At 42.6% G+C, this 144,179-nt stretch overlaps 7 protein-coding genes, 2 long non-coding RNA genes and 3 pseudogenes across 12 annotated transcripts; 7 read left to right on the top strand and 5 right to left on the bottom strand.

The window, feature by feature from the left end:
* Positions 1 to 1,301: 1,301 nt before the first annotated feature.
* On the top strand, positions 1,302 to 6,584 carry LOC147326805 (mixed lineage kinase domain-like protein). Its single transcript, XM_086302690.1, has 2 exons — positions 1,302 to 1,385; positions 5,551 to 6,584. Exon 2 carries the CDS (start codon positions 5,557 to 5,559, stop codon positions 6,214 to 6,216), a length of 660 nt encoding a protein of 219 aa, XP_086158816.1. The 5' UTR covers positions 1,302 to 1,385; positions 5,551 to 5,556; the 3' UTR covers positions 6,217 to 6,584.
* Positions 6,585 to 16,412: 9,828 nt separating this feature from the next.
* Positions 16,413 to 20,044, top strand: LOC147326804 (transmembrane emp24 domain-containing protein 6-like). The gene is made up of 4 exons (XM_086302159.1): positions 16,413 to 17,116; positions 17,341 to 17,467; positions 19,258 to 19,430; positions 19,667 to 20,044. Exons 1-4 carry the CDS (start codon positions 16,691 to 16,693, stop codon positions 19,898 to 19,900), a joined length of 960 nt encoding a protein of 319 aa, XP_086158285.1. The 5' UTR covers positions 16,413 to 16,690; the 3' UTR covers positions 19,901 to 20,044.
* An 18,173-nt stretch (positions 20,045 to 38,217) lies between these two features.
* On the top strand, positions 38,218 to 42,431 carry LOC147326803 (zinc finger protein 277-like; annotated as a pseudogene).
* LOC147326802 (uncharacterized) lies at positions 42,206 to 44,823 on the bottom strand. Its single transcript, XR_015130509.1, has 2 exons — positions 44,327 to 44,823; positions 42,206 to 42,650 (listed from the first exon to the last, which is right to left on the bottom strand). It is a non-coding gene; the product is annotated as an uncharacterized LOC147326802 (long non-coding RNA).
* Positions 44,824 to 58,347: 13,524 nt separating this feature from the next.
* LOC147326801 (mixed lineage kinase domain-like protein) lies at positions 58,348 to 59,375 on the top strand. The gene has a single exon (XM_086302689.1). It carries the CDS (start codon positions 58,348 to 58,350, stop codon positions 59,005 to 59,007), a length of 660 nt encoding a protein of 219 aa, XP_086158815.1. The 3' UTR covers positions 59,008 to 59,375.
* A 5,220-nt stretch (positions 59,376 to 64,595) lies between these two features.
* On the top strand, positions 64,596 to 67,710 carry LOC147326800 (uncharacterized). The gene is made up of 2 exons (XM_086302687.1): positions 64,596 to 64,751; positions 65,435 to 67,710. The coding sequence occupies exons 1-2, from the start codon at positions 64,596 to 64,598 to the stop codon at positions 67,310 to 67,312; spliced, it is 2,034 nt and encodes a 677-aa protein (XP_086158813.1). The 3' UTR covers positions 67,313 to 67,710.
* A 610-nt stretch (positions 67,711 to 68,320) lies between these two features.
* On the bottom strand, positions 68,321 to 69,711 carry LOC147326799 (uncharacterized). Its single transcript, XM_086297803.1, has 2 exons — positions 69,229 to 69,711; positions 68,321 to 68,695 (listed from the first exon to the last, which is right to left on the bottom strand). The coding sequence occupies exons 1-2, from the start codon at positions 69,709 to 69,711 to the stop codon at positions 68,369 to 68,371; spliced, it is 810 nt and encodes a 269-aa protein (XP_086153929.1). The 3' UTR covers positions 68,321 to 68,368.
* Positions 69,712 to 77,330: 7,619 nt separating this feature from the next.
* LOC147326798 (transmembrane emp24 domain-containing protein 6-like) lies at positions 77,331 to 81,032 on the top strand. The gene is made up of 4 exons (XM_086302688.1): positions 77,331 to 78,104; positions 78,329 to 78,455; positions 80,246 to 80,418; positions 80,655 to 81,032. Exons 1-4 carry the CDS (start codon positions 77,679 to 77,681, stop codon positions 80,886 to 80,888), a joined length of 960 nt encoding a protein of 319 aa, XP_086158814.1. The 5' UTR covers positions 77,331 to 77,678; the 3' UTR covers positions 80,889 to 81,032.
* A 7,392-nt stretch (positions 81,033 to 88,424) lies between these two features.
* On the bottom strand, positions 88,425 to 106,326 carry LOC147326797 (uncharacterized). 4 transcript variants are annotated; one of them, XM_086302157.1, is made up of 7 exons: positions 103,892 to 106,326; positions 101,962 to 101,994; positions 94,454 to 94,671; positions 94,030 to 94,117; positions 93,474 to 93,951; positions 90,197 to 90,356; positions 88,425 to 90,004 (listed from the first exon to the last, which is right to left on the bottom strand). In XM_086302157.1, coding segments are annotated over exons 2-7 (1,086 nt in total). In that variant the 5' UTR covers positions 101,964 to 101,994; positions 103,892 to 106,326; the 3' UTR covers positions 88,425 to 89,864. The 4 variants fall into 4 exon arrangements, with proteins under 4 accessions (XP_086158283.1, XP_086158282.1, XP_086158280.1 ...); XM_086302156.1 differs by lacking the exon at positions 103,892 to 106,326 and having other exon boundaries at positions 101,962 to 103,799; XM_086302154.1 differs by lacking the exons at positions 88,425 to 90,004; positions 90,197 to 90,356; positions 93,474 to 93,951; positions 94,030 to 94,117 and having other exon boundaries at positions 94,561 to 96,783.
* A 5,056-nt stretch (positions 106,327 to 111,382) lies between these two features.
* On the top strand, positions 111,383 to 115,635 carry LOC147326796 (zinc finger protein 277-like; annotated as a pseudogene).
* On the bottom strand, positions 115,410 to 117,868 carry LOC147326795 (uncharacterized). The gene is made up of 2 exons (XR_015130508.1): positions 117,531 to 117,868; positions 115,410 to 115,854 (listed from the first exon to the last, which is right to left on the bottom strand). It is a non-coding gene; the product is annotated as an uncharacterized LOC147326795 (long non-coding RNA).
* A 17,040-nt stretch (positions 117,869 to 134,908) lies between these two features.
* LOC147326794 (zinc finger protein 277-like) lies at positions 134,909 to 139,165 on the bottom strand (annotated as a pseudogene).
* Positions 139,166 to 144,179: the final 5,014 nt, after the last annotated feature.

The raw sequence follows: 144,179 nt of genomic DNA, 5'->3' as shown, positions 1-144,179 counted from the left end.
CCTCTTACCTGAAGTTCAGTTCACACTCGGACCGGCGGCCGCCTCGGGTCTCTCCTCCTGCCTCCCCTTTCCCTCCTCCACCTGCTGCCTCCACCACTTGCTAATGTTATTGAATCTGTGGAAGCTCCGCGATGCCTCCACACGAAGTAACGAATAACCAGCATATTTAAATCCCAGTAACGAGTAACGCGTTCCTGGTTTTGGCATAATAACTAGTTACCGTGCTACTTACCACAATAATAACGTAGTTACTGTAACGCGTTACTTAATAACGCGTTAGTCCCAACACTGGTACCTTCATGATGTAAACAATGACGTGCATGCAGCGCAGGTATCGCCTCCAACTGTGCAGCCTTACTGGGTTTGCTGTGAAATATTTAAAGAGATCAAATATTTGCCGCTCACATCAAACTGGACTCTATGAACTAGAATTAGTTCAAAAACAATTGGTTAACATTTCTGTTTTTACATTTACGATTACCAACACACACCACAGAAACGTCTTTTCACAGAGGGCCACTTCCTGTGTGGATGAAGCAAACCGACAGCAGGCAGTTGTGATTCGCTGGCTGTGACTCACCTGAAGCGTTACAGGCCTCTCTGCTTGGACTGTTGGGCTGAGGCTCACCTGGGTCAGGATTGGACCGTCTGTGCTCAGAACATCGGCTCACTCTGATTCAATTCATGTCAGAACAAAACCAAGAACAGCTGGGTGGTAACTAAGTACAAAATACTTAAGCATTCCAGGTATCCGTGCTTTACTTTGAAGTATTCTGCTGATAATAAACGGGGCTAACGCAGATCGTTGTGTCTGTTGCTGTACGTCAGCACAGAGATGTTTCAGATAAATCACCTAAAAAACTCACAAGAATGAAATTGACATTCATTTTCCTCAACACCTGAGCAGCAACACTTGTGACCTCCACTGACTGGTAAATACCCAAACTCTTTACTCCTCTGCTCCTGTACGATGGGAGATTTTACCCTGGAGTCATCTTTGTTAAAACCAGCAGCAGTTTAATATTTTTAACTATGCTTTGAAAGTGTTTTCTTCAAATGGGAATTTAGAGTTGAAACGTGTTGTATTCAGCAGCCAGAGGCTAAATCCTGCCCTTCACTAACTTTAATACATTTTGACCTGCCAGGTTGTAGCTGTGGTCCGGTGCACAGAAGAGTGCACCTCTGCTGCATTTGCAATAAAAAGCTGACCAACGCAGAATGAAACTTAAAGGGAAGTTGGTGCTGGAGACAAAGAGAAACCTGTGCATGGATCTTCTCTCTTGATTTGTTGCAGGGAGGCTGCAGGGAGTCAAGGAGTGTGTAGCTACGGCACAACAAGCAGTTTCTTTGAGCCGAATATAAAAGTGACGGAGCTTTATGTGCAGGTAAGTTGTAAGACTACGCCCGTTGTCCAGCGTGCTGTTGCCTAAATAACAAAGAAAACAATGACCCTGTCATGTCTGCGTCAGTCTTGAAAGGACAAACAGCATAATTATGCAGTTGCCACTTTAAAATAATCCTTCTTGTCAGTGGAAATTCTTTGTCATTTCCCAACGCGGACACTTGCAGCATGCTCTCATTTATGAGAAACTGGTGGAGTTTCTACGCCCAAAGATAACGATCTTTCCTCAAATGCATTCTTTTGTAAAAACAAACTCACAGTGAAGAATGTGAAGGTGGACACGTATCAGTGCCACTCTGTTAACCTGCTTAACCTGCAGTAACCGAACATTCAAGAGATTCCCCACCCCACCCCGAATGCACAGACCGAGTGGATAGCTCACAAAATGTGTCTTTTTTCACAACAAATTCTCTCTTAATGTCCATGAAAGAACTAGAAAAGCTGATCGCGTCCTTGATTGTTAACGTGAGCTTGTCCATTGCTCAAATGAGCTGAGCTTTAAATCAGCAGAAATAAAAAGCTAAGTGTTTCTTTAATACAGCAGTTAAATGTGGAATCAGCTGCTGCCACTGGGTCCAGTTTTACACGTTTGTATGAAAGTATATTTAAAGCTCCAGAAAAGTTTCATTTACCCCTAAAGATGCAAAATGCTCTTCATGCTTCGTTAGAAACTGCATTACTTATAAATGTGGAAATTATATATTTATTATTATTTATTTTTAAAAAAGGAGAACACTGAGGTCGATTAGCTCAGAACTTTGTTTTATATCTTCTCTTTGAACAAGATAGAAATTTAGGGGTAACATGGCCTTACAAACCTATTACACACAGCCTATTCAGTTCATAGGCTGTGTCTATGAACTAAAATTAGTTGAAACAATTGGTTAACATTTCTGTTTTTACGTTTGACTACGCACGTTTAGCTTCATTTCTGCAGTTCCACAATAGTATGTGTGTTTTATCCCTGGTATGAAAAATGTTCAGCTGCTGACGGGACAGAGTTCTTTGGAGTCGTGATGCAAAAACAACCTTTATCTTCACGGCGATGTCACACAGACACACTGAACACTGATTCTGAGGAATGCTTGACTTAACAAACACTGGTTGTTGCACAATCACAAAGCAGAACATGAACATATTTCAGTCTTCTTCTTCCTCCTGCTCCCTTCAGGGGGCGCCACAGCAGATCATCAGCCGCCATCTCCTCCTATCCCAGCATCCTCCTCTGTCACACCAACCCTCTGCATGTCCTCCGTCACTGCGTCCTTTGAGGTCTTCCTCTTTTCCTCCTGCCTGGCAGCTCCATCTTCATCACTCTGTCCAGTATATCCACTGTCCTTCATTCCCTGCTCGGTCATCTCTTTTCACTTCCTGTGTCATTGTCTTTTATTTTCTTATCTCTAGTCTATGTCAGAGCGCCTGTTTCCAGGCCCCGTCTGCGGTCTCCAGTTCCTTGTGCCTTTGGATTTTCTCCCTTTTGGACTTTTCACTTTTGCCCATTGGGACTTTGTTTTGTTTTCTCATTGTTTGTTAAATCTCACCTGTTTTCCATGTCTGCATTTTCACATCTCAAAGTGATATTTGAGTCAATTTCAGGGCCTGTAAAGAAGTTTAATCAGTAATTCAGCTTCTACCAGGTTCTGACTGTGAGCCTCAATTACACATACAGTCGGGGAAGATGGCCCCGCCCCTCCCTGAGCCTGGTTCTGCTGGAGGTTTCTTCCTGTTAAAAGGGAGTTTTTCCTTCCCACTGTCGCCAAAGTGCTGCTCATAGGGGGTCACATGATTGTTGGATTTTTCTCTGTATGTAGTATTGGATTGTCTACCTTAGAAGAGGAAAGCAGGTATTTGTTAGACCTTTCTCAACTTCAACACATTCTGTATACATGTTCTTCTACATGAGGTGTATATGTACAGTGGCAAGTGTTCATATTTTCTGCTTGTGAAGTTGTGTCTCATTGTTGTTTTTTAAATTCTTCAAATGCAGTCATCACTTCAAACTATTCACAGTAAATGATTTTTTGTTTCTATGGGCGGAGTCTCCAACTTTGTGATTGCAGCCTTTTCTTAGAACATAAATCTGTGTGTAATCCACCAGTTTAACGTATCCTTCCAGTTACTTTGGAAGCTCTCACACTCAGACCTCTGAGCCGAATCTGAAACTTCCTTTTTGAGAGATTTCAGGTTCAGCTCATCAGAGCTTCCAGATGAAGTTCATCCCAGTTTAATTCTGATACCACTTACAGGGACGCTTCCCCTGCTCTTTGTGATAAATCCTTAAAGTATTTTTCTGGAAAGATCTCAGCTTTAAGGGCTTCTCATCCATCTCATTCATCATCAGTTTTAGACCCAGTTCCAGCCTCTGAATGCTTGACTGTCTTCCAACAGTTTGAGCCAGTGTCTTATTCTGTTTTAAAAGATATAATTGATCATCTCAAAATCTCTGGTTCCCCGCATGATATTCTTCCTTCTCGTTTCTTTAAGGAAGCTTTACATGTTATTGGTCCTTGTATCTTATCTCTGCTGAATGCATCATTGTCATCAGGTTGTGTACCGTCTCTCTAAGCATGCTGTTGTGCAACCTATTATGAAAAAGAAAAATCTTGACCCTAATGCTCTCACTAACTACAGGCCGATCTCTAAACTCCCTTTTATTTCCAAAATATTGGAAAAGGTAGTTCTAAAACAACTTCAGGCCTTTTTAGGCCTGAAGTTGTTTTAGTGACAAGTTTCAGTCTGGTTTGAAACCTCGCCCCAGCACAGAGACAGCCTTACTTAGAGTTTTTAATGATCTTCTTTTAACTGCTGACTCTGGATATTCTGTGGTCGTAGTTTTACTTGACTTGACTGCTGCTTTGGTTAACCACAACATTCTTCTATCAAGAGTGGAACATGTTGTTGGTCTCAAAGGTTTTATCTTGGTTTAAATCCTACCTCTCAGAGAGGTCGTTCTCTGTTGCTATGGGGCAACACTCCTCGGCTTCTGCCCCTATTTACTGTGGTGTGCCTCAAGGGTCCGTGCTCGGTCCTGCTCTCTTCTCTTTGTACATGTTGCCCTTGGGATTAATTTTTAGTAAATACAACATCTCCTTTCACTGTTATGCTGATGATATCCAGATTTATTCACCTTTGAAATCCGATGTGACTGCTTCTTTGCAACCTCTGTTCAACTGCTTGCATGAAGTTAAAATTTGGTTATCACATAATTTTCTTACATTGAACGAGACCGAAATCATAGTCTTTGGTAGTCACACTCCGCTAAACCAGTTAGCTGATGCCCTAGGCCCTCTCGCTAGCCATCTCTCGCCCACTGTAAGAAACCTGTGAGTGTTCCTGGAGGGCTCTTTTAAACTCGAGAAACAGGTCTCCACTGTGGTAAAAAACAGCTTTTACCAGTTGCGTCAGATATCCAAAGCAAAGCCGTTCCTTCCTTTAAAGGACCTTGAAAAGCTTGTCCACGCATTTATTACATCCAGATCGGACTACTGTAACTCCCTCTACTCGGGCCTCCAACACTCCTCTCTTTGCCGGCTTCAGTTAATTCAAAATGCAGCTGCGCGTCTTTTAACAGGTACGAGAATTCATGAACACATAACTCCAATGTTAGCCAAATTACATTGGCTCCCTGTTAAATATCGCAAAGATTTTAAAATTCTTTTGTTCACTTTTAATATTCTGAATAATTTAGCGCCCAGCTATCTGAACTACTCCACTCATACAATCCCAACAGAGCAGATCGTCCAATCACAGGCTCCTAGCACAACCTAGGTCTCGAATGAAGTCGAGAGGTGACCGGGCCTTTGCATCCGTGGCACCCAGACTCTGGAATAACCTCCCTGTTCATGTTCGTACTGCCGAGTCGATCCAGTCTTTTAAATCACGTCTTAAAACTTATCTTTTTACTTTGGCTTTTGATTCTAACTAGTTGGTCTAGCTTGTTGTGTTGTTACCTATTGTTTGTTGTCCTGTTTTATTGTTTGTTTTAATTGTCTCATGCTTATACTGACTGTGAAGCACTATGGTCAACACTGTTGTTTTAATATGTGCTATATAAATAAATTTCGATTTGATTTTGATTTGAATTCAGTCTAGTTAAGTTTACTTCTCCATGGCACCGTTACAGTTCTGTTACCTTTCTTTCCTTACAGTTCACCATGGATAAGCTGGTCTCCGAACTTTTCGGCCTCTGCCCAACCATCATCGAGATGTATGACAATATGAAGGACAATGACGAACGCTGCAGGCGGATTGCTGACAGGGTCAGAGCTTTGGAGGGACTGGTTTTAACCGTCAAAGAAAGGGGATCAGGCAGAAACTCTGGCGCTGTGGAGAAAGCGCTGAAGGAACTCCACACCATCTTGAAACATGCTGAGAAACTGGTGTCAAAATTCTCAAAAAATAATCGGCTTAAGCAGTTCATGATGTCAGGCAGCATTGGAGCAAAGTTCAGCGAGGTGAACCAAAGACTCACTGAGAACTTCCAGATGCTTTCTGGAGCTCTGCAGGTTGAGCAGAGCGACATACTGCACAAGGTGTATGAAACTGTTTTAGGGCGCCCCTACACACCGCTGCCTAACCCCCCATGTCCTACGTTTTCCCCAGCAGCACCGCCTATCCCCTCTCCTCCCGTGCCTGCCGCCTACATCATGGCACCCATGCGGGCTTCGACGCCTGTTCTGGCCCAGCCTTTCTGCAAAACTACAACAGTTCGCGTTCTTGTCTCCAATAACATGCCCCCGATGCCCGTCATTAGGACCATCAGCCCTGTTTCTGTCGTCAGAACTGTTTCACCGATGGGTTTTCGGCTCTACTAGTTTGGCCAGTCGCTTTGCATGATTTGTGATCAATAATAATCCCTATTTAATCCTCATGGGCCTTCATTCCTCCTGGAAGGTCTTCTTGACTGGGAAGCTGTGAAGGTAACTTTCATTCTCGAGAAATTCTTTTGTAAAAGAAATACTACTTTTTTTCACGATTAAATAGATTTGAGAGGGATTCAAAAACAAACAATTTTAATAAAGTTTTGTGAAACAATGAAATTATTCCTTGCTGAAATGAGTGCACACATATTTATTCTCTTTCACATTGTTATGTAATTTGTGTCCTCTTGTCCTAGTGCTAAATGAATCTCTAATAAATCAAGGAGCCTATGTGTGTCTGTGTGGTTTTCATCTAATTTAACAATCGTTCATCTGATCTGCTTCAAACTGTGCAGTCTGAGGATGCAGCGTGGTGAGCTAGTTAATTATAATAATCTCAAATATTTTAAACTTTGTGATTTCAGAGGTTTAACAAAGTTTCCTATAATGTGTGGTCTGATCTTCATTGCAGGACACAGTAGAACGTGTTATTTTCTTGGGCTGAATTTGATGCCACTCCTTTCTGTGTCTCCTCCAGTGTCTCCTCCTGCTCTGCTAATTTTGCCTCCAGCTTGGACATTTTTTTCTCGTTTATCCAGCTTCATCTCCCGATCGATGTGTAGAGCCCCAGACAGCGATATGTAGTCATCAGTGAGGCTCTTGTTCAGATTTTCAAACTCTTCCACATCTGATTCATCTTGTGAGCCTCTGTGAATTTGATGTTCAGTAGTTCAGCTTTCTGCAAAGTCTCTAGGAAATTCTCCAGAGCTTTTTTCACATCAGACAGCTGAACTTCCTTCCTCTGGTCGAGGAAAAACACCAGTTTCCACAGAGCTTCAAGTCTTTTCACGACGAGGGGAGCCTGGATCTCCAACTTCCTAACTGGCAGACCACAGGCAGTAAGGATGGGCGGACATGTCTCAGCCTCCACCACTCTCAGCACTGGAGCCCCCCAGGGGTGTGTTCTGAGCCCCCTGCTGTACTCTTTGTACACATATGACTGTGTGGCCACTACCAGCTCCACCACCATCATCAAGTTTGCTGACGACACCGTCGTGGTGGGCCTGATCTCTGATAACAACGAGACGGCCTACCTGAAGGAGATTAGGAATCTGGAGAACTGGTGCCAGAGGAACAACCTCCTTCTAAACGTCAGTAAGACAAAGGAGCTGATAGTGGACTTCAGCACTAAGCAGGAGAGGAACTACCAGACCCCCGTCATCAACGAGTGCCCAGTGGAGAGAGTGGACAGCTTCAAATACCTCGGAGTTCACATCACGCAGGACCTGTCATGGTCCTGTCACATCAACACCGTGGTGAAAAAGGCCCGACAGCGTCTCTACCACCTCAGACGCTTGAGAGACTTCCAACTGCCCTCCAAGGTGCTCAGGAACTTTTACTCCTGCACCATAGAGAGCATCCTGACGGGAAACATCTTAACCTGGTTCGGGAACAGCACCATGCAGGACAGACGAGCTCTACAGAGGGTTGTGCGGTCAGCTGAGCGCACCATCCGCTCCGAGCTCCCTGACCTGCACTCAATCTACAGCAGGCGGTGCTGGACCAAGGCCAGGAAGATGGTGAAGGACCTCAGCCATCCCAACAACAGACTGTTCTCTCTGTTGAGGTCAGGAAAGCGATTCCGCTCCCTGAAGACCAACACAGAGAGACTGAGGAGGAGCTTCTTCCCGCAGGCGATACGGTCTCTCAATCACACCACCACACAGTACTGACCCACACATACAGTTCTTACACACACACTGGACTTTCTGGACTTTGTTTTCACTTCATTACTTAAATCACGCTGCTGTTATTGTGTATATGCTGCTGTTATTGTGCATATATTTATTTATATTTCTTCATACATTCTTATATAGTTCTATATTGTGTATTTTGTTGTACAGTTATTTTATTTTCAACTTTAATTTATATATTTTATCTTATTCTTCCCAGTTAAATTTACCCTTCATTCTAATTTGTGTTGTACAGTTATTTCATTTTTAACCTTAATTTATATTTTATTCCTTCCTAGTTAAATTTACCCTTTTTAATTTTTCATATTTATTTCCTATCTTATTCATAGCCTTTTCCTTTTTTGTTTTCTTTAGGTCACGAGCAGTTGTCCAAGCATTTCACTACATATCGTACTGTGTATGACTGTGTACGTGACAAATAAAATTTGAATTTGCTGGACATTATCCTTCATCTTCTCAATCGTTCTGTGAACATCCTTGAATGTCGTCATTATTTCCTTGTTCAGCTGAAGAGACATGTGCCAGGGAACAAAATGTTTTTATTCAGCCCTCAATGAGTCACATTCAAATTATAATGACTAGGATTGCTGAATCTCTGAACCTCACGTTGAGCGCACATGGACTCCTCAGCGACCACTTTCACAAAGAAAACAGTTTCCTGCTCTGCTTTTGAACGTCTGGTGTCCTGGTGCAGCCACAACAACCTGGTGCTGAATGCCCAGAAGACAGTGGAGATTATTGTGGACTTCAGGAAGCACACAGCTCCACTCCCCCCCATCATCCTGACTGACACCCCCATCACCTCTGTGGACTCATTCCGCTTCCTGGGTACCACCATCACTCAGGACCTGAAGTGGGAGCCCACCATCACCTCCGTCATCAAGAAAGCCCAGCAGAGGATGTACTTCCTGAGGCAGCTGAAGAAATTCAACCTGCCAACACGGACGATGATGCAGTTCTACACCGCAATCATCGAGTCCATCCTCACCTCCTCCATCACCGTGTGGTACGCTGGAGCCACTATCAGGGACAAACAGAGACTGCAGCGTGTTGTGCGCTCTGCTGAGAAGGTGATTGGCTGTCACTCTAAAAAGTAATTAATGGGATCTTTAGTCATTACTTACATATATATGTTGTTGTGAAATGAAAAATCAAGTTCATAAATACTGTTAGACTTCCTAATTAAAATTTTTATTTTATTGAGTTCGGGTGACACATAAATTATGCCTCTTTACTCAATATATAATCGTGATTTGTCTGAATTTAAAATCTTCTTTTAATCAAAAAACAATATAATTTTAAGTTCTGTCGATGTAAAATACAACTTGATGACGTGTAAACAGCTCACAGTTCCCTTCTTCTACACAAGCGGACATATTCAACAGCACGTGTTCAAGGTTTATCAAGAGCTGTGTTCATCGCGAACGGTGAGTAATTTTATGCGAAATTACACATATCTGCAGTCGCTCTGGATTTTGTTAGTTTACTTTAAAACAACGACGTAACATACATAACATACATCTTAGCTTGCCCCCGCGTTTGTGTGTTTTAATATACACACAGCAGCTAATTCCGCGATAGCATAAATTGTTGGGCTCTTTTTGGAAAATTTAACACTGACGTTACTCTAATGCAGACCACTGTAATTGTCTTATAATTTTTAAAAGATAGCGGACGTTGTTAGCCCCGGCGCAAACTACTATGCTAACGTAGCTAGCCAAGCTAAGTTGTGTTCACTGTGATTTTATTTTTGAAATGTGAAATTTATTTTTTGAAGGGAAGCATTTTATGTTAGTAATTGTTAAGAAACGCTTCTAAATTTTCGTAACGTTATGGGGTGAAGTTCAACCCCATTGGCGTCTGCGCAGGAAGTGCGGTCGCCATTAGTCCGGTGTGTCTGTTGACTGCTAAGAGCGGTTCTTCACTGGCTGCTCGGCCTATTTTCACAGGTAAAAGACCAGACTTAAGTGCACTGTGCCGCATATGGTAGGCTAGTTAGCTGTCCCTAATTTTTGGGTACTTTCCGTGTTTTGTAGAGACGTAGAGGCGACGTGCATTGGCACTGGCTGTAACATTGATATGCCTCAATAAAGGTTGAAAGTAAGAAAAAAATCAATAGCGGGCCGCCATCTTGGTTGGGTCCCCATACTGTATGAAATAAAAAATACACAATGTTGACCGCATGTGATGGAGGAGTCGTTCTGCTGAATATAAAATAGTGGAACAGTTTAGAAAAAACACCTTTATTGCTGGTGGAAAACTGTCTAGCGAGTTTCCAAAACTATCAAAAAAATAACCGCGTCTGTCTCTCAAAATAAAGAGCCAGCCAGTGTTCCCCGGGCACTGTAGAAGGGTGAGTGTTTACAATAGCCATAGCTGGGAGTCTTTGAAGCTGCGCATTGGGTACCTGATCGCAGGCTAACACGCCAAGAAAATGTGTTTTTATTGATAATCATGCCCATCACAGATGTTGGTTCTATAGTGTTCATGACCGTCTTTGTCGTCTCAATAGTAATCCAAGAGCACCTGTCTCATGTTAGATATTTCAATGACTGAATCAAACACAGAATAACACAACACAAGCTCTTGGCCAACGCCCTCAGCGACTTTAACTGCCGTTTTGATGAGCCATCAAGAAGCCTTCACACAATAGAGACACTTTGGACACTCACCCCCCCAGAGCCATCACCTTCACCCTGCACCCCCCTTCTTCACCCTAGACCACCTTCTCCCACTACAACCCTTCATATTCATGAAGCAGATGTGAGGAAGCAGTGTAGCAACTCTTTACCCTATTCAGGATACATCTCACTGTCAATCTGATGTCGGGGATTGTGACGACAGACAAAAGTACATGCTTGTGGAAGAGCGCGTGTCATAGATGCCTAAAAGGAGCAGATAGAAATTTGTCAGGTGAGATGCCAAAACCTTTTTAAAAATCTACAGCAGCATAACAAAGATGTGAAACTTAAAGGTTTGTTATGCATCAGTTTGCTTATATGCAACTTCATTTGTTCAAGATTTGTAAATTCCAGAGGATACATTTCAGGCCAGTCTTAACCTTGTAACAAATCAAAGCCAACCAACCACACGGATTTAATATTTACGTTGTTGCACCTCCTGAGTTGGTACTGATCAGCCTGGCCATGCCCACACTGTAAACTATTCCCCTGCTAAGATAATTTTTCAAACCAGACTGGCTGCATAGATTTCCTTGTTGTTCTTGCAGGTTTCAAAACTACATTCTCTGGGCTGCCAGCCTATTCTCTTTCTTGGCCAGAATAACCATAAGGGTCATATTGTATGAGACCTGATCACCCACATCGAGCCAGTGGAAGATGCTGCGCATGAGATCCTCATGAAGATGAGGAAACTTTATGAACACCTGCTGAGGAGATGTCCTCTGTCCATCATTTCCTTATCAGGTAGCCTATCCTAGCGGACTCAGGGTACACCCTAGATAAGTTGGCAGTTCATCATGGGTTACCAACCACCATTTTCAACACTGCAGTGACTGCTCACACCCTCACCAGAGTCCTGACACCCCTCCCCACCCATCACTTTCACTCAAGACCAGGTACAGTTGCAGATTAGGAGACTCCAATCAGGCGAGTCTGCTGGATCAGACGAGTGGGTCCCTGTGTCCTCAAGTCCTGTGCCCCCAGCTTTTTTTGAGTCTTCCATAAACTGTTCATGCCGAGTCTGCAGAGGGTCCCAGTGCTGTGGAAGACATCACATCCCAGTGGCCCCCAGGATTACAGGCCTGTGGCACTGACCTCCCACATCATGAAGACCCTGGAGAGACTCATCCTGGACCAGCTCCGACTCATAGTCAGACCACATCAGGATCCCCTTCAATTTGCTTACCAGCCATGTCTTGGAGCTGAGGACGCCATCATCCATCTGCTCAATCATGACTACGCCCATCTGGACCAGCCGGCGAGCACTGTGAGGGTCATGCTCTTTGACTTTTCCAGTGCTTTCAACAACATCAGGCCGACTCTCCTGGGTGATAAGCTAACAGCGATGCAGGTGGATGCTTCTTTAGTGTCCTGGATTATTGATTACCTGACAGGAAGACCACAATGTACGTCTTCACCTTGTCAGACAATGTTGATCAGCAACACAGGAGCACCACAGGGGACTGTCCCCTCGCCCCCCTACACCAGACTTCAGCCACTGAACAGAGACCTCCATCTGCAGAAGTTTTCTGATGACTCTGCGGTGGTTGGATGCATCAGCAGGGGCGATGAGTCGACTCCTTTGCCACGTTGAGTTGCAAAGGAGACTTGACCCCTGTTTCAATCCACGGGGTCAACGTGGACCTTTGAGTACACAGACAAACTGGACTGGGTTAAAAAACACCACTGCACTTTACAGGAAGGGCCAGAGTCGTCCCTGAGGTCCTTCAACATCTGTCAGACAATCTCAAAGTGAGACAGGTATGTGCCAACTCCACGTGAGCTGATTGTTCAGAGTGAGTATCACAATAGTTTGAGCAAAATGACAAAAAAAAAAAGTTTAAAAATCGAGGTAGCGCTACTCTTTACTGGACAAAAAGTGTCCTCAATGGTAGAGGCAAGAGCACAAATAATGAAATAGCTGACTTTAGATACATTTTTAAGTCTGTGTATATAGTCCTTCCCCGGCCTTGTTAGCCTTTGTCAGTTATGCAGATGGTAGTTTTTAAAACAGTTAATGAACAAGAACTGCTTTAGACAAGTTCCTTTGATCCTTTACCCCGAGTCCTAAAGTGTACATTTATTTTCTTACTCATTTTATATTTATTGTTTGTTTACTTGCACTGCTGTAGCTGGAGCCTCGTCGTCTCGTCTCTATATGCTGGACTGTCTGTAGCGGAGATGACAATAAAGTTTACTTTGACTTCAGCAGCGAGCACGCGCACCGAGGGCTCTCGCTCACTTTTCGTGTACAGAATTTCAAAAAAAACATCGATGCAAATTATAAGTCTGTATCATGATGTCTGGTGTTTTCGTGTTTGTTTTTATTTTGTTTTATTTTGCGAGTTGGTTATTAGATGCTGCTCCAGCCACCAGAGAATCCCCCGCCGCCCCGCCCTCTCCTCCCTGCCGCAAGCAGCAGGCGCAGGGCGCCCTTACTCCCAGCAAATGGGCGATAGAAAACCGATCGGTGCCTGTGACATTCCCACTATGCGCTGGCATGACGTCGGGGCAGCATGAGTAGGAGGATTTTTTTTTTTGCAGATGCCCATGATGCCGCCCCGGGCAACTGCCCGTATGAAAATCCGCTACTGCATGTCGCACATGGGGCGATTAGGAACCAGTGACACCAACGAGATGAGGCCTTCTGGCACGCCTTAGATTTGCCACCTCAACATGCAGTTAAGGTCTAGAGTCTGGCTTATGAGCTACTAAAGTTTAAATTCAGGTGTGTTGCAGCAGGGACACGTAAGGGTTTCAGGAAACTGGCCCTCGAAGTAGAGGGAAGGGTCTACCATTGCACTGGCTTTGAAATGCTTGTATTTGAGGGGAAAGCACCAGAGTTTGTGGCCCTGCATGGAGCGCAGACGCAAAGTTAACAATGTTTGATGGGAAGATCTGGAGTAGATGCTATCAGCTTTAAATTTTATCAAAAATGGGAGTCCCTAATAAAACATGCAACTTGTTTTAATGTTGTGAAGTGGCTGAGTTAGCGTTGGATTATTTTTATCTTTACGGCTAATATCTCAGCACCTCACATTTGTGTTTTGTCTTTTACTGCATGGTGTATTGTAAAACAGTCTTGATTCACTCTGATGCTGGAAGACAAACTTTAGGACGCAGTATGAGTCTTTATGTCCCTGCTAATGATGGACGGGCAGATTTATTTTGTTTGGGAGAAACACAGCTGTCAGCTTGCAGATTGGCCGTGGGTAAGCCTTTAGAAATTAAAACCTCTATATAAACACTGCAGAACACAAACTTATATACTGCCTAAAAGGCCCAAAGCAACAGCAAGACCCAACAGACACAACAACCTGCTGAAGACTGACAGAGAGAGAAGCCACACTAAATACACCGGCTCCAGGAGGCGGGATAACAACGCACAGGTGAACCCAACCAAGACAATAACGAGGGTCTTCCTGCAAAAGAGGGAAGGAAAAATCACAGAAAGCCACACGAGAAACTCACTTTGGAAAAAAACCAACAAAACTAAACAGAAAGGAAATCTGAAAGAAACGAACAAAGAAGAGGAAGCTGCTGCGAGGGGAAACACTGGTTACCTGGTGTAGATACATCACAGCAAGTTACAACACAGATGCAAAAACATCCACAAGTCTTTATCCTTGCTATCATAAGCTTATGTTTTTGACTCACACTGAGGATAACAAGGCTCAGGTGCTCCGACGAGACAGTAACGAGGAGGGAAAAGGAACAAAGGAGGGAAAGTCCAAAAAGCCACTTCAGGATAAAAAAGAGGGAAAACATGCAAGGTTCAGAATCAATTCATAAAAATGTATTAATAAATGATTTCTGCTGCTTTTTCATTGTGTGTACATGAAAACTGGGTGTTGGAGTTTGTTTGTCTTCACATCTTTTTTTAGTGGGTTCAAATCTGAGAGCCTGAAGTGATCGGTGGGCAGATTTTCAGGGAGCTTCAATACTTTAGTTTCTGTTGAATATTCTTAATGCTCTGCTGGACAATAAAATGTCCTTTTAATATTTATGTATTTATTAATTTTTCCTTTTGTTTCTACTTATTTTTTTCTATTGTGGCTTTGTTTACATTTTCACATGGTCTTACTGAGGTGATGCAAAGTGAAACATGCTTTCTGTTCGCTTGTTTTTTCGGTCATGTACTCGAAAAGCTTGAACATGGACCTTGAAAGATCTTAAAAAGTGCTTGAATTGGAGCCAGATAAAGGAACCCTGTTTAAAGTTGATTGGGAGGTGATGGAGTCTGAAACCATGTGATCACTGTAAGCTCTGTGATTTATTACCCGATGGACCAGCAACGCCTTCACTGTGTTTAAATGAGAATGAATCCAGCTTTACTTTAATATAGTCGGTACTGTGCAAAAGTCTTGAGCCCTCGTTTCACTCGTTTCTTTACATTTTGCAGGAGAATTGGAAACGGATGCAGCGATTCACTGAAATGTGCAAATATTCATTAAAAATACAGAATATGAGGCAAAAATCTAGTCTTTACAGTTCTAACGAGCTTGAACGTGAATGTTTGGTCTGGCCTTCATCCTTCAGCTCTCTCTGAACTCTCTGAGCAGCTCTCTGGCGTCTCTGTGAGGACCTGCAGGAACACTTCTCCAGACTTCTTGAAGGACATTCAAAGCTCTTCTGCCTTCTGTTGATGATGTTGATGACTCCACGCTGTTTATGTCCTGCTGAGCTTTGTGCTCTGGGACTGCCAGACCATGACTGATAGTGTTATTGTCTTATAGCTCACGTCACTGCTTATATCTGAAGTCCTGCTGGCAGAAATGCCCTTCAGTCAGAAAGGTTGATGGTCAGGATGAACCTGGACACTTCTTTGTGTGTGTCGTATCTTTTGCATGATAAGTGCTGATAGAGACAGACGTGAGTCTGTATTTATATTTCTTGCAGCCTGTTAGCACTGTACCTCCTGCCTTTCCAAACGGCTCTTCTGTGTTTCTGTCTCATCGTTCTGCTGATGAACATTTGTCGCCCACCGTGATCTCAGCACGTCGTCCTGGTTCTGGAGAGCAGACGTGTGTTGATCTGAGTCCTGTGATTTCCAGTAGTGATTTATTCCCAAGACCAAATCAAACCGTCCTCTGCTGCCGTGTTGTTGCACAATAAAAATGATGCAGCTGTCAGAAACGGTCCGGCCCTGGTTATTGTCTCAGATATGACGCTCGTCTTATCCTGTCGGCTTCTGTCGCTTTCCTTCATTTACTTCTTGTTATTTTCCTGAAATGTGCTCCAGAGTGACAAAAATATGTGCTGGAGTTTATGCTGCACTAAAACCTCTGTGACATCGATGCACTCACTGCTAACAGGAAAGCCAGAGGAGCAGATGCATCCCAGCAAAACACTGATGCAGCTTTTTCACATTAAACTGAAGTGATATCAGATACAGTCCTGATTAAAGCTTTAAGACCACTTGAAAAATGGCAAAAATCATATTTTGCATGGTTGGATCTAAATAAATGTTGTTACTAAGAGAATGTTTTATTCACAAATGCAGACATTTCAAAGCTAAACGACATGATTTTGAAAATGAGAAGTGATATGAAGTGTATGTTAATCACAGAATCATAATTCATACATGATTTCATTGATAGTTAATTATGTTTAACTGCTCAGCACTGATCACTTCCTGCTGCAGAGGGTGGAACAACCAGTGATCAGGTTTAGGGGGCAGTTACTTTTGCACACAGGGCAGGTTTGGGGAGAGTTTTTCGCTTTATAAATGAAACCATCATTTAAACAATACTGTTTGTATTCTCTTTATGATCTTTGTCTAGAATGGAAACAAGTTTTATCATGTAAAACATCAATCAGACCATCTTCTCAGCACTACACCCACTCTCCTGTTGGCATATGTCTGCTGTTTCCTGTTCACCAGTGGATCAATGGATTCATGTAAATGTTGAAATGACGGCCATGAGAATAATCTAAATGTACATCCACCACATGGTCAAATATTACTGAACCGGTGGTCCAAACCTCCACAGGATGTCGGGATCTGTCTGTGGAAGTTTCAAGGTTCATTTGTTTGGATCACCTGGAGAGTTTCCCTCCTGCAGGGTTTTCCTCTCTATCAGCAGTGCTTCCATCTGTGCAGCCCGTCCAGTTTTCCCAGCAGAGGAGGAAACATTTCAGGGCTGGTTAATCATTTTTGATCTAACTGCAGCACAGACTCTACTCTCACCCTTCCATGTTTTAGACATGCTGTGCTGGATTCCCTGCTTCTTTCTGGGCTTTTTATTTTGGGGCTCAGCTCATGGGGTTCCCCAGACAAACGCCCGCCCCGACGTCACAGACCAGGAGCTGTTCTGGGGTTCTGACCAGTACGACTTTGCTATAGTGCTTCCTGCTGCTGGGTTGGAGTGTTTCTGGCACTTTGCTCACCGTGGAGAGAGATTTTACTTGAACTTCATGGTAAGAAGAAAACTCTGTGTCAAGCTAAGTGACGCCACCTGACATGTAGTCTGTTTTCCCACAAATGTCAGATTAGCATGGACACCAGCATCGGTACCATCTGTTGAAAAGAGCTCACAGTGGTAACATCAAACAGGATATTTTACACTGACAGAGCTGCTGCTGCTCGTTCCTGCAGTGTGTGGACGCTCTGTATGGTTTTTAACTCTGTATTGGTTTTGTAGGTCCAGTGGGTGATGGGAGTCGGCCATGACAGACACCTGTCTGTCACCGTCAACACTCCGAGTGATCTGTTGCTGTCTACTGTTGATGATGCGAAGGGCCAGATCAACTTTGAGGCTGCAGAATCAGGTAGCTGTCTGTCTGATGGATAGCTCTTCCATGCTGTTATTTCACTTCAGCTGAATGCGATGAACAGATTGTAGGAAATTATGTCTAGATATTCACTTTAACATTAAATGTTGATACAACACAAACTCTCGTAGAGGATATAAAGTCAGAGAGATACATGTTTTAAAGGTGAGCAGCCAAATAATTATTAAAACACAAAAACACCTTGTTAGCGTTAGCTGGTAGATTAGCATTTGAGATTTCCATTGAGATTTCATCTTTTATTCTCATGATACAGGTCGTCCCACTGCATCTCACCCTGCAGGAGTTTTACAGAAATGTTCAATAAAATCTTCTAATTTTCATCATGTTTTTCTGTAATGGTGCCTGGGTGGTGCCAGTGTTTTAAGTTTGGACATTTTGTTAGTGTTTAGTTTTCCTGTGTCTGTTTCCTGTTTTATTATGATAGTCTTTTGTCCTGTGCTCGTTATGTGGAGTGTACTTCCTGTTTCTTTAGTTTCTTCCAGCCATGTTTTCACCTGTTTCTCATCCTGTCATTATTTATTTGTCACTGCTCATTGTCACGTCATCGTCAATGCCTCGTGCGTGCACCCTGTAGATCAGCGGTCCCCAACCTTTTTTGCGCCACGGACCGGTTTATGCTCGACAATATTTTCACGGACCGGCCTTTAAGGTGTCGCGGATAAATACAACAAAATAAAACTAGTACCGGTACCGAAAAAAAGAAAATTTATTCATAACACACGTGGAAAGACCCAGGAAAACCGAGTAAACGATAAAAACGATAACAAAATAACACTGAAAACCGATAAAAACCCTGAAAACCAGACATTTCACACCTGAGCCTCAACTCTCGCGGCCCGGTACCACACGACTCACGGACCGGTACCGGTCCGAGGCCCGGGGGTTGGGGACCGCTTCTGTAGATGTTATTAGTCTCATCATTGAGACTCAACTCTTCAGTCGGTTTCGGCACCGTTCTCTGAAGGTCCCACCACAGCTTCTCCGTCAGGCTGAGGTCTGGACTGGCTGGAGCATTGCACCACTTTGATTCTTTTTCTTTTGGAGGTTTGGCACTCTTCTTGGTATCATCGTCCTGTGGCTGATGGCCTCACATCTGACTCTAGAATACATTTGTATACAGAGGAGTTCATGGTTTACTGAGTCACTGCACGGAGCCCAGATCATCATCCCTCCACCACAGTGCTGACAGCTGGTCTGACGTGTTTCGTTTTCTCCTTTATGGACAAACATGTCCACTTTGGTTTTGTCTGTCCAAAGGAACCTGAGCGTTGCTGCAATGTTCAGTTAAAGAGAAGAGGCTTCCTCCTGGTAACCCTTCCAAACAAGTCACACTTGTTCCGTCTGTTTCTATTTGTACTCTCATGAACTTTAACATTTAACATGAGGCCTGTAGAGTCTGAGAATGAGAATTCTTGGGGTTTTGCAGTTTTTCTGAGCGTTTGGATGGTCTTAGGTTGAATTTGCTGGAACATCCACTCCTGAGATGATTGTAGTATTGTGTTAACACACAACTAAATGCTGCAGACCAGCAAACTGCAAAAACGTCTGCATTTGCAAAGGTTCTCACATCTGCCGTTGGATACACCAATCAAATACAACTGATTTTAATTCCTATGGAAACATTAAGGATAAACTCAATTTTCACAGGATTCTGTGATACGTAATAGGTTTGCTTTAACTGGAAAACATTTTGTGTTTGCTGTGTTACTTTTAACTGTGCTATATGGAAAAAAAAAAGAAAAACATCTTGACTTGTCTACTTCCAGGTTTCTATCAGATGTGCTTCAGCAACTTCCACAACCGTTTCGGCTCGATGCAGGTTTCCCTCAGCTTTGGTGTTTACTATGACACCTACCAAGATCCCTCAAAGAGCGAGGAGGAGGAGAAGAAGAAGGAGGAGATCAGCAAAGAGCTGAACAACACACTGAGCGTCATCGAGGTACACATAGCTACCTGCTGTTACAGTTGTTATAGTGTTGTGGTGTCTGTGGCAGTACTGACAGCAGTTGGTGAGCCAAAACAAGTCAAATGTATTTAAACTTCACACTTAAGTTCAAAGTGTTTCACAAAATGAATTAAAAACAGTAACTGGTAGCAGAGGCGGGATTGTTGGAGTTTGACACATCAAAAGTGAATAAACAGATTTTTATACCTGCATCTGTTCTGCTGTGTCAGACTACGACCCACAAAGTGGAGACCTACGTCTTTCACATGTTCCGGCACTACGGCTTCAGTCGGATGAGAAAGAGCGTAGACTACTTCCTGCTGCAGTCCAACTCAAAGTACATCACCTGGTGGTCGATGGCCCTCAGCCTCCTCATCGTCACCTCTGGGTACCTGCAGCTACTCTTCCTCAAAAGCCTCTTTGTCAACAATACCGGCACAGAGGGCGAGAAGCCTCGATGCTGATAGACTAAAAATAAAAATGTCTGGATGTTTTGTGGAGGAAAGGCAGACACGAACAAATTGAAAAGCAGTGATGGTTCTTTCTCTTTGAATGAATAAATATTAGAAATAATCATGTTGAGACTTTGTGATGCTTTTCCAAACAGACTCGATCAGTTATCTTAACACGTTTTTTTTCACAACATACTGCATTGATACAGTTTGATAACAAATAAAAACAATAACATATATGTGATGGTGATTTTAAAAATATGTAAACATATTATACTGATAGCTACCAGTACTCTCCAGAAACCATTCATCAGCTGTTTGCAGAATCTACACGTTGGCATAGCAATGGGCGGTTGGCGAGGGGTTAAGGACCGGTCTCTAGGCCAGCATGACAGGGCAATAGCAGCTAATCACCAAGCACTTACAACGGGTTGGGAATGATTGGTGGTTCAATGGTTTCCTACAGGTCTCTGGGCCTTTGTGACACAATATGAGTAGACTGTGTTGCCAGTAGGTTATGGGGCTTCTGTGTTCACATCTGCTCTGTATGACATTAAACTCCAAGGACCAAATAAACTGCAAATTTGAGTGTTTCGAGCAGCCTGAGCTTTTAGCTTACATGCACTGGCATTATTATTAAAAATGTAAAATAAAAGATGTTAAACCATGTTTCACATGAACATCCACCACCAGAACACAAAATATATGATGGGAAAGACAGAGGAGCAGAACAAGTTCATCTAGAGGCAGATGTTGCTTAAGGAAGTAGACTAGAAGCCAAGTATAATAAAACTGACCGCATGTTTTAAAAATGCAGGGGTGGTTAGTCTTTAAATGTTAACAAAACAAAATTTCAAGGTTGAGGTTTGAAAAACTGTAAAGTCCAGAAATCAGTGGTTAATGTCACTTTGTTGATAAAGTGTGCTGGTAGAACCTGGAATTGTGGTTTCCTGTTAAAATGTTACCAGATCCAGCATTTATGTGTGACTTCAGACTTTATACATAATAATGACCCAGACTGAACACTGCAGTTATAATTGATCTGAATTTCAGGAGTGGGACCACACCTCCATACACGTCACTTCCTCTCCTATGTCTATATATGTCGCCTGCCCTATAACCTATAACAGGCACTATAACCTGTTCATTATTGTTTCCATGCCCCACCCATCTCTCCTTTTCAAGCCTTTCACTTCTCATTAGTATCTGCACAGCCTGGGACCTGCCTCCAGTCCCCTCTGAGGCCTTCCCCAAACCACAGCCTCAATTCAATCTCAAGCCATTATCTACTAGAAATGCTGTCAAACCTAAAATGAGGACGATAGTATTTTGCAGGCATCTGTATTCAATTCAATTTAATCTTATTTATATAGCACCAAATCACAACAACAGTCACCTCAAGGTGCTTTATATTGTAAATGGTAAATGGCCTGTATTTATATAGCGCTTTACTAGTCCCTAAGGACCCCAAAGCACTTTACACATCCAGTCATCCACCCATTCACACACTGGTGATGGCAGCTACGTTGTAGCCTGGGGCGCACTGATAGAGGCGAGGCTGCCGAACACTGGCGCCAGCGGTAGGCAGAGGGCCCGGTGGGTGAAGTGTCCCAAGGACACAACGACCGAGACTGTCCGAGCCGGGGCTCAAACCGGTTACAAGGCGAATTCCCAACTCTTGAGCCACGATCGCCCCCAGGATATTGTAAGGTAAAATCATATGACCCTGTGAGCAAGCACTTTGGCGACAGTGGGAAGAAAAACTCCCTTTTAACAGGAAGAAACCTCCGGCAGAACCAGGCTCAGGGAGGGGCGGGGCCATCTGCTGCGACCTGTTGGGGAGAGAGAAGGAAGACAGGATAAAGACATGCTGTGGAAGAGAGACAGAGATTAATAACAAGTATGATTCCTACGGTGGCTGGGAAGTGCAAATCACATTTACAACATCAACAACAAAATAATATTTCCGAAAACACTTTTACATTAAAAAAAGGTTTTGACCTTGACTTCCAGGTGTTCTGAGTGTGGTGTTCAGAGCTGCCCACCAGCAGGTTGAGGATTGAAGCCAGAAACTTGGAGATGTTATAGGTGACTGAGTTGATCATGCAGACAATTGGTCTTAAAGGTGCACCCTGTTTATGTATTTTTGGTAAACCATAGTGGTTGGTGTAGATTCCCCTGGGTACAGCCTGTGGTATGAGGTCCGGTCAATAGCCTTGTCTTGTTCTAACTGCTTCAGACAGTCTATCACCCTCTTCCTGTAGCCACTAAAATTTATTTATACAGTAAAACTGTTAATTTTCATTTGTTGCCTCAAGACAACACTGTGCAGTTAGCCCAATTTTTTTCAGGCAATATACAGTAATGCATTTGCATTTGCGTGTAGAGATGTGTTTGTGTGCATTTATATGATCATAGTCAATGTTTATTACTTTACAATCTACTCATAATTACAGGACATGGATGTAAAAAACCTTTTATGGAGGGAAACCAAGGGAATGTGCACTTTCTGTCCTCAGAAAGTGAGGACAGTGAAGTAGAGGAGTGGATCCCTGAATCAGGTTTGAGGGACAATTAGGAGCTCAGGAGTAACTGTGTCTGTGTGTCAGATGAAGAAAATGGCGAGGGGGCCAATCTCGAATCTTTGCAAGAGGGCATTAAAAATATCAGCCAACAAATCTTTGACCTCCGGACGGAGATGAAAGCTGACTTCGACGCATTCAAAGAAGACCTCAGGCGTGAGTTGAAAGACGACCTAAAGAAATTCAAAGAAGACACAAACCAACAGCTATCGGCTAACAAGCTAGCGCTCCAAGAACACGGCGAGAAACTCGAGGAAGCCGAAACACGAGTGGCGGGGCTTGAAAGCTGGTCAGCGGTGGCCTATGACGCGCTGAGACAATCGCTAATGGAGCAAAGGAAACTAACCGAAAGGCTAGAAGACCTTGAGTCTAGATCGAGAAGGAGAAGGAGAAGAGGGCAGTTCGGTAATGAGCTTTGTTGAAAATGTGATCAGAAGAGAGAGACTAATACCTGATGGCACTGACCCACAAATACAACGGGCTCACCGATCCCTCGGTCCTAAGCCAGGTGCTGATGCCGCTCTCCGTTCCATTGTCGTCTGTTTTCTTCCGTTCAAAACAAAGGAAACCGTCCTCAGAAACGCATGGCAGAAGAAGATCCTCGTCAAAGACAAACCCATCAGTTTTGACCATGATTATACTGCCACGGTAGTACAACAGCGCCGTGCACATAGAGAAGTGAAAAGCGCACTTAAACAAAAGGGCATACGATTCCAATTCTCTCCAGGGTTTAATTAGAGCCCCCGGGCTCGGTGTGAATAATGCAGCACCTGAGCGCACCTGAGCGGCCTGCTCGAGCAGAACGAGGAGCCGCAGGGAGGCCGAGAGAGCACCACCTCCAGAGGGAGAGAGAGGGTGGTGAAAGGGTTTGAAAGAGTAACATCATAACATCTGAAGGTTTTCATGTCACTCTAATGATGTCCTGACAGAACCACGAGGGGCATCAGAAACATCTGTGTCACACCTGTCCATCACTACATCTGTGTTAGTGACACTGCTGGAAGAATCCAGATTGCTTTGATTATTGTTTCCTTCCATTTTGTTTGCACCAACACTGCAAGCATCAGACTAAATCATACTTAGTATGTATGACCCCACAGTACCATATCACCCTATTAGAGCACTTCGCTCTCGCTTTGCAGGCCTACTTGTTGTTCCTAGAGTATTTAAAAGTAGAATGGGAGGCAGAGCCTTCAGTTTTCAGGCCCCTCTTCTGTGGAACCAGCTTCCAGTTTGGATTCAGGAGACAGACGCTATCTCTACTTTCAAGATTAGGCTTCAAACTTTCCTTTTTGCTAAAGCATATAGTTAGGGCTGGACCAGGTGACCCTGAATCCTCCCTTAGTTATGTTGCAATAGATGTAGGCTGCCGGGGATTCCCATGATGCACTGGGTGTTTCTTCTTCACTCACTATGTATTAACAGACCTCTCTGCATTGAATCATATCTGTTATTAACCTCTGTCTCTCTTCCACAGCATGTCTTTATCCTGTCTTCCTTCTCTCACCCCAACCAATCACAGCAGATTGCCCCGCCCCTCCCTGAGCCTGGTTCTGCTGGAGGTTTCTTCCTGTTAAAAGGGAGTTTTTCCTTCCCACTGTTGCCAAAGTGCTGCTCACATGTCATTGTTGGAGTTTCTCTTTTGTCTCTTTATTATCATAAGGTTCTTACTCTACAATATAAAGTACCTGGAGGCAACTGTTGTTGTTTTTGCTGTATAAATAAAAGTGAACTGAGTTGAATGTAATTTGGTTGAACAGGAAATTCACATCATGGATCTGGAGCAGCTGTGTGATGATGTCATGTCAACATGGACCAAAACCTCTGAGGGATGTTTCCAGAAACTTTTTAAATTTGTGCCACAAATGACTAAAGCAGAAGAGAGCTCAGACTCAGCTTCACTGTCATTCAGCCATTTGACATGATATGAATGAAAAACAGATTCTCTGTCCAGGACCTGGGTCTGAGCGACCCAGGGTCCATGAGCATTTATGACTCTTGTTATATGATATGTGTTTGTTTCTGCATTGTGCTGCTGTTCCTGTGTCTATGATGTTGGAGACCTCACCTGCTCAACCGCCTGCCATAACCACGCCACCATCACTTTACCTACCTGTTGCTGCTGCATCACCGTCCAATCTACCCCCAGTGGCTGCTACACCACCATCATTTCCACTGCCTGCAGCTGCCACACCAGCACGGCCTGCGTGTCACAAACCACCTGCAGTGCTTCGCCATGGGCCATCGGAGCTCTTACGTGGCTGGACCTACTACAAGGCTGTCATCAGATCACTGGCCGGCCACCAGAACTGCTATGCCACAGCTGCCAGACCTGTGGCAGGCCGCTCGAGCTGTTTTCCTGCCGTCACCGTCCATCGGGCCAGCTGCCAAAACTGTGGCAGAACTGTGGTTGATTTTTTCAGTTTTTTGGGGACTGTTTTGACAGCGCTGCTGGACGTGCGGTCGGACTTTGAAACCGTTGGGATTAGGGGCTCTGTTTGCTAGAGGATTTTGTTTTTGCACGGAGAGTGCGGAGACTCGGGAGCAGAGCACAGACACTTGGGAGAAGGCGCGACACGGGAGTCGTGGGAGCGCACTGGAGATTTGTTGTGTGTTACATTTACTTCACTGTAAATCAACGCACTGTTTACTGCACAGAGTCCAGCATTTAGGTCCTTTCTCCCCCACAGTCTGCCACACAGACCGTGACATTCTCAGGTCTCAGTATTGCAGCATGCTACCAAACAACGAGTAAAACATTACAAATAACTACAATTAATAGAACAAGAAATTCTCAAAAATAAGTACTGAAATATGCAAAAACATAAATAACAATCACAAATATATAATATTTATATTTGGTTCTTCTTTATTTTAATGACTATTTACAGATTTTCACTGGAGGCATCAAAACTATGGATGAACACATGGAATTAAACCCTCGGCCTTCTCTCAGCGAGCTTCATGCTGTAGTCACCTGACATGGTTTCACTTCACAGGTGTGTTAACTCCAAAGCTGGAATCCTGGAATTTCTTGCCTTCTGAATCTGGTTGGGACTAGAAGTCAGGGTGGCACGCAGTAGTGCTGCACGATATTAGGAAACCCTGCGATGTGCGATAACTGCGATCAATATTGCGATAACGATATGACTTGCGATAAAATAAATAGCAAAACAAACAAAAAACCCCGAATACATAATTTACGTTTTACTGCAACAGTTTTATTTAAAGAAAGCTGCTGTATTAGCAGTGTAACAACAAAGTGCACTTTAACATTGAAACATTGCCCCCATAAAAATTTTTGGGTCTTCTTTAAGGTCCCAGCTGGCCAGCACCTCACGTAATACACGGGCTATATTTTCACTAGTGTGAGAGTTTGGAAAACACACAGTCTCTAGACACCGTGTTTTCAGTTCAAAGTCTTCGGTGAGGAAGAGCACTGTGAAACTCATATATGGCTCCGTTGTACGACTTGATCATAGGTCTGTAGCATCGTTTTCAGCTTGGCTCAGTTCAAATGTGACGGTCTTGTGTAGGGCTGGGTATCGTCCATGATTTCTAGAATGGATTTGAATCCGATTCACAAGGTCCTGAATCGATTCGATACACGATTCGATTCAATTTGATTCGATTCGATTTAAATCTGGGAAATTTTGCCTCAGTCAGATTATAATTCAGATCAGCACATTTACATATTTTTGTATCTATAAAAAGGAAGCTGACACTTTCCAGACTTTATCACAGGTGTGAGCGTCACAGCAGAGGCCTTTGTGTCAAAGTAGCTGAAGATAAAACACAGAAACACATGAAGGTGGTTTTCCTGGCCTGGATTTTATAAAAATATTCTGCAGTACATCAAAAACGAAAGAAAACCATTAACCAGCTTATGAACATTGCCTCTGAAGTTACAGCGGTTTTATTAGAGACAGCGTTTTGCATAATTTTAAAAAGTTTACATTTGTTCAGAAGCCTGTTGAACGGCAGAAATTAGGTTTTCTCTTTGGAAGTAAGTAAAAAAAAAACATCGGCCGACAGGCTGTAAACAACGGTAGACTTGTGCGTAACAACCAAGCAAATAATGCAGAAAACAGATTTCGGGGACAGACGGGAAACTGTTCTTGAAGTACAGAGAGAGAGAGAGAGAGCTGTGCATGAAGTGTGATTTTATCCTGGTGGAAGCAAAACAGCAAAAGTCAGAGTGAATCCATGACGATGTTTATGTGAAGCGTTTGGATCTTCTTTTGCTGCTGGTTCGGTCAATATTGTTTGGAGAGAGATCAAACTAACAGCTTTAGAATCTGTGCAAAAACGGCGTGAACACAAAGCGCGGACCCGCCGAAACATCAGAATCAGCGAGCTGTCGGCTTTCAGCCCCGAGCGTGTCCGTGCCGTCGGGTGAGAAAGTCACATCTCACTGATCCTGATCCGTCGGCGCTTTGTGTTTACGTCTCTGTGCAGAATCTGTGTTCCTGCTCTCATTCACTGTTTTAAATGTTTGGTGGTTGTCAAAATTTTGTGAAGTTTCACCTGAGATTCTGGAATTTCAGGCAAAATACATTTATATTAAAAAAATCAATTCAGGATTTTAATGAATCGATATCACGTTATCCAAGCCAGAATCGATATTAATCGATGAATCGATTATTAAAACCCACCCTAGTCTTGCGGCATGTTTCGTACATTTGTGGAATGGCGACATGGGAAAAGTAGTTTCCTGAGGGGATGCGGTATCTCCGGTCCACTTTATGTATCAGACTGGTGAAGCCCTCCCTGCTAACTGTATTTATAGGCATCATGTCTTTGTCAAAAAATGTGTAATGGCCTCTGTTATTTCTTTGTAGCGCTTCCACGTTTTCTCATAAGGAGTTCCACTTTAAAAACTCGGATACAGAGACGGCCGTTGGACTGCGGGGCTCTTTGTCTTAACATTAGCAACATTAGCTAGCCCTGTCTTTCTGGAACTCTTCAAACAGTTCTCTGTGGTCATGTTGAAGATGATGGTGGAGTCGTGTTTCCTCTGGTGGTTGCCACGAGTGTTCGGCAAGTTTTGCAGAGCACCTGTGTTTGGAGAACGTCGTCTTTACCAAATCCAAAGTACCTCCAAATAAGCGAGGTACTATTTTTTAGCCACGAGTTCATAGTCAGTAGCGTTCTCGTCATGCGTCTCGCTCTCAGCCATTACAACTCCGACTCGTCGCTGCAGCGTTGTTCGCTCCCCACCTACATAGGAGGCGGGCCTCTAATCCATTTGATTGGTTAATGCCGTGAAGGGCTCTGTTCGACTGGTCAAATGTGTAAAGGGGTTTCTTTGATTGGCAAATTCTTTAAAGCACGTGCGTAAACATTTTAAGGTACCCAATTATCGCAGTTTGCGCCGTCTTTTGCAATGGGCCCATCGCACAGGCTGATATTGCGATGACAATAAATTTTTTATTTATTGTGCAGGCCTAGTACACAGCTGACAGCTCTATTTGACAACTGTTAGAATTCATATTATGGCAAGAACCAATCAGCGAAGGAAATGTCACGGGGTGAAACGGGACAAGTTATTTAGAGTTTTATTGTGCATGTTTTGCAATGTTTTATCTGTTTTAATATTTTAATATTGTATATTGGGTTTGTTTGTATGAGCTTTATTGCATGTTTTTATCTTATTTAAATTGAACACCTGTCCTGTAAAGCAGTGGCGTGTCCAGCGGGGTGGCCTGGGGGGCACAGGCCACCCCCCCAACCAGACTGGCCACCCCAGGTGCCACCCCAAAGGCAAAACAATAAAATTCAATCAAATATCAAATGTCCGATTATGTTTTCACGGTGAAGCTGAGATATCCGAGTGTAAGTGAATGCAGCATCGGCTTCTGCGCTACGTGCATCACGTTAGCAAAGGTAGGAGAGCCAAGCACGAAAGACGTCACTGCAGGAAACAATTTTTCGGTGAAAGAAAATGAGGACAGAATAAATGTCCCGGTAAGTAATATCAAGTTTGTTGAGTTTAGTAAACTTCGGTGAAATTAGAATCCCAAGGAAAAAATAACACTTAAAGAATTATTGCAGCTGTGGAATATTTCAGACAGTATGCTACTGAGGGCAGCTAACATAAGAGTTATGAGTTATAAGATATAATCTAAGTCGTAACATTGCTGTATGGTAGTGATGGTGAGATGAAGCCTCATGATGAACTGAAGCTTCCCATCCAACTGGTCGACTCATGGTTCGAAGCATTGTGATGATTCATTTGCTCTATTGCGCCATCAAGTGGACAATTCAAGTGAAACGGGCTCAATGATTATAATGATGTGATGCGTAAACCGCTAAACTGAATAAATAAATTGTTTTTCATGGTTATTTATCCCGAATATTGTCTCAGTATGTCTGATACAAAAGAGAAAGTGGAAACTATCAGTACACAGGTTTTGGGATGATTGTGTAACTGCGTAATCATGCTTATGTACATCTCAATAATGACACAAACTAGTGTGTGGCACTTCAAGTTGAATGAATAAAGGAATTACTATTGTTCATGACACCAATAACTGAACTCTAAATATTAGTTATATTTAATATTATACTAATTTTATATTATATTAATTTAATTAATGTTTGTGTATAATAAATTGGCAGCTTAACACAGGAATGTACATGGAAACAAAAAGGGAGGGAGTTGTGATGTGAATGTGCTTGTGACTTTATAACAGTGCTCATGACACTAGGGAAAAGTTTTCATTTGTTTTTATTCAAAAATAGCAGCTTTTCCACAGTGCTGGGCTTAAGACGGTTCCTCTTTTTTGAGAGGATTTCTCCTGCTTTTGAAAATATCCTCTCACAGGGCACAGATGAAGCAGGGGTTGCAAGAAAAACCACAGCAAGTTTATACAAGTTTGGATAAAGAAATTTGTGTCCAGTACTCCAGTAGCTATGTAACACATACGTAATCCAATTCCACAACACGATGTGATGGGGGAATCAGCTGTGTTTTGCTGCCCATTTTATTTCGAATCTGGCGCGAACCGGTGAACCAGTTCCCGAATCAGTCACGTGGTACGGACTGCCCGCGAGGCCTCGAACGTCACTGCATACGTAATCAAAGCAAGCCTCGATACACGCTTCAGAAAAACGCCCCCGCGATTACCCGACGCGCGATTCGAAGCTTCGACACACAGGACACATCACTACTGTATGGAGCTGCAGATTTGGTTGCAGGTTAACATCGCTGGACTGGCCATCGGGCATACCGGGCATATGCCCGGTGACTTATTTTTTTTTGTAATGGCATGAACAATGAGAGGTGGTGGATTGGCCAGATGCAGGTTGATGTGTAAAAATAACTCAGTTGTTTGGTGGTGGCTATGGCGGTGGCTTCCCTCATCCACCAGCAGGTGGATGAGGGAAGGGGAGGCAGGAGGAGAGACCCGAGGCAGCCGCCAGTCCGAGTGTCAGGTGAACTGAACTTCAGGTAAGAAGTTATGACCTGCAGTCTATCTGGGTCAGATATAAACCAAGTTTAGGTGGAGTTTATTTTCGTTGTGCTGACTTTTTACCGTCAGTTACAATAACTCGTACTGCGTTCTAGCCAGCTTGACGGAGTTTTTATACAGCTGGGTGGGTGCTATGATGTTACTGATAGTGAACTTTATTTTATTCATAAGGTTAGTTAGTAGAGTTGCCAACGGCTCCTTAAAAAAATGGGATGGTCCCTCATTCAGAGAAAATATTACACGTTTCATATTGAGCTGAGAAGAGACGCAGTTTGTCCCGGACTTTCGCTATAATGAAAAAAAGACACAAAGGAGTTATTCTGTCGTTATGCTGCACAGCTGCCTCTTCTTCTCTCATTCTCTCCCCCTGCCTCTCCTGTTGCTACTTCAATCATTAAATTGATCAATGATCAGCTGATCGGCTTTTCTCTCTTGTTTATTTATCGCCCACTTTGTGCCAGAAAGAGGAAACCAGCAGATGTCGCTCTAAACAACAGCAGCACGTTTAAGCTTGATCAGCTGTTGTTAGAATTTAATATTAATTTCTAGTATCAGCTGATGTTTGCTGGAGCCACAGCTGTAAAGCTGCTGGTCATGATATCGGTTTGGTTATGTGATGAGAGAGAAACATGAAGATGAAACCAGGAGATGTCCTTACTGAATCATCAGAGCTGAACAGGTGATGGAGAAACAGGTTTACCTTTTAGGTGACATGGATGAGTTGAAGGGAAGTTATGAACTGTTTCTGAGAGACAAATAACACCAGGATCCTTTTCTAAGCAGCTGACAGCTGGTAACTCTAAATCTTACAACCAAAGTTTTTATCTGACGTAAAATGTATTGAAATCATACATATGCCAACAAGACTGTACATCACTGTCACAACAGCATTTGTTTTCATTCAAAGGCTTTATGGCTTTAATAGGGCTTTGGAGTTGACGTCACGCCGCAATGCATTGTGGGAGCGCGGCACCATTTTCGGGGTCTACGAATCAAATCAAACACACTGTGTTGGAACGACGATTACAAGATGCTTAAAAGCAGCTCAATAGAGAATAGACTGTATAGAGACCGATTGTGTCCAGAGGCGAAGCGGCGGTACTTGCAGAAAATAGCGTGCACTGGAAATGTGGACCCGTATGAAATACGGCCGTGGAGTAGAAACCCTGAAGACCAACCGCTATTGACGTAGCCTGATATATTTCATACCTTATCTGTGGAATCAGCGCGTACAAGTCGTCATTCAAACAAAGGTAAGTCAGCTCGAGTACTGCGTGTGAAATGCGTTTGATTTCCCTGCAAACATTCACATTAGTGCAGCATAAATTCATTCATGAGGGGAAATTACAGTGAGAACATGTGGAGGCTGTTAGAGGGATAACATAGTGAGTTCAGTGCATTGATGAGACATTGTCCTGAAGGATTTAGTTATTCTTTATGGTTAAAGAAATTGCAATGTGGGACTAATAAAGGTTATCTTATCTTATCTTATCTTATCTTATGATTTATTAATGTTTATTATAATTCTAATTATACATCTTGCTTCCATATTTGTATCTTGTGTCACTAAAAATACATTTTATTTTAGTTTTATACATTGATTAATGACCTGCAGAATCTCCTTATCATATTAAGTGATTCATAATTGTCACTTTATGCTTTCTCCATCTCTAAAGTGATGACATCCTTGCATTACATACTTTAGGTTCATTTTCTGCAGGCAGGTTTCTGACAGAACAGACAGATTTACACTATAACATGCAGCGTTCTATAGATGGACACATAAAGAAATGCATAATTACATGTGTGTGCTAACTTTCTAGACACTTTGTTACATTTATGATAAAGTAGATAAAACACATTTGTGTCGGCCTTGGCTCATAGTTCTTGTCTTTAAATGAACTTTGTCTGTGTGTGTTTCAGGTGCTGCTCTCTCAAAGACTGAATGAACCAGCATTGCAGCCATGGGTCACTGTGAGCATCACAGGGAAGGTTGAAGCCGCCCGCTGCACCTGTATGGCCGGAGTCGCAGAGACCTGCACCCACGTCGCTGCTCTTCTGTCTAAAGTAGACGCAACAGTGTTGATCCGTGGCACAAGGACTGTTACAGATGAACCTGCATACTGGGTTTTGCTGGGTAATATGACCAAGATACAGCCAGAGGTTGGCCATAAGATAGACTTCTCCTCTTCAGCTGCCCAAAAAAGGCTCTTGATCAAAACATAGACAGACCATCTGTATTGAAAGGTAAAAGGAGCCTCAAAACAGAAAAATCCCACCTGCTACTGTGGAGGAGTTGTCACTGCTATAATGCCATGATGTTTTATCTAGGGGTCTAGATTTATGCCTGTAGTGCACTGCTGTGTAAATAATTTGCATTTACTGAATATGTACTGACTGAGTCCCACTGTTCAAATGTTGAATAAAGAAACAAACTAATTTTTGCCTCTTTTTTTTTTTTTATTGAAACCACTTTATAGAACATCACATCAGGTACAATGTAGAATCCATGTCATTGATAGTTTACAAATGACAAAATGTTCACACAAAATCATGAGTGTTTACATGATATCACCCACTACTAACATTACTTTATTTACTGTATCTTTTGAAAAAATACTGCTATTTATACAGCAAAAGACTTAAGAATATTTAACAGGAGCAGGTTTCATTTTCCCTGGTTTTATTATGACACTGTTCACCAAACGCAGCAAACCTTCACCATCTTATCCAGAAGGGTCACCTCTTCACCCTCACATGGAAGAAGTAATCTGATTGGCATGGTGGTATATTTGAAGCAGGTCCCTCGTGTCCACAAGGCTGCAGGCCCTGATGGCATCCCCGGGCGTGTTCTCAGAGCGTGTTCTGGGGAGCTTGCAGGAGTGCTCACAGACATATTCAATCTGTCCTTGGCCCACGCTGTGGTACCGGCCTGCTTCAAATCCACCTCCATCGTCCCGATACCCAAAAACTCCAACCCATCTTGCCTCAATGATTACCGCCCAGTAGCACTCACCCCCATCATCACTAAGTGCTTAGAGCGACTGGTCCTAGCACACTTCAAATCCTGTCTCCCCCCCACCCTGGACCCCCACCAATTCGCATACCGCCGGAACAGGAGCACAGAGGATGCAGTCTCCATCGCAATGCACTCTGTCCTCTCACACCTGGACAACAACAACACCTACGCCAGAATGCTGTTTATAGACTTCAGTTCAGCATTCAATACAATCCACCCCTCACAACTCATCAGGAAACTGACAGACCTGGGTATCAGTTCCCTCATCTGCAAATGGTTACTGGACTTCCTGACCAACCGCCCCCAACATGTCCGGCTGGATAACCGCTGCTCATCTACCATCACAATGAACACCGGTGTACCACAAGGCTGTGTGATGAGCCCTTTCCTCTACTCCCTCTTCACCCACGACTGCAGACCTGCTGATGGTTCCAACACCATCATTAAGTTTGCAGATGACACCACGGTGATTGGCCTCATCAGTGACAACGATGAGGCCGCCTACAGGGAGGAGGTGGATCGTCTGGCTGAGTGGTGCGACAGAAACAACCTGCTGCTTAACACCGAGAAGACCAAGGAGCTCATCGTGGACTACAGGAGGAATGCTGACCCACATCCACCCATCCACATTAAGGGGACGGCTGTGGAGCGTGTGAGCAGCTTCAAGTTCCTGGGAGTCCACATCTCCGAGGATCTCACCTGGACGACCAACTGCTCCAAGCTGGTCAAGAAGGCTCACCAGCGCCTCTTCTTCTTGAGGACTCTGAGGAAGAACCACCTGTCCTCAGACATCCTGGTGAACTTCTATCGCTGCACCATCGAGAGCATCCTGACCAACTGTATAACAGTCTGGTACGGGAACTGCTCTGCCTCGGACCGGAAGGCGTTGCAGAGGGTCGTGAAAACTGCCCAGCGCATCGCCGGAGCACCACTTCCTGCCATAAAAGACATCTACAGGAAGCGGTGTCTGAAAAGGGCTGGGAAAATCATCAAAGACCCCAGTCACCCATCACATGGACTCTTCACCCTCCTGCCCTCTGGGAGGCGCCACAGGAGCCTCCGGACTAAGACCACCAGGTACCGGAACAGCTTCTTCCCCACAGCTGTCAGACTCCTGAACTCTGCCTCCTGACATCTGACCCACGTTAAACTCATGGACTGAACATACACACACCCACAATGGACAACTGTACCCTCAAACACAATAATAACATGGACTGAACCACCACTCACAACCACTAGCACTTTATATAGCCTCTGTAGAAACTATCTACACCCTCACTTATCTTAACTGCACTACTGTATAGCTCTGTGTAAATAATCATTCTGTACATTCGATAATCTTTAATCCTACAACTGTTTACAACTTGCATAGTTCCCATTTCTGTATAGCTGTATATCCCAGATTCTGTAAAGTTATTTATTTCATATTCTGTATAGTTTTTCATATTTATATCCTGTTCATATCCTGTACATAGCTTGTACTCACTACAGCCTGTACATACTTATAGTTATAGAATATTCACAACATACTTCATACCGTGTACATTATAACATACCATAATAGACCCATTTCTGTAATATACTCACATATCTATATTATTGCTAATATATATTGTAATATATCTATATCACTAAAGCACTTCTGGATGGATGCAAACTGCATTTCGTTGCCCTGTACCTGTGCATGTGCAATGACAATAAAGTTGAATTCTAATTCTAATTCTAATTCGTGTAGCGCTGGAAACCAGTCACGATGTTTCATCCATTTCATCGGCTGGTTTGCTGCAATAATGCCAAATAATTAGCAACTCTATAAATAGAAGGTAGTTCTGCACTCAGTAGGCTGTTTGTTCTAATTTGCTATGACCTCAGAGCGCATCAAAAATAAAACTAATAGGCTATAAAGAGAGATATGAACATATTGAGAACTTACCGGAATGAAAATATCTGGAGCACCAACAGATATTTGGAGATGGAAGAGAGCTGCACGTCAGCTCGTCTCACAGCTGCTATCCAGGCTGGACGCCTTCGTTTGGTAACATCGATACACGAGCTGCTCATGTTGCTTCCAGGTTGGGAAAGAATTAAAAGATAAACCCTTTTCAAGCTTATTCCCGTGCCGGTCGTGCGATCGAACATTGCAGCCGACCACACTTAGACCCCCAAAATGGCGGATCGGGCCAAAATCCTTTCCACGCCCACCCCCGTGACATCACGCTCCAAAGCCCTATACCTGGTGGGCCAGTCTCTAGTCAAAATGCCCGATTTTCTGTCCCAGTCCAGCCCTGCAGGTTAATACTGGCAGTGTCACCATGCCAGCTGACTGTATTTCATCATCAGCCAGTGTTGTTCTTTATCAATATTACCAAAGTTGACCATAAGCCAGCATAGAAAGTATTTACTTGCTTTCAGGTTTCATTCAAATGTTAGTCTTTTCAGTTGTTTCTCCACTTTTTTCCTGTTTCAAAATCAAACACCAGTTTGTGAGAAGATTATCTTCTTTTTTTAACAGGCAGATAAAGTTTTACATTGGAATTGGCTAATTTGTCAATTGTTTGTTACAAATGTTCATATTTTAATATTAAAAAATGTTTTTGCCCAAAACATATGTGCACTATATGTCAGTAAAAATACTATGCAAATATTGCTGTCCTTGAATGCTGAGTAAACACTGACAAAGCACTGATTAAATCTCTTGTACTTTATCAACGCAGTATCTAAAAACTTTGCACTGTAGTGGTTAAAATCTCATTCTAATAAGAGTTAAAAGTGCATTCAGTTATTAGGTTTACAGGATTATTGAATTATGGTTAACGGTTGGTAGAATTTTTTTTAAACATTATCTGCCAATTACATCTGCCACCCCTCTCCAAATCTGTGCCCCTACCTGGCCCCCCCAACAAAACTTTTCTAGACACGCCACTGCTGTAAAGACTCCGCCCCTACCTGATAGTAAACTGATCACACCTGCGAGAGATCCCAGAGAGGCCAATAAGAGGGCCTGGCAGACCATAGAGCAACGGGGGGAGAAAAAGCTTGAGAGAAGGCTTGAGAGGAGGAGAGACATGGCATGGTAACCGGTGTGGGCGACGGCCGCGCAGAGCGGCACAGAGGCCCGGCTATAGGCAGCTGGCCAAGGCGTGCGGCAAAGGAGAACGAGACCAGAGATCGCGGACGACCGCGCACTGGAGGGAGTGATCGGAGCTGAGCGGAGAGGTCTGTGCTGGTGTTGACGGGAGGTAGCTCCTCGCCGAGAGAGGCCCACGGCAGGGGATAGAGAGGCAGCGGGATGGCGCCTTATGTCCCCGGGACGGCGAGTCTATGGCTACGCGTGTGAAGCACAACACAGTGGTGGGCGGAGTTAGGAGCTCTGCCCATCTGGGGTAAGTCCCGATTCATCCCGTCTAAGACGAACCTCCAGTGGAATTTAAGAATGGTGACTGCCGCTGGCCCTCTCTCCCTTTTCTAGTTGGCATCAGAATGAAGAGGCCGACAGGACGGCGACAATCCTGTTGGTTTCTGCACCGTTTGGACTTTTATATCGTGGCGGATGCCACTGGACTGTTAATGTTGTGTTTTATTGCTTTTTATTGTGTTACCCCTTGGCCAAGGTTGTTTTAATTCATTTTGCATTTTTAACTATTTAAATATAATAAATTATATTTTAATTATACAGTTTTTTTAATCGTGTGCTTTCCCTTGGCGGCTCCACTGCTCTGTCTGTTTGGAGGAAGGTTTCCTTCCTTTAAAAAACGACACTGTGGAAGTAAAATCAGCCTTTCCGCTCCGTTACAGAAACAACAGTCTGTCATTTCTTTAAGAACTGAAGGTCAGTCAATCCAGGAAATTGCAAAAACTTCACAAAAACCATAAAGCGCTACAAAGAAACTGGCTCACACGAGGACCGTCCCAGGAAAGCAAGAGCCAGAGTCCCCTCTGCTGCTGAGGATACATTCATCCACCAGCCTCAGAAATCACAAGTTAACAGCTACTCAGATCAGAGCGCAGATAAATGCCACATAGAGCTCCAGTAACAGACACACTCTACATCAGCTGTTCAGAGGAGACTGTGTGAATCAGGCCTTTATGGTCAAATAGCAAGCAGAGGAGATTAGTTTGGGCCAAGAAACACAGGGAATGGACATTAGACCATCTGTGCTTTGGTGTGATGAGTCCAAATCTGAGATCTTTGGTTCCACAAAGGTGAACGATGGTCTCTACATGCATGGTTCCCACCATGAAGCATGGAGAAGGAGTGTCTGGTAGTGTGTGCGCCAGTGAACATGAACTTTTAAAACTCAAAATATTTTTTTATATACTGGTTAAAAGTGTTTGTGAAATACTTTGTTCTTTATGCTGGACTAACAAACTGCAGTCACAAAGACTGACTGTGAGCACTTTTCGGTGATTACAGAGTCATAATAACGTGTCATATATGAGATTATCACCATGGCATGACATCACATCATGTATGTATTTGCAATATTTAAAAAAAACAGCTGACAGTGTGTTTTCATATTTTCATTCTGTGCTTAAAGGGAGAAAGGTTTATTATTTCTGCAGTATTGCTGTCATTGCTTTTATCTATAGTTTTTTTTTGTTGTTGAGAATAACAGAGTGAGTCAGACTGCAGGATGAACACTGAGCTGTTTGTGCCCCCCAGTGGTCTTTGACCACAACGTGCTTCCAGTGAATTCCCGAATCCAAGCTGTGTGTCATCAGCAGCCACTCCACCTTAAAACTGACTTCACGTATAAAACTTGGGTCATTTATTTAAGAATTTGCACCATATCCAGCCTTCTTGTGCCCCCCTGTACAGAAACTCAAATGTTATTTTCAGACTTTTATTTTAGGGAGCCTTACACCTGTACACATGGTACACATTCACAAATAACGTTTCATTTAAAAATTTGTAATAGAGGGGAGGACACATATGCTAATGTAATGTTAATAAATGGGTATTTATGAACACTAAACTTTCATGTTCAGAGAACACGCTCAGCTATATCTTGAGGATCTGAGTGTTCATGTGATTTATATTCTTTGCTATATATATGCAACAACGTCCAACGTTACATGTTAGTCAACTTCATTCACATTAATTAACCTTCAGCTATCGAAACTTGAGTTTTTATATTTCCTTGAACCACTTGAATGCACCTTTTCTAATTCGTGTTTTACCGGGGGTCCGCGAAGGCGCTTCGTTGGCATTTTACGGCCTCCGATTGGTTCGATTTGTGTTATTTGCACCACGTGACACCAGACATGGCCGCCAGCGAGCCGAGTAAAGACGGTAAGTGTGACTTTTTAAACGTGTCCGCGGCTTTAATGCTGATATCTGGTGGTCTGCGTGCAAAGGTTTGGGTGTCGGTGACTCTCCGAGTCTGTGGGAATCCACAATCAGCAGAAAAAAGGCTAAAAAAAATCAGAAAAGCAGGCGGGAACCCGCCCGGCTAAGCTAGCAGGCTAGGAAATAGCTGGGCTGCTAACTGTGATTATACAGCAATCTCTATATTCAGTCAGTACTCAGTCTGACAGCTGTGAAGTTTATTCAGGATTTAACAGCGTGTAAAGTCTGAGTTCGATTAATGAGTTATTTAATTCATTAATTTATTTATTTTTTTACTTTTAGATCATAGTTTTGTCCCCACGGGTGATGAAAATAATTGTATACAGACAGATTTTTGTAGATCAGAGGGAAATGCTTCTTCATGCCAGGCTGTACATTCTCGCTTCCGCTTGGTTTTGACTCACCTGGTCTGGAGTAGAGTGTGTGTGGTATATAAGGTGTAGTCTCTCTTCTGCTTTCTCAGGTAAGGACAGCATTCTGGAGCCGCTGTGTTTCCCCGATCAGCCGGCTGACACCTCCAGCCCTCCGGTGTTCAATGTCCCGGCTCCGAGCCGCTGGTCTGCCTGTTCTGCTCTGAGTCCGTCCCACCGCCGCGGAAAGACGTCCTCCTCAGACACCTGCTGATGGAGCACAAGCTTGTCATCGCCGACGTCCCAAAGTACGAGCCACACATGCTCCGGCTCACTCGTTTAACTCTCGGGAACACGTTTGGATGTTTTTAGCATTTGGAACTCGATCATTTCACCAAAGACTTCCTGTAATTATTTGGGGTGATGGGGGGAAACCCTTACCTTACAAGTATAAATATATACAACAAGTCCAGCATGTCCACGCCTGTTAGTGTGCTGCTTTTATGAACCGTGACGAAGTGTTTCTGTGCGCCGGTAAACCTGGCTGTGAGTCGGTTTTTACTGACGAGTTTCCTCCATCAGGTACTTGCTGTACTGGAAGGGCAGATTCCTCGAGCAGCCGCTCACAGATTTCTGCAGCGTCATCAAAACCAACTCCACGGGCCCAGTCGGTGAGTTCACTCAAACCCACAGAGGACCTGACCTTTCAAAGTGAACCACGCACACTTCCTCCAGCTCTGATTAATGACTCATTAAAAACTCTTCTTCCTCGCTGACCTGACAGAGAAGCAGGAGGACTACTTCCTGCTGTGTGACGTCCTTCCAGAAGACAGAGTCCTCCGAGAGAAGCTGCAGCAGAAACGACTGGTGAGGAGACGTGACACTCGGAGCATCCTGAGTGAATCTTGTGCTGCTGGAAGTTTCGTTTCTTTTAAACTTTATTTTGAGGCAAAGTCTGAAAATCAGGAAAAATCAGAAAAATTGCAGATTTGAGTGATTTGACACGCTTTGTGTCGTTGTAACCTCTGCACTTTAAATATCTGAGCACTCTGAGGTAGTTTTCTGAAGAATTCCTCTGAGCTCTTCTTCTGTGCTCCCACAGGAGGAGGTCCTGGAGCAGCAGCAGAAGGAGCGAGACGACAGCAGCTTCCATCGTCTCTGCATGTTCTGCAGCGAAGAGTTCACGGGAAACAGGTAACGCGCCGCGGGATTCCCATCAGTCCTGGAAACCTCACGTGTGTTAGATGAAAGCAGACAGAAGGTAGAGCTTCCTGAAATCATGTGACTAAAAGCTTCTTTGCTTCCTGTAGTCATCTCTTATGTCAGCCTGGATGCAAAAGTTTCAATCAAGTCCACTTCCTAGTCCTCCTCTGATCCTGTGTAAATGTCTGCTCGTGTCATCTCTGTATCGTCCGCAGTGATTGGTCGGACTGGCAGGCTCATCCGGTCTCTGCAGTGTGTCTGTTCTGTGATCACCAATCGGAGACGTTGGAGCAGATCTACGCGCATATGAAGGTACGGGAACGTAGAAGTTTCAGAGAAGGAAAATATCGTTTTCTGCTTTTCATCCCTGAAACGATTCTGCAAAGGCTTCTGGGAGAACGGAGACAGTGCACACTAACAGGAAACGATCTGCTTCCTGAGGTCTCTGCAAACATATGAATCCATCGTTCGCACAAAACATGGATTTTACTCAGAAAGTGCCCTCACACACAGACGGACCGAAGCTGAAGAGCTTTTAAAATGAAGCGCCTTTTATTTTGAAAAGTTTCCAAATAAATACATGATTGTCAAACCTTTAACGAGCAAATAAAAATGTTTCCTCGTTGTTGGGTCTGTTTCCACAGGCCCCGCTAGTTTAGAGACTTATTCATCATGAAGGAAACAAGACATGACAGAACATCTTCAACCGGTTTTTCACTCGCTAACGAGGGAAGTCTTTGGTCAAGAACCAGCTCTTGGAGCCCACGCCCCTGTCCTGTCTCAGGCCCGAAGTCCTTCAAAGAGCAGCTTCCCCCGTAGCTATTTATTGACATGGCAGTTACAATACACAATACAACACAAGCACCTCCCACTGTAAAACCCCCCAATGGTTCTAAGACGTGTGTGTGTGTGTGTGTGTGTGTGTGTGTGTGTGTGTGTGTGTCATAAAAGCAGGAAGCTCACAACAGATCTGTCAGGATGCATCTGCAATAAAAGCTCCCCCAGCACAGAGTGGCTGGAGAGGTCAGAGACAAAGGAACGTCTTGATCCTATAGGTTGAACTCAGACCGTACAAATTTAAGAAACACGATGACAACATTCAACAATTAGACTTAACACTCGTGAACAATAAATAAATCTAGGATTGGACGTCGACTGCAGTCCGATTTTGTCGTTGATTAAACGTTCTGGTTTAAAGTCAGAACCAGTTTCCCAAACGTGACTCTAAGTTTGTGCTCACGAGTGACGAGTTTACCTGAGAGGCAGAAAAGTTTCTCTCTGCTTTCTGGTTTTGTTATTTATGAAGTCTGTAACGGGCGTCGCGTGCGTGACCCTGACATCTTTCTGTTTTGTGTTTGCAGGAGGCTCACGGCTTCGACCTCCACCTCCTTAAGACCGAGCTCAGTGGGTGAAATCGCCGTGGTAATTCGAGCGCAGTTTGCTTCTATTTCTTCCTTCTGAGTGTTTCTAATGTTCTGTCCTCCCTCAGACCTCAAGTTCTACCAGCAGGTCAAACTGGTGAACTTCATCCGGCGGCAGATCCATCAGAGCCGCTGCTACGGCTGCACGCGGATGTTCGACTGCCGGGCGGACGCCCTGCGTCACATCGCGGCTGAAGGTCACGTGATGAAACTGCCAGAGATGTCCGCCTGGGACCAGCCGCAGTAGGTTTAAGGAAGCGCCTGCAGAATTAACCAATGAGAGCGCGGGCTTTAAAGCTGGCGTACAGCTGCTGATGAACGTGGTCAACGCCACAGATGTTTACACTTCATTTGGAGTATTTTTATCAGCTGAGGAAAATGGCGTCCTTTTTGGGACTAATTTGAGCCTGAGCACTAAACGTCGTCTCGCTCCGCAGGTATTACTTCCCCACGTACGAGAACGACGCTCTCCTGTGCACGCTCTCTGACAGCGAGGAAGGCGACGGTGACGAGGAGCATCGCGGCGAGGAGATCCCGGTCATCGCGGAGGACATCTCTAACCTGAGAGCGCTGAAACAGTCCAGTGTCCTCAAGCAGCTGCTGAAGGAGCGAGGAGGCAGCAGCTAGGACCACAGACGGACACGTGTCATACGTTTGACTCAAAGGCGTCTCTGACGTCGGCTGAGCTCAGCTCATGGTGACCACATGCCACATGGCTGGAACGCAGCGGCACGGGTTTGAGTCCGGCCCTTTCCCTCTCAACTATTTCCTGTACGTCTCTACTTAGTAAAGATAAGAAAGGCAAAAGAAGAGTCCTCTCCACAGCTGGACACGCGGACGCCATGATGTCCGCTGAAACGTAATTGCTCTGCCTCGTGCAATGAAGCTGAAACATGCGTTTTCTTGAATGTGAATTTTAGTACTCGAGTAAAAATGATTTTCTTTTGTAACTTGTAACTGAGCTGGATTCAGTGCTGTGGTGGACGAGCTCATCGTCAAGATGAGACGAGAGACTCTTTATTGTCATTGCACAGTCACACTTAGAACAACAGCACTACACAATTGCAAACTGTCCCGCGTCGGCACTACGCACAACACAAACAACACAACACAGGAACTTAATAAATGAAAAGAATGAGTGTATGTTTTACTGCACATTGTTATTATTATTGTTGTTGTTGTCCCCTCAGAAAGCCCAGGGACGTCTCGTGCCTGAAACATCTGTCCTATTTGGTGTTTCTGTTGTTTTTCTGCATCGCTTTGCTGAGCGACACCTGCCGTATGGTGGAGCCGAACTGCAGCGCTCAGAGTTTTCACCGCGTCCTTCGCGTCCAGGCTCACGTTCACGAACATGCAGCACTGAGGAGAGAAACGAGAGGTCGCTGCAGGAACTCACTGCTGTCAAACTTCCTGTTTTATCCTCATTTCGTACTCTGGCAGGCTGTAGGACATTTTGGACAATCTATAATCTTCTAACACAAAAACATACAAGTGTTCACTGAAGTAAACACACAGAGCAGTAGCAGATTTTTTTAAGTGTTTTATTTATTTTCATTTGCTGCTAACTGCCTTGTTTTCATTTGTAGTTTTTGTAGTAGGAAGAACTACAAAATCTACAAATAAACAAAGAGCAGTTAGCAAATGTAGTGCTCTCCACTATGTGAAGCCCTCACATGAATTTTTAGATTTTTCAGTTTAAGCCAATTAAATGAAATCCAAAAATTCAGCCCCAACAATCAAATGATCCCCTATGAGCAAGCACTCTGGCAACGGTGGAGAGGAAAAACTCCCTTTTAACAGGAAGAAACCTCTGGCAGAACCAGGCTCAGGGAGGGGCGGTCTTCTGCCATGACTGGTTGGGGGGTGAGGGGCAAAATTAAATCAAACATAAAGGAGAGCACAGCATATTTATGACAGGTCGGTGGACTGTGGCTCGAGTTCAAAAGATGCTCGAATCCCGCCTGAGGTGGTATGGACACGTGATTCGAAGCAATGAGAACTCAGCAAAAACGACTATTAAGGATCGACCCAGACGGACGCCGGCCTCGAGGCAGACCCCACAGAGCGGGACATTCGCTTCAGCTGAAAATCTTAGAGGCGACCCAGAAAGCTGCAGGAAACGCAACAGTTAAACCTTTACACCACACGAACCAGGCGATTCTCTTTCTGTTGTCTCTTGTTCCCGTACCGCTGGGCGCTGAAGATTTTCCACAGTTTGTCTGAGTTCTGCCATCTCTTGCCTGAGTTGTGTGTTTTCTCGACAGAGTCGTGTGTTTTTTTGAATGTGTCGTGTGACATCGTTACTGAGTTCTATGTGTTCTTTACTGAGTTCTATGTAGTTTTCACTGAGTTGTGCGTTTTCTAGATTGAGTTGTGCGTTTTCTAGCTCGAGTTGTGCGTTTTCTTGACCGAGTTGTGTGTTTTCTCGACCGAGTCGTGTGTTTTCTTGAATGTGTCGTGTGACATCGTGACTGAAGTCTATGCACATTTCATTGACTCGTGCGAGTTCTTCGGTGAGTCGTGCGTTTTCTTCCCAGAGCTGTGCGTTTTGATGCCGGAGTTCCTCTCTCGTACGCTCCAGTTGGTCTAACGAATCTCCACTTGCCTGTGACATTTTTGTAAAGGTTTAAGGCTCAAGGGTGTCAAAGGGTAGCTGCGTCTCAAACAACTGTCTCTTTCTGCTGTAAACTGTTGAACGAGCTCCTATTTATAGACTCGGTGGGCGTGGCAGAGAATGCGATGTCGCTGTGACAAAACAATGATCCTTTGATCTTCTCAAAGGATCATTGTGATGTCGCCGTGACGTCACGATGATCGTTCGAGAAGATCAAAGGAGCGCTGTGGATCATTCTGCGCATGCTCAGATCAATGAACGGGAGAACTATTTGTAAATACTTTGCTAGCTAACAAAGGTGCTTTTAGCAACAGCTGGTGGTGGTTCGTCGCTATCAACCCTTAAACTCGTGAACTGGCTCTCTAGCTTTTCGATTGCTACTGCTGTCTATCACATATGTATTATTTGGAACCCAGCTTACCTGTAAAAACAGACACACAGCAGGTAACAGGAACTACTCGGTGCGCCAGCTCGGCACCACTAGGCTGTGTCCCAATTCAGGGTCTGCACGCTTGAAGTACGCGCACTACGCACGGTGCGTACTATAAGTATGAGAAGTGCGGAAGTGAGAGGCTTGTGAAATAGGACGGTCTTGCCTTCGTCGCGCTGCTCAGGTTGCCTAGCAACCATGATACTAACCGCGAGAAACGTGTCATACAGCTTTGTGTGACAGAAACGAAGGAGAACATGTTTTGTTCATTTGAGACCAAAGGACCGTAAAACATGATTGTTGGGCTTCATTCCTGTGCTGAACAGTCATTTAAGATTAGCTAGTAAATAACAATTAGCTGATGTTGGTCATGAGACTAAAGTCATCTCACTGTGGTAATGTAAATATAATATGGCCAATATTAAAGTTATAGTCAGATTATTATGATATATTACAGCAGTGAGCTTGAACAGTTGTTTATATGTCCTATCACCTTAAATCTTCACTCAAAGACGAGTATCTGTGAGTGTGTATATAGATGTGTTATATATAAGAGACAAATATTGTTCGTTTAATACGTTGGCATTATTACATTTGGCTCAATGCTTACATACATGTGTATAAAGCAAATGTACGAGCTGTGATAACTGTGTCTGATAGAATGAAGAGTAGACTGATATATGAAATATTCCTTTATTGGGTGAGAAAATCAGACCATGTCATAACTGCTGTAAGTCACACAGAATAGACATCAGAGCCTTAAACAGGCTGACGTCTGCTAAATGGGTCAAACTGGGCAGAAAGTCTACAAACACATAACATCCTTATAGAATATGATGTAACACTATAGATCAACTTAGCTCAGAATATATAAAGCATATAAACAGTTACAGCAATATGATGCAACAAACACAGCAGCTACTGATCCAAAATACTCAAAGCTTCATAGAACTGAAACCAACATTTATTTTAGCTCCATTCTGCTGCTGATACAGACTTTAGGTTTCTGAACATTAAACTTGTTGCTGCCTTTCATGGTGTGTAACTTGAAGGCCCTGAGTACTCTGAGTACTTTCTCCCACACTGGAAACACTGGGATGATCACATTATTTGAACATTACCTAATAAGACTGATTCAGCACAGACAGTTCTGTTAAACTTTCCTAGCAGTCCTTCACAAACAGGGAACAGTCTGTCTATTCTCTCCATCTGTCAGCTGCTGCTGGCTCTTCCTCCTCCTCTTCCTCACACACTGCCGAGTTTGTCCTGGTGGATCATCAGGGCTGCAAAGCCTCACAGATGATGTGCAGCAGTGGGTCCCTCAGTCTGTCCTCACTCTGGACACTTGCAGTCGTCACACATGGACATCAAATGTGTGATAAGCTGCAGGATTCAAACACAAGTGTAACTTATAAACACATGTTCATACTTTTATTCCACAATCAGAGAGAAAGAAACAGAGAGAGAGTGCAGGACAGACAGACAGGTGACAGTCTCAGGTGTACACACTGCTACACAACAGCACAGAGAAGCAGGATTTAGTGTTTGTGTTATTACGAGTGTAAACAAGAAGAGTTCCAGATGGTGCAGTGGACACATGTGTGACTGCTGTGATTAAAGCATCTTTCTTTCAGCTTAACGAGTGAACCGTCAGCTCGTTCAAACACACGTTAAAGTCCGTTTGGCTCGACACCACCGAACAGAGGCAGCAATATAACACAGCTCACATTAACAGTGCAGTGGATCCTGCTTGTGCCGTGATATTCAGGACTGCAAACCGAGCAGCATCACTGACTTTCAGCTTGTTGTGTTTGTGGATATATGACTGACTTTAATTATCCACAAAATCATCAGATTCTCTGCAAGATTAAGGTCGACTATATATATATTTATATATGGGGCGATCGTGGCTCGACCCTATATTATCACGCCCAAACCTCGCAATAATAGCGGTGTAACAACTTGTTCTTTGTGACAAGATAAACATGTCTCCTATACAAGATAAACACACCTTTACAATATTGACCACAGAAATGTACAATCAAGAACATTTTAACTGCTGGAACCATCTATTAAACTTCTTTATACACAAGCCATTTCTGTGACACTTACAGTATGTCTCTACCAGCTTTGCACATCTACAGACTGAAATCCTTGCGCATTCTTCTTTGCAAAACAGCTCCACAACTGCTCTGTGATGGCCTCAGAGGAGAATATTGGGAGCAACAACACCATGAAGTCCAAAGAACACCCCAGACAGGTCAAGGATAAAATTATTGAGAAATTTAAAGCAGGCTTAGGCTACAAAAAGATTTCCCAAGCCTTGAACATCCCACGGAGCACTGTTCAAGCCATCATTCAGAAATGGAAGGAGTATGGCACAACTGTAAACCTACCAAGACAAGGCCGTCCACCTAAACTCACAGGCCGAACAAGCAGAGCGCTGATCAGAAATGCAGCCAAGAGGCCCATGGTGACTCTGGACGAGCTGCAGAGATCTACAGCTCAGGTGGGGGAATCTGTTCATAGGACAACTATTAGTCGTGCACTGCACAAAGTTGGCCTTTATGGAAGAGTGGCAAGAAGAAAGCCATTGTTAACAGAAAACCATAAGAAGTCCCGTTTGCAGTTTGCCCCAAGCCATGTGGGGACACAGCAAACATGTGGAAGAAGGTGCTCTGGTCAGATGAGACCAAAATGCAAAACGCTGTGTGTGGAAAACTAACACTGCACATCACTCTGAACACACCATCCCCACTGTCAGATATGGTGGTGGCAGCATCATGCTCTGGGGGGGCTTCTCTTCAGCAGGGACAGGGAAGCTGGTCAGAGTTGATGGGAAGATGGATGGAGCCAAATACAGGGCAGTCTTGGAAGAAAACTTCTTGGAGTCTGCAAAAGACTTGAGACTGGGGCGGAGGTTCAGCTTCCAGCAGGACAACGACCCTGAACATAAAGCCAGGAAACAATGGGATGGTTTAAAACAAAACACATCCATGTGTTAGACTGGCCCAGTCAAAGTCCAGATCTAAATCCAATCCAGAATCTGTGGCAAGATCTGAAAACTGCTGTTCACAAACGCTGTCCATCTAATCTGACTGAGCTGGAGCTGTTTTACAAAGAAGAATGGGCAAAGATTTCAGTCTGTAGATGTGCAAAGCTGGTAGAGACAGACCCTAAAAGACTGGCAGCTGTAACTGCAGCAAAAGCTGGTTCTACAAAGTATCGACTCAGGGGCTGAATAATTACACACACCCCACTTTGCAGTTATTTATTTGTAAAAAATGTTTGGAATCATGTATGATTTTCGTTCCACTTCTCACGTGTGCACCACTTTGTGTTGGTCTTTCACCTGGAATTCCAATAACATTGATTCATGTTTGTGGCTGTAATGTGACAAAATGTGGGAAAGTTCAAGGGGGCCAAATACTTTTGCAAGCCACTGTACATGCCAGCCGAGCAGCCTCAGGTAGTTCTCTAAAACATTTTAAATTATAAAGCTGGGTTTCACTACACCCTGAGAGGTCAGTGAAGGCAGCAGCGAGCTCATTTACCATCTTACAGTCTTCCAGTTTGATCTTCAGACACTCTGTCACCTGTCCCGACTGCTCCTGAGCTGCTGCCTCTTCTGGACACAGCACGCTGATCTACACACACACACACACACACACACACACACACACACACACACACACACACACACACACACAGGTGAAATCTCTGGTATCTGAGGCACACAGTTGATGTAAAGGTAGGTTGGCTGTAAAAGGGGAGGAGCTAAAACATATATTTGAACTGTGATTCATGCAAAGCTACTCTAGTGGAGCAGAAGTAGAAACCCTTGATGTAATTCCTGTCTTCATGCGAACGTGCTATAATTCAGTCCGCACACAAATGTCCCCATGTCTGCTGACCTTGCAGACTTTTGTAAAAACTTGTGCTGTCAGCGTTAATCTCGTTAAAATGATGCTAACGCCATAACCGCATTAACACGGCAAATCTGCCTTAGCGAGTTATCGCGGATCGCCCCGTGCGTGGGGCTACATGGCACTAACGCGTTAATGAGCTAACCGTGCTAACGCATTGCAGCCCACGCTAACATACATATATATACGTGTATGTATATATATATACAAGGAGTGCAGAATTATTAGGCAAATGAGTATTTTGTCCACATCATCCTCTTCATGCATGTTATCTTACTCCAAGCTGTATAGGCTCGAAAGCCTACTACCAATTAAGCATATTAGGTGATGTGCATCTCTGTAATGAGAAGGGGTGTGGTCTAATGACATCAACACCCTATATCAGGTGTGCATAATTATTAGGCAATGTCCTTTCCTTTGGCAAAATGGGTCAAAAGAAGGACTTGACAGGCTCAGAAAAGTCAAAAATAGTGAGATATCTTGCAGAGGGATGCAGCAGTCTCAAAATTGCAAAGCTTCTGAAGCGTGATCATCGAACAATCAAGCGTTTCATTCAAAATAGTCAACAGGGTCGCAAGAAGCGTGTGGAAAAACCAAGGCGCAAAATAACTGCCCATGAACTGAGAAAAGTCAAGCGTGCAGCTGCCAAGATGCCACTTGCCACCAGTTTGGCCATATTTCAGAGCTGCAACATCACTGGAGTGCCCAAAAGCACAAGGTGTGCAATACTCAGAGACATGGCCAAGGTAAGAAAGGCTGAAAGACGACCACCACTGAACAAGACACACAAGTTGAAACGTCAAGACTGGGCCAAGAAATATCTCAAGACTGGTTTTTCTAAGGTTTTATGGACTGATGAAATGAGAGTGAGTCTTGATGGGCCAGATGGATGGGCCCGTGGCTGGATTGGTAAAGGGCAGAGAGCTCCAGTCCGACTCAGACGCCAGCAAGGTGGAGGTGGAGTACTGGTTTGGGCTGGTATTCAATTCAATTCAATTCAATTCAATTCAATTTTATTTATATAGCGCCAAATCACAACAAAAGTCGCCTCAAGGCGCTTCATAGATACAGAGAAAAACCCAACAATCATATGACCCCCTATGAGCAGCACTTTGGCGACAGTGGGAAGGAAAAACTCCCTTTTAACAGGAAGAAACCTCCTGCAGAACCAGGCTCAGGGAGGGGCGGGGCCATCTGCTGCGACCGGTTGGGGTGAGAGAAGGAAGACAGGATAAAGACATGCTGTGGAAGAGAGACAGAGATTAATAACAGATATGATTCAATGCAGAGAGGTCTGTTAATACATAGTGAGTGAGAAAGGTGACTGGAAAGGAAAAACTCAATGCATCATGGGAATCCCCGGCAGCCTACGTCTATTGCAGCATAACTAAGGGAGGATTCAGGGTCACCTGGTCCAGCCCTAACTATATGCTTTAGCAAAAAGGAAAGTTTGAAGCCTAATCTTGAAAGTAGAGATAGTGTCTGTCTCCTGAATCCAAACTGGAAGCTGGTTCCACAGAAGAGGGGCCTGAAAACTGAAGGCTCTGCCTCCCATTCTACTTTTAAATACTCTAGGAACAACAAGTAGGCCTGCAGAGCGAGAGCGGAGCGCTCTAATAGGGTGATATGGTACTACAAGGTCATTAAGATAAGATGGGGCCTGATTATTTAAGACCTTGTATGTGAGGAGCAGGATTTTGAATTCAATTCTGGATTTAACAGGAAGCCAATGAAGGGAAGCCAAAACAGGAGAAATATGCTCTCTCTTTCTAGTCCCTGTCAGGACTCTTGCTGCAGCATTTTGGATTAGTTGAAGGCTTTTCAGCGAGTTTTTTGGACTTCCTGATAATAATGAATTACAGTCGTCCAGCCTGGAAGTAATAAATGCATGAACTAGTTTTTCAGCGTCACTCTGAGACAGGATATTTCTAACTTTAGAGATGTTGCACAAATGGAAGAAAGCAGTCTTACATATTTGTTTAATATGTGCGTTGAAGGACATGTCCTGGTAAAAAATAATGGATTGGATTTATATAGCGCTTTTCAAGGCACCCAAAGCGCTTTACAATACCACTATTCATTCACTCTCACATTCATACACTGGTGGAAGCAAGCTACAGTTGTAGCCACAGCTGCCCTGGGGCAGACTGACAGAAGCGAGGGTGCCATATCGCGCCATCGGCCCCTCTGGCCAACACCAGTAGGCAAGTAGGGTAAAGTGTCTTGCCCAGGGACACAACGACCAGGACAGAGAGCCCAGGGATCGAACCGGCGACCTTCCGGTTACAGATGCGATTCCCAACCCCCTGAGCCACGGTCGCCCAATAAAAAAATGACTCCAAGGTTCCTCACAGTGTTACTGGAGGCCAAGGTAATGCCATCCAGGGTAAGAATCTGGTTAGATACCATATTTCTAAGATTTTCAGGGCCGAGTATCAGCAAAGATGAGCTTGTGGGGCCTTTTCGGGTTGAGGATGGAGTCAAGCTCAACTCCCAGTCCTACTGCCAGTTTCTGGAAGACACCTTCTTCAAGCAGTGGTACAGGAAGAAGTCTGCATCCTTCAAGAAAAACATGATTGTCATGCAGGACAATGCTCCATCACACGCGTCCAAGTACTCCACAGCGTGGCTGGCAAGAAAGGGTATAAAAGAAGACAAACTAATGACATGGCCTCCTTGTTCACCTGATCTGAACCCCATTGAGAACCTGTGGTCCATCATCAAATGTGAGATTTAAAGGAGGGAAAACAGTACACCTCTCTGAACAGTGTCTGGGAGGCTGTGGTTGCTGCTGCACGCAATGTTGATGGTGAACAGATCAAAACACTGACAGAATCCATGGATGGCAGGCTTTTGAGTGTCCTTGCAAAGAAAGGTGGCTATATTGGTCGCTGATTTGTTTTGTTTTGTTTTTGAATGTCAGAAATGTATATTTGTGAATGTGGAGATGTTATATTGGTTTCACTGGTAAAAAGAAATCATTGAAATGGGTATATATTTGTTTTATATATATATATATATATATATATATATATATATATATATATATATATATATATATATATATATATATATATATATATATATATTTATTTATTTGTTTTTGATAAGTTGCCTAATAATTATGCACAGTAATAGTCACCTGCACACACAGATATCCCCCTAAGATAGCTAAAACTACAAACAAACTAAAAACTACTTCCAAAAACATTCAGCTTTGATATTAATGAGTTTTTTGGGTTCATTGAGAACATGGTTGTTGTTCAATAATAAAATTATTCCTCAAAAATACAACTTGCCTAATAATTCTGCACTCCCTGTATATACACACACACACACACACACACACACACACATATATATATATGCCCGTGATCAGGTACCCTGCTGGGGTAATAGGCTGGCCAAAGGAGGAGATAGAAGCCACTGACATAAAGACAAGAAAGCTCCTTACCATGCATGGAGGGTTTCACCCCAAGTCCAGCACCCTGAGGCTGTACGCTAAGCGGAAGGAAGGGGGCCGGGGACTGGTGAGTGTCAGCACCACAGTCCAGGATGAGACAACGAACATCCAAGAATACATTGGGAAGATGGCCCCAACTGACCGAGTGCTCAGTGAATACCTCAGGCAGCAGAAACCCAGGAAAGAGGAGGGAGACGAGGAACCATCATGGAAGGACAGGCCCCTGCACGGTATGTACCACCGGCAGATAGAGGAGGTGGCTGATATCCAGAAATCCTACCAGTGGCTGGACAAAGCTGGACTGAAAGACAGCACAGAGGCACTAATCATGGCAGCACAAGAACAAGCTCTGAGCACAAGATCCATTGAGGCTGGGGTCTATCACACCAGGCAAGACCCCAGGTGCAGGCTGTGTAAAGATGCCCCAGAGACAATCCAGCACATAACAGCAGGGTGCAAGATGCTAGCAGGCAAGGCATACATGGAACGCCATAACCAAGTGGCCGGCATAGTGTACAGGAACATCTGTGCTGAGTATAACCTGGAAGTCCCGAGGTCAAAATGGGAGATGCCCCCAAGGGTGGTAGAGAATGACCGAGCTAAGATCCTGTGGGACTTCCAGATACAGACGGACAAAATGGTGGTGGCTAACCAACCGGACATAGTGGTGGTAGACAAACAGAAGCAGACGGCCGTAGTGATCGATGTAGCGGTTCCGAATGACAGCAATATCAGGAAGAAGGAACACGAGAAGCTGGAGAAATACCAAGGGCTCAGAGAAGAGCTCGAGAGGATGTGGAGGGTGAAGGTAACAGTGGTCCCCGTGGTAATCGGAGCACTAGGTGCGGTGACTCCCAAGCTAGGCGAGTGGCTCCAGCAGATCCCGGGAACAACATCGGAGATCTCTGTCCAGAAGAGCGCAGTCCTGGGAACAGCTAAGATACTGCGCAGGACCCTCAAGCTCCCAGGCCTCTGGTAGAGGACCCGAGCTTGAAGGATAAACCGCCCGCAGGGGCGTGCTGGGTGTTTTATATATATATATATATATATATATATATATATATATATATATATATATATATATATATATATATATATAAATATATATATATATATATATATATATATTTATATATATATATATATATATATATATATATATATATATATATATATATATATATATATAAATATATATATATATATATATATATATATATATATATATATATATATATATATATATATATAAATAAAAGAATTGGGAGAATTGAACAATACATACATACATGCACACACAGACATACATATATATATATATGTATGTCTGTGTGTGCATGTATTCTTTTGATCTTTGGGCTGAAGGAAGGACAATACTCGGTGTATAAATGCTCAATCAACAATCCTTTATTCCATACAATTCAACACTTTAAGAGCACAAACCCTCCGGATGGGGAGACATGCATGCAGAGTGACACAGCAAATCTCAAACTGGTGGAGGGTTACTCAAGCTCTTATAGCCTCTAATGGGCAACACCTAGTCGTAAAGGCCTAAACATTCACATTCTTTCTCTCACACGGCGCCCAAGTTATGACCTCGGCTCATTGTTTTTCCTGCTCCCAACAAGGTGGTGGGGTGAACCTCCTGTGGAATGTGCTCTGTCTCCTCTGCTATCAGAACAGCAAGGCCCTGACTCTCTGCACACAATATTCTCTTCTTAACTCAGCAGTATAGTGCATCATAAAACAATATCATCCATTCACAATAAATCAGCAGTCTAATGTTCTAATATATGGTATACATATACATATGTGTATGTATGTGTATATATATGTATGTTTGTCATTGTTAACGTCACACCTAAAAACATAGCTTTTACTTTACGGTACAACAGGTATCATTTACCGTAATACCTGTTATATGCACGCGTGATACACAATAATAACACATAATAACCAATCAGACAGATTCATCAGGTAACATGAGAACATTCACTGCCTGGAACAGCGTATGGATGCTAGGGCTCCGGTGCACCGTCAGCCTCAGAATCTCCAGCTACTGGCTGCTGTGCTGCTGTAGATGGAGGGCAACCAGCTATGTGATGGTGATTAACTTATTCACCACAAGGTGTCACTGCTGTGCTTCCCAACAACACTCACGCTACAAGGTAAGAGTCCCCTTTGTTGTGTCAGTTAGTGATGGAGACATATACAGGTATTTGCAGCAAACTATAATTGATTGTTCTTCTCTCCTAACTTCAGTGCAGCTTGTAGAATAAAAATATAAATGAAACTGTTAACATTAAAGCTAACAGCTGGCTGCTTTCACCTTTACTTTGTGCTACATTCCTGTTCATCAAAACATCATTGCAGACAAATAAGGTCTCCATGTACCTGACCTGAGTGCATCTCTTAGAAACAAAATATCACCTCTCATTCTATTGGCTGTACCTTCCAGTGTTGGGTAAGTTACTTTAAATTAGTAACTTAGTTACATTACTAGTTACTTCTATCAAAAGTAACTCAGTTACTTCAAGTTACTCGTTACTTTCAGAGTAACTAGTTACTAGGGAAAGTAACTTTGGTTTTACTCAGAATTCTCTTGTTAATGTGTTGCTTCCGTAACTGGATACCCAGCCAGACTGTCAGTCTTCTAGCTTGCTTACTTCCCACAGTGCACTGTGCCACCTACCAATAGAAAGGAAAAAAATAATGTGCACATTTCCACGAGAGAAATCCCACGCCTGATTCTATCCTATCCTGCTTTTTACATCCAACACAAAAACTGCAGTCGTGGTGCTTTCGATTGTACTCAGAACTCGGAAATTCTGCCTTCTGAATAGGAAGATGTAGGTAACACCAGACTGCAGATGAGCTGCTTACAGGGCTGGACTGGGACAAAAAATCGGCCCGGGCATTTTGACTAGAGACCGGCCCACCATTATAGGAAAAATCATAAAGCCTTTGAATGAAAATAAACCCTGTTGTGACAGTGATGTGCACTGTTCTGATGGTATATATGCATCAATCTATCAATCGTTTGTTGTAAGACTCAGATAATTATTTTTTTAAAAGCGAGACATTTTAAATGATAATAAGAAAGAAAAGTATTTCTTTGTGCCCCCCTCTCCCTGTTAATGCCCTACATGGCCCCCTGGCAGCACTTTGCTAGACCCGCCCCTGCACAGTTACCAGCTGTCAGCTACTTAGAAAAGGATCCTGGTGTTATTTGTCTCTCAGAAACAGTTCATAACTTCAACTCATTCCTGTCACCTAAAAGGTAAACCTGTTTCTCCATCACCTGTTCAGCTCTGATGGTTCAGTAAGGACATCTCCTGGTTTCATCTTCATGTTTCCCTCTCACCACATATCCAAACCCACACCATGACCAGCAGCTTTACAGCTGTGGCTCCAGCAAACATCATGTCACGGTTCTGGGTCCGTTGGACCCAGTATTTTGAGTTTATTATGTTTTGGTTTATTTCTGCTTCATGGATTGTTTTCTTCTCGTAGATGATAATTATTATTAGTTTCTTGTTTCTGTTTATCCGTGCTTAAGGATTTGTTCTCAGTTATATCTCACGTTTAGTTTAGTTCAGGTTCCATGTGTCATTCTGTCTGTCTCTCAGTGTAAAGTCTGCATGCTTGTTCAGTAATTCATGTTTCCTGTTTTATTGTGAAAGTCTTTGTCTTATGTTAGTGTGTGCAGCTTAGCTCCCCCGTCTCGTTAGCCCTGATCTCTCCCAGCTGTGTCTCCCTCCTGTTGCCGATTCCCCCGTTACTACCCTGTGTATATAAGCCCTGTGTTTTCCCATGCTCAGTGTCGTGTTGTACCCTCAGAATTATGCCTGTGTGTCCTTGGTCTCAGTGTTCCATCCTCACTCCATGTTTGTTTTTCTGCCAGCAATAAAGCTGAGGTTTTTTGAGTTTCACGTTTGTGTCTGAGTACTGCCTTTGGATCCTCCTCTCCGCCCTCCCGCACACAGAGCCCTGACACATCAGCTGATACTAGAAATTAATATTAAATAAATTCTAACAACAGCTGATCAAGCTCAAACGTGCTGCTGTTGTTTATCAGCTGGTTTCCTCTTTCTGGCGCAAAGTGGAGATAAACAAACAAGAGAGAAAAGCCGATAAGCTGATCATTGATCAGTTTCATGATTGAAGTAGAAACAGGAGAGGGAGGGGGAGCGAAGAAGAGTCAGCTGACAGTGTAAAGACGCAGAAAAACTCCAGCTTTGTGTCTTTTTCATTGTAGCTGAAGTCCGGGACAAACTGTTCCTTTTCAGCTCAACACGAAACCCGTAATAATTTCTCTGAATACGAGACGATTCCGTTTTTTACAGGACGGTTGGAAACTCTAATAATTAACCATATGAACAAAATAAAGTTCAACATCATTAACTTCATAGCACCACCCAGCTGTATAGAAACCCTGTCATGCTAGCTAGCACGCAGTACGGAAAAAGTCAGCACAGCTAAAATAAACTCCACCTAAACTTGGTTCATATCTGACCCAGAGAGACTGCAGGTCATAACCTCTTACCTGAAGTTCAGTTCACCTGACACTCTCGGACCGGCGGCCGCTTCGGGTCTCTCCTCCTGTCTCCCCTTTCCCTCCTCCACCTGCTGCCTCCACCACTTGCTAATGTTATTGAATCTGTGGAAGCTCCGCGACAGCCACCACACGAACGAATAACGTGCCTATCTAAATCCCAGTAACGAGTAACGCGTTCCTGGTTTTGGCATAATAACTAGTTACCGTGCTACTTACCACAATAATAACGTAGTTACTGTAACGCGTTACTTAATAACGCCTTAGTCCCAACACTGGTACCTTCATGATGTAAACAATGACGTGCATGCAGCGCAGGTATCGCCTCCAACTGTGCAGCCTTACTGGGTTTGCTGTGAAATATTTAAAGAGATCAAATATTTGCCGCTCACATCAAACTGGACTCTATGAACTAGAATTAGTTCAAAAACAATTGGTTAACATTTCTGTTTTTACATTTACGATTACCAACACACACCACAGAAACGTCTTTTCACAGAGGGCCACTTCCTGTGTGGATGAAGCAAACCGACAGCAGGCAGTTGTGATTCGCTGGCTGTGACTCACCTGAAGCGTTACAGGCCTCTCTGCTTGGACTGTTGGGCTGAGGCTCACCTGGGTCAGGATTGGACCGTCTGTGCTCAGAACATCGGCTCACTCTGATTCAATTCATGTCAGAACAAAACCAAGAACAGCTGGGTGGTAACTAAGTACAAAATACTTAAGCATTCCAGGTATCCGTGCTTTACTTTGAAGTATTCTGCTGATAATAAACGGGGCTAACGCAGATCGTTGTGTCTGTTGCTGTACGTCAGCACAGAGATGTTTCAGATAAATCACCTAAAAAACTCACAAGAATGAAATTGACATTCATTTTCCTCAACACCTGAGCAGCAACACTTGTGACCTCCACTGACTGGTAAATACCCAAACTCTTTACTCCTCTGCTCCTGTACGATGGGAGATTTTACCCTGGAGTCATCTTTGTTAAAACCAGCAGCAGTTTAATATTTTTAACTATGCTTTGAAAGTGTTTTCTTCAAATGGGAATTTAGAGTTGAAACGTGTTGTATTCAGCAGCCAGAGGCTAAATCCTGCCCTTCACTAACTTTAATACATTTTGACCTACATTGAACGAGACCGAAATCATAGTCTTTGGTAGTCACACTCCGCTAAACCAGTTAGCTGATGCCCTAGGCCCTCTCGCTAGCCATCTCTCGCCCACTGTAAGAAACCTCGGAGTGTTCCTGGAGGGCTCTTTTAAACTTGAGAAACAGGTCTCCACTGTGGTAAAAAACAGCTTTTACCAGTTGCGTCAGATATCCAAAGCAAAGCCGTTCCTTCCTTTAAAGGACCTTGAAAAGCTTATCCACGCATTTATTACATCCAGATCGGACTACTGTAACTCCCTCTACTCGGGCCTCCAACACTCCTCTCTTTGCCGGCTTCAGTTAATTCAAAATGCAGCTGCGCGTCTTTTAACAGGTACAAGAATTCATGAACACATAACTCCAATGTTAGCCAAATTACATTGGCTCCCTGTTAAATATCGCAAAGATTTTAAAATTCTTTTGTTCACTTTTAATATTCTGAATAATTTAGCGCCCAGCTATCTGAACTACTCCACTCATACAATCCCAACAGAGCAGATCGTCCAATCACAGGCTCCTAGCACAACCTAGGTCTCGAATGAAGTCGAGAGGTGACCGGGCCTTTGCATCCGTGGCACCCAGACTCTGGAATAACCTCCCTGTTCATGTTCGTACTGCCGAGTCGATCCAGTCTTTTAAATCACGTCTTAAAACTTATCTTTTTACTTTGGCTTTTGATTCTAACTAGTTGGTCTAGCTTGTTGTGTTGTTACCTATTGTTTGTTGTCCTGTTTTATTGTTTGTTTTAATTGTCTCATGCTTATACTGACTGTGAAGCACTATGGTCAACACTGTTGTTTTAATATGTGCTATATAAATAAATTTCGATTTGATTTTGATTTGAATTCAGTCTAGTTAAGTTTACTTCTCCATGGCACCGTTACAGTTCTGTTACCTTTCTTTCCTTACAGTTCACCATGGATAAGCTGGTCTCCGAACTTTTTGGCCTCTGCCCAACCATCATCGAGATGTATGACAATATGAAGAACAATGACGAACGCTGCAGGCGGATTGCTGACAGGGTCAGAGCTTTGGAGGGACTGGTTTTAACCGTCAAAGAAAGGGGATCAGGCAGAAACTCTGGCGCTGTGGAGAAAGCGCTGAAGGAACTCCACACCATCTTGAAACATGCTGAGAAACTGGTGTCAAAATTCTCAAAAAATAATCGGCTTAAGCAGTTCATGATGTCAGGCAGCATTGGAGCAAAGTTCAGCGAGGTGAACCAAAGACTCACTGAGAACTTCCAGATGCTTTCTGGAGCTCTGCAGGTTGAGCAGAGCGACATACTGCACAAGGTGTATGAAACTGTTTTAGGGCGCCCCTACACACCGCTGCCTAACCCCCCATGTCCTACGTTTTCCCCAGCAGCACCGCCTATCCCCTCTCCTCCCGTGCCTGCCGCCTACATCATGGCACCCATGCGGGCTTCGACGCCTGTTCTGGCCCAGCCTTTCTGCAAAACTACAACAGTTCGCGTTCTTGTCTCCAATAACATGCCCCCGATGCCCGTCATTAGGACCATCAGCCCTGTTTCTGTCGTCAGAACTGTTTCACCGATGGGTTTTCGGCTCTACTAGTTTGGCCAGTCGCTTTGCATGATTTGTGATCAATAATAATCCCTATTTAATCCTCATGGGCCTTCATTCCTCCTGGAAGGTCTTCTTGACTGGGAAGCTGTGAAGGTAACTTTCATTCTCGAGAAATTCTTTTGTAAAAGAAATACTACTTTTTTTCACGATTAAATAGATTTGAGAGGGATTCAAAAACAAACAATTTTAATAAAGTTTTGTGAAACAATGAAATTATTCCTTGCTGAAATGAGTGCACACATATTTATTCTCTTTCACATTGTTATGTAATTTGTGTCCTCTTGTCCTAGTGCTAAATGAATCTCTAATAAATCAAGGAGCCTATGTGTGTCTGTGTGGTTTTCATCTAATTTAACAATCGTTCATCTGATCTGCTTCAAACTGTGCAGTCTGAGGATGCAGCGTGGTGATCAACAGTCATGTCATGGTCCTGCGGCCATGACTCAGTGACTTTGTGTTTATGTTCTTTATTGTTATTATTCTCTTTATTATTCTTGGGCTGTTTTGGGATGGTTTGTGTTTTGGGATTTTAGATACTGGGTTTTGGGTTTGTGCTCCCTCTGTTGGTCCCTGGTGTTAGTGTTCCCCTGTCTCGTCAGGTTAATCAGGTCCAGCTGTGTCTCCCACCTGTGTGTGATTTCCCAGTGTCTCTTTGTGTACTTATAGTGTGTGTTTTCCTCTGCTCCTCGTCGCGTCGTCTGTGTTCATACCCTGTGAAATCCCCTGCGTGCTCTCCCTGCTGTTCTCCCTTCATGTTCAGGTTTGCCACTCCTTTGTGTAGTTTCACCCAGTTTAGTTCATCCTTAGTTCTGTTTTGCCATCTCCACTTTATGTTTGATATTGTCAATAAATCGCCTTCACATCTGAGTAAGTGCTGAATTTGAGTCCTCCTTTCCACTCTTCACACGGCCGCTGCCCCGGACCGTGACAAGTCATTGGCTAATAACGTAGCACTACACCCTCTCGTCCAATCGCATAAGCCCATGAAATGTCCCCTGGCTTCACGGACAGGGTTTACGTTGGAATAAGTTGGACAAATCTTTTAAAAGTTGCCAAGAAATATCTCCCACTAATGTTTCTGTCGCATCGGTGAGCTGAAACGCCAAACTAGTCGGATCGAGTGTTCAGCTGTTGCAGAGAAACACTGAGCCGGATGAAAAACCTTTCCTGCGTTTCTGTTTTCTTCTTCTTTTCTGGAATTAAAATTCACAGTGAAAACACCACAAAGATCAAGAATAATACATTCGTAGGACTTTTATACTTTTACACATCACATATAAATCAAGTTGAAGAATGAAGCACATCATGAGCTAGTTAATTATAATAATCTCAAATATTTTAAACTTTGTGATTTCAGAGGTTTAACAAAGTTTCCTATAATGTGTGGTCTGATCTTCATTGCAGGACACAGTAGAACGTGTTATTTTCTTGGGCTGAATTTGATGCCACTCCTTTCTGTGTCTCCTCCAGTGTCTCCTCCTGCTCTGCTAATTTTGCCTCCAGCTTGGACATTTTTTTCTCGTTTATCCAGCTTCATCTCCCGATCGATGTGTAGAGCCCCAGACAGCGATATGTAGTCATCAGTGAGGCTCTTGTTCAGATTTTCAAACTCTTCCACATCTGATTCATCTTGTGAGCCTCTGTGAATTTGATGTTCAGTAGTTCAGCTTTCTGCAAAGTCTCTAGGAAATTCTCCAGAGCTTTTTTCACATCAGACAGCTGAACTTCCTTCCTCTGGTCGAGGAAAAACACCAGTTTCCACAGAGCTTCAAGTCTTTTCACGACGAGGGGAGCCTGGATCTCCAACTTCCTAACTGGCAGACCACAGGCAGTAAGGATGGGCGGACATGTCTCAGCCTCCACCACTCTCAGCACTGGAGCCCCCCAGGGGTGTGTTCTGAGCCCCCTGCTGTACTCTTTGTACACATATGACTGTGTGGCCACTACCAGCTCCACCACCATCATCAAGTTTGCTGACGACACCGTCGTGGTGGGCCTGATCTCTGATAACAACGAGACGGCCTACCTGAAGGAGATTAGGAATCTGGAGAACTGGTGCCAGAGGAACAACCTCCTTCTAAACGTCAGTAAGACAAAGGAGCTGATAGTGGACTTCAGCACTAAGCAGGAGAGGAACTACCAGACCCCCATCATCAACGAGTGCCCAGTGGAGAGAGTGGACAGCTTCAAATACCTCGGAGTTCACATCACGCAGGACCTGTCATGGTCCTGTCACATCAACACCGTGGTGAAAAAGGCCTGTCAGCGTCTCCACCACCTCAGACGCTTGAGAGACTTCCAACTGCCCTCCAAGGTGCTCAGGAACTTTTACTCCTGCACCATAGAGAGCATCCTGGCGGGAAACATCTTAACCTGGTTCGGGAACAGCACCATGCAGGACAGACGAGCTCTACAGAGGGTTGTGCGGTCAGCTGAGCGCACCATCCGCTCCGAGCTCCCTGACCTGCACTCAATCTACAGCAGGCGGTGCTGGACCAAGGCCAGGAAGATCGTGAAGGACCTCAGCCATCCCAACAACAGACTGTTCTCTCTGCTGAGGTCAGGAAAGCGATTCCGCTCCCTGAAGACCAACACAGAGAGACTGAGGAGGAGCTTCTTCCCGCAGGCGATACGGTCTCTCAATCACACCACCACACAGTACTGACCCACACATATGGTTCTTACACACACACTGGACTTTCTGGACTTTGTTTTCACTTCATTACTTAAATCACGCTGCTGTTATTGTGTATATGCTGCTGTTATTGTGCATATATTTATTTATATTTCTTCATACATTCTTATATAGTTCTATATTGTGTATTTTGTTGTACAGTTATTTTATTTTCAACTTTAATTTATATATTTTATCTTATTCTTCCCAGTTAAATTTACCCTTCATTCTAATTTGTGTTGTACAGTTATTTCATTTTTAACCTTAATTTATATTTTATTCCTTCCTAGTTAAATTTACCCTTTTTAATTTTTCATATTTATTTCCTATCTTATTCATAGCCTTTTCCTTTTTTGTTTTCTTTAGGTCACGAGCAGTTGTCCAAGCATTTCACTACATATCGTACTGTGTATGACTGTGTACGTGACAAATAAAATTTGAATTTGCTGGACATTATCCTTCATCTTCTCAATTGTTCTGTGAACATCCTTGAATGTCGTCATTATTTCCTTGTTCAGCTGAAGAGACATGTGCCAGGGAACAAAATGTTTTTATTCAGCCCTCAATGAGTCACATTCAAATTATAATGACTAGGATTGCTAAATCTCTGAACCTCACGTTGAGCGCACATGGACTCCTCAGCGACCACTTTCACAAAGAAAACAGTTTCCTGCTCTGCTTTTGAATGTCTGGTGTCCTGGTGCAGCCACAACAACCTGGTGCTGAATGCCCAGAAGACAGTGGAGATTATTGTGGACTTCAGGAAGCACACAGCTCCACTCCCCCCCATCATCCTGACTGACACCCCCATCACCTCTGTGGACTCATTCCGCTTCCTGGGTACCACCATCACTCAGGACCTGAAGTGGGAGCCCACCATCACCTCCGTCATCAAGAAAGCCCAGCAGAGGATGTACTTCCTGAGGCAGCTGAAGAAATTCAACCTGCCAACACGGACGATGATGCAGTTCTACACCGCAATCATCGAGTCCATCCTCACCTCCTCCATCACCGTGTGGTACGCTGGAGCCACTATCAGGGACAAACAGAGACTGCAGCGTGTTGTGCGCTCTGCTGAGAAGGTGATTGGCTGTCACTCTAAAAAGTAATTAATGGGATCTTTAGTCATTACTTACATATATATGTTGTTGTGAAATGAAAAATCAAGTTCATAAATACTGTTAGACTTCCTAATTAAAATTTTTATTTTATTGAGTTCGGGTGACACATAAATTATGCCTCTTTACTCAATATATAATCGTGATTTGTCTGAATTTAAAATCTTCTTTTAATCAAAAAACAATATAATTTTAAGTTCTGTCGATGTAAAATACAACTTGATGACGTGTAAACAGCTCACAGTTCCCTTCTTCTACACAAGCGGACATATTCAACAGCACATGTTCAAGGTTTATCAAGAGCTGTGTTCATCGCGAACGGTGAGTAATTTTATGCGAAATTACACATATCTGCAGTCGCTCTGGATTTTGTTAGTTTACTTTAAAACAACGACGTAACATACATAACATACATCTTAGCTTGCCCCCGCGTTTGTGTGTTTTAATATACACACAGCAGCTAATTCCGCGATAGCATAAATTGTTGGGCTCTTTTTGGAAAATTTAACACTGACGTTACTCTAATGCAGACCACTGTAATTGTCTTATAATTTTTAAAAGATAGCGGACGTTGTTAGCCCCGGCGCAAACTACTATGCTAACGTAGCTAGCCAAGCTAAGTTGTGTTCACTGTGATTTTATTTTTGAAATGTGAAATTTATTTTTTGAAGGGAAGCATTTTATGTTAGTAATTGTTAAGAAACGCTTCTAAATTTTCGTAACGTTATGGGGTGAAGTTCAACCCCATTGGCTTCTGCGCAGGAAGTGCGGTCGCCATTAGTCCGGTGTGTCTGTTGACTGCTAAGAGCGGTTCTTCACCGGCTGCTCGGCCTATTTTCACAGGTAAAAGACCAGACTTAAGTGCACTGTGCCGCATATGGTAGGCTAGTTAGCTGTCCCTAATTTTTGGGTACTTTCCGTGTTTTGTAGAGACGTAGAGGCGACGTGCATTGGCACTGGCTGTAACATTGATATGCCTCAATAAAGGTTGAAAGTAAGAAAAAAATCAATAGCGGGCCGCCATCTTGGTTGGGTCCCCATTCGCCACCAGTGCATTTTTTCTACTGAGGAATGTATTCACCCATGGTAAATAAGGAAAATGTTTAAATATTTTTCCAAACAGATAAGGCAAGAAAGGTCAATAATCCCACATATGGTTTCAGTAGTATGCCAGTTTTTGCAACACTAGAGTGCACAAAAATGACCATAGCTGCTGACTCAGCATTGATTCCAATTTGGTTTTGGAGAATGAAATGAAAACAGATCAAGTGGGATTATTGACATTGTAGCTTGTGTATAAAAAAGTTTGGGTTTTTTTTCGTATTTACTTTCAGAAATGATTCTGTCCTGTCATGCCACACCTTATGTTTGCTTTTGTTGATAAAAAAAAAACAAAAAAACTAATATATATATATATATATATATATATATATATATATATATATATATATATATATATATATATATTACGGAAGCGTAGAGCTGCCACCCAGGCAAAAGAAAAATACAAGTGTATCACGTTATAACGTGAAAGGTTTATTGTTCTAACAAGATACTTTTCCTGTTTGTACAATATACTATCATGTTTGTACAATATACTTTTCACGTTTGAACAACATAATATCACGTTATTACAATATACATAATTATCACGTTCGTACAATATAAATATTATATTGTACGAACGTGATCATATATTGTACAAACGTAAAAAAAAAATACCATTACAATAACATTTTTTATTGTAAGAACGTAAAACGTGTTGCGTTCGGAAACCCAAATCCATGGTAGTTGTGGAGAGTGCACGCTCGTCAGAACTGGCACTTAACTTTGAATGCCCTGCTTTCAACATGGACACAAACACTGATAGCCCACTTCTGAGATTTCTTCGGAATCGTGGTGTACCTGAGGACTGTCTCTTACGAATGCTACAAGAACACGTAAGTGCACTCTTGAGGGGGAAACTTGTAAAACTCGCTTTTTACGAAGTTACAGCGTCTAAAAATGTGACATATTGCTAAGTTAGCAACCACAGCGGTTTTCGCTTCTCTCGCTTTGACTGCGTAAGGACGTAACGGTAGGCTGCATTGGTGTGGATCTTTAATATGGAATGGAGAATGTAAAACAAATTAACCCGCTGTATAAAACTGGGTCGTTGTATGACCACATGTTACTACTTAACCCGTATGCAGATTCCAGGTTTCTTAAATATATCGCTATATTATGTGATGCACAATGTTTCCTTGTTTATCTAAAAACAAATGAATTAAACTGTGTTTATATTGATATTTGTCTTCAATTAAAAAAAAACAGTGAGTTCAACCCTTTGTGCTCTGTGCAACTGAAAGATACGTGAATACTAATTTACTTTTTCAAAGGTGGGCGTTGTATATACTGTAATATTTCTATTAATAACATGTTAGAGAATCTCATTAATGTTGCTGCCATAGAGAGAGGAAAAGAATAAATGCTAAATATTGATGGCTGCCACTAAAATAATAACAGACAATTATCAAAACACATGTGAAATGTACATACATTTTTTTAGTGAGGTACCTCATGTGGTGTGGCAGCAGGTATACCTTGTACTTCTGTATAGTAATAAATATCCCTGTTATTACAGATTGATGCCACAGTGATTGATTTCATGGATGACAAGACCCTGTCTGATTACATCCCAACATATGGTGACCGGATAGCTGCCAGACGGTTCTGCTTGGAAAAATTGAAGGAAAAGATGGGAATCAATGAAAATGAGAAGAAACCTGATCATGAGGAGGCATTTGTTTCTAAGAGAAAAAGAACATATGCAAAAAACAACAAATGGGCTGAGAAAAAGACACGAAAAATTGAGTTAGGGTGGATCCATGAAGGTAAGCAAGTGAGAAAGCGCAGAGGAGGAGGAACAAGGACCTTTGATGTGCCCAAAGACTCCAAAAAAGCTGACATATTACAGTATGCTAAAGATCTTTTCTTTCCAAGTGGAAAAAGCAAATTTGGAAGATGGGAAGTGTTCAGTCATGACATATTAGACTATCAGGAAGAGGCCGTATTTGATGAAGATGTCACAGTTGGAGAACTCTATTCAGCACTTAAAATGGGAATGTTGAGATTTTACTTGTGCACAAGAAGATTTTCCAATGATGAAGATGATGAAGAAGTTTATGATAGAGGGAAAACACATGTAAACAATGTTACACAACTGACTGACTCACATCAAGGAGATGAAGAAGCTTCTCACACTGTTGTGATCTCATCATCAGAATCTAGGAATGCTGATGAAGATGTATTATTAGACACATCTGAGGTAATGATTGGACCCTACCTTGGAGAGCCTCTGCCTTGTCAACTTGATGACACTGTAATAGATGAACCATTCCTGCAGTTTGAGGAAGATGATCTGGTCATCACATCCATTACACTTCCTCCAACAAACACAGCAGTCAGTAGTCCAGAAACATCTATAAGCAATGAAGCAATAAGCTCTGCAGGATCATATGATGTTGTCTGTGTTACCATCAAACTTCACAGGGTTACTATTCTGGAGGAGATGATCAGCCAGTTCAAAGATCCAACACTCCTCATACACCCTCTAAAATACACCTACATTGATGAAAAAGGAGCTGACGCAGACGGTGTATCAAGAGATGTGTATGCTGCATTTTGGTCAGAGTTTGTGGACAACACAGCTGAAGGAGAGGAGTTCAGAGTGCCATCACTGTCTCCTAAATGGCAGGAAGAAGAGTGGAAATCCATGGGTAGAATTTTACTGAAGGGATTTCAAGACCATGGATATTTCCCTTGTCGCCTTGCTCCTGTTTTCACAGTGGCACTCATCTTCGGTGAGAATCAAGTATCAGATGATCTGCTGTTTGAAAGTCTTCTCTTTTACCTAAGTCAATCAGATAGGGATCTGATAACAAGGGCACTAAAAGAAGATCTTTCAGATGAAGACAGGGATGAAGTGCTGGATCTCATGGATCGCCTGGATGTATCAGTGCTTCCAACCAAAGAGAACTTAAAAGGCCTTCTTCTGAAAGTCGCACACAAACAATTAATCCAAAAACCAGCATATGCCGCAGAGAAAATGTCCTTAGTTGCAAGCTACTTCCTAAAAGAAGCTTTTCAAAGCCCACAAGATGTCCTACAAATGTATGAGGATAAAAAGCCAACAACGAGAAAGCTTTTGAAGTTGCTTACTGCCTCTCCCACCACTCAAGCAGAGAAGCAGAGCTTCAGATTTCTGCACCAGTACATCAGAGGACTTGACGATACAGGGCTCAGAAGGATGTTCAGGTTTCTTACTGGGTCAGATGTCATCTGTGTTGACAAGGTTGAGGTACTGTTCACGCCTGTGGATGGACTGGCACGACGACCTGTGGCACACACATGCGGCCCTCTTCTGGAACTACCATGGACATACACGTCCTACCCAGAACTACGAAATGAACTGAACAATGTTTTGGCTGCTAAAAGCTCTTATGAGTTCAGCATAGCTTGATTAAAGTCCATCATGTTTAAACCAAAGAATGAAAGGTTTGCACTAACAATGACTGGCTATGAAGCTCTAAAGTTTGTTAAACCCACAAACAGGGAACACATCATTGTATAAAAAAAGAAAGAGCTTAAATTTCAGGGAAGTGTTTTATTTCATATTTGAATTTATTTTCAAAAATTGTGGATAACATCAATTTGTTTCCACCATGAAAAATGTAAATTTCAGTTTAAATTTTCATACTTAAAAGTTTTACTAGTTTAAATGTTAACTAATTATGTTTAATAAGTTCATATGGTTAGCAGCAAGTGGTGAACTATGCTTATTATTAGTTCTTATCATGTGTCAAGGTCCTTTTCCACAGGTCTGTGGTGCAGTTTTGTAGGATACAAGATGTCTGCTAGAGGGGATGTTTTGTTTAGTAATAATTCAAAAGACTTAATATTAATTATTTTCAAGTATATTTTTTTTACCTTTCCACCAGTCATTTGTTTAGAACATATTTTAAGGGAATAACTTTGGAAGGCAATGTGTTTGATGCAATAGTTGACTGGAATAAAAGACAGAAAATTGGCACATAAGTTAAGTTTTGTAGTGTTTATCAAGAGTCCGTGTTTTCTTCTCCTTGAACACAAATAAAAGGGAGGTTAACATCTAACACTATTTGTTAATTATTAAATAATGCAGAATTTGTACATTTACCAGTTTACAAGAAACTGTTCGTGGATGAATAGCAGTTGCACAATGTGTTCAGTAAAATTGAAAACAATATTTCATGAATGATAATGTATAGGATCAGCAGTTTAAAAAATGTTTTTTTGACAGTCTTAAAACAGAAATCAGATATAATAGAAATTCCGTTAAAAAATAATTGGAAATGCCAAAAGGTTGGAGTACGCAGATTTGGTTAAATATATTTAGACATGCTTGCTTGCTACTATCTTGAACCGAAAATCCAAACAAAATAATAATGATTGTCTTTTCTATTGTTTATTGCACAAATAAAACATTGTACCCAAAAATATATGCGTAAAAATTCCCAAAGCCCAATTATATTTAGGTTTATAAGTCCTTCAGTATATAGGCTCTCAGGAAGAGATACAGTTCAATGGATTCATCTGCTGTGCTTGGTGGAAGTAAGAAGTTCTCTGACATTATAAGGCAACACAAGCTGAAAACGGTTTCATCACAGGTATAAGGTCCTCTCTGTTGACATTCTTGCTTACAAGCATCCACTGCCTCCCAAGAAACCTCTTTCAGATGATCCTGTCCTCCAAAGAGATGAGGGATGGTGTACATGAGAATCGGACGTCCACTTGGAGCAACTGCATTTCTGCTTCTGCGTATTATGTGGGTGTTCCACATATGTGCAACTTGCTGCAGCTCTTCCTATTAAATATTAAAAATTAAAAAATCTCATATCAGTAAAAGAACACATTTCTCTTGGCTCAACATGTTACCCAAAACGGCGCTGGCACGGCTGGCAGCCTTAACCCAATTTCCCTCGGGATGAATAAAGTACGATCAATCAATCAATCAATCAATCAATCAATCAATCAATCAAAAGCACCACACAATGACAGTCGGAAAAACAGAGTTTATCAAAAATACTCAACAACAAGAATAACAGTGGTAGACACGTGATACTTTGGAAAATTTTAAGTAATTATTAAACGTGAATTGTTTTAGACAGTGCGATTTTATGTTTCTGGCCAGTGAAATATGCATTTTTTTTCATATCCTCAACGGAGTGATAATAGGGATGGTGCATGGTAGGTGTTAAAGCAAACTTTTTATTCTCTCTCCGTGTCTCTCTTTCTCTCTAACACACACACACACACACACACACACACACACACACACACACACACACACACACACACACAATGACTCATTAAAAGAATATAAACATGGTTACATACCTCGATGACGTTCAGGCACGTAAACAATATGAGCTGCTTGTCCAAAAAACATCCAGAAAAGCAGTCATGGTCTTTTAGTTCCTGGAGACGATTTATCCAGTGCTGAGCATGATGTCGTCTCAGAAAGGCCCACCAGCCTTCAATACGCTGATTGTGATTGCTGGATCCAGTAATAAAACAGTTTCTGACGTTCGGATCCATAGTCCAGCGCAAGAATCGTTGCATCTCGGCCATTATGACATTTTCTGTTCCCAAATCAGAGCGAATCCTAGCAGGTGTTCCCATCCTCTTTTCAACTTCTGCTATGAAATAGCCAGCAATGACTTTGGGATCATTGTTTGTTGAATAGGCATGAAGCCAAATCATAACTCTCGAAAACCCATCAATAGCTCCATTTATACAGATTCCAAAAGGCTTCAGTTTGTCATAGGAGTCAACATGCCACATGAAATTTGGTCCAGGATTTACATACATGCGTCGCATTAGGCGATTTCTGCGTCGTTGCTCAACACCGTAAGGGTCAAGATATTTCAGTAAATGTCTCACAGTACTCTGCGTGACAACATAACCTGCCTGAATGCAGTTCAGGTGATGTAGTTTGTATCCATGGAGCCTCCCATGTCCCTCCAGTTGATCAATAAGAAATCGTGCCACCTCAATCGGATCGGACTCATTCTTTCTCCTGTACAGTCCCATGCGTTTTAGGTTTCTTCTAAGTGTCCGCATGCTTATCACAATACTGTCCAAACTGCTCAATAACAGCAAAATCTCCCCATGCCTCAATCCAAGCATAAAATAGAACTTAATTAATTCCAATAAACGAGCCATTTTCTCGCACTCTGATCTGCACTGTCACCCACTTCACTATGTTTTACACTTCCGTATCTTTACGGCAATATATCATGCTCGAACAATAAAATATATGTTATAACGTGAAAATTTTATTGTTCAAACAATATAATTATCACGTTCGTACAATATAATATTTATATTGTACGAACGTGATAATTATGTATATTGTAATAACGTGATATTATGTTGTTCAAACGTGAAAAGTATATTGTACAAACAGGAAAAGTATCTTGTTAGAACAATAAACCTTTCACGTTATAACGTGATACACTTGTATTTTTCTTTTGCCTGGGTGGCAGCTCTACGTTTCCGTAATATATATATATATATATATATATATATATATATATATATATATATATATATATATATATATATATATATATATATATATATATATATATATATATATATATATATATATATATATATACATACATACATACATACATACATACATACATACATACATACACACACACACACACACACACACACACACACACTGTATGAAATACACAATGTTGACAGCATGTGATGGAGGAGTCGTTCTGCTGAATATAAAATAGTGGAACAGTTTAGAAAAAACACCTTTATTGCTGGTGGAAAACTGTCTAGCGAGTTTCCAAAACTATCAAAAAAATAACCGCGTCTGTCTCTCAAAATAAAGAGCCAGCCAGTGTTCCCCGGGCACTGTAGAAGGGTGAGTGTTTACAATAGCCATAGCTGGGAGTCTTTGAAGCTGCGCATTGGGTACCTGATCGCAGGCTAACACGCCAAGAAAATGTGTTTTTATTGATAATCATGCCCATCACAGATGTTGGTTCTATAGTGTTCATGACCGTCTTTGTCGTCTCAATAGTAATCCAAGAGCACCTGTCTCATGTTAGATATTTCAATGACTGAATCAAACACAGAATAACACAACACAAGCTCTTGGCCAACGCCCTCAGCGACTTTAACTGCCGTTTTGATGAGCCATCAAGAAGCCTTCACACAATAGAGACACTTTGGACACTCACCCCCCCAGAGCCATCACCTTCACCCTGCACCCCCCTTCTTCACCCTAGACCACCTTCTCCCACTACAACCCTTCATATTCATGAAGCAGATGTGAGGAAGCAGTGTAGCAACTCTTTACCCTATTCAGGATACATCTCACTGTCAATCTGATGTCGGGGATTGTGACGACAGACAAAAGTACATGCTTGTGGAAGAGCGCGTGTCATAGATGCCTAAAAGGAGCAGATAGAAATTTGTCAGGTGAGATGCCAAAACCTTTTTAAAAATCTACAGCAGCATAACAAAGATGTGAAACTTAAAGGTTTGTTATGCATCAGTTTGCTTATATGCAACTTCATTTGTTCAAGATTTGTAAATTCCAGAGGATACATTTCAGGCCAGTCTTAACCTTGTAACAAATCAAAGCCAACCAACCACACGGATTTAATATTTACGTTGTTGCACCTCCTGAGTTGGTACTGATCAGCCTGGCCATGCCCACACTGTAAACTATTCCCCTGCTAAGATAATTTTTCAAACCAGACTGGCTGCATAGATTTCCTTGTTGTTCTTGCAGGTTTCAAAACTACATTCTCTGGGCTGCCAGCCTATTCTCTTTCTTGGCCAGAATAACCATAAGGGTCATATTGTATGAGACCTGATCACCCACATCGAGCCAGTGGAAGATGCTGCGCATGAGATCCTCATGAAGATGAGGAAACTTTATGAACACCTGCTGAGGAGATGTCCTCTGTCCATCATTTCCTTATCAGGTAGCCTATCCTAGCGGACTCAGGGTACACCCTAGATAAGTTGGCAGTTCATCATGGGTTACCAACCACCATTTTCAACACTGCAGTGACTGCTCACACCCTCACCAGAGTCCTGACACCCCTCCCCACCCATCACTTTCACTCAAGACCAGGTACAGTTGCAGATTAGGAGACTCCAATCAGGCGAGTCTGCTGGATCAGACGAGTGGGTCCCTGTGTCCTCAAGTCCTGTGCCCCCAGCTTTTTTTGAGTCTTCCATAAACTGTTCATGCCGAGTCTGCAGAGGGTCCCAGTGCTGTGGAAGACATCACATCCCAGTGGCCCCCAGGATTACAGGCCTGTGGCACTGACCTCCCACATCATGAAGACCCTGGAGAGACTCATCCTGGACCAGCTCCGACTCATAGTCAGACCACATCAGGATCCCCTTCAATTTGCTTACCAGCCATGTCTTGGAGCTGAGGACGCCATCATCCATCTGCTCAATCATGACTACGCCCATCTGGACCAGCCGGCGAGCACTGTGAGGGTCATGCTCTTTGACTTTTCCAGTGCTTTCAACAACATCAGGCCGACTCTCCTGGGTGATAAGCTAACAGCGATGCAGGTGGATGCTTCTTTAGTGTCCTGGATTATTGATTACCTGACAGGAAGACCACAATGTACGTCTTCACCTTGTCAGACAATGTTGATCAGCAACACAGGAGCACCACAGGGGACTGTCCCCTCGCCCCCCTACACCAGACTTCAGCCACTGAACAGAGACCTCCATCTGCAGAAGTTTTCTGATGACTCTGCGGTGGTTGGATGCATCAGCAGGGGCGATGAGTCGACTCCTTTGCCACGTTGAGTTGCAAAGGAGACTTGACCCCTGTTTCAATCCACGGGGTCAACGTGGACCTTTGAGTACACAGACAAACTGGACTGGGTTAAAAAACACCACTGCACTTTACAGGAAGGGCCAGAGTCGTCCCTGAGGTCCTTCAACATCTGTCAGACAATCTCAAAGTGAGACAGGTATGTGCCAACTCCACGTGAGCTGATTGTTCAGAGTGAGTATCACAATAGTCTTTGAGCAAAATGACAAAAAAAAAAAGTTTAAAAATCGAGGTAGCGCTACTCTTTACTGGACAAAAAGTGTCCTCAATGGTAGAGGCAAGAGCACAAATAATGAAATAGCTGACTTTAGATACATTTTTAAGTCTGTGTATATAGTCCTTCCCCGGCCTTGTTAGCCTTTGTCAGTTATGCAGATGGTAGTTTTTAAAACAGTTAATGAACAAGAACTGCTTTAGACAAGTTCCTTTGATCCTTTACCCCGAGTCCTAAAGTGTACATTTATTTTCTTACTCATTTTATATTTATTGTTTGTTTACTTGCACTGCTGTAGCTGGAGCCTCGTCGTCTCGTCTCTATATGCTGGACTGTCTGTAGCGGAGATGACAATAAAGTTTACTTTGACTTCAGCAGCGAGCACGCGCACCGAGGGCTCTCGCTCACTTTTCGTGTACAGAATTTCAAAAAAAACATCGATGCAAATTATAAGTCTGTATCATGATGTCTGGTGTTTTCGTGTTTGTTTTTATTTTGTTTTATTTTGCGAGTTGGTTATTAGATGCTGCTCCAGCCACCAGAGAATCCCCTGCCGCCCCGCCCTCTCCTCCCTGCCGCAAGCAGCAGGCGCAGGGCGCCCTTACTCCCAGCAAATGGGCGATAGAAAACCGATCGGTGCCTGTGACATTCCCACTATGCGCTGGCATGACGTCGGGGCAGCATGAGTAAGATTTTTTTTTTGCAGATGCCCATGATGCCGCCCCGGGCAACTGCCCGTATGAAAATCCGCTACTGCATGTCGCACATGGGGCGATTAGGAACCAGTGACACCAACGAGATGAGGCCTTCTGGCACGCCTTAGATTTGCCACCTCAACATGCAGTTAAGGTCTAGAGTCTGGCTTATGAGCTACTAAAGTTTAAATTCAGGTGTGTTGCAGCAGGGACACGTAAGGGTTTCAGGAAACTGGCCCTCGAAGTAGAGGGAAGGGTCTACCATTGCACTGGCTTTGAAATGCTTGTATTTGAGGGGAAAGCACCAGAGTTTGTGGCCCTGCATGGAGCGCAGACGCAAAGTTAACAATGTTTGATGGGAAGATCTGGAGTAGATGCTATCAGCTTTAAATTTTATCAAAAATGGGAGTCCCTAATAAAACATGCAACTTGTTTTAATGTTGTGAAGTGGCTGAGTTAGCGTTGGATTATTTTTATCTTTACGGCTAATATCTCAGCACCTCACATTTGTGTTTTGTCTTTTACTGCATGGTGTATTGTAAAACAGTCTTGATTCACTCTGATGCTGGAAGACAAACTTTAGGACGCAGTATGAGTCTTTATGTCCCTGCTAATGATGGACGGGCAGATTTATTTTGTTTGGGAGAAACACAGCTGTCAGCTTGCAGATTGGCCGTGGGTAAGCCTTTAGAAATTAAAACCTCTATATAAACACTGCAGAACACAAACTTATATACTGCCTAAAAGGCCCAAAGCAACAGCAAGACCCAACAGACACAACAACCTGCTGAAGACTGACAGAGAGAGAAGCCACACTAAATACACCGGCTCCAGGAGGCGGGATAACAACGCACAGGTGAACCCAACCAAGACAATAACGAGGGTCTTCCTGCAAAAGAGGGAAGGAAAAATCACAGAAAGCCACACGAGAAACTCACTTTGGAAAAAAACCAACAAAACTAAACAGAAAGGAAATCTGAAAGAAACGAACAAAGAAGAGGAAGCTGCTGCGAGGGGAAACACTGGTTACCTGGTGTAGATACATCACAGCAAGTTACAACACAGATGCAAAAACATCCACAAGTCTTTATCCTTGCTATCATAAGCTTATGTTTTTGACTCACACTGAGGATAACAAGGCTCAGGTGCTCCGACGAGACAGTAACGAGGAGGGAAAAGGAACAAAGGAGGGAAAGTCCAAAAAGCCACTTCAGGATAAAAAAGAGGGAAAACATGCAAGGTTCAGAATCAATTCATAAAAATGTATTAATAAATGATTTCTGCTGCTTTTTCATTGTGTGTACATGAAAACTGGGTGTTGGAGTTTGTTTGTCTTCACATCTTTTTTTAGTGGGTTCAAATCTGAGAGCCTGAAGTGATCGGTGGGCAGATTTTCAGGGAGCTTCAATACTTTAGTTTCTGTTGAATATTCTTAATGCTCTGCTGGACAATAAAATGTCCTTTTAATATTTATGTATTTATTAATTTTTCCTTTTGTTTCTACTTATTTTTTTCTATTGTGGCTTTGTTTACATTTTCACATGGTCTTACTGAGGTGATGCAAAGTGAAACATGCTTTCTGTTCGCTTGTTTTTTCGGTCATGTACTCGAAAAGCTTGAACATGGACCTTGAAAGATCTTAAAAAGTGCTTGAATTGGAGCCAGATAAAGGAACCCTGTTTAAAGTTGATTGGGAGGTGATGGAGTCTGAAACCATGTGATCACTGTAAGCTCTGTGATTTATTACCCGATGGACCAGCAACGCCTTCACTGTGTTTAAATGAGAATGAATCCAGCTTTACTTTAATATAGTCGGTACTGTGCAAAAGTCTTGAGCCCTCGTTTCACTCGTTTCTTTACATTTTGCAGGAGAATTGGAAACGGATGCAGCGATTCACTGAAATGTGCAAATATTCATTAAAAATACAGAATATGAGGCAAAAATCTAGTCTTTACAGTTCTAACGAGCTTGAACGTGAATGTTTGGTCTGGCCTTCATCCTTCAGCTCTCTCTGAACTCTCTGAGCAGCTCTCTGGCGTCTCTGTGAGGACCTGCAGGAACACTTCTCCAGACTTCTTGAAGGACATTCAAAGCTCTTCTGCCTTCTGTTGATGATGTTGATGACTCCACGCTGTTTATGTCCTGCTGAGCTTTGTGCTCTGGGACTGCCAGACCATGACTGATAGTGTTATTGTCTTATAGCTCACGTCACTGCTTATATCTGAAGTCCTGCTGGCAGAAATGCCCTTCAGTCAGAAAGGTTGATGGTCAGGATGAACCTGGACACTTCTTTGTGTGTGTCGTATCTTTTGCATGATAAGTGCTGATAGAGACAGACGTGAGTCTGTATTTATATTTCTTGCAGCCTGTTAGCACTGTACCTCCTGCCTTTCCAAACGGCTCTTCTGTGTTTCTGTCTCATCGTTCTGCTGATGAACATTTGTCGCCCACCGTGATCTCAGCACGTCGTCCTGGTTCTGGAGAGCAGACGTGTGTTGATCTGAGTCCTGTGATTTCCAGTAGTGATTTATTCCCAAGACCAAATCAAACCGTCCTCTGCTGCCGTGTTGTTGCACAATAAAAATGATGCAGCTGTCAGAAACGGTCCGGCCCTGGTTATTGTCTCAGATATGACGCTCGTCTTATCCTGTCGGCTTCTGTCGCTTTCCTTCATTTACTTCTTGTTATTTTCCTGAAATGTGCTCCAGAGTGACAAAAATATGTGCTGGAGTTTATGCTGCACTAAAACCTCTGTGACATCGATGCACTCACTGCTAACAGGAAAGCCAGAGGAGCAGATGCATCCCAGCAAAACACTGATGCAGCTTTTTCACATTAAACTGAAGTGATATCAGATACAGTCCTGATTAAAGCTTTAAGACCACTTGAAAAATGGCAAAAATCATATTTTGCATGGTTGGATCTAAATAAATGTTGTTACTAAGAGAATGTTTTATTCACAAATGCAGACATTTCAAAGCTAAACGACATGATTTTGAAAATGAGAAGTGATATGAAGTGTATGTTAATCACAGAATCATAATTCATACATGATTTCATTGATAGTTAATTATGTTTAACTGCTCAGCACTGATCAGGATATAACCAGGAATACGTTTAAGCTGTTTGATAGATCAGCAAAGATAATATAGACGAGCTTCACACAGAGTCTGTGTGTCTGCGTGTGTGTGTCTGTGTGTGTGTGGCAGCTCCAATTATAGAGCCAGCATTCCTCACTAGTTTGTCTCCTCTCCTTGCATCCTTGTTCCTGATGATGCCCCCCAGCAGACTGCAGCAGCACGCTTCCTGAAGCAGACTGAGTGCTGCAGATGACAAGTGACATTTCTTAAAGAGAGGCTCGACCCTTTTGAATTCTACTCTCTACCTGACAGTCCTGAATGTCTGACCATCAGTTTGTGCCCTGAAGTTCAAAAGCACTCCAGTTATGCAGCAGCACCACGATCAGCAGCACGTCCACCTCTCAATGAGTCCAAAAACAGATGAAGTGTTTGGAGTGCCCGAGTCAAAGTCTGGACTGAAATCAGACTGAGGTGCTTCAGCGTGACCTTAAATATGTGTCTGAATTCCAACAATCCTCCAAATAAGAGTGGACCAAGATTCCTCCACAGTGATGTGAAAGACTCACTGCAGGACCACAAACACGTGACTGCACTTCCTGCTGCAGAGGGTGGAACAACCAGTGATCAGGTTTAGGGGGCAGTTACTTTTGCACACAGGGCAGGTTTGGGGAGAGTTTTTCGCTTTATAAATGAAACCATCATTTAAACAATACTGTTTGTATTCTCTTTATGATCTTTGTCTAGAATGGAAACAAGTTTTATCATGTAAAACATCAATCAGACCATCTTCTCAGCACTACACCCACTCTCCTGTTGGCATATGTCTGCTGTTTCCTGTTCACCAGTGGATCAATGGATTCATGTAAATGTTGAAATGACGGCCATGAGAATAATCTAAATGTACATCCACCACATGGTCAAATATTACTGAACCGGTGGTCCAAACCTCCACAGGATGTCGGGATCTGTCTGTGGAAGTTTCAAGGTTCATTTGTTTGGATCACCTGGAGAGTTTCCCTCCTGCAGGGTTTTCCTCTCTATCAGCAGTGCTTCCATCTGTGCAGCCCGTCCAGTTTTCCCAGCAGAGGAGGAAACATTTCAGGGCTGGTTAATCATTTTTGATCTAACTGCAGCACAGACTCTACTCTCACCCTTCCATGTTTTAGACATGCTGTGCTGGATTCCCTGCTTCTTTCTGGGCTTTTTATTTTGGGGCTCAGCTCATGGGGTTCCCCAGACAAACGCCCGCCCCGACGTCACAGACCAGGAGCTGTTCTGGGGTTCTGACCAGTACGACTTTGCTATAGTGCTTCCTGCTGCTGGGTTGGAGTGTTTCTGGCACTTTGCTCACCGTGGAGAGAGATTTTACTTGAACTTCATGGTAAGAAGAAAACTCTGTGTCAAGCTAAGTGACGCCACCTGACATGTAGTCTGTTTTCCCACAAATGTCAGATTAGCATGGACACCAGCATCGGTACCATCTGTTGAAAAGAGCTCACAGTGGTAACATCAAACAGGATATTTTACACTGACAGAGCTGCTGCTGCTCGTTCCTGCAGTGTGTGGACGCTCTGTATGGTTTTTAACTCTGTATTGGTTTTGTAGGTCCAGTGGGTGATGGGAGTCGGCCATGACAGACACCTGTCTGTCACCGTCAACACTCCGAGTGATCTGTTGCTGTCTACTGTTGATGATGCGAAGGGCCAGATCAACTTTGAGGCTGCAGAATCAGGTAGCTGTCTGTCTGATGGATAGCTCTTCCATGCTGTTATTTCACTTCAGCTGAATGCGATGAACAGATTGTAGGAAATTATGTCTAGATATTCACTTTAACATTAAATGTTGATACAACACAAACTCTCGTAGAGGATATAAAGTCAGAGAGATACATGTTTTAAAGGTGAGCAGCCAAATAATTATTAAAACACAAAAACACCTTGTTAGCGTTAGCTGGTAGATTAGCATTTGAGATTTCCATTGAGATTTCATCTTTTATTCTCATGATACAGGTCGTCCCACTGCATCTCACCCTGCAGGAGTTTTACAGAAATGTTCAATAAAATCTTCTAATTTTCATCATGTTTTTCTGTAATGGTGCCTGGGTGGTGCCAGTGTTTTAAGTTTGGACATTTTGTTAGTGTTTAGTTTTCCTGTGTCTGTTTCCTGTTTTATTATGATAGTCTTTTGTCCTGTGCTCGTTATGTGGAGTGTACTTCCTGTTTCTTTAGTTTCTTCCAGCCATGTTTTCACCTGTTTCTCATCCTGTCATTATTTATTTGTCACTGCTCATTGTCACGTCATCGTCAATGCCTCGTGCGTGCACCCTGTAGATCAGCGGTCTCCAACCTTTTTTGCGCCACGGACCGGTTTATGCTCGACAATATTTTCACGGACCGGCCTTTAAGGTGTCATGGATAAATACAACAAAATAAAACTAGTACCGGTACCGAAAAAAAGAAAATTTATTCATAACACACGTGGAAAGACCCAGGAAAACCGAGTAAACGATAAAAACGATAACAAAATAACACTGAAAACCGATAAAAACCCTGAAAACCAGACATTTCACACCTGAGCCTCAACTCTCGCGGCCCGGTACCACACGACTCACGGACCGGTACCGGTCTGAGGCCCGGGGGTTGGGGACCGCTTCTGTAGATGTTATTAGTCTCATCATTGAGACTCAACTCTTCAGTCGGTTTCGGCACCGTTCTCTGAAGGTCCCACCACAGCTTCTCCGTCAGGCTGAGATCTGGACTGGCTGGAGCATTGCACCACTTTGATTCTTTTTCTTTTGGAGGTTTGGCACTCTTCTTGGTATCATCGTCCTGTGGCTGATGGCCTCACATCTGACTCTAGAATACATTTGTATACAGAGGAGTTCATGGTTTACTGAGTCACTGCACGGAGCCCAGATCATCATCCCTCCACCACAGTGCTGACAGCTGGTCTGACATGTTTCGTTTTCTCCTTTATGGACAAACATGTCCACTTTGGTTTTGTCTGTCCAAAGGAACCTGAGCGTTGCTGCAATGTTCAGTTAAAGAGAAGAGGCTTCCTCCTGGTAACCCTTCCAAACAAGTCACACTTGTTCCGTCTGTTTCTATTTGTACTCTCATGAACTTTAACATTTAACATGAGGCCTGTAGAGTCTGAGAATGAGAATTCTTGGGGTTTTGCAGTTTTTCTGAGCGTTTGGATGGTCTTAGGTTGAATTTGCTGGAACATCCACTCCTGAGATGATTGTAGTATTGTGTTAACACACAACTGAATGCTGCAGACCAGCAAACTGCAAAAACGTCTGCATTTGCAAAGGTTCTCACATCTGCCGTTGGATACACCAATCAAATACAACTGATTTTAATTCCTATGGAAACATTAAGGATAAACTCAATTTTCACAGGATTCTGTGATACGTAATAGGTTTGCTTTAACTGGAAAACATTTTGTGTTTGCTGTGTTACTTTTAACTGTGCTATATGGAAAAAAAAAAGAAAAACATCTTGACTTGTCTACTTCCAGGTTTCTATCAGATGTGCTTCAGCAACTTCCACAACCGTTTCGGCTCGATGCAGGTTTCCCTCAGCTTTGGTGTTTACTATGACACCTACCAAGATCCCTCAAAGAGCGAGGAGGAGGAGAAGAAGAAGGAGGAGATCAGCAAAGAGCTGAACAACACACTGAGCGTCATCGAGGTACACATAGCTACCTGCTGTTACAGTTGTTATAGTGTTGTGGTGTCTGTGGCAGTACTGACAGCAGTTGGTGAGCCAAAACAAGTCAAATGTATTTAAACTTCACACTTAAGTTCAAAGTGTTTCACAAAATGAATTAAAAACAGTAACTGGTAGCAGAGGCGGGATTGTTGGAGTTTGACACATCAAAAGTGAATAAACAGATTTTTATACCTGCATCTGTTCTGCTGTGTCAGACTACGACCCACAAAGTGGAGACCTACGTCTTTCACATGTTCCGGCACTACGGCTTCAGTCGGATGAGAAAGAGCGTAGACTACTTCCTGCTGCAGTCCAACTCAAAGTACATCACCTGGTGGTCGATGGCCCTCAGCCTCCTCATCGTCACCTCTGGGTACCTGCAGCTACTCTTCCTCAAAAGCCTCTTTGTCAACAATACCGGCACAGAGGGCGAGAAGCCTCGATGCTGATAGACTAAAAATAAAAATGTCTGGATGTTTTGTGGAGGAAAGGCAGACACGAACAAATTGAAAAGCAGTGATGGTTCTTTCTCTTTGAATGAATAAATATTAGAAATAATCATGTTGAGACTTTGTGATGCTTTTCCAAACAGACTCGATCAGTTATCTTAACACGTTTTTTTTCACAACATACTGCATTGATACAGTTTGATAACAAATAAAAACAATAACATATATGTGATGGTGATTTTAAAAATATGTAAACATATTATACTGATAGCTACCAGTACTCTCCAGAAACCATTCATCAGCTGTTTGCAGAATCTACACGTTGGCATAGCAATGGGCGGTTGGCGAGGGGTTAAGGACCGGTCTCTAGGCCAGCATGACGGGGCAATAGCAGCTAATCACCAAGCACTTACAACGGGTTGGGAATGATTGGTGGTTCAATGGTTTCCTACAGGTCTCTGGGCCTTTGTGACACAATATGAGTAGACTGTGTTGCCAGTAGGTTATGGGGCTTCTGTGTTCACATCTGCTCTGTATGACATTAAACTCCAAGGACCAAATAAACTGCAAATTTGAGTGTTTCGAGCAGCCTGAGCTTTTAGCTTACATGCACTGGCATTATTATTAAAAATGTAAAATAAAAGATGTTAAACCATGTTTCACATGAACATCCACCACCAGAACACAAAATATATGATGGGAAAGACAGAGGAGCAGAACAAGTTCATCTAGAGGCAGATGTTGCTTAAGGAAGTAGACTAGAAGCCAAGTATAATAAAACTGACCGCATGTTTTAAAAATGCAGGGGTGGTTAGTCTTTAAATGTTAACAAAACAAAATTTCAAGGTTGAGGTTTGAAAAACTGTAAAGTCCAGAAATCAGTGGTTAATGTCACTTTGTTGATAAAGTGTGCTGGTAGAACCTGGAATTGTGGTTTCCTGTTAAAATGTTACCAGATCCAGCATTTATGTGTGACTTCAGACTTTATACATAATAATGACCCAGACTGAACACTGCAGTTATAATTGATCTGAATTTCAGGAGTGGGACCACACCTCCATACACGTCACTTCCTCTCCTATGTCTATATATGTCGCCTGCCCTATAACCTATAACAGGCACTATAACCTGTTCATTATTGTTTCCATGCCCCACCCATCTCGCCTTTTCAAGCCTTTCACTTCTCATTAGTATCTGCACAGCCTGGGACCTGCCTCCAGTCCCCTCTGAGGCCTTCCCCAAACCACAGCCTCAATTCAATCTCAAGCCATTATCTACTAGAAATGCTGTCAAACCTAAAATGAGGACGATAGTATTTTGCAGGCATCTGTATTCAATTCAATTTAATCTTATTTATATAGCACCAAATCACAACAACAGTCACCTCAAGGTGCTTTATATTGTAAATGGTAAATGGCCTGTATTTATATAGCGCTTTACTAGTCCCTAAGGACCCCAAAGCACTTTACACATCCAGTCATCCACCCATTCACACACTGGTGATGGCAGCTACGTTGTAGCCTGGGGCGCACTGATAGAGGCGAGGCTGCCGAACACTGGCGCCAGCGGTAGGCAGAGGGCCCGGTGGGTGAAGTGTCCCAAGGACACAACGACCGAGACTGTCCGAGCCGGGGCTCAAACCGGTTACAAGGCGAATTCCCAACTCTTGAGCCACGATCGCCCCCAGGATATTGTAAGGTAAAATCATATGACCCTGTGAGCAAGCACTTTGGCGACAGTGGGAAGAAAAACTCCCTTTTAACAGGAAGAAACCTCCGGCAGAACCAGGCTCAGGGAGGGGCGGGGCCATCTGCTGCGACCTGTTGGGGAGAGAGAAGGAAGACAGGATAAAGACATGCTGTGGAAGAGAGACAGAGATTAATAACAAGTATGATTCCTACGGTGGCTGGGAAGTGCAAATCACATTTACAACATCAACAACAAAATAATATTTCCGAAAACACTTTTACATTAAAAAAAGGTTTTGACCTTGACTTCCAGGTGTTCTGAGTGTGGTGTTCAGAGCTGCCCACCAGCAGGTTGAGGATTGAAGCCAGAAACTTGGAGATGTTATAGGTGACTGAGTTGATCATGCAGACAATTGGTCTTAAAGGTGCACCCTGTTTATGTATTTTTGGTAAACCATAGTGGTTGGTGTAGATTCCCCTGGGTACAGCCTGTGGTATGAGGTCCGGTCAATAGCCTTGTCTTGTTCTAACTGCTTCAGACAGTCTATCACCCTCTTCCTGTAGCCACTAAAATTTATTTATACAGTAAAACTGTTAATTTTCATTTGTTGCCTCAAGACAACACTGTGCAGTTAGCCCAATTTTTTTCAGGCAATATACAGTAATGCATTTGCATTTGCGTGTAGAGATGTGTTTGTGTGCATTTATATGATCATAGTCAATGTTTATTACTTTACAATCTACTCATAATTACAGGACATGGATGTAAAAAACCTTTTATGGAGGGAAACCAAGGGAATGTGCACTTTCTGTCCTCAGAAAGTGAGGACAGTGAAGTAGAGGAGTGGATCCCTGAATCAGGTTTGAGGGACAATTAGGAGCTCAGGAGTAACTGTGTCTGTGTGTCAGATGAAGAAAATGGCGAGGGGGCCAATCTCGAATCTTTGCAAGAGGGCATTAAAAATATCAGCCAACAAATCTTTGACCTCCGGACGGAGATGAAAGCTGACTTCGACGCATTCAAAGAAGACCTCAGGCGTGAGTTGAAAGACGACCTAAAGAAATTCAAAGAAGACACAAACCAACAGCTATCGGCTAACAAGCTAGCGCTCCAAGAACACGGCGAGAAACTCGAGGAAGCCGAAACACGAGTGGCGGGGCTTGAAAGCTGGTCAGCGGTGGCCTATGACGCGCTGAGACAATCGCTAATGGAGCAAAGGAAACTAACCGAAAGGCTAGAAGACCTTGAGTCTAGATCGAGAAGGAGAAGGAGAAGAGGGCAGTTCGGTAATGAGCTTTGTTGAAAATGTGATCAGAAGAGAGAGACTAATACCTGATGGCACTGACCCACAAATACAACGGGCTCACCGATCCCTCGGTCCTAAGCCAGGTGCTGATGCCGCTCTCCGTTCCATTGTCGTCTGTTTTCTTCCGTTCAAAACAAAGGAAACCGTCCTCAGAAACGCATGGCAGAAGAAGATCCTCGTCAAAGACAAACCCATCGGTTTTGACCATGATTATACTGCCACGGTAGTACAACAGCGCCGTGCACATAGAGAAGTGAAAAGCGCACTTAAACAAAAGGGCATACGATTCCAATTCTCTCCAGGGTTTAATTAGAGCCCCCGGGCTCGGTGTGAATAATGCAGCACCTGAGCGCACCTGAGCGGCCTGCTCGAGCAGAACGAGGAGCCGCAGGGAGGCCGAGAGAGCACCACCTCCAGAGGGAGAGAGAGGGTGGTGAAAGGGTTTGAAAGAGTAACATCATAACATCTGAAGGTTTTCATGTCACTCTAATGATGTCCTGACAGAACCACGAGGGGCATCAGAAACATCTGTGTCACACCTGTCCATCACTACATCTGTGTTAGTGACACTGCTGGAAGAATCCAGATTGCTTTGATTATTGTTTCCTTCCATTTTGTTTGCACCAACACTGCAAGCATCAGACTAAATCATACTTAGTATGTATGACCCCACAGTACCATATCACCCTATTAGAGCACTTCGCTCTCGCTTTGCAGGCCTACTTGTTGTTCCTAGAGTATTTAACAGTAGAATGGGAGGCAGAGCCTTCAGTTTTCAGGCCCCTCTTCTGTGGAACCAGCTTCCAGTTTGGATTCAGGAGACAGACGCTATCTCTACTTTCAAGATTAGGCTTCAAACTTTCCTTTTTGCTAAAGCATATAGTTAGGGCTGGACCAGGTGACCCTGAATCCTCCCTTAGTTATGTTGCAATAGATGTAGGCTGCCGGGGATTCCCATGATGCACTGGGTGTTTCTTCTTCACTCACTATGTATTAACAGACCTCTCTGCATTGAATCATATCTGTTATTAACCTCTGTCTCTCTTCCACAGCATGTCTTTATCCTGTCTTCCTTCTCTCACCCCAACCAATCACAGCAGATTGCCCCGCCCCTCCCTGAGCCTGGTTCTGCCGGAGGTTTCTTCCTGTTAAAAGGGAGTTTTTCCTTCCCACTGTCGCCAAAGTGCTGCTCACATGTCATTGTTGGAGTTTCTCTTTTGTCTCTTTATTATCATAAGGTTCTTACTCTACAATATAAAGTACCTGGAGGCAACTGTTGTTGTTTTTGCTGTATAAATAAAAGTGAACTGAGTTGAATGTAATTTGGTTGAACAGGAAATTCACATCATGGATCTGGAGCAGCTGTGTGATGATGTCATGTCAACATGGACCAAAACCTCTGAGGGATGTTTCCAGAAACTTTTTAAATTTGTGCCACAAATGACTAAAGCAGAAGAGAGCTCAGACTCAGCTTCACTGTCATTCAGCCATTTGACATGATATGAATGAAAAACAGATTCTCTGTCCAGGACCTGGGTCTGAGCGACCCAGGGTCCATGAGCATTTATGACTCTTGTTATATGATATGTGTTTGTTTCTGCATTGTGCTGCTGTTCCTGTGTCTATGATGTTGGAGACCTCACCTGCTCAACCGCCTGCCATAACCACGCCACCATCACTTTACCTACCTGTTGCTGCTGCATCACCGTCCAATCTACCCCCAGTGGCTGCTACACCACCATCATTTCCACTGCCTGCAGCTGCCACACCAGCACGGCCTGCGTGTCACAAACCACCTGCAGTGCTTCGCCATGGGCCATCGGAGCTCTTACGTGGCTGGACCTACTACAAGGCTGTCATCAGATCACTGGCCGGCCACCAGAACTGCTATGCCACAGCTGCCAGACCTGTGGCAGGCCGCTCGAGCTGTTTTCCTGCCGTCACCGTCCATCGGGCCAGCTGCCAAAACTGTGGCAGAACTGTGGTTGATTTTTTCAGTTTTTTGGGGACTGTTTTGACAGCGCTGCTGGACGTGCGGTCGGACTTTGAAACCGTTGGGATTAGGGGCTCTGTTTGCTAGAGGATTTTGTTTTTGCACGGAGAGTGCGGAGACTCGGGAGCAGAGTACAGACACTTGGGAGAAGGCGTGACACGGGAGTCGTGGGAGCGCACTGGAGATTTGTTGTGTGTTACATTTACTTCACTGTAAATCAACGCACTGTTTACTGCACAGAGTCCAGCATTTAGGTCCTTTCTCCCCCACAGTCTGCCACACAGACCGTGACATTCTCAGGTCTCAGTATTGCAGCATGCTACCAAACAACGAGTAAAACATTACAAATAACTACAATTAATAGAACAAGAAATTCTCAAAAATAAGTACTGAAATATGCAAAAACATAAATAACAATCACAAATATATAATATTTATATTTGGTTCTTCTTTATTTTAATGACTATTTACAGATTTTCACTGGAGGCATCAAAACTATGGATGAACACATGGAATTAAACCCTCGGCCTTCTCTCAGCGAGCTTCATGCTGTAGTCACCTGACATGGTTTCACTTCACAGGTGTGTTAACTCCAAAGCTGGAATCCTGGAATTTCTTGCCTTCTGAATCTGGTTGGGACTAGAAGTCAGGGTGGCACGCAGTAGGGCTGCACGATATTAGGAAACCCTGCGATGTGCGATAACTGCGATCAATATTGCGATAACGATATGACTTGCGATAAAATAAATAGCAAAACAAACAAAAAACCCCGAATACATAATTTACGTTTTACTGCAACAGTTTTATTTAAAGAAAGCTGCTGTATTAGCAGTGCAACAACAAAGTGCACTTTAACATTGAAACATTGCCCCCATAAAAATTTTTGGGTCTTCTTTAAGGTCCCAGCTGGCCAGCACCTCACGTAATACACGGGCTATATTTTCACTAGTGTGAGAGTTTGGAAAACACACAGTCTCTAGACACCGTGTTTTCAGTTCAAAGTCTTCGGTGAGGAAGAGCACTGTGAAACTCATATATGGCTCCGTTGTACGACTTGATCATAGGTCTGTAGCGTAGTTTTCAGCTTGGCTCAGTTCAAATGTGACGGTCTTGTGTAGGGCTGGGTATCGTCCATGATTTCTAGAATCGATTTGAATCCGATTCACAAGGTCCTGAATCGATTCGATACACGATTCGATTCAATTTGATTCGATTCGATTTAAATCTGGGAAATTTTGCCTCAGTCAGATTATAATTCAGATCAGCACATTTACATATTTTTGTATCTATAAAAAGGAAGCTGACACTTTCCAGACTTTATCACAGGTGTGAGCGTCACAGCAGAGGCCTTTGTGTCAAAGTAGCTGAAGATAAAACACAGAAACACATGAAGGTGGTTTTCCTGGCCTGGATTTTATAAAAATATTCTGCAGTACATCAAAAACGAAAGAAAACCATTAACCAGCTTATGAACATTGCCTCTGAAGTTACAGCGGTTTTATTAGAGACACAGCGTTTTGCATAATTTTAAAAAGTTTACATTTGTTCAGAAGCCTGTTGAACGGCAGAAATTAGGTTTTCTCTTTGGAAGTAAGTAAAAAAAACATCGGCCGACAGCCTGTAAACAACGGTAGACTTGTGCGTAACAACCAAGCGAATAATGCAGAAAACAGATTTCGGGGACAGACGGGAAACTGTTCTTGAAGTACAGAGAGAGAGAGAGAGCTGTGCATGAAGTGTGATTTTATCCTGGTGGAAGCAAAACAGCAACAGTCAGAGTGAATCCATGACGATGTTTATGTTAAGCGTTTGGATCTTCTTTTGCTGCTGGTTCGGTCAATATTGTTTGGAGAGAGATCAAACTAACAGCTTTAGAATCTGTGCAAAAACGGCGTGAACACAAAGCGCGGACCCGCCGAAACATCAGAATCAGCGAGCTGTCGGCTTTCAGCCCCGAGCGTGTCCGTGCCGTCGGGTGAGAAAGTCACATCTCACTGATCCTGATCCGTCGGCGCTTTGTGTTTACGTCTCTGTGCAGAATCTGTGTTCTTGCTCTCATTCACTGTTTTAAATGTTTGGTGGTTGTCAAAATTTTGTGAAGTTTCACCTGAGATTCTGGAATTTCAGGCAAAATACATTTATATTAAAAAAATCAATTCAGGATTTTAATGAATCGATATCACGTTATCCAAGCCAGAATCGATATTAATCGATGAATCGATTATTAAAACCCACCCTAGTCTTGCGGCATGTTTCGTACATTTGTGGAATGGCGACATGGGAAAAATAGTTTCCTGAGGGGATGCGGTATCTCCGGTCCACTTTATGTATCAGACTGGTGAAGCCGCCTCTGCTAACTGTATTTATAGGCATCATGTCTTTGTCAAAAAATGTGTAATGGCCTCTGTTATTTCTTTGTACCCAGCCAACATTTATATGTGGGGCCCATATGGTTTGGAAATGGGCTGAAAAATGGGCCCCATATAGGATTGTCCGCGGGTTCCGTAATGGCCCCATGTTAAATGCCCATATAGGTGTTATATTGGTAAAATCTAGGAACTAAATGGGCCCCAACTGGGCAACATACACAGAAACCCACCCAGGCCCCATCTTTCAAGTTTTTTGTGGGTACCACGTGGGCACCACATAGGCTAAAAAGTGGGTTTTAAGTGGGATTGTCCGCGGGTTCCATAATGGCCCCATTTTATAAGCCCATCTTGGTTTTATATTGGTAAAATCTAGGAACTAAATGGGCCCCAAATGGGCAACATACACAGAAACCCACCCAGGCCCCATCTTTCAAGTTTTTTGTGGGTACCACGTGGGCACCACATAGGCTAAAAAGTGGGTTTTAAGTGGGATTGTCCGCGGGTTCCATAATGGCCCCATTTTATAAGCCCATCTTGGTTTTATATTGGTAAAATCTAGGAACTAAATGGGCCCCAAATGGGCAACATACACAGAAACCCACCCAGGCCCCATCTTTCAAGTTTTTTGTGGGTACCACGTGGGCACCACATAGGCTAAAAAGTGGGTTTTAAGTGGGATTGTCCGCGGGTTCCATAATGGCCCCATTTTATAAGCCCATCTTGGTTTTACATTGGTAAAATCTAGGAACTAAATGGGCCCCAACTGGGCAACATACACAGAAACCCACCCAGGCCCCATCTTTCAAGTTTTTTGTGGGTACCACGTGGGCACCACATAGGCTAAAAAGTGGGTTTTAAGTGGGATTGTCCGCGGGTTCCATAATGGCCCCATTTTATAAGCCCATCTTGGTTTTACATTGGTAAAATCTAGGAACTAAATGGCACCCAACTGGGCAACATACACTGAAACCCACCCAGGCCCCATCTTTCAAGTTTTTTTGTGGGTACCATGTGGGCACCACATAGGCTAAAAAGTGGGTTTTAAGTGGGATTGTCCGCGGGTTCCATAATGGCCCCATGTTAAATGCCCATCTTGGTGTTATATTGGTAAAATCTGGGAACTAAATGGACCCCAACTGGGCAAAGTACTCAGAAACCCACCTGGGCCCCATTTTTCAAGTTCTTAGTGTGTACAAGATGAGGAAAACATGAGCTAAAAAGTTGGAATGGTATTATCAGTGGGTTCTGTAGTTGCATCTTACTTCTTGTTTGAATTGGCTAATTTCTGGCACTGGGCGGGTCCCATGTAGAAAAACAGCCACAAAATCAAATTAACAGACGGCCAATACGGCTTCTGTGACACAAAGACACTAAATATATTAAAGCTGACTGCAAATAGAAACATCAAGAGGGGACACAAAACACATTTTGTTCACATTTATTTTGTCACACAACTGTGGGTTTAAGTAACTGTATTCCAAGGAGTGTGAACTTAAAAAACTAGAAATATCAAACTACATTCAAATTGCTTAGAGTTGAAACTGTAGCAACATGGGAAAAAATAAGAAGGGAAACTCAGAACCTTGTCTTGAATCAGCAGAGGTGTCTGTTATGTTTTTTTACAGAGCCGTTAGTCTATTTTGTCCCCTAGCAGCCCTCAGTCCTCCTCTGTCTCTAGCTCCAGTGAACCATTTGGAGAGAGCTTTCTCTGCTTCTTGCAGGTTGACTTTTGCAGTCAAAGAATTCTTCTTCAGTGCCTCTGCAAATGAAGAAGAAAAATGGGTAAGCCAAAGTAAAGGTAACCATAGCTTACTTCCTTTGGTAATGATTTACAAAGAACAATGTTTATTTCACTTTCTTGCCTCAAATATATAAGATGGCACAATAACCAATCTCACTTACACTTTCAAACACTTTATTAAAAAAAGTGTCTCAAGTGAAATTAACTTACCATACACAACATTAAAGAGGCGCAAATCTCGGAACTTTTTCTTCCCATGTCGGCCAAGCAAGTTGTACTCCACGGCAAGCTCGGGTGATATGAGGAATTTCATCATTCTCCTTGTAGCATCATCTACACTTGTTCCCCCTATATCTGCTACCATGGCAACCTGAGGGGAACATACAAAAAGGACAGATTAGATCATAGGTGTCAAACTCTGGCCTGCGGGCCAAATTTGGCCCCCAGCCTACTTATATTTGGCCCGCGAAGCCATACCAAATTACTATTAGAGCTGGCCTACTGGTATTATACAGCTAATATATATATATATATATTGTTTAGTATTAAGCTTTGCTTGTTCCATATTCAGTTTTTCAGAAAAATGTGTTTGAGTCCATAAGAAAAGATTCATTCCTATATCTGGAGGAATAAATATATTTCAATAAATATTAACGTTAGCCCGCGACTTTGTTCCAGTTTTGAATTTTGAGTTTAACACCCCTGGATTAGATACTGGCATCTGGGTAGGATGGGTAGGATGCCTCCCTGGGGGAGGCGTTTTGGGCACATCCAACCAGGAAGAGACCCAGAGGAACACCCAGGACATGCAAAAGGGACTATGTTTCTCTGCTGGCCTGGAAATGCCTTGGGATTCCGCTGGAGGAGCAGGGCCAAGAGACTGGAGAGAGCGAAGTCTGGGCCTCTCTACTTAGTACCGGATTGGGTCACAGGGGGAGCAGCCTAAGCTTAAGATAATGGACCAGGAATGGAGGATAAATGGACGCTTTACATATTACTTAATGTTAATTGTGTGGAGATAAAAAAATACTACACAGCAAAATCTCCAGTTTTAAATTAACACTGGAGAGTGTCTATATGGGTCCACACCTCAGAGTGTTAAATACAACACTGTTGAGTGTTAAATTAACACTTTTGACAGTGTTATATGTTTAAAAGTAACCTAGTCAGTTTTGAAGATTAACAATGGCTAACACTGAGCAGTGCTGATTTTCTAATACTGGAAAATAACTCAAAATGTTAGAAATATTCCAGTACCGTCATGGAAAACCACCATGGTGGAAAACCAAAACAGCAAAAGTAAGAGGGAATTCATGACGATGTTTACGTGAAGCGAAATTTTCAGTGTAGTTTGGATCTTCTTTTGCTGCTGGTTCAGTCAATATTGTTTGAAAAAAGATAAAACCTGCAGCTTCAGAATCTAGCACAAAAAACACAAAGTGCCGTCGGCTGAGAAAGGCCACATCTCACTGATTCTGATCTGTCGGCGGGTCCGCGCTTTGTGTTTACATCTTTGTGCAGAATGCGTGTGCCTGCTCTCATTTACTTTCTCCAAACTAAAATAGGTTTTATTTGATAAATCTATAATCAAAACCCACCCCTATTCCTTACCCCTTTATCATTTATCCATAATGTTAAGCAGGACACCTGTGAATATTTTGTTGTTTTAGCTGTAAAAGTGTCATAAAATCAGCTGTGAGTGTGTGTGCTTTTTTCCATTTTTTCAGGATTACTTCTAGTTTCCACATCTGCTAGGTTTTTTTCTCTACTGTATACTATAAGAGTGTAATCGGGGATTAATAACAGAAAAGGGCAAAAAACAAACTTGAAATTTTACTGTTGTTTTAACTGAAAAAGGGACTCATAATGTACATGAATAAAAGATTTCGAATAGGCAATTTGAATTATTAATTGTAAAACAGAACAAAAACAATTTTGTGACCTTTGGCCCTGTGGTTTGTTTTTGGGCATCTCTTTTCTTCTAAATAAGTCCAGCTGTGTTGGGCCCCTGGTAGAGCTCTGGTTGGAAGAGACAGGTTGGAAAAACCTGTCATCGGCGACGGGTTGGGGGCTAAAAGGTTAAAATAAATAGGAACTGGCCAGAATTTGCATAAACTATCATAGCAGAACAAATATAAGAAATCTATCCGTTATCAAAATCAGAATCAAATGCTTCATTAGAATAAAAAAAATGTAACTTTCTGGAAGGTAAACATATGGTATAGGGCTGCCACAAACGATTATTTTGATAGTCGACTAGTCACCGATTATTTTTGCGATTAGTCGACTAATCAGATCATCATCCATTGGACATAAAACGTACAGCTTATTGCACCAGCAGCATCTGCTCTTATATAACTATCATTAGCTTACAGCTTTAAGTGTTTAAGGTCTGTGCTAACTAAAAATAAAGAAAGACAAGATGATAGTTTATTAAATTTGAATGAAATTTGCAGATTGTTTCGGTGAAGTTTAATAAACTCCTTGCTATCTAAAATATAACAGGACACCGGAGTAAATTCTCCAGCATCTCACACTTCTGATAATCAGCTGTCTGCTTGATGTTTATTCAGCTGTGTAAAAACTATAAATTTAATCTCAGCCAAACCGATTTACTCAGGAACAAATAAAATACAAAAAAAGCCAAACAATAACAGTTTTAAGTTATCTAAGTGACTCATATATCATGTTTAACCTGAGTAGCGAAAGACGGCGGTAGGTTTGAAAACGATTTGCCGGGAGTCCGGTGTTCTCACGGCTCTAGTGAGCCTAGCTATCGAGCTAGTGGGTAACAGACGTCTCCGAAAACGTCGGAGCGCTTTTGAAAATATGTGGTGTCTTGATAAACTGAGCAGATATTTGAGGTTTATACAGCTACATTCTCGCCTGAAAATATGCTAAACGTTTATTTTGTGACCCAGAAAGAATAATAAGAGTAACATTAAAACTAAGTAGCTGCCGCCATTGTTGTAAACTGAGCTGGGCTGCGCTATGAATTCTGGGACAGAGCTACTTCTTCTTCGGGGTTTAACGGCAGCTGACATCCTTGTACATGCAGTGCTGCCATCATCTGTTTCAGTCCGTTATTACACTCTTAAATCCTACTACTTATTCCTGCGTCTTTTGTGATCTTACAAAGCTTCAAACGACGTGTCGACTATTAAATCAGTCGTCGACGATTTTGATAGTCGACGTAATCGTGACTAGTCGACTAATCGTGGCAGCCCTAATGTGGTATAAAAGTAACATCTCAGAAAAAAAAAAAAAATCATAGCAACAGAAAGACATGGTAGCAGATGTGATGGTCTCTGGCCTGCTTTGCTGCCTCAGGACCAGTAAGACTTGCTGTGTTAAATGAAACCAATTATGCTGTATACCAAAAAAAATCATGAAGGAGAATGTCTTTCAGAAAATATATCAAAGAATTTTTCTGGCTACTGTATAAAGAACAGTGGCAAGCAGAATGGGGAGGAAAAAAAAAACTTACTACAGCAGACATGAGACTGGAGTCCTCCAGTTTTCCATTAAGAGCCTCAACATCGTCTTGGGTTTTAAGAGGTAAAACAACCCCTTCAGGGACCTCCGTAACTGAACCGTTTTTCTGCTTCAGCAAGGCATTTAACATCTTGCTATGAACCAGTTGAGTCTCCTTCACTTCCTCTAAAATGGCAAGTACTTTCGAGAACATGGCTTCACAAGTGGGGCTGGCGGCACTCCGGGCAGTGGGGCTGGCGGCACTCCGGGCAGTGGGGCTGGCGGCACTCCGGGCAGCGGGGCTGGCGGCACTCTGGGCAGCGGGGCTGGCGGCACTCCGGGCAGCGGGGCTGGCGACTACACTATTGTTTTTTCCAGAGGGTCGCTGAAGGAGTTGTTCTGGAGGCGTGGGTGGAAGTTCTTCATCTGAATCAGAAGGCTCACTTGATTCAGTGTGGCTGCTCAGTTGATTGATCAGTTTAACACTTGGCCTAGAAAGGTTAAGCACAGAACATTTATGACACTGCAGGAAATAAACTTCATCTTGTTTGTATGCTAGTACCACTTACTTTCTTTTTCTTATGCCATTCTCATTGTCCGTCAAGTCTGATGAATACTCTGCTTGATGCAACTTTGCCCTGGCATTTGCATAAGTTGCTATAACATAAATTGTACAGAATACAACATGTAAGATACAATGTAAAGAAGAAATAAATCTGCAAAAACAATGACAATGAAAAAATGGTTTCCAGTAGAATAGAATAGAATAATCCTTTAATTGTCCCACAAGGGGAAATTTGGTTGTAACAGCAGCCAGAAAGACACATATAGAAACAAACAGTACACAGGACACAGAACAGAAACATACAATAATACAGTAATACAGGGCCTTACAATTTCAAAAGCCTCCAAGTAAAAAAAAAAAAAAGTTCATGTATAAACTTTTAAAGAAAAGGAAATACAGATGTAGTGTACAAATAAAGTCAAACTTACCTGCATTTCCCATGACACGGACATTGCAGAGTATCCAGTTGCTGGTTGGTGGTGTTCCTTCCTTTACAGCCTTTGTCACATTCACCAATGAGGCAGGAGGCCACCAGCATAATTTTCTCTCTGCGTCATGGAACCACTCTGATGGAATGATGTCTACCTTCTTGCAGCCATCAGAGTCAACTTCATCCACAAACTCGACCACACTGAATGAAGACATCCTGTAAACGCCATTAAGTTACATGCTGTGTAGCTGAGGCAAAGCTACAAATGCATTACGAAAAGGTAACAAAATAATTGGTTTTGTAAATTTAGTTACAGGAGCACTAGCAAGATGACCTGACAGTTTTGACAACAAATGTACACCCAGAGATGTTGAATCAATAGGGTAGTTAAAAAACGCTGTTCCAGTCTCAAACAGTTCAAACAAAACATGTATTTCTCCGATGAACAGCACAATGTTCCGCACAACTGCAACTTTGCCTTCAAGATCAAAACAATTTGTTCCACTGGAGGTGGAGATTATTTGATTTCCATGTCTGTACATCTTGTACTGAAAAGAATGATGGACAAAAAATTCAGTCATCATAGGTCCAGATGTATGTGGCTGTGTGAGTACACCCTCTGGCATTTTGCAAGACCTGTGAGGATACAATTGCTTTTCACAAACTCGTCTGACAATTTGCTGTACAGGATCCTGTGGTCTTCTCACCATCTTTTTTAACTGTCCCAAATAATTCTCAAATGGAAAACATGAAACCAAATCCAGAGGGCCATACTTTGTAGCATCATCTGCTAGGTGCAAAAGACTGTGTGTATTGTTAACTAAGAATTTAGTCCCATAAATCTTAGCAAAGTTGGCAACAAAGCATCTCAATAATTTTTTTGCATAATAGCAGTACTCTTTACACAAAGGAGACAAAAGTATCCTCATAGCAGATGACAAAACCAGGAAGTTCTTGTACTGTGGATTGCACAGTTTCTGGAAAAGCACAACTGGTCCAGTATACAACAAAAATTGTCTTAATTCTGTAGCTTTCCATTGTCTGTACTCCATTAGGGACCGTGGCTTTCTGGAAAACGTGCGTGGCAGACTTTGCCTACACTGTTTTAAGTGATCTGAAATGGCAGACAGAGTAGAAGTAGGAACCCGACACTGCAATGGTCCCTTAATCCACAGGGCAAGTAATTTACGTACAATACCCAAGCAAATTAAATGCATATAGTCTAAGGGAAAGGCTGAAACCATGCCAATGCCTAGCTCTTGAAGAGGTGATTTGGAGTTGTGGTGATCTTCATCTAACATTTCTTCAAACTGAGAATCTGATCTGAGACTTGAATCCATATCTGGAAAAATAACTTTCCCATCAACATAAACACCATACTGTGTACAGCGCTCACAAGAACTGTAGCCACCATGACCTTTGATGCATTTTAAATAAGCTCTAGCTGGGGTGTCACAGATAAAAGCATCTGGAAGGGGTACATTGAAGTGTTTTCCATTGAAAACAATACCAGTTTTTGTGACCTTTTTTACATCTTCTATAAAATCATGCATGTAGTCGTTCACCGACTCAGGTTTGCAGGGACCAGCATATATACCCATCATGAAAACATTTGCTTGTGGCAGTTCAACTATCTTACCTAAAATAGGCCACAGTTGCATATTAGAGCTCTTAAAGAGAGGCAAACCATCAACATTCACACGAATGGTTAATGTATCAGTTTTCAGTTCATGTTGATTTATCATTTTCAGTTCTGACAATACTGCACTTTCAAGACCAAAATGGTAGTAACTTCCCCTGCCAATTTGTTTCACTTCACAGTCTTTTAATGTACTGAGCAAAGTTCTGGGATCCTTTGGCAAATCGAGACCAAGCTCCAAAAGTATGGTTAAGAGCTCTGACAACACAGAATGAGACACATTTCGGTTTGCTGCCCATTCAGCAAGTTTCCTCTTAGCATCAGAGTTTGACTCCACATCAGGAAAGTCACAGTTTTGTTCTTCATCCGCTTCACTATCCATGTAAAAGTCATTACTATTAAAATCCAGAGGTAAATCTTCATCCAAGCTGTTACTTGAATATTCCTCTACATTGTCCTCTGCCTTGTTGATAGTCTCATCTTTATTTTCTATATCTTCAATATTTTCCACTGCTTCATCCACAATCGAATGTTTGTTCGCCACATCTTCAGTGTATTGCAAAGCCTGGTCCACGGCCTTCTCTGCAAGTTCCACAGCATCTAAAGCAAGGCTCTGTAAATGCTGCTGAACTCTAACTTTAATTCTCCTTCTCCTCGTCCGTGATTTGGCAAGAAGGTAATCCATTTCACTAAAATACACAGAAGATTGTGTGCAGAATAGAAGTGTGAGCCATTTTCACACATACGGCAATCCATAAAATTGCAGAAGATATTCTGAAGAGGAATACAGTAGCTTGCAAAAGTATTCACCCCCCTTGAACTTTTCCACATTTTGTCACATTGCAGACACAAGCAGGTAGGGCTGGGCCATATTATACCATTCACGATAATACCGGTATAATGTTAGGCAACGATAGGAAAATGAAATATCGCGATAGAATGGGAGTAAAACGCGCATGCGCAGTGCCTTTGTTTTCATACGCACATGGCCGGTCGTTGAGTGAAACAGATGAACCAGAATTGGTTTGTAAAAATGGTGCAACTTCAGTGATGTGGAACTGGTTTGGTGTTTGTCCGTCAGATACACAACAAAGCACATTTTTTTGCTGAACATGCAAGCGGCCATCGTTATTGTCGTATTTGTCGGACTAAGATGCTCTTAAATCTGGGAGTAATCTGGGCCCTAAGCTCCGTATTCTTCATGTCAAACAACACTGCAGCATCACTTAGAGTTAAAAACTGTCTAAATTCTTTCATCTTTAATAAAACGATCAGCATTGCTGCTTTACCAGGTGTAACTATAAAGTTTAACTTCCAGGCATCCATGAAAACAAAAGTTATTACATTTAACGGAGTTAGAAGTTAGCAGGAAGCTAGCGGAAGTTAGCTCGCTAGTTTCGCTAGTTACCTAAGCATGATATAGCATGTTCTGACTGAGAGATTTCTGAAAAAAAATCAAACGTACAGCTCTGCTATCACTTCCAACATAAATGAAGACAGGAAACTAAACAGCAGTGACGTTTGTAGGGTTACTGAAGTTGGGCTAGCTGGTATATAATGATGTGCTACGTGATCGCTAGCGACACAGCTATGTTAGCATAACATAAACAGTGAAGCTGGAGGACGAACACTAACACTTTTCCACTTATAAAAGTTAATGTGAAGGTTCTTCATGGTTAGAGACAAATGCAATCGCATGGCAGGATGCTGTAAACGGACCAAACTTCAGTCAGGAGAACAACTGAGATAATCCATCCACAATACGAGGTTAGTTATTAATATACTGCAACAACATGGGAATAGAGCAGCTGCAGAGAATTCAACATTAATGAATCAATGTTACAGAAGTGGAGGAAGCAAGAAGAATGAGTTTAATAAAGTTTGATTTATCTGACTGCTTTGTTTCGCTTAATGTGCCTTATAATCCTGTGCACCTTATGGTCCGAAAAATGCGTACTGCACACTGCAGTTTAATGTTGCAAAGCACCTCTTTTTAACTTCAGTGGATATTATATATATTATATATTATATATTATATTATGGTTATGCTCAGGATATGTCAGCCCATTTCTACTGGAAATGCCTTTTGGTTAAACTTTCAGCAAGGAATTTGCATTTGCACTGTTACATTTCTATAAAGCTTTAATGTACATAAAAACCAGCTTCTTGTTTAAGTGAAAATAAATGGAAGGTTGTCTTTTTGCACTAGTAATGTTGTGGAGTTGTATTTTGTCTCGCATCAATTATATCGTCGGTTATATCGTTATCGCAAATTTTCAAATATATATCGTGATAAATATTTTTGGCCATATCGCCCTGCTCTACAAGCAGGAATCATTTTTATTGGAATTCCATGTGAAAGACCAACACAAAGTGGTGTACACGTGAAAGTGGAATGAAAGTCATACATGATTCCAAACATTTTTTACAAATAGATAACTGCAAAGTGGGGTGTGCGTAATTATTCAGCCCCCTTTGGTCTGAGTGCAGTCAGTTGCCCATGGACATTGCCTGATGAGTGCTAATGACTAAATAGAGTGCACCTGTGTGTAATCTAATGTCAGTACAAATACAGCTGCTCTGTCACAGCCTCAGAGGTTGTCTAAGAGAATATTGGGAGCAACAACACCATGAAGTCCAAAGAACACAGCAGACAGGTCAGGGATGAAGTTATTGAGAAATTTAGAGCAGGTTTGGGCTACAAAAAGATTTCCCAAGCCTTGAACATCCCACGAAGCACTGTTCAAGTGATCATTCAGAAATGGAAGGAGTATGGCACAACTGTAAACCTACCAAGACAAGGCCGTCCACCTAAACTCACAGGCCGAACAAGGAGGGCGCTGCAGAGAAAGAGAGAAATGCAGCCAAGAGGCCCATGGTGACTCTGGACGAGCTGCAGAGATCTACAGCTCAGGTGGGGGAATCTGTCCATAGGACAACTATTAGTCGTGCACTGCACAAAGTTGGCCTTTATGGAAGAGTGGCAAGAAGAAAGCCATTGTTAACAGAAAACCATAAGAACTCCCGTTTGCAGTTTGCCACAAGCCATGTGGGGGACACAGCAAACATGTGGAAGAAGACACTCTGGACAGATGAGACCAAAAATGGAACTTTTTGGCCAAAATGCAAAACGCTATGTGTGGTGGAAAACTAACACTGCACATTACTCTGAACACACCATCCCCACTATTCTTCTTTCACGTGGGATTCCAATAAAATCGATTCATGTTTGTGGCTGTAATGTGACAAAATGTGGAAAAGTTCAAGGGGGCCGAATACTTTTGCAAGCCACTGTATTTGGAAACATTGTTTGTAAAAAACACTTCAGCCAGAGTGGAGATTTTCCATCAATCTACACTGTAAAATGTATAAATCAGCAAGTGATAAATTCTCACTGCTGGTATTTTCTCAAAGAGTTGTATGTGATAGAAATTGCTGTTTATAGTCCTTCTGTACATCTGCATGTTGCTTCCCAATTAAAATCTATAATTGTGGGGATTCATATTCATGTGATACTTATAACAACAGTTATCAAGTATACCAATTTAACTTTGCTGATGTGCTTGAAGGAAAATGGTTATTTCCATGTATTTCCCTATTCTGCCTTTAATTTTGAGGAGTTCCTTCTAGCTGTTATAGTGCTGTGGGCTCAAAATGTGGTCATAAATATTTTGTACTTGTAAATCAGGATTTGTATGTGTAAAAAAGATTTGTGTGTGTGTGTGTGTAAGAAAAGATTTGTGTGTGTGTGTGCATAAAAAAAGATCTGTATGTGTAAAAAGAATTTGTGTGTGCGTAAAAAAGATTTGTGTGCAAAAAAAAAGAACCCTGCAAGTTACAAGTATGAATTTTGACCCTATTTTTCTTCCTTTCATCTGATTGGTCAATGTCATGTCACAAATGTAACAATCCAATCAGAGAACAGATGGGTTTGGCTGTCGGAGGGGCGCTTTTTTGAACTGCAGGTCTTTGAAGGGAATAAATGCCCTTTTACATGCCAACCCAGCGTTTTCCTTCATCACCACGAAGGAAAACAGTCTGTGGTCATCCGACTTTGGTGATTTTTGTGTCACAGGTCTACGTGCTTAATACAGGGACTTCCACAGCCTTTTCAACAGCGCTGCGGGGGGGCAATGTTTTGGAAATGACAGCTTTCATTACAAAGCTTTCTCCGTTATGAATTAGCATACATGTTTTTATTGAACATTTGAAGAACTAGCAAAAAAACCCAGAAACTCTTGTAGAGGACATAAAGTCAGAGATAGAAACGACAAGGAGCAGATGCATCTAGTACAGGTAGAGCTGCTGCAAAAACCCACAGAGCCCAGCAGCCAGCGCTACAAATTCTGGATCCTTTGCTTTTAGTTAGCAGTTAGCATTAGCAGCACATCCTGCGTCTGATGTGAAAGCACTTTTATGCTGCGCACTGTGACTCACAGCAATGGTCCCGGGTCAGCCCTGACTTTGTGTTAAACTAATCCTAAAGTAATAATGGTATTTCTAACCAGTGATATACCACAACTTTATCCTTTCAACAGCTGCTGAGAGTTAGGGGACCTAGCTGCTATCGGATATTTATATAGAGATCCTCCAGCTTCAAACTGTATCACCCTTCAAGGACCTGCAGTTCAAAAAAGCTCCCCTCCGACAGCCAAACCCATCTGTTCTCTGATTGGATTGTTACATTTGTGATTGACATGACATTGACCAATCAGATGAAAGGAAGAAAAATAGGGTCAAAATTCGTACTTGTAACGTGCAGGGTTTTTTTGGCCACACACAAATACTTTTTACACATACAAATCCTGATTTACAAGTACAAAATATTTATGACCACATTTTGAGCCCATACAGTGCACCTAAAACAAAAAATCTGCAGTGATTTACATTTGTTGAATGATCAATTTTGTAAATTAACAGTCTGTTTGTGTGCACAGCTTACAAAACTGTACTGTAAGGCATGCTCTGATTGCATGCTAAAATGTTGTTGCTTAAAAATAAAATCTGTAATACATGATAATTAAGAACATCAGCATAAAGACTTATTAAAAAGTAGATACACAATTTCTATAGAATGGAAAACAACTCAGTTAATTTTTGTTCCTATGAATATCAGCATCTTAAACAACTCCAACAACTACGACGAAAAACGCTTTCCTGCTCCCCTCACCATCCGCTGATTAACACTGAGCTGCTGCTGTCAACACCATCAAACTTATTTAATGTTTAATGTTATGTTATTTTTAAATCTTTACCAAAGCTTAACGACTATGGATGCTCACACCTGCTGTTAAAAAAACTGTTAGAAATTACAGGAGTAATTTCTGTTTTTTTTTTTTAAAGCGGCACTGCATTTTTATTGGTTACCATGTTTATTACCACTTTTATCAGCAAAAACCTTCCTATAAAGTATAGATTTCAATTCAACTCACCTTAATGAGCAGCACTACTTACAGTCCTGTGAGCTCTGGTTACTGACAGCAGGTGTGAATGTTTGGAGTCCTAAACTCAGATAGAGATTCGAATAACAAGGGAATGTAAAATGTTTTGATGCACCTGACAGCAGCAGCTCAGAGAGAACTCCAATTGTGAGGGGAGGAGCAAAACTGTCAGAGTTGTGGGACATGTGAAGAGAGCACTGTTGGCATTATGTTAGCACAAAACATTGAAATTTCAGTAGATGTCTAATTATGAAATTGGTCATTGACTCCTGCAGCTAAATAAACATTTATACCGATTACCAGAAGAAAAAAAATAGTAATGCACTCCTTTCACAGATGTACCATTAACCATCACTTTTCAAAATAATCCGTGCAAGCTATTGAATATGGCTAATAAGTAATACAAATAATATGAAAATGACTTACATGTCAAAGATGGTGTTTGAGATCCCAAAGAATCTAAATGTCATAAGGAAATAAAAGAAAGTACATGAGAAAGAAAAAGTTGCAAACGTTTCCATTTTTTCCAGGATAATTCAATATAGGAGATTTACTTACTAATGCACAAAATGAACAGTGTAATTATAAGTTTGAAATGCACTGCAAGTGTTTATATGGTAAACTGATCAACTCCAACAGCAAACACTGGCAGTGCAAAAATGTACCTAACTAGCTGACAAACTTTAAAGTCACGGGAAGATATATATAAATGGTGACATATCCCAGAACAAATCTGAACATAAAAATATTATTAATTGTCTATCTTCAGCAACTGTGTGCTGTACAAGCAGTATAAAATTTTAACATGTTTCATTTACAGTTGAATGACACAAAATCACTTAGGGGGGCACATATGACCTGCAGGCTGCACTTTGGACATCCTGCAGTAGACTGCTACATAGACTACTTAACTATGCATAGGGGGATATTTAGTGAAAGACTTAATTTTATTAAATAGTTAATTAAGCCATCAATGGGAGTTAGATTTAATACTAGTGTTTTACACAGCATTCAGCTATAGTAACATGTTCTGCATTTTCCTACATCACCATCTGATCTGCACTTACTTATTAAATTAATAACTGCCTTGGACCAATAACTAGATGGAACAGCACAGTATTTAAGGCTACGTCCACACGTACACGGGTATTTTTGAAAACGCAGATTTTTCTGTGCGTTTTCACCTTTCGTCCACACGTAAACGGCATACGGTTACTGAAAGCGGAGACTTTTTTGAAACTCATGCCAGGGTGGAGATTTTCAAAAACCGTTTTTGCGTTTAGGTGTGGATGAGGGAAACAGAGGAAACGCAGCATCAAAGGTCTGTGCCTTTTTTGACATCACACCATGTGCCAGGTTATTGCTTCGGTGAAATGAATTTCTACAATGACTTAGAAAAAATACCATTACTGTTAATTTTACTCTATGCAGTGTTTCAATGCTTACATATACACAGTTACTGTCCCTCCACACATAGGACTCAGTTCTGCTTCTATGCACCATCTTTGTTTACTCTTTCCCACCCAGGCTTCATGACTTCTGATTGGCCGACATTTCTACACGTTAGGAATATATCGCCACCTGCTGCTTTGGCATGTTCCTAGCAGCGTTTTGGCTTTTGCGAGTGGACGGGATTTTTTTTTTTTAATTTTTTTAACGAAAACAGAAAATGTCCGTTTTCAAAATTACCCATGTACGTGTGGACGTAGCCTGACAGTGATCCAGGCAGTGTTTAGGCTGAAAAAGCTGTGTTTGTCCCCCATCCCCCGTTCTTTTTGCACACCATAAATGCATATCTGATAACATTACCATTTAAGCTGCAAGCATCTACTGCAGTAATTTAAACAAACATCTCATATTTTACACCCCTATAAAGTGAGCTTGCCACATTGCACATGTATGTCACGTGGTACTGTACGACTAACTGCCATTTTGTTTACTGAGTAGTGCATAATGGCCGCATTACCTGAGCGGGAATCCACTAAAGCACAGTACTAAAAAATAAAAAAATCATTACTTTTTGAATTAATTAAAAATAGCTGGTTGCAGATGCACAGAGGGAGAAAAAACGCGGTGTACATTATATTACGTAAATTCACAAACTGTATAGAGATATTGGTGCGATGGAAACAGAATAAGATAAGATAAAATGTACTTTACTGAGTAGAATATAGGCAGTAGGAGTTTTGTGAGTAACTTTTAATTATATTCGCCAAAGACAATAACAGCAAATTAACCCAGTTCCACCTGCTAGCTAAGGATGTTATATGCCTCTCTCCCTTATACCGTTTAGGACAAGTATAGAAAGCAACTAAAATAACCATTGATGATAACTTATCAAACCTTCAGTATTTACCTTGGTGTTAGTTTTAAATTCCTTTAAATGATGTCCTCCACGTACTCCAGGAACCAGCAAGTCAAAAATCTGCTCACAACTGAGGACAGACCACACTAGTCCATAGGCGGCGCAATCTGCTCCTCCCTCATTTCAACAAAAAAGACTGCGAAGACTGGTTGCCGCTCACTTTAAAAAACAACTTTATTTAAAAAGTTTTTTTTTTCATAGGCGGCGCAATCTGCTCCTCCCTCCTTTAAACAAAAAAGACCGCGAAGACTGGTTGCAATAGGAACCGCTCACTTTAAAAAACAACTTTATTTAAAAAGTCGTTTTATGCCTGATACAAACATTTTAAAAGGCAAACCATGCACAAGTTAAAAAGATAAATTTTAGTTTTTAAGTATAGGAATGGTTAATATGTTTTAAAAAATCATATGTAATTATTGTCAAATAACATAAAAATAAAACAACATAATAATAAAAGCATAATTGACAGAATATATCATAATGATAACAATAGCAACACCTCACTTAAAAGAATCAGAATCAGAAAGGGTTTTATTGCCAAATGTTGAGCAGGTTTACAACATTAGGAAATTGCTGCGGTGCTTGGTGCAAACATACTGTCATAAACGCTTAAAAATAAAAATAAGAATTAAAAGTGCTAAGTAGATAGATATATACATGAGTGCAGGTGGTGATCAATGCCAAACATGGAATGATGCAGTGATGCAGTAGGGTCATGTGTTAGTGGTGGGAACAGTCATACGGTTATTGTTCATGTGTCCAACAGCAGAGGGGAAGAAACTGTTCTTATGGCGAGAGGTTCTGGTGTGAATGGACCGGAGCCTCCTGCCTGAGGGGAGCAGGTCAAACAGACTGTGTCCAGGGTGAGGTTGAAGAGTAAGCTTTATACTGAGGAGCTTTTACATATTGGATCTGATCAACCAAAACTTTCAACTTCTACAGTCTTTTTAGTTTTTCAAGTGAATTATGCTTCCACATATGTAGCTAATGGTCTTTTCTCTAATGCAGTATAGTGTGTCTGATTTACTGGAAATCGTCAACTGCATGTTTGCTAATGTGAACAGTCCTAATTGAACAACTGGAAATCCTGAATTTGCACAAAATGGCAAATCTGTATTTTTCTCTGTATAATTCACTTATATCTTAGGTTTTAATGTGTATTTTTTTGCTTTTCTTGATATTGCATGCTATAATGTTTTTTTTTCTATTCTTATGTCCGTTTTCATCACATTTTATTGCTGCTGTGACAAGTGAATATCCCCAAGAGGAATCAATTAAGTTCTTATTTTATCTTATCTGAGCCTGACCATGCAGAGCACTGAAAGTTCAAATACTGAGGCTAAAAACTGAGAGGGTCAAAAATGAAAAGTAAAGAATATTTGACTGTGCCTAAGGATATCAGAAGTGATAGACTGAGGTTGTGCCAAATATTTTAAAGTTAGGGTGATTTGTTAGAGAATGGTACTCATGGGTGCCGTCTGCAGGTTATAAAAGAGAGTTATGTTCTTACTTCCTTTTGAGATTCTTTTTAAAATTTGACTTTCACAACTCCCTGGATTGTGTGCAATCTGTGATGGGCTTGTTTGGAATAAATCCTCCTTTATTCAAATAACACTTTCTCAGGCTCTTCACAGAAGAAGAATCCTCACATTCAAAATGCACAGCATGTGCTACCATTTTAAACCCATGTACACATTTACCATCACTGACCCAACTAGGACCTACATTGGATACCCACCCATATGGCTTTCATGTGAGAAACCCAAGTGGGTCCCATATATACTAAACAATCTTGAGCCCATGTAAAATATATGCCCATATTAATTTAACATAACCCATTTGGGGCCCACATAGACATGTTTTCAGGGTCTGACTTGCATTTGCCCATGTGTGACACATATAGTTTGACCAGGTGGGCCCCACGTGTGTCATCAGTGCTAAAATATATATTTGACTACCTCACATTTGCCCCACCTGGGGCCCACATAGACATGTTTTCAGGGTCTGACTTGCATTTGCCCATGTGTGACCCATATAGTTTGACCAGGTGGGCCCCACCTGTGTTATCAGTGCTAAAAACATATATTGATTACCTCACTTTGCCCCACCTGGGGCACACAAAAACAGCTTTTCTTTAAAAGACTATGTTAGCACATATCTAACCCATGTGAAAAACCCAAGTGGGTCCTACATGTGTTTCCCATTTTGGACCAAGTGAAGTGTTTCCCATGTTTGACCCAGCCAGGACCTACTATATGTTTCCACTTGGTTTTGCCCAAATGGCTTTAATGTGAGAAACCTAAGTGGGTCCCATATATAATAAACAATCTTGAGCCCACATAAAATATATGCCCATATTAACTTAACATAACCCACCTGGGGCCCACATAGACATGTTTTCAGGGTCTGACTTGCATTTGCCCATGTGTGACCCATATAGTTTGACCAGGTGGGCCCCACCTATGTCATCAGTGCTAAAAATATATATTGATTACCTCACTTTGCCCCACCTGGGGCCCACATAGACATGTTTTCAGGGTCTGACTTGCATTTGCCCATGTGCCACCTATATAGTTTGACCAGGTGGGCCCCACCTATGTCATCAGTGCTAAAAAAAAATATTGATTACCCCACTTTGCCCCACCTGGGGCCCACATAGACATGTTTTCAGGGTCTGACTTGCATTTGCCCATGTGTGACCCATATAGTTTGACCTGGTGGGCCCCACCTATGTCATCAGTGCTAAAAACATATATTGATTACCTCACTTTGCCCCACCTGGGGCACACAAAAACAGCTTTTCTTTAAAAGACTATGTTAGCACATATCTAACCCATGTGAAAAACCCAAGTGGGTCCTACATGTGTTTCCCATTTTGGACCAAGTGAAGTGTTTCCCATGTTTGACCCAGCCAGGACCTACTATATGTTTCCACTTGGTTTTGCCCAAATGGCTTTAATGTGAGAAACCTAAGTGGGTCCCATATATAATAAACAATCTTGAGCCCACATAAAATATATGCCCATATTAACTTAACATAACCCACCTGGGGCCCACATAGACATGTTTTCAGGGTCTGACTTGCATTTGCCCATGTGTGACCCATATAGTTTGACCAGGTGGGCCCCACCTATGTCATCAGTGCTAAAAATATATATTGATTACCTCACTTTGCCCCACCTGGGGCCCACATAGACATGTTTTCAGGGTCTGACTTGCATTTGCCCATGTGCCACCTATATAGTTTGACCAGGTGGGCCCCACCTATGTCATCAGTGCTAAAAAAAAATATTGATTACCCCACTTTGCCCCACCTGGGGCCCACATAGACATGTTTTCAGGGTCTGACTTGCATTTGCCCATGTGTGACCCATATAGTTTGACCAGGTGGGCCCCACCTATGTCATCAGTGCTAAAAATATATATTGATTACCTCACTTTGCCCCACCTGGGGCCCACATAGACATGTTTTCAGGGTCTGACTTGCATTTGCCCATGTGCCACCTATATAGTTTGACCAGGTGGGCCCCACCTATGTCATCAGTGCTAAAAAAAAATATTGATTACCCCACTTTGCCCCACCTGGGGCCCACATAGACATGTTTTCAGGGTCTGACTTGCATTTGCCCATGTGTGACCCATATAGTTTGACCAGGTGGGCCCCACCTATGTCATCAGTGCTAAAAATATATATTGATTACCTCACTTTGCCCCACCTGGGGCCCACATAGACATGTTTTCAGGGTCTGACTTGCATTTGCCCATGTGCCACCTATATAGTTTGACCAGGTGGGCCCCACCTATGTCATCAGTGCTAAAAAAAAATATTGATTACCCCACTTTGCCCCACCTGGGGCCCACATAGACATGTTTTCAGGGTCTGACTTGCATTTGCCCATGTGTGACCCATATAGTTTGACCTGGTGGGCCCCACCTATGTCATCAGTGCTAAAAATATATATTGATTACCTCACTTTGCCCCACCTGGGGCACACAACAACAGCTTATCCTTAAATTACTGTGTTTGCCCATGTCTATCCCAGGTGGAAAACCCAAGTGGGTCCTACATGTGTTTCCCATTTTGGACCAAGTTAAGTGTTTCCCATGTTTGACCCAGCTAGGACCTACTAAAAGTGCCCACTTGGCATTGCCCATATGGGTTCAATGTGAAGAACCCAAGTAGGCCCCATACAAAAAGCCCAGTTTGAGCCCATGCCCATATGGTACCCATCCAGCCCGAGCAAAAACCAGGTGGGGCCCATATATACATGTTGGCTGGGTAGCGCTTCCACGTTTTCTCATAAGGAGTTCCACTTGAAAAACTCGGATACAGAGACGGCCGTTGGACTGCGGCGCTCTTTGTCTTAACATTAGCAACATTAGCTAGCCCTGTCTTTCTGGAACTCTTCAAACAGTTCTCTGTGGTCATGTTGAAGATGATGGTGGAGTCGTGTTTCCTCTGGTGGTTGCCACGAGTGTTCGGCAAGTTTTGCAGAGCACCTGTGTTTGGAGAACGTCGTCTTTACCAAATCCAAAGTACCTCCAAATAAGCGAGGTACTATTTTTTAGCCACGAGTTCATAGTCAGTAGCGTTCTCGTCATGCGTCTCGCTCTCAGCCATTACAACTCCGACTCGTCGCTGCAGCGTTGTTCGCTCCCCACCTACATAGGAGGCGGGCCTCTAATCCATTTGATTGGTTAATGCCGTGAAGGGCTCTGTTCGACTGGTCAAATGTGTAAAGGGGTTTCTTTGATTGGCAAATTCTTTAAAGCACGTGCGTAAACATTTTAAGGTACCCAATTATCGCAGTTTGCGCCGTCTTTTGCAATGGGCCCATCGCACAGGCTGATATTGCGATGACAATAAATTTTTTATTTATTGTGCAGGCCTAGTACACAGCTGACAGCTCTATTTGACAACTGTTAGAATTCATATTATGGCAAGAACCAATCAGCGAAGGAAATGTCACGGGGTGAAACGGGACAAGTTATTTAGAGTTTTATTGTGCATGTTTTGCAATGTTTTATCTGTTTTAATATTTTAATATTGTATATTGGGTTTGTTTGTATGAGCTTTATTGCATGTTTTTATCTTATTTAAATTGAACACCTGTCCTGTAAAGACTCCGCCCCTACCTGATAGTAAACTGATCACACCTGCGAGAGATCCCAGAGAGGCCAATAAGAGGGCCTGGCAGACCATAGAGCAGCGGGGGGGGGGGAAAAAGCTTGAGAGAAGGCTTGAGAGAAGGCTTGAGAGAAGGCTTGAGAGAAGGAGAGACATGGCATGGTAACCGGTGTGGGCGACGGCCGCGCAGAGCGGCACAGAGGCCCGGCTATAGGCAGCTGGCCAAGGCGTGCGGCAAAGGAGAACGAGACCAGAGATCGCGGACGACCGCGCACTGGAGGGAGTGATCGGAGCTGAGCGGAGAGGTCTGTGCTGGTGTTGACGGGAGGTAGCTCCTCGCCGAGAGAGGCCCACGGCAGGGGATAGAGAGGCAGCGGGATGGCGCCTTATGTCCCCGGGACGGCGAGTCTATGGCTACGCGTGTGAAGCACAACACAGTGGTGGGCGGAGTTAGGAGCTCTGCCCATCTGGGGTAAGTCCCGATTCATCCCGTCTAAGACGAACCTCCAGTGGAATTTAAGAATGGTGACTGCCGCTGGCCCTCTCTCCCTTTTCTAGTTGGCATCAGAAGGAAGAGGCCGACAGGACGGCGACAATCCTGTTGGTTTCTGCACCGTTTGGACTTTTATATCGTGGCGGATGCCACTGGACTGTTAATGTTGTGTTTTATTGCTTTTTATTGTGTTACCCCTTGGCCAAGGTTGTTTTAATTCATTTTGCATTTTTAACTATTTAAATATAATAAATTATATTTTAATTATACAGTTTTTTTAATCGTGTGCTTTCCCTTGGCGGCTCCACTGCTCTGTCTGTTTGGAGGAAGGTTTCCTTCCTTTAAAAAACGACACTGTGGAAATAAAATCAGCCTTTCCGCTCCGTTACAGAAACAACAGTCTGTCATTTCTTTAAGAACTGAAGGTCAGTCAATCCAGGAAATTGCAAAAACTTCACAAAAACCATAAAGCGCTACAAAGAAACTGGCTCACACGAGGACCATCCCAGGAAAGCAAGAGCCAGAGTCCCCTCTGCTGCTGAGGATACATTCATCCACCAGCCTCAGAAATCACAAGTTAACAGCTACTCAGATCAGAGCGCAGATAAATGCCACATAGAGCTCCAGTAACAGACACACTCTACATCAGCTGTTCAGAGGAGACTGTGTGAATCAGGCCTTTATGGTCAAATAGCAAGCAGAGGAGATTAGTTTGGGCCAAGAAACACAGGGAATGGACATTAGACCATCTGTGCTTTGGTGTGATGAGTCCAAATCTGAGATCTTTGGTTCCACAAAGGTGAACGATGGTCTCTACATGCATGGTTCCCACCATGAAGCATGGAGAAGGAGTGTCTGGTAGTGTGTGCGCCAGTGAACATGAACTTTTAAAACTCAAAATATTTTTTTATATACTGGTTCAAAGTGTTTGTGAAATACTTTGTTCTTTATGCTGGACTAACAAACTGCAGTCACAAAGACTGACTGTGAGCACTTTTCGGTGATTACAGAGTCATAATAACGTGTCATATATGAGATTATCACCATGGCATGACATCACATCATGTATGTATTTGCAATATTTAAAAAAAACAGCTGACAGTGTGTTTTCATATTTTCATTCTGTGCTTAAAGGGAGAAAGGTTTATTATTTCTGCAGTATTGCTGTCATTGCTTTTATCTATAGTTTTTTTTTGTTGTTGAGAATAACAGAGTGAGTCAGACTGCAGGATGAACACTGAGCTGTTTGTGCCCCCCAGTGGTCTTTGACCACAACGTGCTTCCAGTGAATTCCCGAATCCAAGCTGTGTGTCATCAGCAGCCACTCCACCTTAAAACTGACTTCACGTATAAAACTTGGGTCATTTATTTAAGAATTTGCACCATATCCAGCCTTCTTGTGCCCCCCTGTACAGAAACTCAAATGTTATTTTCAGACTTTTATTTTAGGGAGCCTTACACCTGTACACATGGTACACATTCACAAATAACGTTTCATTTAAAAATTTGTAATAGAGGGGAGGACACATATGCTAATGTAATGTTAATAAATGGGTATTTATGAACACTAAACTTTCATGTTCAGAGAACACTCTCAGGTATATCTTGAGGATCTGAGTGTTCATGTGATTTATATTCTTTGCTATATATATGCAACAACGTCCAACGTTACATGTTAGTCAACTTCATTCACATTAATTAACCTTCAGCTATCGAAACTTGAGTTTTTATATTTCCTTGAACCACTTGAATGCACCTTTTCTAATTCGTGTTTTACCGGGGGTCCGCGAAGGCGCTTCGTTGGCATTTTACGGCCTCCGATTGGTTTGGTTTGTGTTATTTGCACCACGTGACACCAGACATGGCCGCCAGCGAGCCGAGTAAAGACGGTAAGTGTGACTTTTTAAACGTGTCCGCGGCTTTAATGCTGATATCTGGTGGTCTGCGTGCAAAGGTTTGGGTGTCGGTGACTCTCCGAGTCTGTGGGAATCCACAATCAGCAGAAAAAAGGCTAAAAAAAATCAGAAAAGCAGGCGGGAACCCGCCCGGCTAAGCTAGCAGGCTAGGAAATAGCTGGGCTGCTAACTGTGATTATACAGCAATCTCTATATTCAGTCAGTACTCAGTCTGACAGCTGTGAAGTTTATTCAGGATTTAACAGCGTGTAAAGTCTGAGTTCGATTAATGAGTTATTTAATTCATTAATTTATTTATTTTTTTACTTTTAGATCATAGTTTTGTCCCCACGGGTGATGAAAATAATTGTATACAGACAGATTTTTGTAGATCAGAGGGAAATGCTTCTTCATGCCAGGCTGTACATTCTCGCTTCCGCTTGGTTTTGACTCACCTGGTCTGGAGTAGAGTGTGTGTGGTATATAAGGTGTAGTCTCTCTTCTGCTTTCTCAGGTAAGGACAGCATTCTGGAGCCGCTGTGTTTCCCCGATCAGCCGGCTGACACCTCCAGCCCTCCGGTGTTCAATGTCCCGGCTCCGAGCCGCTGGTCTGCCTGTTCTGCTCTGAGTCCGTCCCACCGCCGCGGAAAGACGTCCTCCTCAGACACCTGCTGATGGAGCACAAGCTTGTCATCGCCGACGTCCCAAAGTACGAGCCACACATGCTCCGGCTCACTCGTTTAACTCTCGGGAACACGTTTGGATGTTTTTAGCATTTGGAACTCGATCATTTCACCAAAGACTTCCTGTAATTATTTGGGGTGATGGGGGGAAACCCTTACCTTACAAGTATAAATATATACAACAAGTCCAGCATGTCCACGCCTGTTAGTGTGCTGCTTTTATGAACCGTGACGAAGTGTTTCTGTGCGCCGGTAAACCTGGCTGTGAGTCGGTTTTTACTGACGAGTTTCCTCCATCAGGTACTTGCTGTACTGGAAGGGCAGATTCCTCGAGCAGCCGCTCACAGATTTCTGCAGCGTCATCAAAACCAACTCCACGGGCCCAGTCGGTGAGTTCACTCAAACCCACAGAGGACCTGACCTTTCAAAGTGAACCACGCACACTTCCTCCAGCTCTGATTAATGACTCATTAAAAACTCTTCTTCCTCGCTGACCTGACAGAGAAGCAGGAGGACTACTTCCTGCTGTGTGACGTCCTTCCAGAAGACAGAGTCCTCCGAGAGAAGCTGCAGCAGAAACGACTGGTGAGGAGACGTGACACTCGGAGCATCCTGAGTGAATCTTGTGCTGCTGGAAGTTTCGTTTCTTTTAAACTTTATTTTGAGGCAAAGTCTGAAAATCAGGAAAAATCAGAAAAATTGCAGATTTGAGTGATTTGACACGCTTTGTGTCGTTGTAACCTCTGCACTTTAAATATCTGAGCACTCTGAGGTAGTTTTCTGAAGAATTCCTCTGAGCTCTTCTTCTGTGCTCCCACAGGAGGAGGTCCTGGAGCAGCAGCAGAAGGAGCGAGACGACAGCAGCTTCCATCGTCTCTGCATGTTCTGCAGCGAAGAGTTCACGGGAAACAGGTAACGCGCCGCGGGATTCCCATCAGTCCTGGAAACCTCACGTGTGTTAGATGAAAGCAGACAGAAGGTAGAGCTTCCTGAAATCATGTGACTAAAAGCTTCTTTGCTTCCTGTAGTCATCTCTTATGTCAGCCTGGATGCAAAAGTTTCAATCAAGTCCACTTCCTAGTCCTCCTCTGATCCTGTGTAAATGTCTGCTCGTGTCATCTCTGTATCGTCCGCAGTGATTGGTCGGACTGGCAGGCTCATCCGGTCTCTGCAGTGTGTCTGTTCTGTGATCACCAATCGGAGACGTTGGAGCAGATCTACGCGCATATGAAGGTACGGGAACGTAGAAGTTTCAGAGAAGGAAAATATCGTTTTCTGCTTTTCATCCCTGAAACGATTCTGCAAAGGCTTCTGGGAGAACGGAGACAGTGCACACTAACAGGAAACGATCTGCTTCCTGAGGTCTCTGCAAACATATGAATCCATCGTTCGCACAAAACATGGATTTTACTCAGAAAGTGCCCTCACACACAGACGGACCGAAGCTGAAGAGCTTTTAAAATGAAGCGCCTTTTATTTTGAAAAGTTTCCAAATAAATACATGATTGTCAAAACTTTAACGAGCAAATAAAAATGTTTCCTCGTTGTTGGGTCTGTGTTTCCACAGGCCCCGCTAGTTTAGAGACTTATTCATCATGAAGGAAACAAGACATAACAGAACATCTTCAACCGGTTTTTCACTCGCTAACGAGGGAAGTCTTTGGTCAAGAACCAGCTCTTGGAGCCCACGCCCCTGTCCTGTCTCAGGCCCGAAGTCCTTCAAAGAGCAGCTTCCCCCGTAGCTATTTATTGACATGGCAGTTACAATACACAATACAACACAAGCACCTCCCACTGTAAAACCCCCCAATGGTTCTAAGACGTGTGTGTGTGTGTGTGTGTGTGTGTGTGTGTGTGTGTGTGTGTGTGTGTGTGTGTGTGTGTGTGTGTGTGTGTGTGTGTGTGTGTGTGTGTGTGTCATAAAAGCAGGAAGCTCACAACAGATCTGTCAGGATGCATCTGCAATAAAAGCTCCCCCAGCACAGAGTGGCTGGAGAGGTCAGAGACAAAGGAACATCTTGATCCTATAGGTTGAACTCAGACCGTACAAATTTAAGAAACACGATGACAACATTCAACAATTAGACTTAACACTCGTGAACAATAAATAAATCTAGGATTGGACGTCGACTGCAGTCCGATTTTGTCGTTGATTAAACGTTCTGGTTTAAAGTCAGAACCAGTTTCCCAAACGTGACTCTAAGTTTGTGCTCACGAGTGACGAGTTTACCTGAGAGGCAGAAAAGTTTCTCTCTGCTTTCTGGTTTTGTTATTTATGAAGTCTGTAACGGGCGTCGCGTGCGTGACCCTGACATCTTTCTGTTTTGTGTTTGCAGGAGGCTCACGGCTTCGACCTCCACCTCCTTAAGACCGAGCTCAGTGGGTGAAATCGCCGTGGTAATTCGAGCGCAGTTTGCTTCTATTTCTTCCTTCTGAGTGTTTCTAATGTTCTGTCCTCCCTCAGACCTCAAGTTCTACCAGCAGGTCAAACTGGTGAACTTCATCCGGCGGCAGATCCATCAGAGCCGCTGCTACGGCTGCACGCGGATGTTCGACTGCCGGGCGGACGCCCTGCGTCACATCGCGGCTGAAGGTCACGTGATGAAACTGCCAGAGATGTCCGCCTGGGACCAGCCGCAGTAGGTTTAAGGAAGCGCCTGCAGAATTAACCAATGAGAGCGCGGGCTTTAAAGCTGGCGTACAGCTGCTGATGAACGTGGTCAACGCCACAGATGTTTACACTTCATTTGGAGTATTTTTATCAGCTGAGGAAAATGGCGTCCTTTTTGGGACTAATTTGAGCCTGAGCACTAAACGTCGTCTCGCTCCGCAGGTATTACTTCCCCACGTACGAGAACGACGCTCTCCTGTGCACGCTCTCTGACAGCGAGGAAGGCGACGGTGACGAGGAGCATCGCGGCGAGGAGATCCCGGTCATCGCGGAGGACATCTCTAACCTGAGAGCGCTGAAACAGTCCAGTGTCCTCAAGCAGCTGCTGAAGGAGCGAGGAGGCAGCAGCTAGGACCACAGACGGACACGTGTCATACGTTTGACTCAAAGGCGTCTCTGACGTCGGCTGAGCTCAGCTCATGGTGACCACATGCCACATGGCTGGAACGCAGCGGCACGGGTTTGAGTCCGGCCCTTTCCCTCTCAACTATTTCCTGTACGTCTCTACTTAGTAAAGATAAGAAAGGCAAAAGAAGAGTCCTCTCCACAGCTGGACACGCGGACGCCATGATGTCCGCTGAAACGTAATTGCTCTGCCTCGTGCAATGAAGCTGAAACATGCGTTTTCTTGAATATGAATTTTAGTACTCGAGTAAAAATGATTTTCTTTTGTAACTTGTAACTGAGCTGGATTCAGTGCTGTGGTGGACGAGCTCATCGTCAAGATGAGACGAGAGACTCTTTATTGTCATTGCACAGTCACACTTAGAACAACAGCACTACACAATTGCAAACTGTCCCGCGTCGGCACTACGCACAACACAAACAACACAACACAGGAACTTAATAAATGAAAAGAATGAGTGTATGTTTTACTGCACATTGTTATTATTATTGTTGTTGTTGTCCCCTCAGAAAGCCCAGGGACGTCTCGTGCCTGAAACATCTGTCCTATTTGGTGTTTCTGTTGTTTTTCTGCATCGCTTTGCTGAGCGACACCTGCCGTATGGTGGAGCCGAACTGCAGCGCTCAGAGTTTTCACCGCGTCCTTCGCGTCCAGGCTCACGTTCACGAACATGCAGCACTGAGGAGAGAAACGAGAGGTCGCTGCAGGAACTCACTGCTGTCAAACTTCCTGTTTTATCCTCATTTCGTACTCTGGCAGGCTGTAGGACATTTTGGACAATCTATAATCTTCTAACACAAAAACATACAAGTGTTCACTGAAGTAAACACACAGAGCAGTAGCAGATTTTTTTAAGTGTTTTATTTATTTTCATTTGCTGCTAACTGCCTTGTTTTCATTTGTAGTTTTTGTAGTAGGAAGAACTACAAAATCTACAAATAAACAAAGAGCAGTTAGCAAATGTAGTGCTCTCCACTATGTGAAGCCCTCACATGAATTTTTAGATTTTTCAGTTCAAGCCAATTAAATGAAATCCAAAAATTCAGCCCCAACAATCAAATGATCCCCTATGAGCAAGCACTCTGGCAACGGTGGAGAGGAAAAACTCCCTTTTAACAGGAAGAAACCTCTGGCAGAACCAGGCTCAGGGAGGGGCGGTCTTCTGCCATGACTGGTTGGGGGGTGAGGGGCAAAATTAAATCAAACATAAAGGAGAGCACAGCGTATTTATGACAGGTCGGTGGACTGTGGCTCGAGTTCAAAAGATGCTCGAATCCCGCCTGAGGTGGTATGGACACGTGATTCGAAGCAATGAGAACTCAGCAAAAACGACTATTAAGGATCGACCCAGATGGACGCCGGCCTCGAGGCAGACCCCACAGAGCGGGACATTCGCTTCAGCTGAAAATCTTAGAGGCGACCCAGAAAGCTGCAGGAAACGCAACAGTTAAACCTTTACACCACACGAACCAGGCGATTCTCTTTCTGTTGTCTCTTGTTCCCGTACCGCTGGGCGCTGAAGATTTTCCACAGTTTGTCTGAGTTCTGCCATCTCTTGCCTGAGTTGTGTGTTTTCTCGACAGAGTCGTGTGTTTTTTTGAATGTGTCGTGTGACATCGTTACTGAGTTCTATGTGTTCTTTACTGAGTTCTATGTAGTTTTCACTGAGTTGTGCGTTTTCTAGATTGAGTTGTGCGTTTTCTAGCTCGAGTTGTGCGTTTTCTTGACCGAGTTGTGTGTTTTCTCGACCGAGTCGTGTGTTTTCTTGAATGTGTCGTGTGACATCGTGACTGAAGTCTATGCACATTTCATTGACTCGTGCGAGTTCTTCGGTGAGTCGTGCGTTTTCTTCCCAGAGCTGTGCGTTTTGATGCCCGAGTTCCTCTCTCGTACGCTCCAGTTGGTCTAACGAATCTCCACTTGCCTGTGACATTTTTGTAAAGGTTTAAGGCTCAAGGGAGTCAAAGGGTAGCTGTGTCTCAAACAACTGTCTCTTTCTGCTGTAAACTGTTGAACGAGCTCCTATTTATAGACTCGGTGGGCGTGGCAGAGAATGCGATGTCGCTGTGACAAAACAATGATCCTTTGATCTTCTCAAAGGATCATTGTGATGTCGCCGTGACGTCACGATGATCGTTCGAGAAGATCAAAGGAGCGCTGTGGATCATTCTGCGCATGCTCAGATCAATGAACGGGAGAACTATTTGTAAATACTTTGCTAGCTAACAAAGGTGCTTTTAGCAACAGCTGGTGGTGGTTCGTCGCTATCAACCCTTAAACTCGTGAACTGGCTCTCTAGCTTTTCGATTGCTACTGTTGTCTATCACATATGTATTATTTGGAACCCAGCTTACCTGTAAAAACAGACACACAGCAGGTAACAGGAACTACTCGGTGCGCCAGCTCGGCACCACTAGGCTGTGTCCCAATTCAGGGTCTGCACGCTTGAAGTACGCGCACTACGCACGGTGCGTACTATAAGTATGAGAAGTGCGGAAGTGAGAGGCTTGTGAAATAGGACGGTCTTGCCTTCGTCGCGCTGCTCAGGTTGCCTAGCAACCATGATACTAACCGCGAGAAACGTGTCATACAGCTTTGTGTGACAGAAACGAAGGAGAACATGTTTTGTTCATTTGAGACCAAAGGACCGTAAAACATGATTGTTGGGCTTCATTCCTGTGCTGAACAGTCATTTAAGATTAGCTAGTAAATAACAATTAGCTGATGTTGGTCATGAGACTAAAGTCATCTCACTGTGGTAATGTAAATATAATATGGCCAGTATTAAAGTTATAGTCAGATTATTATGATATATTACAGCAGTGAGCTTGAACAGTTGTTTATATGTCCTATCACCTTAAATCTTCACTCAAAGACGAGTATCTGTGAGTGTGTATACAGATGTGTTATATATAAGAGACAAATATTGTTCGTTTAATACGTTGGCATTATTACATTTGGCTCCATGCTTACATATGTGTATAAAGCAAATGTACGAGCTGTGATAACTGTGTCTGATAGAATGAAGAGTAGACTGATATATGAAATATTCCTTTATTGGGTGAGAAAATCAGACCATGTCATAACTGCTGTAAGTCACACAGAATAGACATCAGAGCCTTAAACAGGCTGACGTCTGCTAAATGGGTCAAACTGGGCAGAAAGTCTACAAACACATAACATCCTTATAGAATATGATGTAACACTATAGATCAACTTAGCTCAGAATATATAAAGCATATAAACAGTTACAGCAATATGATGCAACAAACACAGCAGCTACTGATCCAAAATCCTCAAAGCTTCATAGAACTGAAACCAACATTTATTTTAGCTCCATTCTGCTGCTGATACAGACTTTAGGTTTCTGAACATTAAACTTGTTGCTGCCTTTCATGGTGTGTAACTTGAAGGCCCTGAGTACTCTGAGTACTTTCTCCCACACTGGAAACACTGGGATGATCACATTATGTGAACATTACCTAATAAGACTGATTCAGCACAGACAGTTCTGTTAAACTTTCCTAGCAGTCCTTCACAAACAGGGAACAGTCTGTCTATTCTCTCCATCTGTCAGCTGCTGCTGGCTCTTCCTCCTCCTCTTCCTCACACACTGCCGAGTTTGTCCTGGTGGATCATCAGGGCTGCAAAGCCTCACAGATGATGTGCAGCAGTGGGTCCCTCAGTCTGTCCTCACTCTGGACACTTGCAGTCGTCACACATGGACATCAAATGTGTGATAAGCTGCAGGATTCAAACACAAGTGTAACTTATAAACACACGTTCATACTTTTATTCCACAATCAGAGAGAAAGAAACAGAGAGAGAGTGCAGGACAGACAGACAGGTGACAGTCTCAGGTGTACACACTGCTACACAACAGCACCAGAGAAGCAGGATTTAGTGTTTGTGTTATTACGAGTGTAAACAAGAAGAGTTCCAGATGGTACAGTGGACACATGTGTGACTGCTGTGATTAAAGCATCTTTCTTTCAGCTTAACGAGTGAACCGTCAGCTCGTTCAAACACACGTTAAAGTCCGTTTGGCTCGACACCACCGAACAGAGGCAGCAATATAACACAGCTCACATTAACAGTGCAGTGGATCCTGCTTGTGCCGTGATATTCAGGACTGCAAACCGAGCAGCATCACTGACTTTCAGCTTGTTGTGTTTGTGGATATATGACTGACTTTAATTATCCACAAAATCATCAGATTCTCTGTAAGATTAAGGTTGACTATATATATATTTATTAGGGGTGCAACGATACACAAAATTCACGGTTCGGTTCGGTTCGATACTTTGGTGTCACGGTTCGATATTTTTTCGATACAAAAAAATGTTCATGCATTTTTAATTTGTCATTTATTAAAATTATAAATATATATTTTAACTCAAAAGTACAGTTTTTAAATTTAACCCTAACCCTTGTGCGTGTTTTTTATTTTGACAGCGAATGCGCACCTGCGGACCACTTATGTGCAGCCCTGGTTATTTAGCTCGTCATATTGCAGCCACAGAAATAATTTTGTCCATGAAACCATAAAGCTGCACTTTCTTTTTGCCTTATAGTCTGATTTGTCATAACTTCTCCGTTTTGTGGTAAGCTTTTCTTTGGCTGTCACTTCTTCACCCTGACCTGTCTTATTTGGCTCAGCAGAACTAAAATATATATCCTGCTGCTTTTACACACGCACTCACATAAGCTCAGCGATTCTCTGCGATCAACCTCTCACATGTTTAAGCTGCGGGAGATTTCACTTGTCATGTTTGCATAGTAAGCTAACGATTAATAAGACGATGTCAGAGGAATTGGTGCACAAATTATCATCACTCACAGATCAGTGCTGTCGCTCTCTATACACAGTTCGCACGATTGCAAAGTGAAAGCAAAAAAACAAGCGCAAATTCAAACGCGACTTCAATATGTCACATATTGACAGTGGCTCACCGATGCCAATGACATAATTACCCAGCTACATTTCTGAAAGAATGCAAAAGCATTGACATATATTTTTCCTACAATAGCCCGACGGGCAGGGAAGAGATAGATTTTGGTAGCCCGACTGAAAAAATCGCTAGCCCCAGGACATTGGGCTAGCGATATTGCGAGCCCTGTATCTGATTGAGAAATCACTCATCTTTGGAAAAGAGAGTTTATTACAGAGAAATGTCTCTTTCCAAAATAAAAGCTATACTATCCGCTTCTTCTGGGCTATCCGGTTGTTCAGTCTGACGTCACTAGCCGTGTCTGGGTCTAAACTCCGCTGCAGCTCCATATATCAAACGATCACTATGGGATTACTGAGAGTTGAAAAACTGTCTAAAGTCTTTCATCTTTAATAAAATGATCAGCGTTCTGCTCTACCAGGTGTAACAATTGAGTTTAACATCCAGGCATCCATGAAAACGGAATTTATGACATTTAACGGAGTTAGAAGTTAGCAGGAAGTTAGCTCGCTAGCTTCTATCTAAATACAATATAGCGTGTCCTGACTGCGGGGTTTTGGAAACAAATTAAAACGTGCAGCTCTGCTATCACTTCCAGCATAAATGAAGACAGAAAACTAAACAGCAGCGACGTTTGTAGGGTTACTGAAGTTGGGCTAGCTGGGGGGGAACAACTAAGCTGTAGTGCCTCTTCACCTCACTGTACAATACCTTGTGCAATACTTTTTGTAAATAGTCAACAGTGCAATAGACTCAATACTTGAAATGTGCAATTCACTTGTATTTTTATTCCTATTTATCCCCTTTGTATATTTTATTTATATTTGTCTCTGTATTATATATATATATATATATATATATATATATATATATATATATATATATATATATATATATATATATATATATATATATATATATATATATATATATATATATATATATATATATGTGTGTGTGTGTGTGTGTGTGTGTGTGTGTGTATATATATATATATATATACACACACACATATATATATATATATATATATATATATATATATATATATATATATATATATATATATATATATATGTGTGTGTATATATATGTGTGTGTATATATATATATATATATATATATATATATATATATATATATATGTGTGTGTATATATATGTGTGTGTATATATATATATATATATATAACAATTCTGTAACTGTAACTTCGGTCGTTGCTGTGCTTTTTGGAAGTCGAATTTCCCAGAGGAACCCACCCGAGGGATTAATAAAGTTCTATCTTATCTTATCTTATCTTATATAATGATGTGCTACGTGACCGCTAGCGACACAGCTATGTTAGCATAATATAAACAAGCTAACTTTTTTTCCACTCGATAAAAGTTATCGTGAGTGTTCTCGGTGGTCAGGAACAAATGTAATCGCATGGCAGGATGCTGTAAAAGGACCAAACTTCAGCCAGGAGAACAACTGAGATAATCCATCCACAATACGAGGTTAGTCATTCATATACTGCTGCATGGGCTGTGCTGTAGTTACTTCCTAAGGTTTTAAAAACTGAGCTTCAATAAATGATTAGCGGTAATAAAAGCCGAGGGAGGTCAACAGTGATCACTGACTGTTTTAGGAGCTTTTTGAGATCAAATAGAAGAAAATACATGACATTAAACATGTTAACAACACAAAAGCCATATTAAACGCAGACTACTTTAGACCCGGAAGTAGGATTCGTCGCGTCATCACTGAACAACCGGATATTCTCAGCAGCATAAGGAGAATCACGTGCTAACAGCTGTCTAAATGACTCGGCTAAAGTTAGTAGCATGCTTGTTGTTTTTGTCTTTGTACTAGGATGATGTAAATGTGCAGTCATATTCGTTGTGTTCCCACTAGTGCTTTCAGGTTAATCTCGTTGAAATGACCTTAACGCCACAACACGGCAAATCTCCGTTAACGAGCTACCGCCGATCGCTCCGTGCATGGGGCTAGACGGCCAACACGTTAACGAGCTAACTGCGCTAACACACTAGTTCACACCAATGTAATTGAGCATTGCGTGGCACATCCAACATACTGTTTTACTTTAGTCCATGACTCGCTTACCTTCAGGGTCATACGTCACATGAAAACCAAAATAATTCCAAACGCCAGATCTGAATGAGGTTCAATTTGCCTGTTGCAAGCAGAGCTTAACTTCTGTCTCGCTAGCTTGCCCTGCGCTCTCAATGTGAGAGATTTACATTGCTGTGCTTGAGAGCCACCAGCTGTGGAACGCCAGGACTGCCATAATGAATTAATTAAATACACCATTAAATAATTAATTAAATGTGGCAATAATTAATTAAAATTGGAATTAATTAATTAAATAAATAGTTATGACACATGTAATTAATTAATTATTGACACATTTAATTAATTATTTAATGATATATTTATTTATTTCATTTTGGCAGTCCTGGCGCCTGGCTCTCGTCATGAAATAATTTTATCTGTCAGCCTCACCCATCAAACTCAGGGGGCGGGGTTAACGCTGCCCATGCAGCTTCTCTAACATTTGATTGGTTGCCGTGCAAAGTAAGTCAAAACAGGTCGATCCTAGAAAATCGATTGCTTGTGTAGACCAGGTATCCCAGAATGCAGATCAAATCACAAGCAGCAATGGTGGTGGTGTAGTTTTAAAATACCCCGTTTTTCTGTCACCAGCTACACTTTTAACAGTGTTTTAGCCGCGAATGTCGCGACGTATGTCTGGTCAGGTTGTCAACATAGAACATGTTTGCAAAAGTGCTCAGATGTTTTCAGAGATTTCACTAGCTCTGCTAACAGTTAGCATGCAGAGTGCACCGAGGGGGTTACGTTAACCGGTTTGTTTACATATTCCACTCTCCGTGTTCCACATGTTGCATTCGCAGATTCTCATTTTCACCGAACGATCGTCTCTTTCCGCCTGGTCTTGTGTCTCTGTGCTTCTGTAACATAAAGAACGAGCTGACATTTTTCTCACGAAACCAGCGATCAGCTCAGCAGACCCTCAGTTTACCTGCATGCATCCTCCTCCTCATCTGTCAGCTGTTTAACACCTGCTGCTAATTCAAGAAACACGCCTAGTTACCTGGTGATAGTCACAGTTTAACTGGGCAGCCGGTGCTCGATATAACGCAATGTCAGCGCATTTTTCTGCACAAGATAAGTAAATATAGTGTTTTCCCCGAGCGCAGAGCTGCTGGAGCTTGTTTCCTTACAGAGCACTTTATAGGCGAACAGCTTCATCAGCGGCTGATGTCCAATCACCGGCACACAGCTTTCAAACCTCACCTTAGTTTTAGCTCTCAGTGGTTAAACGCTGGACTTCATTCACTCAGGTTCTGTCTGTCGGGTCACGTTTACTTCGCTGTTTTATTTACAACTGAGCAAATCGGTTTGGCTGAGGTTAAAGTTACGTTTCATAACTGCATAGTTTCACAGACGTTTAATGGTTCACTGGCACATGTGTTAGACTGAACTATCATCTAAATATCATCTGTTTTTTAATAGTTATTCAACTGTATTCTAAGCACCAGCTGTCTGTTAGAATGTGATTTTTTTTCTCTCTCTGTTGGCAGAGGTATAAAAATGCGCAGGAAAATCTGACATGCATGGCGAACTTCACCGACGATATTTAGGGAGGAATAAACACACATCAAACATAAATGAACCATTTGTCTGTCTCCATAATTGAGAGAATTTTCTCTTCTTATGTCAACACTCTCTCTCTTTTTTTTTTCTTTTTTTTTTCTTTTTCGGTCATGTTATGTTTACCTGTCAAAGGCTTGTTACAAACTATGAAACACATCGTGCAGACTTCTGGATGTTAGAAGAAAACTAATACTGCTCATGAATGAGACTAAAGGCAGGAAGGTGTCCTTTAAAACTAAACATGTTAATAGGACCTCCCTATTTATATCATAGTTTATGATATAGCACGTGTATTTCAGTAATAGCCTGCTGAGGCCACTATATGTGCTGGCCTCATATCAAATGTGAAGGCAGACTGAGTCTATGTTTGACGTTTTTTATATCTAATCTTCCTTTTCAAACATTTAAACAGCAGCGAGTCTGCAGCTGAGGGAATACAAATTCAAATTGTCGGAACAGGTTTGCTCGTTTCTTGGATTCATTTGGTGATTTATTAAATGTATAACTGTTATTCTAATCTGCTGCTGAGTCTCTTACACTTTTCTTGATGCTGTATATTTTCACGTCTCTGGAATAGTTGGCAGTTAGATAGTCAGCTGGGAAACTTTGTGTTAACTCATGGAGCTGAGGATATCGTGGATATGCTGACCTCGCTGCGTGGTGTACAGAGCGAGGTCAGCATGATTAATATTCACAATAAAAATATTAGCCGAACATCATGAAGTCTGTATGTGTTTCATAGTGTCGAACAACCTTTGTACAGTTAAAGCCAGCAGTTACTACATGACGGAAACACCAACGTTATCTCTTTTATGTGTTTATACACAGGTCACGCTGATTACTGAACAAAAACCCAAAGATCAGATGTTAAACAGATTTATTTGCTCTCTCTCCTCCTTAAACATGTTTTTAATGTTAGTTATAATTCAGAATTGGCGACTGAAACACGTAGGACACATAAGAACATCAGGAAATAAAACATCGATAAATATAACCTCAGTAAAAGAAGTCAGCGGGGGTTACTACAGCTGTGTACCGGGGCCTGCGCTTTGTCGGTGGGATTGCTTGCGAGGCGAGCGGGTCTATCCCACGCTTTGCCGTGAGACTGGGCAGACATCTCCGAAATCATCGAAACACTTTTGCAAAGAGGCTGTATCTTGACAAACCGACCAGACACATGAAGATTAAACCACTACATTCTCGGCTAAAAAAATATTAAAACGGTATTTGGTAACACACAAACAGGGTTTTTCAAAGCTCAGTTCTGTTAGCTTCCACATGCCGGTTGTTGTGTGCTAGAAACAATGGCCACCAGGCCAAAGCAATGGTTTTGACTCGATCAGCGTTAACCCCGCCCCCTGAGTTTGATGGGTGAGGCTGACAGATAAAATTATTTCATGATGAGAGCCAGGCGTCAGGACTGCCAAAATGAAATAAATAAATATATCATTAAATAATTAATTAAATGTGTCAATAATTAATTAAAATGTGAAATACATAAATAATTAATTAAATGTGTCAATAATTAATTAATTAAATGTGTCAATAATTAATTAAAATGTGAAATACATAAATAATTAATTAAATGTGTCAATAATTAATTAATTACATGTGTCATAACTATTTATTTAATTAATTAATTCCAATTTTAATTAATTATTGCCACATTTAATTAATTATTTAATGGTGTATTTAATTAATTCATTATGGCAGTCCTGGCGTTCCATAACCATCTACCGGAACTAAATTCCCTGTATGTAGGGTTGCCAACTCCCTGAAAAATAAATAAGGGACACCTCGTGGCCAGGGCCGGGCGACCCAGTTGTCTTCACCCTTCCCAGTGTGGTGAATTTTCTAGCTCTTTTTTTGTGTGTGAAATTATTTTTTTAACCATTTGACTTGAAGTTGATTTAAGTAGATGTGTATTCTTTGTGATATGAACACATGTGAAACAAATGATCATTTAGCCATTTATTTTTAGCTCAAAATGACAACATTAACACAGTAAAACAGGTCTCTTTCTTAAACAGAAGCCTGTCATGCTTAACTTTTGAGAATATAAGTAAATCTTTCTTTAAAAGCACTCTGTCCTGCTTAACTTAAAATAATAGAAAACAATAGAAAGAAAAATATTCTTGTAACAGTGCACATTTAGTGCATTTAGTACAATTGGCTTCAGTTGAGCAATGGCGTGTCCAGCGGGGTGGCCTGGGGGGGCACAGGCCACCCCCCAAACCAGACTGGCCACCCCAGGTGCCACCCCAAAGGCAAAACAATAAAATTCAATCAAATATCAAATGTCCGATTATGTTTTCACGGTGACGCTCAGATATCCGAGTGTAAGTGAATGCAGCATCGCTTCTGCGCTATGCGCATCACGTTAGCAAAGGTAGGAGAGCCAAGCACGAAAGACGTCACTGCAGGAAACAATTTTTCGGTGAAAGAAAATGAGGACAGAATAAATGTCCCGGTAAGTAATATCAAGTTTGTTGAGTTTAGTAAACTTCGGTGAAATTAGAATCCCAAGGAAAAAAATAACACTTAAAGAATTATTGCAGCTGTGGAATATTTCAGACAGTATGCTACTGAGGGCAGCTAACATAAGAGTTATGAGTTATAAGATATAATCTAAGTCGTAACATTGCTGTATGGAGCTGCAGATTTGGTTGCAGGTTAACATAGCTGGACTGGCCATCGGGCATACCGGGCATATCCCCAGTGACTTATTTTTTATTTTTTTTGTAATGGCATGAACAATGAGAGGTGGTGGATTGGCCAGATGCAGGTCGATGTGTAGAAATAACTCCGTTGTTTGGTGGTGACTATGACGGGGCTTCCACAGAGGCAACAGGTGGATGAGGGAAGGGGAGGCAGGAGGAGAGACCCGAAGCAGCCACCAGTCCGAGTGTCAGGTGAACTGAACTTCAGGTAAGAAGTTATGACCTGCAGTCTATCTGGGTCAGATATAAACCAAGTTTAGGTGGAGTTTATTTTCATGTTGCTGACTTTTTACTGTCAGTTGCAATAACTCATACTGCGTTCTAGCCAGTTTGACGGAGTTTTTATACAGCTGGGTGGGTGCTATGATGTTACTGATAGTGAACTTTATTTTATTCATAAGGTTAGTAGAGTTGCCAACGGCTCCTTAAAAAAATGGAATGGTCCCTCATTCAGAGAAAATATTACACGTTTCGTATTGAGCTGAGAAGAGACGCAGTTTGTCCCGGACTTTAGCTAGAATGGAAAAAAGACACAAAGCTGGATTTATTCTGTCTTTATGCTGCACAGCTGCCTCTTCTTTCATTCTCCCCCCTCCCTCTCCTGTTGCTACTTCAATCATGAAACTGATCAATGATCAGCTGATCGGCTTTTCTCTCTTGTTTATCGCCCACTTTGCGCCAGAAAGAGGAAACCAGCAGATGTTGCGCTAAACAACAGCAGCACGTTTAAGCTTGATCGGCTGTTGTTAGAATGTATTTAATATTAATTTCTAGTATCAGCTGATGTTTGCTGGAGCCACAGCTGTAAAGCTGCTGGTCATGATGTCGGTTTGGATATGTGGTGAGAGGGAAACATGAAGATGAAACCAGGAGATGTCCTTACTGAACCATCAGAGCTGAACAGGTGATGGAGAAACAGGTTTACCTTTTAGGTGACATGAATGAGTTGAAGGGAAGTTATGAACTGTTTCTGAGAGACAAATAACACCAGGATCCTTTTTTATGTAGCAGACAGCTGGTAACTGTGCAGGGGCGGGTCTAGCAAAGTTTTGCCAGGGGGCCAGGTAGGGCATTAACAGGGAAAGGTGGGCACAAAGAAATACTTTTCTTTCTTATTCTCATTTAAAATACCTAGTTTTTATTAAATAATTATCTAAATCTTACAACCAAAGTTTTTATCTGACGTAAAATGTATAGAAATCATACATATACCAACAAGACTGTACATCACTGTCACAACAGGGTTTGTTTTCAGTCAAAGTCTTTATGGCTTTACTACCTGGTGGGTCGGTCAGTAGTAAAAATGCCCAATTTTTTTGTCCCAGTCCAGCCCTGCAGGTTAATACTGGCAGTGTCACCATGCCAGCTGACTGTATTTTATCATCAGCCAGTGTTGTTCTTTATCAATATTACCAAAGTTTATGATAAGGCAGCATAGAAAGTATTTACTTGCTTTCAGGTTTCATTCAAATATTAGTCTTTTCAGTTGTTTCTCCACTTTTTTCCTGTTTCAAAATCAAACACCAGTTTGTGAGAAGATTATCTTCTTTTTTTAACAGGCAGATAAAGTTTTACATTGGCATTGGCTAATTTGTCAATTGTTTGTTACAAATGTTCATATTTTAATATTAAAAAATGTTTTTGCCCAAAACATATGTGCACTATATGTCAGTAAAAATACTATGCAAATATTGTTGTCCTTGAATGCTGAGTAAACACTGACAAAGCACTGATTAAATCTCTTGTACTTTATCAACGCAGTATCTAAAAACTTTGCACTGTAGTGGTTAAAATCTCATTCTAATAAGAGTTAAAAGTGCATTTGGTTATTAGGTTTATAGGATTATTGAATTATGGTTAAGGGTTGGTAGAATTTTTTTTTAAAACATTATCTGCCAATTAAATCTGCCACCCTTCTCCAAATCTGTGCCCCTACCTGGCCCCCCCAACAAAAATTTTCTAGACACGCCACTGCAGTTGAGGTATTATTTCAGCTTTTCTAATGCTAATCAGCTGCTCCTGTTTGTAAACCCGCTTGTTCCCATGATTACGCATCATAACTCATCATCATTATTCATCTATGTATTACTTTTATGTATTAGTCATCAATTTGTCGTAATCATCTATCCTTGCAGTTGTTTATTACACAAAATAAATTATATTATCACACTTCTGGCCACATAGCGCTGTGGTGAGACCCTCACGAGCGATTGATGATCGGGAGCTGGTCGTGAGGTGTTAATCACTTCTCGTTACCCCACGTATACTACACGACGCACGATGAAGGCCAAAATCGGTCCGATCACTCAAAAATCGGCTCAAAATGGGCCAAAAATCGCACAGTGTGAGCCCAGCATTAGAGCAGCAATGTTTGTTCCCCGCAGAGAAAGGGAAGAATGGGAAAAGGAAAACACCTGGCTGGAAAACGTTAATATGGGCATGTGCAGTGAATATCAGCGCTATGTGGCCAGAAGTGTGATAATATAATTTATTTTGTGTAATAAACAACTGCAAGGATAGATGATTACAACAAATTGATGACTAATACATAAAAGTAATACATAGATGAATAATGATGATGAGTTATGATGCATAATCATGGGAACAAGCGGGTTTACAAACAGGAGCAGCTGATTAGCTTTAGAAAAGCTGAAATAATACCTCAACTGAAGCCAATTGTACTAAATGCACTAAATGTGCACTGTTACAAGAATATTTTTCTTTCTATTGTTTTCTATTATTTTAAGTTAAGCAGGACAGAGTGCTTTTAAAGAAAGATTTACTTATATTCTCAAAAGTTAAGCATGACAGGCTTCTGTTTAAGAAAGAGACCTGTTTTACTGTGTTAATGTTGTCATTTTGAGCTAAAAATAAATGGCTAAATGATCATTTGTTTCACATGTGTTCATATCACAAAGAATAGAATATGCATCTACTTAAATCAACTTCAAGTCAAATGGTTAAAAAAATAATTTCACACACAAAAAAAGAGCTAGAAAATTCACCACACTGGGAAGGGTGAAGACAACTGGGTCGCCCGGCCCTGGCCACGAGGTGTCCCTTATTTATTTTTCAGGGAGTTGGCAACCCTACATACAGGGAATTTAGTTCCGGTAGATGGTGGCTCTCAAGCACAGCAATGTAAATCTCTCACATTGAGAGCGCAGGGCAAGCTAGCGAGACAGAAGTTAAGCTCTCCTTGCAACAGGCAAATTGAACCTCATTCAGATCTGGCGTTTGGAATTATTTTGGTTTTCATGTGACGTATGACCCTGAAGGTAAGCGAGTCATGGACTAAAGTAAAACAGTATGTTGGATGTGCCACGCAATGCTCAATTACATTGGTGTGAACTAGTGTGTTAGCGCAGTTAGCTCGTTAACGTGTTGGCCGTCTAGCCCCATGCACGGAGCGATCGGCGGTAGCTCGTTAACGGAGATTTGCCGTGTTGTGGCGTTAAGGTCATTTCAACGAGATTAACCTGAAAGCACTAGTGGGAACACAACGAATATGACTGCACATTTACATCATCCTAGTGCAAAGACAAAAACAACAAGCATGCTACTAACTTTAGCCGAGTCATTTAGACAGCTGTTAGCACATGATTCTCCTTATGCTGCTGAGAATATAGCCCAGAAGAAGCGGATAGTATAGCTTTTATTTTGGAAAGAGACATTTCTCTGTAATAAACTCTCTTTTCCAAAGATGAGTGATTTCTCAATCAGATACAGGGCTCGCAATATCGCTAGCCCGACGTCCTGGGGCTAGCGATTTTTCCAGTCGGGCTACCAAAATCTATCTCTGCCCTGCCCGTCGGGCTATTGTAGGAAAAATATATGTCAATGCTTTTGCATTCTTTCAGAAATGTAGCTGGGTAATTATGTCATTGGCATCGGTGAGCCACTGTCAATATGTGACATATTGAAGTCGCGTTTGAATTTGCGCTTGTTTTTTTGCTTTCACTTTGCAATCGTGAGAACTGTGTATAGAGAGCGACAGCACTGATCTGTGAGTGATGATAATTTGTGCACCAATTCCTCTGACATCGTCTTATTAATCGTTAGCTTACTATGCAAACATGACAAGTGAAATCTCCCGCAGCTTAAACATGTGAGAGGTTGATCGTGCAGAGAATCGCTGAGCTTATGTGAGTGCGTGTGTAAAAGCAGCAGGATATATATTTTAGTTCTGCTGAGCCAAATAAGACAGGTCAGGGTGAAGAAGTGACAGCCAAAGAAAAGCTTACCACAAAACGGAGAAGTTATGACAAATCAGACTATAAGGCAAAAAGAAAGTGCAGCTTTATGGTTTCATGGACAAAATTATTTCTGTGGCTGCAATATGACGAGCTAAATAACCAGGGCTGCACATAAGTGGTCCGCAGGTGCGCATTCGCTGTCAAAATAAAAAACACGCACAAGGGTTAGGGTTAAATTTAAAAACTGTACTTTTGAGTTAAAATATATATTTATAATTTTAATAAATGACAAATTAAAAATGCAAGAACATTTTTTTGTATCGAAAAAATATCGAACCGTGACACCAAAGTATCGAACCGAACCGAACCGTGAATTTTGTGTATCGTTGCACCCCTAATAAATATATATATAGTCGACCTTAATCTTACAGAGAATGTGATGATTTCATGGATAATTAAAGTCAGTCATATATCCACAAACACAACAAGCTGAAAGTCAGTGATGCTGCTCGGTTTGCAGTCCTGAATATCACGGCACAAGCAGGATCCACTGCACTGTTAATGTGAGCTGTGTTATATTGCTGCCTCTGTTCGGTGGTGTCGAGCCAAACGGACTTTAACGTGTGTTTGAACGAGCTGACGGTTCACTCGTTAAGCTGAAAGAAAGATGCTTTAATCACAGCAGTCACACATGTGTCCACTGCACCATCTGGAACTCTTCTTGTTTACACTCGTAATAACACAAACACTAAATCCTGCTTCTCTGTGCTGTTGTGTAGCAGTGTGTACACCTGAGACTGTCACCTGTCTGTCTGTCCTGCACTCTCTCTCTGTTTCTTTCTCTCTGATTGTGGAATAAAAGTATGAACGTGTGTTTATAAGTTACACTTGTGTTTGAATCCTGCAGCTTATCACACATTTGATGTCCATGTGTGACGACTGCAAGTGTCCAGAGTGAGGACAGACTGAGGGACCCACTGCTGCACATCATCTGTGAGGCTTTGCAGCCCTGATGATCCACCAGGACAAACTCGGCAGTGTGTGAGGAAGAGGAGGAGGAAGAGCCAGCAGCAGCTGACAGATGGAGAGAATAGACAGACTGTTCCCTGTTTGTGAAGGACTGCTAGGAAAGTTTAACAGAACTGTCTGTGCTGAATCAGTCTTATTAGGTAATGTTCACATAATGTGATCATCCCAGTGTTTCCAGTGTGGGAGAAAGTACTCAGAGTACTCAGGGCCTTCAAGTTACACACCATGAAAGGCAGCAACAAGTTTAATGTTCAGAAACCTAAAGTCTGTATCAGCAGCAGAATGGAGCTAAAATAAATGTTGGTTTCAGTTCTATGAAGCTTTGAGTATTTTGGATCAGTAGCTGCTGTGTTTGTTGCATCATATTGCTGTAACTGTTTATATGCTTTATATATTCTGAGCTAAGTTGATCTATAGTGTTACATCATATTCTATAAGGATGTTATGTGTTTGTAGACTTTCTGCCCAGTTTGACCCATTTAGCAGACGTCAGCCTGTTTAAGGCTCTGATGTCTATTCTGTGTGACTTACAGCAGTTATGACATGGTCTGATTTTCTCACCCAATAAAGGAATATTTCATATATCAGTCTACTCTTCATTCTATCAGACACAGTTATCACAGCTCGTACATTTGCTTTATACACATATGTAAGCATGGAGCCAAATGTAATAATGCCAACGTATTAAACGAACAATATTTGTCTCTTATATATAACACATCTGTATACACACTGTCACAGATACTCGTCTTTGAGTGAAGATTTAAGGTGATAGGACATATAAACAACTGTTCAAGCTCACTGCTGTAATATATCATAATAATCTGACTATAACTTTAATATTGGCCATATTATATTTACATTACCACAGTGAGATGACTTTAGTCTCATGACCAACATCAGCTAATTGTTATTTACTAGCTAATCTTAAATGACTGTTCAGCACAGGAATGAAGCCCAACAATCATGTTTTACGGTCCTTTGGTCTCAAATGAACAAAACATGTTCTCCTTCGTTTCTGTCACACAAAGCTGTATGACACGTTTCTCGCGGTTAGTATCATGGTTGCTAGGCAACCTGAGCAGCGCGACGAAGGCAAGACCGTCCTATTTCACAAGCCTCTCACTTCCGCACTTCTCATACTTATAGTACGCACCGTGCGTAGTGCGCGTACTTCAAGCGTGCAGACCCTGAATTGGGACACAGCCTAGTGGTGCCGAGCTGGCGCACCGAGTAGTTCCTGTTACCTGCTGTGTGTCTGTTTTTACAGGTAAGCTGGGTTCCAAATAATACATATGTGATAGACAGCAGTAGCAATCGAAAAGCTAGAGAGCCAGTTCACGAGTTTAAGGGTTGATAGCGACGAACCACCACCAGCTGTTGCTAAAAGCACCTTTGTTAGCTAGCAAAGTATTTACAAATAGTTCTCCCGTTCATTGATCTGAGCATGCGCAGAATGATCCACAGCGCTCCTTTGATCTTCTCGAACGATCATCGTGACGTCACGGCGACATCACAATGATCCTTTGAGAAGATCAAAGGATCATTGTTTTGTCACAGCGACATCGCATTCTCTGCCACGCCCACCGAGTCTATAAATAGGAGCTCGTTCAACAGTTTACAGCAGAAAGAGACAGTTGTTTGAGACACAGCTACCCTTTGACACCCTTGAGCCTTAAACCTTTACAAAAATGTCACAGGCAAGTGGAGATTCGTTAGACCAACTGGAGCGTACGAGAGAGGAACTCCGGCATCAAAACGCACAGCTCTGGGAAGAAAACGCACGACTCACCGAAGAACTCGCACGAGTCAATGAAATGTGCATAGACTTCAGTCACGATGTCACACGACACATTCAAGAAAACACACGACTCGGTCGAGAAAACACACAACTCGGTCAAGAAAACGCACAACTCAATCTAGAAAACGCACAACTCAGTGAAAACTACATAAAACTCAGTAAAGAACACATAGAACTCAGTAACGATGTCACACGACACATTCAAAAAAACACACGACTCTGTCAAGAAAACACACAACTCAGGCAAGAGATGGCAGAACTCAGACAAACTGTGGAAAATCTTCAGCGCCCAGCGGTACGGGAACAAGAGACAACAGAAAGAGAATCGCCTGGTTCGTGTGGTGTAAACCTACTTAAAGTAGGTTTAACTGTTGCGTTTCCTGCAGCTTTCTGGGTCGCCTCTAAGATTTTCAGCTGAAGCGAATGTCCCGCTCTGTGGGGTCTGCCTCGAGGCCGGCGTCCGTCTGGGTCGATCCTTAATAGTCGTTTTTGCTGAGTTCTCATTGCTTCGAATCACGTGTCCATACCACCTCAGGCGGGATTCGAGCATCTTTTGAACTCGAGCCACAGTCCACCGACCTGTCATAAATATGCTGTGCTCTCCTTTATGTTTGATTTAATTTTGCCCCTCACCCCCCAACCAGTCATGGCAGAAGACCGCCCCTCCCTGAGCCTGGTTCTGCCAGAGGTTTCTTCCTGTTAAAAGGGAGTTTTTCCTCTCCACCGTTGCCAGAGTGCTTGCTCATAGGGGATCATTTGATTGTTGGGGCTGAATTTTTGGATTTCATTTAATTGGCTTGAACTGAAAAATCTAAAAATTCATGTGAGGGCTTCACATAGTGGAGAGCACTACATTTGCTAACTGCTCTTTGTTTATTTGTAGATTTTGTAGTTCTTCCTACTACAAAAACTACAAATGAAAACAAGGCAGTTAGCAGCAAATGAAAATAAATAAAACACTTAAAAAAATCTGCTACTGCTCTGTGTGTTTACTTCAGTGAACACTTGTATGTTTTTGTGTTAGAAGATTATAGATTGTCCAAAATGTCCTACAGCCTGCCAGAGTACGAAATGAGGATAAAACAGGAAGTTTGACAGCAGTGAGTTCCTGCAGCGACCTCTCGTTTCTCTCCTCAGTGCTGCATGTTCGTGAACGTGAGCCTGGACGCGAAGGACGCGGTGAAAACTCTGAGCGCTGCAGTTCGGCTCCACCATACGGCAGGTGTCGCTCAGCAAAGCGATGCAGAAAAACAACAGAAACACCAAATAGGACAGATGTTTCAGGCACGAGACGTCCCTGGGCTTTCTGAGGGGACAACAACAACAATAATAATAACAATGTGCAGTAAAACATACACTCATTCTTTTCATTTATTAAGTTCCTGTGTTGTGTTGTTTGTGTTGTGCGTAGTGCCGACGCGGGACAGTTTGCAATTGTGTAGTGCTGTTGTTCTAAGTGTGACTGTGCAATGACAATAAAGAGTCTCTCGTCTCATCTTGACGATGAGCTCGTCCACCACAGCACTGAATCCAGCTCAGTTACAAGTTACAAAAGAAAATCATTTTTACTCGAGTACTAAAATTCACATTCAAGAAAACGCATGTTTCAGCTTCATTGCACGAGGCAGAGCAATTACGTTTCAGCGGACATCATGGCGTCCGCGTGTCCAGCTGTGGAGAGGACTCTTCTTTTGCCTTTCTTATCTTTACTAAGTAGAGACGTACAGGAAATAGTTGAGAGGGAAAGGGCCGGACTCAAACCCGTGCCGCTGCGTTCCAGCCATGTGGGATGTGGTCACCATGAGCTGAGCTCAGCCGACGTCAGAGACGCCTTTGAGTCAAACGTATGACACGTGTCCGTCTGTGGTCCTAGCTGCTGCCTCCTCGCTCCTTCAGCAGCTGCTTGAGGACACTGGACTGTTTCAGCGCTCTCAGGTTAGAGATGTCCTCCGCGATGACCGGGATCTCCTCGCCGCGATGCTCCTCGTCACCGTCGCCTTCCTCGCTGTCAGAGAGCGTGCACAGGAGAGCGTCGTTCTCGTACGTGGGGAAGTAATACCTGCGGAGCGAGACGACGTTTAGTGCTCAGGCTCAAATTAGTCCCAAAAAGGACGCCATTTTCCTCAGCTGATAAAAATACTCCAAATGAAGTGTAAACATCTGTGGCGTTGACCACGTTCATCAGCAGCTGTACGCCAGCTTTAAAGCCCGCGCTCTCATTGGTTAATTCTGCAGGCGCTTCCTTAAACCTACTGCGGCTGGTCCCAGGCGGACATCTCTGGCAGTTTCATCACGTGACCTTCAGCCGCGATGTGACGCAGGGCGTCCGCCCGGCAGTCGAACATCCGCGTGCAGCCGTAGCAGCGGCTCTGATGGATCTGCCGCCGGATGAAGTTCACCAGTTTGACCTGCTGGTAGAACTTGAGGTCTGAGGGAGGACAGAACATTAGAAACACTCAGAAGGAAGAAATAGAAGCAAACTGCGCTCGAATTACCACGGCGATTTCACCCACTGAGCTCGGTCTTAAGGAGGTGGAGGTCGAAGCCGTGAGCCTCCTGCAAACACAAAACAGAAAGATGTCAGGGTCACGCACGCGACGCCCGTTACAGACTTCATAAATAACAAAACCAGAAAGCAGAGAGAAACTTTTCTGCCTCTCAGGTAAACTCGTCACTCGTGAGCACAAACTTAGAGTCACGTTTGGGAAACTGGTTCTGACTTTAAACCAGAACGTTTAATCAACGACAAAATCGGACTGCAGTCGACGTCCAATCCTAGATTTATTTATTGTTCACGAGTGTTAAGTCTAATTGTTGAATGTTGTCATCGTGTTTCTTAAATTTGTACGGTCTGAGTTCAACCTATAGGATCAAGACGTTCCTTTGTCTCTGACCTCTCCAGCCACTCTGTGCTGGGGGAGCTTTTATTGCAGATGCATCCTGACAGATCTGTTGTGAGCTTCCTGCTTTTATGATACACACACACACACACACACACACACACACACACACACACACGTCTCAGAACCATTGGGGGGTTTTACGTGGGAGGTGCTTGTGTTGTATTGTGTATTGTAACTGCCATGTCAATAAATAGCTACGGGGGAAGCTGCTCTTTGAAGGACTTCGGGCCTGAGACAGGACAGGGGCGTGGGCTCCAAGAGCTGGTTCTTGACCAAAGACTTCCCTCGTTAGCGAGTGAAAAACCGGTTGAAGATGTTCTGTTATGTCTTGTTTCCTTCATGATGAATAAGTCTCTAAACTAGCGGGGCCTGTGGAAACACAGACCCAACAACGAGGAAACATTTTTATTTGCTCGTTAAAGGTTTGACAATCATGTATTTATTTGGAAACTTTTCAAAATAAAAGGCGCTTCATTTTAAAAGCTCTTCAGCTTCGGTCCGTCTGTGTGTGAGGGCACTTTCTGAGTAAAATCCATGTTTTGTGCGAACGATGGATTCATATGTTTGCAGAGACCTCAGGAAGCAGATCGTTTCCTGTTAGTGTGCACTGTCTCCGTTCTCCCAGAAGCCTTTGCAGAATCGTTTCAGGGATGAAAAGCAGAAAACGATATTTTCCTTCTCTGAAACTTCTACGTTCCCGTACCTTCATATGCGCGTAGATCTGCTCCAACGTCTCCGATTGGTGATCACAGAACAGACACACTGCAGAGACCGGATGAGCCTGCCAGTCCGACCAATCACTGCGGACGATACAGAGATGACACGAGCAGACATTTACACAGGATCAGAGGAGGACTAGGAAGTGGACTTGATTGAAACTTTTGCATCCAGGCTGACATAAGAGATGACTACAGGAAGCAAAGAAGCTTTTAGTCACATGATTTCAGGAAGCTCTACCTTCTGTCTGCTTTAATCTAACACACGTGAGGTTTCCAGGACTGATGGGAATCCCGCGGCGCGTTACCCGTTTCCCGTGAACTCTTCGCTGCAGAACATGCAGAGACGATGGAAGCTGCTGTCGTCTCGCTCCTTCTGCTGCTGCTCCAGGACCTCCTCCTGTGGGAGCACAGAAGAAGAGCTCAGAGGAATTCTTCAGAAAACTACCTCAGAGTGCTCAGATATTTAAAGTGCAGAGGTTACAACGACACAAAGCGTGTCAAATCACTCAAATCTGCAATTTTTCTGATTTTTCCTGATTTTCAGACTTTGCCTCAAAATAAAGTTTAAAAGAAACGAAACTTCCAGCAGCACAAGATTCACTCAGGATGCTCCGAGTGTCACGTCTCCTCACCAGTCGTTTCTGCTGCAGCTTCTCTCGGAGGACTCTGTCTTCTGGAAGGACGTCACACAGCAGGAAGTAGTCCTCCTGCTTCTCTGTCAGGTCAGCGAGGAAGAAGAGTTTTTAATGAGTCATTAATCAGAGCTGGAGGAAGTGTACGTGGTTCACTTTGAAAGGTCAGGTCCTCTGTGGGTTTGAGTGAACTCACCGACTGGGCCCGTGGAGTTGGTTTTGATGACGCTGCAGAAATCTGTGAGCGGCTGCTCGAGGAATCTGCCCTTCCAGTACAGCAAGTACCTGATGGAGGAAACTCGTCAGTAAAAACCGACTCACAGCCAGGTTTACCGGCGCACAGAAACACTTCGTCACGGTTCATAAAAGCAGCACACTAACAGGCGTGGACATGCTGGACTTGTTGTATATATTTATACTTGTAAGGTAAGGGTTTCCCCCCATCACCCCAAATAATTACAGGAAGTCTTTGGTGAAATGATCGAGTTCCAAATGCTAAAAACATCCAAACGTGTTCCCGAGAGTTAAACGAGTGAGCCGGAGCATGTGTGGCTCGTACTTTGGGACGTCTGCGATGAGTTTGACGTCGGCGATGACAAGCTTGTGCTCCATCAGCAGGTGTCTGAGGAGGACGTCTTTCCGCGGCGGTGGGACGGACTCAGAGCAGAACAGGCAGACCAGCGGCTCGGAGCCGGGACATTGAACACCGGGAGAGCTGGAGATGTCAGCCGGCTGATCGGGGAAACACAGCGGCTCCAGAATGCTGTCCTTACCTGAGAAAGCAGAAGAGAGACTACACCTTATATACCACACACACTCTACTCCAGACCAGGTGAGTCAAAACCAAGCGGAAGCGAGAATGTACAGCCTGGCATGAAGAAGCATTTCCCTCTGATCTACAAAAATCTGTCTGTATACAATTATTTTCATCACCCGTGGGGACAAAACTATGATCTAAAAGTAAAAAAATAAATAAATTAATGAATTAAATAACTCATTAATCGAACTCAGACTTTACACGCTGTTAAATCCTGAATAAACTTCACAGCTGTCAGACTGAGTACTGACTGAATATAGAGATTGCTGTATAATCACAGTTAGCAGCCCAGCTATTTCCTAGCCTGCTAGCTTAGCCGGGCGGGTTCCCGCCTGCTTTTCTGATTTTTTTTTAGCCTTTTTTCTGCTGATTGTGGATTCCCACAGACTCGGAGAGTCACCGACACCCAAACCTTTGCACGCAGACCACCAGATATCAGCATTAAAGCCGCGGACACGTTTAAAAAGTCACACTTACCGTCTTTACTCGGCTCGCTGGCGGCCATGTCTGGTGTCACGTGGTGCAAATAACACAAACCAAACCAATCGGAGGCCGTAAAATGCCAACGAAGCGCCTTCGCGGACCCCCGGTAAAACACGAATTAGAAAAGGTGCATTCAAGTGGTTCAAGGAAATATAAAAACTTAAGTTTCGATAGCTGAAGGTTAATTAATGTGAATGAAGTTGACTAACATGTAACGTTGGACGTTGTTGCATATATATAGCAAAGCATATAAATCACATGAACACTCAGATCCTCAAGATATACCTGAGAGTGTTCTCTGAACATGAAAGTTTAGTGTTCATAAATCCCCATTTATTAACATTACATTAGCATATGTGTCCTCCCCTCTATTACAAATTTTTAAATGAAACGTTATTTGTGAATGCGTACCATGTGTACAGGTGTAAGGCTCCCTAAAATAAAAGTCTGAAAATAACATTTGAGTTTCTGTACAGGGGGGCACAAGAAGGCTGGATATGGTGCAAATTCTTAAATAAATGACCCAAGTTTTATACGTGAAGTCAGTTTTAAGGTGGAGTGGCTGCTGATGACACACAGCTTGGATTCGGGAATTCACTGGAAGCACGTTGTGGTCAAAGACCACTGGGGGGCACAAACAGCTCAGTGTTCATCCTGCAGTCTGACTCACTCTGTTATTCTCAACAACAAAAAAAAACTATAGATAAAAGCAATGACAGCAATACTGCAGAAATAATAAACCTTTCTCCCTTTAAGCACAGAATGAAAATATGAAAACACACTGTCAGCTGTTTTTTTTAAATATTGCAAATACATACATGATGTGATGTCATGCCATGGTGATAATCTCATATATGACACGTTATTATGACTCTGTAATCACCGAAAAGTGCTCACAGTCAGTCTTTGTGACTGCAGTTTGTTAGTCCAGCATAAAGAACAAAGTATTTCACAAACACTTTTAACCAGTATATAAAAAAATATTTTGAGTTTTAAAAGTTCATGTTCACTGGCGCACACACTACCAGACACTCCTTCTCCATGCTTCATGGTGGGAACCATGCATGTAGAGACCATCGTTCACCTTTGTGGAACCAAAGATCTCAGATTTGGACTCATCACACCAAAGCACAGATGGTCTAATGTCCATTCCCTGTGTTTCTTGGCCCAAACTAATCTCCTCTGCTTGCTATTTGACCATAAAGGCCTGATTCACACAGTCTCCTCTGAACAGCTGATGTAGAGTGTGTCTGTTACTGGAGCTCTATGTGGCATTTATCTGCGCTCTGATCTGAGTAGCTGTTAACTTGTGATTTCTGAGGCTGGTGGATGAATGTATCCTCAGCAGCAGAGGGGACTCTGGCTCTTGCTTTCCTGGGATGGTCCTCGTGTGAGCCAGTTTCTTTGTAGCGCTTTATGGTTTTTGTGAAGTTTTTGCAATTTCCTGGATTGACTGACCTTCAGTTCTTAAAGAAATGACAGACTGTTGTTTCCTTCGCTGATTGGTTCTTGCCATAATATGAATTCTAACAGTTGTCAAATAGAGCTGTCAGCTGTGTACTAGGCCTGCACAATAAATAAAAAATTTATTGTCATCGCAATATCAGCCTGTGCGATGGGCCCATTGCAAAAGACGGCGCAAACCGCGATAATTGGGTACCTTAAAATGTTTACGCACGTGCTTTAAAGAATTTGCCAATCAAAGAAACCCCTTTACACATTTGACCAGTCGAACAGAGCCCTTCACGGCATTAACCAATCAAATGGATTAGAGGCCCGCCTCCTATGTAGGTGGGGAGCGAACAACGCTGCAGCGACGAGTCGGAGTTGTAATGGCTGAGAGCGAGACGCATGACGAGAACGCTACTGACTATGAACTCGTGGCTAAAAAATAGTACCTCGCTTATTTGGAGGTACTTTGGATTTGGTAAAGACGACGTTCTCCAAACACAGGTGCTCTGCAAAACTTGCCGAACACTCGTGGCAACCACCAGAGGAAACACGACTCCACCATCATCTTCAACATGACCACAGAGAACAGTTTGAAGAGTTCCAGAAAGACAGGGCTAGCTAATGTTGCTAATGTTAAGACAAAGAGCGCCGCAGTCCAACGGCCGTCTCTGTATCCGAGTTTTTAAAGTGGAACTCCTTATGAGAAAACGTGGAAGCGCTACAAAGAAATAACAGAGGCCATTACACATTTTTTGACAAAGACATGATGCCTATAAATACAGTTAGCAGAGGCGGCTTCACCAGTCTGATACATAAAGTGGACCGGAGATACCGCATCCCCTCAGGGAACTACTTTTCCCATGTCGCCATTCCACAAATGTACGAAACATGCCGCAAGACTAGGGTGGGTTTTAATAATCGATTCATCGATTAATATCGATTCTGGCTTGGATAACGTGATATCGATTCATTAAAATCCTGAATTGATTTTTTTAATATAAATGTATTTTGCCTGAAATTCCAGAATCTCAGGTGAAACTTCACAAAATTTTGACAACCACCAAACATTTAAAACAGTGAATGAGAGCAGGAACACAGATTCTGCACAGAGACGTAAACACAAAGCGCCGACGGATCAGGATCAGTGAGATGTGACTTTCTCACCCGACGGCACGGACACGCTCGGGGCTGAAAGCCGACAGCTCGCTGATTCTGATGTTTCGGCGGGTCCGCGCTTTGTGTTCACGCCGTTTTTGCACAGATTCTAAAGCTGTTAGTTTGATCTCTCTCCAAACAATATTGACCGAACCAGCAGCAAAAGAAGATCCAAACGCTTAACATAAACATCGTCATGGATTCACTCTGACTGTTGCTGTTTTGCTTCCACCAGGATAAAATCACACTTCATGCACAGCTCTCTCTCTCTCTCTGTACTTCAAGAACAGTTTCCCGTCTGTCCCCGAAATCTGTTTTCTGCATTATTTGCTTGGTTGTTACGCACAAGTCTACTGTTGTTTACAGGCTGTCGGCCGATGTTTTTTTTACTTACTTCCAAAGAGAAAACCTAATTTCTGCCGTTCAATAGGCTTCTGAACAAATGTAAACTTTTTAAAATTATGCAAAACGCTGTCTCTAATAAAACCGCTGTAACTTCAGAGGCAATGTTCATAAGCTGGTTAATGGTTTTCTTTCGTTTTTGATGTACTGCAGAATATTTTTATAAAATCCAGGCCAGGAAAACCACCTTCATGTGTTTCTGTGTTTTATCTTCAGCTACTTTGACACAAAGGCCTCTGCTGTGATGCTCACACCTGTGATAAAGTCTTGCGTGTGTCAGCTTCCTTTTTATAGATACAAAAATATGTAAATGTACTGATCTGAATTATAATCTGACTGAGGCAAAATTTCCCAGATTTAAATCGAATCGAATCAAATTGAATCGAATCGTGTATCGAATCGATTCAGGACCTTGTGAATCGGATTCAAATCCATTCTAGAAATCATGGACGATACCCAGCCCTACACAAGACCGTCACATTTGAACTGAGCCAAGCTGAAAACTACGCTACAGACCTATGATCAAGTCGTACAACAGAGCCATATATGAGTTTCACAGTGCTCTTCCTCACCGAAGACTTTGAACTGAAAACACGGTGTCTAGAGACTGTGTGTTTTCCAAACTCTCACACTAGTGAAAATATAGCCCGTGTATTACGTGAGGTGCTGGCCAGCTGGGACCTTAAAGAAGACCCAAAAATTTTTATGGGGGCAATGTTTCAATGTTAAAGTGCACTTTGTTGTTACACTGCTAATACAGCAGCTTTCTTTAAATAAAACTGTTGCAGTAAAACGGAAATTATGTATTCGGGGTTTTTTGTTTGTTTTGCTATTTATTTTATCGCAAGTCATATCGTTATCGCAATATTGATCGCAGTTATCGCACATCGCAGGGTTTCCTAATATCGTGCAGCCCTACTGCGTGCCACCCTGACTTCTAGTCCCAACCAGATTCAGAAGGCAAGAAATTCCAGGATTCCAGCTTTGGAGTTAACACACCTGTGAAGTGAAACCATGTCAGGTGACTACAGCATGAAGCTCGCTGAGAGAAGGCCGAGGGTTTAATTCCATGTGTTCATCCATAGTTTTGATGCCTCCAGTGAAAATCTGTAAATAGTCATTAAAATAAAGAAGAACCAAATATAAATATTATATATTTGTGATTGTTATTTACGTTTTTGCATATTTCAGTACTTATTTTTGAGAATTTCTTGTTCTATTAATTGTAGTTATTTGTAATGTTTTACTCGTTGTTTGGTAGCATGCTGCAATACTGAGACCTGAGAATGTCACGGTCTGTGTGGCAGACTGTGGGGGAGAAAGGACCTAAATGCTGGACTCTGTGCAGTAAACAGTGCGTTGATTTACAGTGAAGTAAATGTAACACACAACAAATCTCCAGTGCGCTCCCACGACTCCCGTGTCACGCCTTCTCCCAAGTGTCTGTACTCTGCTCCCGAGTCTCCGCACTCTCCGTGCAAAAACAAAATCCTCTAGCAAACAGAGCCCCTAATCCCAACGGTTTCAAAGTCCGACCGCACGTCCAGCAGCGCTGTCAAAACAGTCCCCAAAAAACTGAAAAAATCAACCACAGTTCTGCCACAGTTTTGGCAGCTGGCCCGATGGACGGTGACGGCAGGAAAACAGCTCGAGCGGCCTGCCACAGGTCTGGCAGCTGTGGCATAGCAGTTCTGGTGGCCGGCCAGTGATCTGATGACAGCCTTGTAGTAGGTCCAGCCACGTAAGAGCTCCGATGGCCCATGGCGAAGCACTGCAGGTGGTTTGTGACACGCAGGCCGTGCTGGTGTGGCAGCTGCAGGCAGTGGAAATGATGGTGGTGTAGCAGCCACTGGGGGTAGATTGGACGGTGATGCAGCAGCAACAGGTAGGTAAAGTGATGGTGGCGTGGTTATGGCAGGCGGTTGAGCAGGTGAGGTCTCCAACATCATAGACACAGGAACAGCAGCACAATGCAGAAACAAACACATATCATATAACAAGAGTCATAAATGCTCATGGACCCTGGGTCGCTCAGACCCAGGTCCTGGACAGAGAATCTGTTTT

The sequence above is a fragment of the Aulonocara sp. 'chitande type north' Nkhata Bay genome, linkage group LG7 (genome assembly GCF_057382095.1).
Source record: "Aulonocara sp. 'chitande type north' Nkhata Bay isolate Kocher_YH1m ecotype deep benthic linkage group LG7, A_spYH_male_GT1.1, whole genome shotgun sequence".
NCBI lineage: Eukaryota > Metazoa > Chordata > Actinopteri > Cichliformes > Cichlidae > Aulonocara > Aulonocara sp. 'chitande type north' Nkhata Bay.
This window is presented reverse-complemented; position numbering and strand designations above follow the sequence as displayed.

What these genes read in the sequence shown, in the direction of transcription:
- LOC147326800 (XM_086302687.1), top strand. Translation starts at nt 64,596, where the DNA reads ATGGTAGTTGTGGAGAGTGCACGCTCGTCAGAACTGGCACTTAACTTT. An exon ending in TACGAATGCTACAAGAACAC is followed by an intron (nt 64,752 to 65,434) that starts GTAAGTGCACTC and finishes CTGTTATTACAG; the next exon opens with ATTGATGCCACAGTGATTGA.
- LOC147326799 (XM_086297803.1), bottom strand. Translation starts at nt 69,711, where the DNA reads ATGCGACGCATGTATGTAAATCCTGGACCAAATTTCATGTGGCATGTT. An exon ending in CGTGCCTGAACGTCATCGAG is followed by an intron (nt 68,696 to 69,228) that starts GTATGTAACCAT and finishes AATATTTAATAG; the next exon opens with GAAGAGCTGCAGCAAGTTGC.
- LOC147326801 (XM_086302689.1), top strand. Translation starts at nt 58,348, where the DNA reads ATGGATAAGCTGGTCTCCGAACTTTTTGGCCTCTGCCCAACCATCATC.
- LOC147326805 (XM_086302690.1), top strand. Translation starts at nt 5,557, where the DNA reads ATGGATAAGCTGGTCTCCGAACTTTTCGGCCTCTGCCCAACCATCATC.
- LOC147326797 (XM_086302153.1), bottom strand. Translation starts at nt 102,056, where the DNA reads ATGGAAACGTTTGCAACTTTTTCTTTCTCATGTACTTTCTTTTATTTC. An exon ending in TCAAACACCATCTTTGACAT is followed by an intron (nt 96,784 to 101,961) that starts GTAAGTCATTTT and finishes TGTGTATTTTAG; the next exon opens with TGAAATGGATTACCTTCTTG.
- LOC147326804 (XM_086302159.1), top strand. Translation starts at nt 16,691, where the DNA reads ATGTCGGGATCTGTCTGTGGAAGTTTCAAGGTTCATTTGTTTGGATCA. An exon ending in CTTTGAGGCTGCAGAATCAG is followed by an intron (nt 17,468 to 19,257) that starts GTAGCTGTCTGT and finishes GTCTACTTCCAG; the next exon opens with GTTTCTATCAGATGTGCTTC. An exon ending in ACACACTGAGCGTCATCGAG is followed by an intron (nt 19,431 to 19,666) that starts GTACACATAGCT and finishes CTGCTGTGTCAG; the next exon opens with ACTACGACCCACAAAGTGGA.
- LOC147326798 (XM_086302688.1), top strand. Translation starts at nt 77,679, where the DNA reads ATGTCGGGATCTGTCTGTGGAAGTTTCAAGGTTCATTTGTTTGGATCA. An exon ending in CTTTGAGGCTGCAGAATCAG is followed by an intron (nt 78,456 to 80,245) that starts GTAGCTGTCTGT and finishes GTCTACTTCCAG; the next exon opens with GTTTCTATCAGATGTGCTTC. An exon ending in ACACACTGAGCGTCATCGAG is followed by an intron (nt 80,419 to 80,654) that starts GTACACATAGCT and finishes CTGCTGTGTCAG; the next exon opens with ACTACGACCCACAAAGTGGA.